Source organism: Grus americana, chromosome 39 (genome assembly GCF_028858705.1).
Source record: "Grus americana isolate bGruAme1 chromosome 39, bGruAme1.mat, whole genome shotgun sequence".
NCBI classification, from domain to species: Eukaryota; Metazoa; Chordata; class Aves; order Gruiformes; family Gruidae; genus Grus; species Grus americana.
In genome coordinates, this window is record NC_072890.1 from 338 (window position 1) to 137,985 (window position 137,648).

Below are 137,648 nucleotides of genomic sequence, written 5' to 3' on the forward strand. Positions count from 1 at the left end.
GCCCAGCTCAGATCAGCAGCAGAGGACCAGCCCAAGGCATTTTAATGACCCCTCTGGTGGGATTGGTCCCTGAACCTCAGACACTGAGAGGAAATTGAAGAACCTCTCCAGAAGTCCAAGTCAGATGCAACTCCAAAGTTTCTTGGAGTGTTAACAGGTCCCACCGAGGACCATTACTGACGAAGCCTCCCCAGGGCTGGTTAGAGCAGAAAGCTGGAGGCAGAGATGACAGGTAGACAAAGGCAATGTAAATGTGGAACAGATTCTGAGTAATCCTGGATGTCTTGTATCAAGTCAAAGGGACAAGCTGGACCCCCCAGCCCCTGGGAAGGGAGATCCTGTCCCTCACACATTGCTCAGGGCTCTTCCTGGGGCAGTCTGATGTGAGGATGGGCAATGTCAAGGGCAGGACCAGGGTCCAACACCTCCCAGTCTCCTGGGTGGGGAAGGGGAGGCCATGAGACTCTAGTGCTGTAAGGATGAGGTGCTCCCTCATAGGCACCAGTGGCAGAGACAACAGCCATTGCCAAGGGGAGAAAGAGGTCATCTCTGTTGGGGGCTTTTCAGACTTTCTTCATCCCTCTATCCTCTTCACTGCAGGCCATTGTCCTTTGGTGTCCCACACCTGTACCTCCTCCTCCTCCTCGAATCATCATAGAATGGTTTGGGTTGGGAGGGAGCTCAAAGATCATCTAGTTACAACCCCCCTGCTGCGGGCAGGGACACCCTCCACTAGACCACGTTGCCCAAAGCCTCATCCAACCTGTTCTTAAACACTTCCAGGGATGGGGCATCCATTCAGGAGGATCTGCTCCATGATCTTGCCAGGCACGGAGGTGCCTGGTGCCTCTTTCTCTGCAGGCTGTAGACATCCACCCTGCTACCACACCTTGCTCTCACCTCAGCATCTCCCTTCCTTTACTGATATCTCTCCACCCTCCCTGGCTGTTCCTTGAAACACAAAGCCTTGGGCTGATCCAGTTTCCCTCTGGGTGACTTCATACACCATGGCCCCGCCCTTTGAGTGACGTTTCTTCATGTCCAGACTAGGCCTCCTCAGCTGCACTTTGTGGCATTACTTCTTTCTCATGCTCTATCTCACTACAAAGGGAAGCTCTATCATCTCTGAAGCAACTCTTCAAGCACTCTCAGGCCACTCCTGTACTGCCTGGAGCCTCCACACTGCTGGGCCAAAGAACGCCCAGTCCCTTGACCACCCTACACAGGTCATGTGCACTAGGTCCCAAGCCTCACCTTGGCAGACCTCCACTTGACACTCTCCACTCCTCCCTACTTCTCCAAAACGGGGAGCCACACCCTGGGACACACCCATGTGTGTAGGCCACACCAATGTGAGTTGAGGGGGATGATAAGGCAGGTTGTTTGAGGGGCCCATGTTCCTCCTAATGCAGCCCCGTGACGCAGCAATGCCCCTAATGCAACACTGTAGTTGGTGAATGTCTGCTGTGGACCTCCTGATGAGGCAGAGGAAGTAGATGAGGCCTTCTTCAGACACCTGGAAGAAGCCCCATGTTTGCAGGCCCTGATCCTCATGGCAGACCTGCACTATCCCAGTATTGACTGAAGGGGCAACACAGCAAGGTGAAAGCCATCCAGGAGGTTTCTGGAGTTCACTGACAACACCTTCCTGAGAACGGTGACTGAGGAGCCAGTGAGGGGGGCGGTCCTTCAGGACGTCATACGTCAAAACAAGGAAGAGCTGGTCAGGGATGGAATATCGGGCGCGAGAAAGTAGAGTTGAGGTTCCTGAGGGAAGGGAACAAGGCAAAGAGCAGGACTTGAGGAGAGACAGCTTTGGCGTGCTGAGGAACCTGCTTGGAAGAATCCCATGGTTTAGGGTCCTGCAGAGAAGAGGGAAGAGCTGTTTGCTAGACAAGGATCTCCTCTTCAAGCTTCATAACAATACACCCAGACATGCAGGAAGTCAAGCAACATTGCAGGAGGCTGGACTGGGTAAGAAAGGAGCCCCTGACAAAAATCAAGCATGAAGAGGAAGCCCAGAGAAGGTGGAAGCTGGCTGCCTTCCAGCCTCAATGGTTCTGTGATTTGGCGATGGAGAGAGCCGTTGTGGTGGGTTGACCCCAGCTGGATGCCGAGTTCCCACCAAAGCCTCTCTATCACTCCCCCTCCTCAACTGCACAGGGGAGAGAAAAGATAACAAAAGGCTTGTGGGTTGAGATAAGGACAGGGAGAGATCGTTCACCATTTACCATCATGGGCAAAACAGACGCAACTTAGAAAAAAATAATCCAATTTATTACCAAGTGAAACAGAGTAATAAGAAATAAAACCAAATCTCAAAACACCTTTCCCCCACACCTCCCTTCTTGCCGGGCTCAACTTCACTCCCGATTTCTCTACCTCCTCCCCCTCAGCGGAACAGGGGGACGGAGAATGGGGGTTCTGGTCAGTTCATCACACATTGTCTCTGCCCCTCCTTCCTCCTCACGGAGGACTCCTCACACTTCCCCCGCTCCAGCGTGGGGTCCCTCTCCTAGGAGACAGTCCTCCGTGAACTTCTCCAGCTTGAGTCCTTCCCACAGGCTACATTTCTTCATGACCTGCTCCAGCGTGGGTCCCTTCCACGAGGTACAATCCTTCAGGAACAGACTGCTCCAGCATGGGTCCCCCAGCGGAGTCACAAGTCCTGACAGAATAACCGCTCCAGCGTTGGCTCCTCTCTTCATGGGTCCACAGGTCCTGCCAGGAGCCTGCTCCACCCCACAGGGTCACAGCCTCCTTCAGGTGTCTCCACCTGCCCCAGTGTGGGGTTCGTCCGTGGGCTGCAGGTGGATATCTGCTCCACCATCAACCTCCATGGGCTGCAAAGGAATCTGCTCTGGCGCCTGGAGCACCTCCTCCCCCTCCTTCTGCACTGACCTTGGTGTCTGCAGAGTTGTTCCTCTCAAATAGTCTCAGTCGCTCTCTTTTTCTTCCTTCTTAAATATGTTATCACAGAGGCACTGCCACAGTTGCTGATAGGCTTGGCCTTGGCCAGCATTGGGTCCGTCTTGGAGCCGGCTGGCATCAGCTCTATTGGACACAGGGGAAGCTTCTAGCAGCTTCTTGCAGATCCACCCCCTGTAGCCCTCCCGCTACCAAATACATGACTCTGTGTGTGTGTGTTTGTCTGTGTGTATGTGTTTCTCCATGGGGTAACTGGAGGGATGAGGGAATCCCAGGGCCAGCTCCTGGATAGATGGAGAGTTTAAGATCAGCTCCTGGAGACATCACTACTGTACGTATGGGCTTTCCCATAGCCCCTGCAGAAACTGTGATACATGTTCATACCCGCATCTTCCAAAAGCCTTCAAAATCGTGTGAATCCTGGTGAATTTTGAATGTGTGCTTGCTTTCATCCTAGGACTGCTGACTCCCCAAAAGCCTCACAATCATTGCACCAGAAATTGCATTAAGTTTTCTGATAGGTGTCCAGAGGGAAAGGCAGCTCGAGGAGAGTGGCATGACTACTGCATGCAGGGAAGGGAATACAATGATTTGGCTAGCAGGCAAGGATTTGGGTCCTCTGTGCTGTAGGCACTACGAGGGACACCATACAAGGCAGTGGTGCGTGCTCAGCGTGAACAAGGTCAACTGCATCTGAGGCCGTGGTAGGAGTAGCTCTGCCACCCCAGACATCTTGAGTTTTCATCCCCCTGCAGTGAGCCGTGGTGTGGTGACATCTGGACCGGTGTGTCCCTCTGTGGGAATTGCTGCTGTAGAGAGGTGGGGAGGAACTGGAGAGTGCCCCGAGGAGGTCTGCACATGTCCTGTACTTTAGGCCTCAACCCCATCTTTGCCGACCTCTTCCATACCCACTCAACCCTGGGAACATGCCGCTCCTGGAGAACCACTGCGCCCTCCAGGCAGCTCCAGATTCCTCTCCTAGACGATGGGTGTCCTTAATGTCACCTGTGTGAGAGCCCTGGGCACACCCCTCAGTTACACTCACCATCTTACCTGTCATCAGACACCGACTGGTGACGCATAAATCCCGTCCGACGTCTCGTCTCTAAAAGGTCACAAACAGACACTGAGCTTTTTGCTCCCAAACACATGGAGGAAGAGGAATTTCAGTGGGGCAGTTCCTCATGCCTCTTTGGAGAAAGAGCCCAGACAGAAAGCACTGCACCGGGGAGATCCCACGGTATTATCAAGATGCTACGAGTCACGCTAACTCTGAGCAGTGTTGAACATACTTTTATAAAGGCAGCCAGGCTCACTTATACATGCAAAGTTGGTACATGACTCAGATACAGTGACGTAAATGCAAATATTTGTGAAGAAAGAAACATAAAAACCGTGAATGAAAAATATCAACAGCATGATAATTATAATGATATTATAATGATATTTAAACCAAATGAAACCAAACCAAAAAAAAACCCCAAAAACCCAACCTCACAACAAACAAACAAACAAAAGCTGGAATCAGATACACTGGGAATCATTTGTGGACAGAGGTGGTAATTCTGTCACTGTAGCAAAATGTCCTTGGAATCATTTTCTCAAGGGCATCCTTGAGCTCCCGGTTCCTCATGCTGTAAATAGTGTGTCACTACTGGAGGTACCACAGAGTACAGAACAGCTACCACCAGATCCAGAGATGGGGAGGAGATTGGGGGGACTTCAGGTGGGCAAACACGGTACTGCTGCTAAACAGGGAGACCACGGCCAGGTGAGGGAGGCATGTGGAAAAGGCTTTGTGCCGTCCCTGCTCAGAGGGGATCCTCAGCACGGCCCTGAAGATCTGCACACAGGACACCACGATGAAAACAAAACACCAAATGCTAAACAGGCACTAACCACAATAAACCCAGCCTCACTGAGGTGGACATCTGAGCAGGGGAGCCTGAGGACCTGGGTGATTTCATGTCGGAACAGGTCCAGGGCATTGCCCTGGCAGAGGAATAGGGAACAATTATTGATACTTGGCAGGAGAGAAATCCCCATATTGCTATGCTGCTGGAGGCATTGACCCACAAATCTCGAATGCTGACATGTGGGAGTTTCAGGCCAGAGGGACCTTCACACCCTCGCGCCTTTGGCCAACAGAAAGGCAAGGTCTGCATCTGGAGCAGAATAAACCGCATGCATGAGGACCATGACGTGCCTGGCTGAGGAGTGTCCTGAGGAGAAGGGCATGGGGTTATGATGGATGCCATATGAGCCAGTGGGTTTCCCATTTTGAAAGGTGGATGGAGAAACTGGAGAATGTCCAGAGGCAGTTTGTCATGATGAGAGTTGGGGCCTAAAGCACGAGCCGTGTGGAGAGGCAGAAGGAACTGGGTCTCTTTAGTCTGCTGAAGGTGAGGAGCAGGGCACTCAAAGGCAGCTGAATCCTGGCAGAGGCAACAGCCACAAGTTTCCTCCTGGGACCTTCACACTGGGCCTTCAGAAAGAGTGAACAGAGGGTGCTGCTGACGGCAGCAGGACACCCAGAACTCTCTGTGATCTCCATCTTTGGAGGTCTTCAGTTTCCAGCCAAGCTGACTGTGGGACTGGCGATACCCCACCCTTTGCTGGGAGGCTGGACCAGAGATCCCAGCGCTCCCTTTCCCAACAACCCTTCCATAAGCCTGTGCCTTGCAGTGTGCCCCAGGAGAAAGGATTCAGCTGGAGGTGGGGGTCTCTGCAGCAGGGGGTCATAGGACGATTCAGGGTGGAATGCTCCTGTACTCAGGAGGTCTCTAGTTCTACCTTTGGTTCCAAGCAGGGCCAGCTCGGAGGTCGGAGCAGGTTGCTCCATAGACATCAGCATCCCAGTACAGAGGCTGCACGTGTGCCAGGCATTGAATCCACCGTTATGGAAATGGACACAAAGCCTTTGAGCGGCTCCTTGAACCCAGGAATCGGTATGCCATGCCTCCCGAGCTTCCCAGGAACACCTAAGCTTTCTGTGCAGAGGAATGCGAGTCCACTTTCCCTGTCCTGGCCAGTCTCCTGGCAAATGTGGTGCTGTAGGTTCTGAAGAGAACCAGAAGAATCTCTTTGAGGAGGTTAGTTTCATTTTACATGCTGAATTGCAGGGCAGATGAAGGGAGCTCAGAGCTTCCAGGTTCCCTGCCGCACAGTTAGGACATCAGAGACTGGAAATGCAGGTAGCGGTGTTGTGTTAGCGTACACCACGTGGAAATGTTGTCTTCCTTTGTGCTTTTGCATAAGCTGGGGTCTGTCCCTTGGCCGCCTGTGGCTAAAAAAGCAACAGCTCCCCTCTTCCACCTCCCTCTCCTCCACACAACAGGGAGGAGAGAGATGAAGCAGGGATAATTTAAGGGCAATACTGTCTAAGAAGTGTAATATTGAAATGGTAACAGTGAGAGAAGCAGCACTGCGTTTTAAGAACTTCATGCCAGAGGCTAACTGCTGAGAACTTATGGCTCTTTTGTAAAGTAGAAATGAATGTTGGGAATGAAATTGAAGTGCTTTGATTAATCCTAATGAAGAAAAAGAAGGAATTCCTTACAGCACTGTGCTGTTCGTGTTATTAGTGACAGGACCACTAATTCCTTAAACATCCTTGAGAGCTTCTTTATTTTCCTCCTTTCCAAAGCTTAGTCTACTCAGATTGCCAGAGGACTACCTCCAATCTCTGCAACCCAAAGCTCTCCAGCCTTCTCTCATCAAAGGTCTTTTACCCCGGGACATATCTCACCATCACTTCAATACGCTGCCCGGGGTCTATTTTTCAGGTGGGTGAGGTCAGGCTATTCCTTTGCAAAGCCTTCCCTACAAAAGTCTTGTCTAGGTGCTGATCCCACTGTAGCACCTCATGCTGGGCACCACTCCAGCCTCCTTCTGCAGAGCTCCAGTGGATGGGCAATTTTCCTGTTTCTGTCCTACCCATTCACCTTCCCAATCTTTTTGTATTGTTTGCTTATCGAATATTGTCTCAGGAAACACATTTGTCCTCCACAGCATCAGCCATTTGCAATTGCAGGCTGAGATATTTCCCCTCGTGGAGCAGACATTGTGCAAAGCTGCTCCGTTTGGGGAAACCCACTTCATGCTGCATAGGCATTTGGGCTACAACCCCCCACTGGCTCATTTTTTAAAGAGACAGTTTCAGACTGGCAAAGCAGATTCAGCACATAAATGCGTGTGCTGGTTTTGGCTGGGACGGAGTTAATTTTCTCCGTAGTAGCTTGCATGGGGCTGCGTTTTGGATGTGTGCTGAAAACAGTGTTGATAACACAGGGATGGTTTAGTTACTGCTGAGCAGTGCTTGCACGATGTCAAGGCCTCTTCTGCTCCTCACCCCGCCCCACCAGTGAGGAGGCTGGGGGTGCACAAGAAGTTTGGAGGGGACACGGCTGGGACAGCTGACCTCACCTGACCAAGGGATATTCCATACCATATGACATCGTGTTGAGCCATAAAAGCTGGTGGAAAAAGAAGGAAGGAGAGGGCATTGGGAGTGACGGTGTGTGTCTTCCCAAGTAACCATTGCGCGTGATGGAGCCCTGCTTTCCTGGAGATGGCTGAACACCTGCCTGCTGATGGGAAGTGATGGAGGAATTCCTTGTTTTGCTTTGCTTGTGTGCACGGCTTTTGCTTTACCTAATAAACTGCCTTTATCTCAGCCCCCCAGTTTTCTCACTTTTACCCTTCCGAGTCTCTCCTGTCCCACCAGGGTGGGGAGTGAGCAAGCTGCTGTGTGGTGCTTAGTTGCCGACTGGTATTAAACCATGGCAAAAAGACACTCCATGGGTCCCTGGGACTCTATCCCAGTGCTGGACTTTCCCCCCGGTGACTTTTTTTTTTATTCTTTCTGTCAAGTTAGTGAAGCATTACACAACTCAGTGCAAGACATCATAGCAGGGGAAGATGACCTTCATGACTTTTAATGTTTTTAGGTTGATTCCATGCGGTGACACTCTAGACAGTCCATGGGGTCTAGCAAGTGATTTCTCAAACCTGAGGGTAGTCATCTCTTCATCGGTTGTGTCACCTTTGGGCCTCCTTGACTGCTGACCACGATTCGGCTATTTCCCTTTAACTTTACATTGGTCAGACAGAGCTTGAAGGAGCTGTTTGCATTAATCATGGTGGGGCATGACATACCAGGAATGGCTCAGGCCACCTTCCCCCTTCTTGAGGAGGATGGAAGCCAGGCTGGACATGTGGGGTTTTTTGGGGCAAATGTGGGATGCCTTTTTTCAGACAACCACGTACCCCAGTGGGGCATTTGGGACTATTTGGGGCTATTTTACATACTCTGTAGTATCACTTTGTCCATAGGAGTCTCTTCAAGGCAATTCTCACTTCCTTGTTCCTCAGGCTTAAACATGGGGGTCACAATTGTGTAGAACAGGGCAAGGTACTTGTCAGGGTCTACAGAATCCCTTGACCGTCGCTTTAAGTAGACGATTGTGGCTGAGCCATAGAAGAGCGTCACCACCGCGAGGTGTGAAGAGCAGGTGGAAAAGGCTTTGTGTCTGCCCAGAACCGAAGGTATTCTCAGAATTGCCCTGATAATTTTCATGTAAGAAATAACTATGAAGGAGAAGGGAAGGATCGCAAAGACCAGGATGATGGTGTACAGCATCACTTGGTTCCAGAAAGTGTCTGCACAGGCCAGTTCCAGCAGAGGGGGGACATCCCAGAAAAAGTGGCGAAGGTCCAGGGATGCACAGAAGGGCAAAGTGAACACCTGGTAGGTCTGTCCTACTTGCACTGGTACGACGACCACCCATGACCCCACCAGCAGTCTGATGCAGACAGACACCCCTGCTCATGATGAGGGTGTAGTGCAGGGGGTCACAGATGGCTATGTAGCGGTCGTAGGCCATGGCAGCCAGGAGAAGGCATTCGATGCTGCCCAACAAAACCAGGAAATAGAGCTGGGCAGCACAGCCAAGCAAGGAGATCCTGCCGTCTTCCATCAGGAAACCCACCAGCATTTTTGGCAGAGTGACTGACGTGGAGCAGATCTCCAGGAAGGACAGGTTCCTCAGGAAGAAATACATGGGGCTGTGGAGGCTTGAGTCCAGCACTGTGATGAGTGCAATCAGGCTGTTCCCTGTGAGAGCCACGAGGTAGATGAGCAGCAATATGGTGAAGCACAGGCCCTGCAGGCTGGAGTGCTCAGAAGGTCCCAGGAGAATGAATCCAGATCCAACGGTGTGGTTCTCCAAGCCTTTTCTTTGGGGCATTTTCCCTATGCAGAGCAAGCCAAACCACAGCCTCTTAGAGGATGCTGATGGCTTGTCCACCATCACGTACACTCCAAGCCTGGAGAAAGATTACAAACATCAGCAGACACGTGATTGCAGGGTTAGGCAAGCTTGACCAAGATATGCATGAACGTTTGGCAATCTAACATGGGTTGCTTGCTGCAGGGAGGTTTGTAAAGGGAGGAGAGAACAGAATCCTTGAGCCTGAATGTCTGGGTTTTGTCACATGGATAACAGAAATTTGACTTTCTTTTTTTAGAGGTGATTTTATTACCTAGAATATCTGGTGAGAGATGAGAGAAAAGGAAGAGAATGGATCAATACTAGCCCCTTTAAGAACAGTCTTGCTTACGTTCCTTGTCCAGACCTTGTAGGAGCTGCACTGAATGTAAGAACATTAAGAAGACATAGGGTGAAAAGGAGGAGAGGGATGAAAAAGGGGAAGAGAAAGCAAGGCTGGGCTGGGCACGGAGAGGCAATCAAAACAAAGCAAGGCAAGGCATGGCTTGATTCTTAGACCTTAGTGAGAGACATTAATCCCAGCATTCCTCATGTGTAAGAGCTCATCTCTTGATACTGTGTCCACACACAAAGATCTGGGAGAATATATTTAGATCCGAATCATTCATTTTTACATGGCAAAGGGTGAATCCCATCAAAATTAAAACAGGCTTCTGTCCGTCAAGGAATCGAGTAATACTGATGCATCCATGGGACTTCTTAACAAGACAGATGAGCAGCAGTCTCTGCATCAACCACAAGATTTCAGGGTGCTAAAAGACACGTTTATGCAAGCAATCAAACGGCTTCATGCAGTTTTCAGTCATACAGAGAAGAAGGTGATTAAAATTGGGTCATGTCCTGACGATACCCACTTTTTCTGAACAGGTCAGACTTTTGTAACTTCTCCATGAGTCCTGAATTATTCAGCTTTCCTAAGTTTCCTGCTCTGTCACTTGGATTTCTGACAGCTTACAAATCCAGCCGAGGGCCCATTCGCTCTGATCCCAGCCCTGCAATGCTTCCCTCTCCCCTGCAAGCCCTCGCAGAAGCAGAGCAATGCTCTTGCTGCCTGGGGAACTGAGCCTTCCCTTTGCATTTCCCACCTTCCCAGAGCATCAAGACTTCTTGCTGGGTTCACTTGCAGGATGTGAGCTCCAAGCAAGCAGCACTGCAGTAGCAGGTGTCTTCCTATGAAGAAGAGACTCAGCTGAAAGATGTTTAAGAAGCTCAGTTTGACATGGGGAAGGAATATGCTCTTCCAGGCAGAGGACTGAGGATGCTGGCGGTGTCTCCCCAGCCATCGCTAACTCCCTTTGCAAAGTCTTCTTAAACTCTGATGCATTACTGAGGAGAACAGCAGGTCATAAAACATGGAATTAAAGCATTCAGATTAGCCAAATGAAAAACACAGAAGGGTTTTCTCACGAGAAAAATCTGGATTCACAAAAACATGTGGTCCTAGTAGTTTGATTCTTTTTCCAAGGCATTCCTGCCTTTTTCCTGTGAGTTTTATGTATCTCACAGAGGTTTGTTCCTTTGTTACCTTTGTTTCCAAGACAACATTGGGGTTGGTGTGAGGGAAAAGTCACCATGATTGTTTTCTAATCTACCTACTGATTCATGTAAGTGTACCGAAAAAAAGAAATACCTTTGTTTTCTGAAAAAACTGTGAGATACCCACATGTATGTTAAATTAAGGCTTTAACTCAAAGCACCCATTTGTATGCAGGTTATCCACATGCCAGCATTTCCTGGTCATTTCAAAATGCCCTCAGACATACAGCCTATTCTTTGTAACTCTCCGATGTCTCAGCGCTTCGCAAGATCACAGGTAGAGCAGAGTTCCGGCCAGCTTTGCTGACGGGAAACTGCCAGAGAACTTCTCATACGGTGACTGTCTCACAGGCGGCATTTCTCAGAGCTGAAGGAAGCCCGTTCCAGTGAGCCCGGCCAAGCTGGACAGATGCCTGCAGCTGCTGCTGGCGGTGTCTGTGCTGCCACACTATCTCCGCATTTCAGGGCAGGCCAAAAGGCACTTACCGTTGTCAGGAGCCAAGAGGCAGGAGCACACTCCTCAGTCCCTGATGCTGCAGGAGGCAGCGGTGACCTCTTTTTCTCTCTGTCATTCCCTGGAAACCACCTGGGATTTCAGGAGGTCTCTGCTCTGGTGTCCTGCTCACAACAGAATCAGGTATGGAGTCAGACAGCGTTGCTCAAGGCTTTATCCAGTTGGGGCTGGAAAACACCCAAGGTGTGAAACCAGTTCCAATGCTTGGATACCCTCGTGGAGAAAAAGATTTTCCTTATCTCTGCGCTGAACCTGCCTTATTCCATCATCTAACTCTTGTCTGTTTTCCCCCTGCCGAGCACCATGGTGACCAGACTGGCTCCATCTTCCCGAAGAAGTCTCCGTAGGGACTGGCAGGCTGCTACGAGGTTCCTGAGGCCGCCTCTTCTGCAGGCTGAACAAGGTTCTTCCCCTCAGTTTCTCCTCCCAGGCATGTGCTCCAGCCCCTGAGCATCTCGGAGGCCTCCCACTGCGCTCGCTCCCAGTTATCAACATCTTCCTCCATGGGGTGGCTTGACTGGCCAACAGCCCAGCAGGCACACAGCTGCTCACTCCCTCCTCCTCCTCCCCCTCCCCAGGGGGGGCCCCAAACTTGACACAGCAGCGTACAGGTGGTCTACAGAGCGATAAGCAGGGGGACACAGTCGCTTCCCTCACTCTCCTGCTGACACTCCAGTTCACACACTCCAGGACACCGCTGGTGACCTTTGCTAGCAGGTCGCACAGTGGGATTGATCGTTGTCGTTTGTCCCCCAGCACCACCAGGGCCTTTGAGGCAGGGCTGATCCCCAGCCAGGCATTCCTCAGCCCCGGCCACTGCTGGTGTCAGTCTGTCCCAGGTGCAGGACCTGGCCTTTGTCTGTCTTCTCTGTCATGAAGTTCCTGACAGGACAGTCCTTCTGCCTGGCACGTTTCCCCTGAACAGCTTCGCTAAGGCACAGGAACGATCCCCCCCCCCATTTAGTGTCATTGACACACGTGGTGAGAGTTGCCTCCTCCAGGTCATGGATGCAGGTGATAAACTGCACAGGGCCCAGGAGCATCCCCTGTGCTGCCCCACGATGCCCCAGGATGTCTCACTGGCCTCCACGTAGGGTATGACCCCTTCACCACTGCGCTCCCAGCCTGATCATCCAGCTGGTGTTTTACCCATCTGTTTGTCTACCCCTCCAGACTGTAATGGCCTAACGTGGGAGCAAGAATAGTGAGGGAGATCATGCCATGTGTCTTGCTGAAGCTGACGTAAACGATGGCCCCTCTTCTCGCCTCATGCATAACTGCAGCTAGTTTGTCATGAAGGCAACCAGGTTGGTGAGGCATGATATACCCTTGGGAAGTCCATGCTGACAGCTTGTGGACACGTTCTTCTCATCTGGGTGCCCAGATATGTCACCTGAGAAGACTCTACCTGATGGCACACTCCTCACCAAAGTGAGCTGGTGCAGCCTGGGGTTCCCTGCGTCGCAATGTTGGCCACTTTCCAAGACGGGTGCAGATTTGCACGTCCTCACTCACAAGAGACCTCTACCAAGCCTGTGAACTTTGAAAAGGGATATTCAAAAGAAATATTGATCTTCCCCTGTACCTTCATCATCACTACTCTGCCCATTATATGGAGTTTTTAATTTCCCTGATCTTTCCTATATTTTCACCTCTCCTGATAACAACAACCATTTCTAAAGTCATCTTTCCAGCAGACTGTCTAGACAAAGGCCTTTTCCATTATGCTCCAGTTTTCGCCTCCCCTTACTCTTTGTTCCTTCACATTCCTGTCACCCACCCCAAGCTGCTGTTTTGACATCAGGGAGTTAAATGCTTGCCCTGTGATTAAGTAGCTGTCCTGGTTTCAGCAGGGATAGAGTTAATTTTCTTCCTAGCAGTTGGGATAGTGCTGTGTTTTGGAGAGTATTGTTGATAACACACTGATGGTTTTAGTTGTTGCCAAGCAGTCAAAAACTTTTCATCTTCTCATATGGCCTGCCAGCGAGAAGTTGGGGGGCACCAAGGAGCTGGGAGGGGAGACAGCCAGGACAGCTGACCCAAACTGACCAAAGGGATATTCCATACCTTATGACATCATTCTCCATATAGAACTGGGGGCTTGCCAGGAGACGGGGCAGGTTGGGATCTTGCTGAGCATCGACTTCAGGTGGTGAGAAACTGTGCTGTTCATCACTTGTTTTGTATAGTCTATTATTATTATTGTTGTTATTACTAACATCATCATCATCCTTTTCTGTCCTATTAAACTGTCTTTATCTCAACCCATAGAGATTTCCTTTTTTCCATTTTCAGTCCTCTCCCCCATCCCAGGAAGGGGAGTTAGAGAACAGCTGTGGGGTTGGTTTAGGTGCCGACCAGATTAAATCACGACACTAGTCCAATTTGCTCTTTAGCCAACTCTTTAGCTGTGTTTATATCTAGCTTTTGGCACCTACCTGTCTAAAACATTCCTCATATGATTATCCCTTGGAGAAATGCAACATCATTAGAGGCAGCTTGTAGTAAGCATATGGTGCAGAGTGTGTTTTATTGTCGATGAAACTTTATCGTGCTTGACTTTTCTTTGCTTGCAAATAGGAAAAAAAAAATATACGTGCAGCCATTTCTCTAAGGAAAGCAAGTGCGGGTTGGTACAAAGGAGCTGTAACATCCAGCTGCAGAATTCAGTGGAGAAGTCTGATGTAAGGAAAAGTCCCCGGTGGCCAATGAGAGAAATGGTGGGGCTGGGGAGCTGAGGTGAAGGTTGTCCATGCTGTGTCAGACCTCAAGGGAGTGCTTTTCCTCCTGTCCAGGCGTCCTTAGGAGAGACCCTGGAGCAATATCTACTGAGGAATGCTGCCATCACCTCTTCTCTAAACTGAAAAGTGGTAAAATACACCCTTGGAAATAAAAGCTCCTCTTTGTTAGAAGTTCTTTGAAATCTTTCTCCATAACTACACTAGGAAACAGCTCCAATTATCTGTACAACTCTTGAAGACTTGAAGAAAATCACAGGGAGAGAGATGGCTCGTTAGGGCTTGCTTGATTTTAATGAGTCCCATGGTGTATTTGGTGCTGAGTAACAAACCCCAGGTACTGAGAGGAGATTGCACAAACCTCTCAAAGACTCAGTGTAAAAGGAAAAAACCCAGAGTACCTTGAAGCATTGAGTCCCACTGAGCACCATGACCAGCAAAGGCTCCCCGAGGACTCGTTAGAAGGGATAATTGGAGGCCATGATTGCAGGCAGGCAAAGGTAATGTACAGGCAGCTGAGATGCAGAGGAAGCCCTGCTTTTGTTTGATGAAGCAGAAGGGCCAAGGCCTGACCCCCAGCCCCTGGGAAGGCAGATCCTGTCCTTCACGCCTTGCTCAGGGCTCTTCCTGGGGCAGTGGGATGTGGGGGGTGTCGTGCTGAGTGAAGGACAACGGGATGGCAGTTCCCAGCCTTACTGGGGGTGTGCAAGGAGGCAACGAGCGCCCCCCAGTGCCTTAGGACAACATGTCTCCTCACAGGCCTTGGTGGCAGAGATGATTGCCAAGGGGACACAGACTTGGGTTCTCTTGGCGACTTCCAGCCTTGCCAGCGCCCTTTGCCATCTCCACCACACGTTGTCCTACGCTGTCCCACAGCTGCTTCTTTTCCCTGCACACCGTAGACACCCATCTCACTTCCTCACCTTGCTCTCACCCTGGCATTTCCATACATTCACGGACATCTGTCCACCCTCACGCTCTGTTCCTTGAAACACAAAGAGATGGACTGATCTCACACTCCTTCGGGATGACTTCTTGTACCACAGCACTACCCTTGGAGTGACAGTTCTTCCTCCTCATGTCCAGTCTCCACCTTCCACGCTGCACTGTGTGGCAGCGTTTCTCTCTCCTGTTGTTTCCTACCTCCAAGGAAAGCTCCACCATCTGAGAAACAACCCTTCAGGCAGGCATCCCAACCCACCAGTCTTCTTGAGGCCTTTCACCTGACCAGGCAGAAGTAACCTCACCATGATCTCCCAAGGCTGCTAGCCTTTCAGCTTCTCAGATGATAGACACGACCAAGCCGTGTGCCTGCTGCTGTCCCATCATGTTCTCAGGCAGAACAGACATGACCACCAAGATATAAGCCCCCTTCCTGGACTAAGCCTAGGTCCTTTGGCAGATGGGATCTCACAGACAATGTGCCAACCAGGTGCCTTCTGCTGGCCTGTCAGAGACGCTGTCAGATGTGAGCTTTAAAGCACATATCCCAGCCATGGGCCAAGGTCTGGCCTATCAGCTATTTCAGAGTGAAGTGACCTCAGAGTCCCTTTCTCAGCCACGTTCCTGCTGCTGGCCTATCACCTCCAGAGGCAGAACTGACCTCACCTCCCCATTTGCTTCCTACTGGATTATGAGGTACTTATACACAATTGACCACATCATACCATGCCCAACCATCACCCTCTTTGTGGCCCAGTACCTGAGCAGGTAAAAGTAAGCTGCTTTCATCAAATTTATCCAGTAGATTTCCTACCAACAATTTGAGTGGAGAAATGTTCCTCAGAGGAACTGCTGTATTTCTACCGCTGCATTTTATATCTCTACTGCTGCCTCTTTGTTTTGTCGATTCTGTCTCCAAAAGCTCTCCAAGGGAGAGACTCATGGAATCATCAAATAACTCAGGTTGGAAGAGAGCCCTGAAGTTCATCTTGTCCGGCTATCCTGCTCAAGGCAGGGTTAACCTGATGAGGTCGCTCAGAGGCTCTGCCCAGTTTGGCATCATCCACAAAGGAGCTGAAAATGCCCTCTGTCACATTATACAGGGAGTTAATAAAGACATTCAACGGGTTGGCCCAATCCGACTGTATAGAGACTATGGAGACCATGTCAAAGCCTTGCTAATGTCCAGGTACGAAACATGCCCTTCTTGCCCCTACCCATATGGGTTTGGCAGTCCCTTCCTTCTCCTTCAAGTGCCTGTAAATCCCTGCAGGTGTATTTGGCCCATCACCTTCTCAGGGACTAAGGTGAGGTTGACCAGCCTGTAATTCTCCCAATCCTCCTCCTTGCCCTTCTTGAAGAAATGTTTGATGTCTGCCTTTTCTGAGGATCCCAGAACCTCTCTGATTGCTCTGACACGTTTGAGGGCACAATCCAGAAAGGGTGACGCGAGCAGACAGGAGTATTTGCAATGAGCCTGTCCAAGGCGGCTGAGAGGAATCTCAAGGGGAAGTTGGGGGTTGTTCCTGCAGTCACAAATAGAAACGTCAAGGCCCTGTGAGATGTCCGCACCTGAGCTGGCCTCATTGACTCCTCATATACACAGGGGTCTTCAGAGCCACGAGTCCTTCCCTTGCAGACACAGAGGCAGTGCATCGCAGCAGTCACAGTGTCTCTCTGGCCTCTTGTTGCCACTCCGGGAGGAGGCTGGGAGGCACCTCAGCCCTGCAGTGTGTCGCCCTGCCCTGCACTCATCTGAGATGCCCCACGGCATGAGGAATGGACACCGGGACTTAGGTCCAAGGAAGCCCATCCCAGTGCTGCATTCAGGTGGTTTCCCAGGGAAAGTTACTCTCACAGTGAAGTGACCTCAAGACACTGTCTGTCCCACAAGCCTTCATGGCACCTCTGAGGAACAGCTGATGGCATTCATGCTCACTCAGGTTCATGTCCCCACATGCACATGATGTGCATGCTTCTATCTCGTCTGTAAAATGTAGACGTGGACTTCTGACCTAGTCATGCAGTGTCCTCCTTCTGAACAGGAGGGACAAACCACCTCTCTGAGCTGGAGTGAGAAGCCAGTGTTGGGAATGGTGGTTGCAAGGGGCTGGCCTGTGATGATTGCCCTGGGGCACTTTCCTTGGGGTGTCCAGTGACCACGGGCACAGGCCAGACCCTGCTCTGCTGGTCCTTCAAGGCTATCCCAGGAGGACTGGCTGTGCGAGGACACTGCTGCGTGCGTTCCCCCACCCTGCACATTCAAACACTTGGTCTGTTCACTGGTGTTTTCCTCACCAGGGCACTTTCTTGAGCTTGTTCTGGACAGCCACTTTGAAGGAAGACCTACGCCTTCAGGCACTGCCTCAGGAGGTCCCCTTGTCTGACGGAAACACTGTTATGGGGGCAAACTCTGTCAAAGTAGTGCCCATTGCCTGTCCCTGCCTATGATCACAGGACTGCCACGCAGCAGGACTCTGACCAAGCTGCCAGTGCTCTCAGGCCTTGCACCAAAACAAGAGCTCAGAAAGAGAGTGTGGAAGTGAAAAGAGAGCAGCTCAGGAAAGACCAAGCGCTGGTGCTGCTTGGCAGTGCTCCTGTGCTGGGACTCTTTTCCCCTCCACCTGTGCACACAGGCACTGACCTGCAGCTCCAGAAAGGTCTCTCAGGAAGGATCTCAAACAAACCAGTCACTGCAGGGTCCTTTGATTTCTTTAAATGTACAGACAGCCTTGCTTCTCATTAACACACTCTCTGGATCACACAGGAAAGGTAGATCCTGATGCAGAAGTGGCATGAATAATGACATTGCTTTGTGGACCACATTATCATCAGTAAAACAAAAGAAAAAACCGAAATCCCCCCCAAAAAAAAAGCAACAAAAACTTCAGAAGACAGGTTGGGGCTGCAATGAGTTATATTATGAGTGATATGGAGATGATGATGAACAGTTTATTGCTTCTGAAAATCATCCCGTCCTCAGTTTCCACACTGCATCCTTGAGCTCCTGGTTCCTCATGCTGTAGATGAGAGGATTCACGGCTGGAGGTACCACCGAGTAAAGAACTGCCATTACCAGATCCAGGGATGGGGAGGACATGGAGGGGGTCTTCAGGTAGGCAAATATGCCAGTGCTGATAAACATTGAGACCACGGCCAGGTGAGGGAGGCATGTGGAAAAGGCTTTGTGCCGTCCCTGCTCAGAGGGGATCCTCAGCACGGCCCTGAAGATCTGCACATAGGACACCACAATGAAAACAAAACACCCAAATCCTAAACAGGCACTAACCACAATTAGCCCAACTTCCCTGAGGTAGGCATCTGAGCAGGAGAGCTTGAGGATCTGGGGGATTTCACAGAAGAACTGGTCCACAGCATTGCCATGGCAGAGGGGTAGGGAAAATGTATTGGCCGTGTGCAGCAGAGCAGTGAGAAACCCACTGCCCCAGGCAGCTGCTGCCATGTGGGCACAAGCTCTGCTGCCCAGGAGGGTCCCGTAGTGCAGGGGTTTGCAGATGGCAACGTAGCGGTCGTAGGCCATGATGGTGAGAAGACAATACTCCCCTACAATAAAGAAGAGAAAGAAAAAGAGCTGGGCAGCACATCCTGCATAGGAAATGGATCTGTTGTCCCAGAGTGAGCTGGCCATGGCTTTGGGGAGAGTGGTGGAGATGAAGCCCAGGTCTAGAAGGGAGAGGTTGAGGAGGAAGAAGTACATGGGGGTGTGGAGGTGGTGGTCACAGGCTATGACAGTGATGATGAGGCCGTTTCCCAGGAGGGCAGCCAGGTAGATGCCCAGGAAGAGCCAGAAGTGCAAGAGCTGCAGCTCCCGTGTGTCTGCAAATGCCAGGAGGAGGAACTGGGTGATGGAGCTGTCATTGGACATTTGCTGTCTCTGGGCATTGGGACCTGTCAAAGGAGGAAGAAGTAGTGACAAGTTAGGGTAGACATCTCAGAGAAGTATTTCTTCCGGTTCTCATGGAAACCCCCCAAACCGCCTCTTTCCTTTCAGAAAGACCTTTTGCTGGTCCATTTAGTGAATTCGGGTGGGAGCTGGCTGAGGATCCCCCAAGTGGCACTTCTGCTTGTCGCTGAGAGAAACCTTGTGGGTCCTGTGTGGCAAAGGGACTGTCCCTTTGTGCCGAGGGACAGTCTGTCCGTCAGACCCGGTCTCAGTTACCCTAGGCTGTCACCTCCTTGAGCTGGAGAGCGATTGCACCCAGACCCCCCTGAGAAGAAAATGGACAATGGGGTGAATGCAGTTCCCAAGTGCCCATCTCCAAACTCCTCACATTGTCTCAGCTCAGCCCTCCCCTCCCAGCCAGGGACGCAGGGGGCTCATCACAGGTGCTTGCATACACCCTGCCAGCAGCATTTCCATGGCCTTAGTACTGAGGGGCTGCTACGTAACACACAGATGGAACGGGAAGGCTGTGCCCTTCTGGAAGACAGCCTGCAGCACAGCAGGATGGCCCAGGGAAATAACCAAATGTCCTCAAGATCACCTGTCCGGAACAGTGAGTTGGCTCACTGAGCCCTGCAAGCAGCATTGCCCGGAGCTCCCACCTTAGGTGGGAAGAAAGGCAGCATGAAGAGGAGGGGGGAACTGGAGAAATTCCCCAGTGCCCCTGTTGATGGAGGCAGTACGGGGACAAACGGATGAGCACTTGGGAGATTCCCCTCATCAGGGGTCCATCGGCCGAGGAGGTAACTCATGCCGTGGAGCACATGGCCTTCAAGGTGAAGGCCCTGCTGTGTGGCAGAAGAGATCAGGGGCTTGCTCCGGGGAAGGCGTCGGCGCTGTAGCAAATGGCACAGAGGTGCCTGAATCCCCCCCCCCCCTGGCATTTCTGGCAGCAGCTTCTTCTCACTCCCTGCCCATATCTCTGCAGCCTGGAGCTGTTCCTGCCGGGATTTGTTTCTCTGTCCCCACATCTCCTCCCTGTCAGTGCTCACAGACCCCATCGCACCCACTGTGTGCTCAGCTCTGCCCTGCAGACCCCTCCTGGAAGCAGGGACATCTCTGTGTGTGCGGGGGCTCAGCAGCAGTTCAGAGAAGTCTGAATTAGAACTGGGGTCTCCGTGCCTTCACCAGAGCAGAGAAATAAATTCCCATCTCCCACTGCCCCCCAGCCAATGAAGAGCGGAAAACTGAAAGCACAGGTTCCTGCACTTTCAGGTACATGTTGCCTTGATGTCCTGCTTCAAAAGGACCCTCTGCAAATGCCCTGGCGGGGGATCTGAACCTGTGAGCACCTCTGACCCATGCAACACCCTCTTGACTCCAGAAGGCCTCTGCCCTGCCAGGCATCACCCCTTCCACCCAGAGCTTATCCCCAGGTGCTGTGGGGAGCTCCCCAGGCAGGCTGAGTGCTGACCCTGGCAGGCAGCAGAGTCCCTGCTCCAGCACACAGCCCCTGGGGTGCAGGGACCCCGCTCTGAAAGACAGCCCTGGGCACCCCTGGCTGCACACCTGGCTGCACACCCTTGCAGCCAGCCCCAGGAGAAGGGAAACTTCGTGTGCTGTCCCTCTGATGGTGCTACGCAGAAGCCCTGCTCTGGAGCATGTCCTTCTCCACAGTAAAGAAACCCTGATCGCCATCCTGCCAGATCTTAGCTGCAGCAAGATGTGTGAGCTCTAGGAAGCCCCTCCAGGACATTTGTGTATCGACCTGGAGCCAGACACTTACCGTGTCAAGGCCTGTGTAGATTTCTCCAACAGCGAACTCTCAGCATTAGCCCACTCCACAGTGCCTGTAATATCTCTGCCGTTTCCCCCTCTGCCCTCGCTGCCTGCAGGCAGTGCCCTCAGCCCTGCTGCGCTTTGCAGAGGAGCTGCTCCTGGGCAGAGCTGTCTCTCTGCAGCGCTGCCCGCTTGCCAGGAGCTCCCTCCATCCCAGGAGCCCAGCCCAGCTCAGGAGCAGAGGACCAGCCCAAGGCAGCACTTTCTCTGCCCCCTCTGGGCTCCCTCCAGGTGTCCCTGGGGCTCTGGGGGAACCTGCTGAGAAACAGGCTGAAGCAATCACTGATGTTCCCTCCCTCCGCTGGGGAAGGACACTTCTTTCCAGTAGAGTCATTTCTCCAAACAGACTGAGTCATGTCCAAGATTCACCTTTTCATGTCCCATCATTAGAGACAGGAAACCAAGACAGTGACCAGGAGGGATCTCCTTTACCTCTGCTGAGGGAAGAGATGCACCCGAGTCATTAGATGCATCTCAGTTGTTTTATAGTCCTGGGGCCGGATGGGGACTCAGCTCCCTGCCACAAACCCTCAGGATGTCGGATTCCTCTTGCCTCAGTTAAGGTGGGCACAAAACAGGCACCTGCATGTGAGCTGCTTGTCCCAGCTCGCATGGTAATTCATGAAGATAAAGGCCATGAGTGAGCTGCTGAGACACAACACCTGGTTATCTTTGAGATGCCAGAGGTGACCAAGATGTGTGCTGGTAACTGCAAGATCTAATGGAGCACTTCCTAGAGACAGGGCAGCATCTGGGGCCACCACCTTGGAGGCTGGTGGGAAATTTCTTTGGCCAGGTGAAATGACAGCAGATGCCCACGTTTATGACAACTGAAACTGTAACTATACCTTAGCTCCAGGGCATCCTATAGAGGTCTTCAACTGACCAAAAGGAGTGCCTTCCTGAGGAACCTGTCCTTCCTGGAGATCTGCTACACGTCAGTCACTCTGCCAAAAATGCTGGTGGGTTTCCTGACGGAAGACGGCAGGATCTCCTTCCTTGGCTGTGCTGCCCAGCTCTATTTCCTGGTTTTGTTGGGCAGCATCGAATGCCTTCTCCCGGCTGCCATGGCCTACGACCGCTACATAGCCATCTGTGACCCCCCCTGCACTACACCCTCATCATGAGCAGGGGTGTCTGCATCAGACTGCTGGTGGGGTCGTGGGTGGTCGTCGTACCAGTGCAAGTAGGACAGACCTACCAGGTGTTCACTTTGCCCTTCTGTGCATCCCGGGACCTTCGCCACTTTTTCTGGGATGTCCCCCCTCTGCCGGAACTGGCCTGTGCAGACACTTTCTGGAACCAAGTGATGCTGTACACCATCATCCTGGTCTTTGCGATCCTTCCCTTCTCCTTCATAGTTATTTCTTACATGAAAATTATCAGGGCAATTCTGAGAATACCTTCGGTTCTGGGCAGACACAAAGCCTTTTCCACCTGCTCTTCACACCTCGGGGTGGTGACGCTCTTCTATGGCTCAGCCACAATCGTCTACTTAAAGCGACGGTCAAGGGATTCTGTAGACCCTGACAAGTACCTTGCCCTGTTCTACACAATTGTGACCCCCATGTTTAACCCTGTCATCTATAGCCTGAGGAACAAGGAAGTGAGAATTGCCTTGAAGAGACTCCTATGGACAAAGTGATACTACAGAGTATGTAAAATAGCCCCAAATAGTCCCAAATGCCCCACTGGGGTACGTGGTTGTCTGAAAAAAGGCATCCCACATTTGCCCCAAAAAACCCCACATGTCCAGCCTGGCTTCCATCCTCCTCAAGAAGGGGGAAGGTGGCCTGAGGCATTCCTGGTATGTCATGCCCCACCATGATTAATGCAAACAGCTCCTTCAAGCTCTGTCTGACCAATGTAAAGTTAAAGGGAAATAGCCGAATCGTGGTCAGCAGTCAAGGAGGCCCAAAGGTGACACAACCGATGAAGAGATGACTACCCTCAGGTTTGACAAATCACTTGCTAGACCCCATGGACTGTCTAGAGTGTCACCGCATGGAATCAACCTAAAAACATTAAAAGTCATGAAGGTCATCTTCCCCTGCTATGATGTCTTGCACTGAGTTGTGTAATGCTTCACTAACTTGACAGAAAGAATAAACAAAAAAAGTCACTGGGGGGAAAGTCCAGCACTGGGATAGAGTCCCAGGGACCCGTGGAGTGTCTTTTTGCCATGGTTTAATACCAGTCGGCAACTAAGCACCACACAGCAGCTTGCTCACTCCCCACCCTGGTGGGACAGGAGAGACTCGGAAGGGTAAAAGTGAGAAAACTGGGGGGCTGAGATAAAGGCAGTTTATTAGGTAAAGCAAAAGCCGTGCACACAAGCAAAGCAAAACAAGGAATTCCCCCATCACTTCCCATCAGCAGGCAGGTGTTCAGCCATCTCCAGGAAAGCAGGGCTCCATCACGCGCAATGGTTACTTGGGAAGACACACACCGTCACTCCCAATGCCCTCTCCTTCCTTCTTTTTCCACCAGCTTTTATGGCTCAACACGATGTCATATGGTATGGAATATCCCTTGGTCAGGTGAGGTCAGCTGTCCCAGCCGTGTCCCCTCCAAACTTCTCGCTGGTGGGATGGTGTGAGGAGCAGAAGAGGCCTTGACATCGTGCAAGCACTTCTCAGCAGTAACTAAACCATCCCTGTGTTATCAACACTGTTGTCAGCACACATCCAAAACACAGCCCCATGCAAGCTACTATGGAGAAAATTAACTCCGTCCCAGCCAAAACCAGCACACGCATTTATGTGCTGAATCTGCTTTGCCAGTCTGAAACTGTCTCTTTAAAAAATGAGCCAGTGGGGGGTTGTAGCCCAAATGCCTATGCAGCATGAAGTGGGTTTCCCCAAACGGAGCAGCTTTGCACAATGTCTGCTCCACGAGGGGAAATATCTCAGCCTGCAATTGCAAATGGCTGATGCTGTGGAGGACAAATGTGTTTCCTGAGACAATATTCGATAAGCAAACAATACAAAAAGATTGGGAAGGTGAATGGGTAGGACAGAAACAGGAAAATTGCCCATCCACTGGAGCTCTGCAGAAGGAGGCTGGAGTGGTGCCCAGCATGAGGTGCTACAGTGGGATCAGCACCTAGACAAGACTTTTGTAGGGAAGGCTTTGCAAAGGAATAGCCTGACCTCACCCACCTGAAAAATAGACCCCGGGCAGCGTATTGAAGTGATGGTGAGATATGTCCCGGGGTAAAAGACCTTTGATGAGAGAAGGCTGGAGAGCTTTGGGTTGCAGAGATTGGAGGTAGTCCTCTGGCAATCTGAGTAGACTAAGCTTTGGAAAGGAGGAAAATAAAGAAGCTCTCAAGGACGTTTAAGGAATTAGTGGTCCTGTCACTAATAACACGAACAGCACAGTGCTGTAAGGGAATTCCTTCTTTTTCTTCATTAGGATTAATCAAAGCACTTCAATTTCATTCCCAACATTCATTTCTACTTTACAAAAGAGCCATAAGTTCTCAGCAGTTAGCCTCTGGCATGAAGTTCTTAAAACGCAGTGCTGCTTCTCTCACTGTTACCATTTCAATATTACACTTCTTAGACAGTATTGCCCTTAAATTATCCCTGCTTCATCTCTCTCCTCCCTGTTGTGTGGAGGAGAGGGAGGTGGAAGAGGGGAGCTGTTGCTTTTTTAGCCACAGGCGGCCAAGGGACAGACCCCAGCTTATGCAAAAGCACAAAGGAAGACAACATTTCCACGTGGTGTACGCTAACACAACACCGCTACCTGCATTTCCAGTCTCTGATGCCCTAACTGTGCGGCAGGGAGCCTGGAAGCTCTGAGCTCCCTTCATCTGCCCTGCAATTCAGCATGTAAAATGAAACTAACCTCCTCAAAGAGATTCTTCTGGTTCTCTTCAGAACCTACAGCACCACATTTGCCAGGAGACTGGCCAGGACAGGGAAAGTGGACTCGCATTCCTCTGCACAGAAAGCTTAGGTGTTCCTGGGAATCTCGGGAGGCATGGCATACCGATTCCTGGGTTCAAGGAGCCGCTCAAAGGCTTTGTGTCCATTTCCATAACGGTGGATTCAATGCCTGGCACACGTGCAGCCTCTGTACTGGGATGCTGATGTCTATGGAGCAACCTGCTCCGACCTCCGAGCTGGCCCTGCTTGGAACCAAAGGTAGAACTAGAGACCTCCTGAGTACAGGAGCATTCCACCCTGAATCGTCCTATGACCCCCTGCTGCAGAGACCCCCACCTCCAGCTGAATCCTTTCTCCTGGGGCACACTGCAAGGCACAGGCTTATGGAAGGGTTGTTGGGAAAGGGAGCGCTGGGATCTCTGGTCCAGCCTCCCAGCAAAGGGTGGGGTATCGCCAGTCCCACAGTCAGCTTGGCTGGAAACTGAAGACCTCCAAAGATGGAGATCACAGAGAGTTCTGGGTGTCCTGCTGCCATCAGCAGCACCCTCTGTTCACTCTTTCTGAAGGCCCAGTGTGAAGGTCCCAGGAGGAAACTTGTGGCTGTTGCCTCTGCCAGGATTCAGCTGCCTTTGAGTGCCCTGCTCCTCACCTTCAGCAGACTAAAGAGACCCAGTTCCTTCTGCCTCTCCACACGGCTCGTGCTTTAGGCCCCAACTCTCATCATGACAAACTGCCTCTGGACATTCTCCAGTTTCTCCATCCACCTTTCAAAATGGGAAACCCACTGGCTCATATGGCATCCATCATAACTCCCATGCCCTTCTCCTCAGGACACTCCTCAGCCAGGCACGTCATGGTCCTCATGCATGCGGTTTATTCTGCTCCAGATGCAGACCTTGCCTTTCTGTTGGCCAAAGGCGCGAGGGTGTGAAGGTCCCTCTGGCCTGAAACTCCCACATGTCAGCATTCGAGATTTGTGGGTCAATGCCTCCAGCAGCATAGCAATATGGGGATTTCTCTCCTGCCAAGTATCAATAATTGTTCCCTATTCCTCTGCCAGGGCAATGCCCTGGACCTGTTCCGACATGAAATCACCCAGGTACTCAGGCTCCCCTGCTCAGATGTCCACCTCAGTGAGGCTGGGTTTATTGTGGTTAGTGTCTGTTTAGGATTTGGGTGTTTTGTTTTCATTGTGGTGTCCTGTGTGCAGATCTTCAGGGCCGTGCTGAGGATCCCCTCTGAGCAGGGACGGCACAAAGCCTTTTCCACGTGCCTCCCTCACCTGGCCGTGGTCTCCCTGTTTAGCAGCAGTACCATGTTTGCCCACCTGAAGTCCCCCCAATCTCCTCCCCATCTCTGGATCTGGTGGTAGCTGTTCTGTACTCTGTGGTACCTCCAGTAGTGACACACTATTTACAGCATGAGGAACCGGGAGCTCAAGGATGTCCTTGAGAAAATGATTCCAAGGACATTTTGCTACAGTGACAGAATTACCACCTCTGTCCACAAATGATTCCCAGTGTATCTGATTCCAGCTTTTGTTTGTTTGTTTGTTGTGAGGTTGGGTTTTTGGGGTTTTTTGGGGTTTGGTTTCATTTGGTTTAAATATCATTATAATATCATTATAATTATCATGCTGTTGATATTTTTCATTCATGGTTTTTATGTTTCTTTCTTCACAAATATTTGCATTTACGTCACTGTATCTGAGTCATGTACCAACTTTGCATGTATAAGTGAGCCTGGTTGCCTTTATAAAAGTATGTTCAACACTGCTCAGAGTTAGCGTGACTCGTAGCATCTCGATAATACAGTGGGATCTCCCCGGTGCAGTGCTTTCTGTCTGGGCTCTTTCTCCAAAGAGGCATGAGGAACTGCCCCACTGAAATTCCTCTTCCTCCATGTGTTTGGGAGCAAAAAGCTCAGCGTCTGTTTGTGACCTTTTAGAGACGAGATGTCGGACGGGATTTATGCGTCACCAGTCGGTGTCTGATGACAGGTAAGATGGTGAGTGTAACTGAGGGGTGTGCCCAGGGCTCTCACACAGGTGACATTAAGGACACCCATTGTCTAGGAGAGGAATCTGGAGCTGCCTGGAGGGCACAGTGGTTCTCCAGGAGCGGCATGTTCCCAGGGTTGAGTGGGTATGGAAGAGGTCGGCAAAGATGGGGTTGAGGCCTAAAGTACAGGACATGTGCAGACCTCCTCGGGGCACTCTCCAGTTCCTCCCCACCTCTCTACAGCAGCAATTCCCACAGAGGGACACACCGGTCCAGATGTCACCACACCACGGCTCACTGCAGGGGGATGAAAACTCAAGATGTCTGGGGTGGCAGAGCTACTTCTACCACGGCCTCAGATGCAGTTGACCTTGTTCACGCTGAGCACGCACCACTGCCTTGTATGGTGTCCCTCATAGTGCCTACAGCACAGAGGACCCAAATCCTTGCCTGCTAGCCAAATCATTGTATTCCCTTCCCTGCATGCAGTAGTCATGCCACTCTCCTCGAGCTGCATTTCCCTCTGGACACCTATCAGACAACTTAATGCAATTTCTGGTGCAATGATTGTGAGGCTTTTGGGGAGTCAGCAGTCCTAGGATGAAAGCAAGCACACCTTCAAAATTCACCAGGATTCACACGATTTTGAAGGCTTTTGGAAGATGCGGGTATGAACATGTATCACAGTTTCTGCAGGGGCTATGGGAAAGCCCATACGTACAGTAGTGATGTCTCCAGGAGCTGATCTTAAACTCTCCATCTATCCAGGAGCTGGCCCTGGGATTCCCTCATCCCTCCAGTTACCCCATGGAGAAACACATACACACAGACAAACACACACACGCACACACACACACAGACAAACACACACACACACACAGAGTCATGTATTTGGTAGCGGGAGGGCTACAGGGGGTGGCTTCTGCAAGAAGCTGCTAGAAGCTTCCCCTGTGTCCGATAGAGCTGATGCCAGCCGGCTCCAAGACGGACCCAATGCTGGCCAAGGCCAAGCCTATCAGCAACTGTGGCAGTGCCCCTGTGATAACATATTTAAGAAGGAAGAAAAAGAGAGCGACTGAGACTATTTGAGAGGAACAACTCTGCAGACACCAAGGTCAGTGCAGAAGGAGGGGGAGGAGGTGCTCCAGGTGCCAGAGCAGATTCCTTTGCAGCCCATGGAGGTTGATGGTGGAGCAGATATCCACCTGCAGCCCACGGACGACCCCACACTGGGGCAGGTGGAGACACCTGAAGGAGGCTGTGACCCTGTGGGAAGCCAGCGCTGGAGCAGGCTCCTGGCAGGACCTGTGGACCCATGAAGAGAGGAGCCAGCGCTGGAGCGGTTATTCTGTCAGGACTTGTGACTCCGCTGGGGGACCCATGCTGGAGCAGTCTGTTCCTGAAGGATTGTACCTCGTGGAAGGGACCCACGCTGGAGCAGGTCATGAAGAAATGTAGCCTGTGGGAAGGACTCAAGCTGGAGAAGTTCACGGAGGATTGTCTCCTAGGAGAGGGACCCCACGCTGGAGCGGGGGAAGCGTGAGGAGTCCTCCGTGAGGAGGAAGGAGGGGCAGAGACAATGTGTGATGAACTGACCACAACCCCCATTCTCCGTCCCCCCATTCTGCTAGAGGGGGAGGAGGTAGAGAAATCGGGTCACTGAGTCTTTGAGAGGTTTGTGCAATCTCCTCTCAGTACCTGAGGTTCGTTACTCAGCACCAAATACACCATGGGACTCATTAAAATCAAGCAAGCCCTAACGAGCCATCTCTCTCCCTGTGATTTTCTTCAAGTCTTCAAGAGTTGTACACATAATTGGAGCTGTTTCCTAGTGTAGTTGTGGAGAAAGATTTCAAAGAACTTCTAACAAAGAGGAGGTTTTATTTCCAAGGGTGTATTTTACTACTTTTCAGTTTAGAGAAGAGGTGATGGCAGCATTCCCCAGTAGATCTTGGTCCAGGGTCTCTCCTAAGGATGCCTGGACAGGAGGAAAAGCAGTCCCTTGAGGTCTGACACAGCATGGACAACCTCCACCTCAGCTCCCCAGCCCCACCATTTCTCTCATTGGCCACCGGGGACTTTCCCTTACATCAGCCTTCTCCACTGAATGCTGCAGCTGGATGTTACAGCTCCTTTGTACCAACTCGCACTTGCTTTCCTTAGAGAAATGGCTGCACACAGGCACAGATTTTTTTTGCCTATTTGCAAGCAAAGAAAAGTCAAGCACGATAAAGTTTCATCGTGCAATAAAACACACTCTGCACCATATGCTTACTACAAGCTGCCTCTAATGACGTTGCATTTCTACAAGGGATAATCTTATGAGAAATGTTTTAGGTAGGTAGGTAGGTCAGTAGATATATAGATAGATAGATATAAACATAACTAAAGAGTTGGCTAAAGAGACAATTAGACTACTTAATGACAGGGCAAGCTTTTAACTCCCTGATGTCAAAGCAGCAGCTTTGGGTGGGTGACAGGAATGTGAATGAACAAAGAGCAGGGAGAGGAGAAAACTGGAGCGCAATGGAAAGGGCCTTTGTCTAGACAGTCTGCTGAAAAGATGACTTTAGAAAGGGTCATTGTATAATAGACAATAGTTAGATGATGAAATAAGGAAGGTTCAGCACAGGGATAAGTAAAATCTTTTTCTCCATGAGGGCATCCAAGCATTGGAACAGGTTTCACACAGACGTTGTGCCGTCTCTGCCCTTGGGTGTTTTCCAGCCCCCAATGGATAAAGCCTCGAGCAATGTGGCCTGACTCCACATCTGATTCTGCTGCGAGCAGAAGGCCAGAACAGACACCTCCTGAAATCCCATTTAAGAAAGTCGAAACCAAAAAGATGCAGCAGTTTCTTGTCCTCAAGGTCTGCATTTGATGACAGCAGGGAAAGTTCTCAGGTTCCCTGTGACCATGGAAGTAAGTCAGGTTCTTAGTTTAGTCAGAGCAGCTGCAGCTCTCATGCCTTGCTCCAGGCACTGCTGCTCAGGTGCAGGCCTGCTTGACAGGTATCCCCAACCTGTCCTGACCATTTCCTTTGCTTCACCATTCATTCCCTTGTCACTCCCTTCCCACCTCTCCAGTCCTACTCCTTATCCCCTCCCATGCAAAAAGACAACCCCTTTTATCCATTTCCTCACAGGCCCTGCACATTCTCCCTTTGAACCCTTATTTGGTGTTTCTGAGGTGGTTATAACGGTGCTTTCTGCCTTGATTAGCAACTACACTACACTAGTACTCTTTTTCTCATCTGTAGTGTCCTGTAGCTACCTGAGTTATCACCTTGTTAGAGGCACCATGGCTCAGGATGAACATCAGCACAGGTACTTTCAATGTTGGAGGTTCATTCCAGAGGGACCTTGACACACCTGGGGATTTGGCCAGCCGAAACTTGAAGATTTAGAAGGAAAAGCTGCAGAACAACTCCGTGCAGCAGCATGGGCGGTGACCACGCAGGCTAAGGAGTGCCTGGAGGAGAAGGGCCTGTGAGTCATGATGGCTGCCGTAGGAGCCAGTGGGCTTTGCATTCCAAAAGGAAAATGGAGAAAATGGAGAGTGTCCGGGGGAGGTCTGCCAAAATGGAGTGAGGAGCCTAAAGCCTGAGCTGTAGGAGAGTCTGAGGGAACTGGGCCTCTCTAGCTGGCTGAAGGGAAGGCATTGGGCAACCTCATAAGAGCCTGCACCTACCTACCTTGAGAGATGAGGGAGCCGAGCTCTCTTCTGCAGTGGCCAATGAACTGACAGAGGAAACAGCCACAAAGTGCCTCCTGGGAGTTTTGGGCTGAGCCTTAGAAAAAATAACATGGACTAGAAGGAGCACTGCTGTGACCTCCACCTTTGGAGCTCTTCAGGTTTCAGCTCCGCAAAGTCACAGCTACGTGGAGGATGGACTAGAGTCCCCCAGCAGTCTCCTCCTGCGAAGCCTTCCAAGAGCTTGTTCCTTGGCACGTGCTGTACAGGAAGAGATTAAGCTGGAGGTGAGGCTCTCTACATCATAGGATAATTCAGGGTGGAAGGGAGCTCTGGAGGTCTCAAGTGCAATGCCCAGCTCAAAGCAGGGCCAGCTCTGAGATCAGACCAGGTTGCTCAGGAAATGTCAGCATCCACAGAGAGAATTTACACACAAACCAGGTCACCATCACAGAACTGGAGACGAGGCATTTGACCAGCTCCCTGAACACCGCTATCGGTAGGCCATGCCTCCTGAGATTCCTGGGAACATGCACCTTCTTTTCCAAGGAGTGGGTTCCTTATGCAAGTTCCCTGGCATATCTCCAGCCCATGGAGTGCTTTAGACTGTAAACAGAATTGAAAGAAAGCCTCTGACTTGGGTACTATCAACCTCATTGCTCAAAGAGAGGGATATGGAGGCATCTCAGAGCTTCCACGTTCCTGCTACAGATTCAATGCCTCATAGGAAGGAGCTGAAGAAAACACTTTTGAACTGGTATAGCCTTTAGATCATTTCACATGTGAAGGCTCTGCTCTCTGCTTTCAATCGTTGGCACCCTGCTTTTCCTCACCTGCTTTTCCTTGCTCTCCTGCCAAAACCTGACCAAGTGATGAGAAGAAAGGCAGCAGAAAGGCCCTAGGCCTCCATGAATCAGCTGTGGTCTGGCAGCTGGAGGGTGATGGTGTCATTTCATTGTACACCCCACAAAGAATCCAGCTAGGAAGTGAATCTGCAAGTCTGAATCGACAAGGTCCATGGACAGCCCAGGCTGTGTCTATGGCTGTGACTGGAGACCCATACACCTGCAGTGCAGATCAAGCTGGGGCTGAAAGTGGGCTTCAATGGGCTCCTGGGCCCATGGACAGGGATGCAGGTGGAGGCTGCAGGTTATGCTGGTCAGGGCCATGAAGGCCGATGGATGCTCTCAGGGCCCTGACACTGCCCCCGTGGCATCCCACCTGCCAGTGCCCGCAGGAGGCCAAAGTCTCATTCCCTCATGTGCAGGGTCTGTGCTCTGCTAATCTCCTTCCCCTCGTCCCTGGGGATGTGGGAGACCACATGGTCACTGCAGACCAGGCTGACACTGGTCTTCACAGCCCTGACCAGTTCTTCCTCTTTTGGGAGTACCCCATCCAGGTGAGCAGAAGACTGGATGGCCCATTTAGAAGCTGACGCACACACACCCCCACGCCTCCATTTAACCTGTTGCGTGTTCCATAGAGAATGTCCATTTATCTGAGCTGCCCTGACATCCCACAGGGCATCCCCCACTTCTCATCTTCCCTGCTGGTCTCTCCTAAATATGTTCTATCTCCACCTACCACAAAAGCCCTGGGAGGTGTCCATCCCCACCTCGGCTCTTCTTCCATTGACATCACATCTCTGTGAAAAAGTGTGACGAAGAAGGAGTGGCAGAGAGGTTCTGTGCTGACTGTAACCCCTCATTCACCATCCCCCCTGCACCTCTCAGGGTTGGGGCAGGTAGAATTGGGAATGAAGGGGGAATGGTCTTTCATATTTTTGTCATATCAAAAGTCTATTTTAATTGACAATAAATTAAATTGATTTTCCCCAAGTCAGCTCTTCTTTGCCAATGACAGTAATTAGTAAGTGGTCTTCCGGTCTTTATCTTGACCTGTGAGCTAATCTATCTTATTGTCTCCCTTTGTCTTTTTGAGTTGGGGCTGTGAATGAGCATCTGAGTGGGTGTCTGGCTGCTGGCCAAGGCTAAGCCACTGCAGAACCACCACATCAGGAGTGCTGTGTCCAGTTTGCAGCTCCCCAGCACAAGAAAGACCCTGACAGATTGGAGCAAGTCCTGCAAAGGCAAGAAGGATGGTTGGGGCCTGGAGACCATCATGGACAAGGAAAAGTGGAAAGAGTTGGGGTTTTTTTTGAGAACTCCCTCGGAGTCAAACACTAGAAGAAAGACCCAGGCCAGTTGGTGGGATCTCAAACAATGGATTTTTTTCAATATCTCTTGAGACAAGACCATGAACCCCTGATCTAGCTGGACCTGCCTGAGAATGGGCTTGGCTGAGAGACCAGCTGTGGCAAGAGCTATGGGACTTGGATTGTAATGAGTGTCAGTAGGAAACTCGTTTTCTTTTTATTAATAATGGCAGTGGAGTTGGGTATCATGAAGGCCCGGAGGAGGACAGAGGTGGCCATGCAGCAAAGGTCCCTCCTCAGGACTGAGGTGTATGGCCAGAGATGGAAATGGCCAGTGTGTGGGGCGGTCAGGGAAAATTGCCCTGCCGGGGCAGCGTCCCTAGGGCGTCCAGGGAAAAAGGCACAGACTGGGCCCCTCTCTTCTGCACCTTTGCTCCTTGCTTCCTTCACCGTGACCCTTGGCTCTGCACCGTGATCTGCACCCTGCCGCGTGCCCCCACCCTGCACACTCACACAGCTTAGCTCTACACTGTGTTTGTTCTCTCCTGGGCACATTTCAACCCAGCCCAACCCCTCCCCAGCAATCCCTAATTCTCCTCGCCTCTTCCCAGTACAGTGGCCAAGTCTGGGCTGGCCCACGGCAGAGCCCACGGCAGGGTGCTGCAGAGCTCTGGGCACTCAGCCCACAGCCCCAGCCCCTCTGAAGGGCACAGCAGGTCCTGGGGGGCAGAGCAGGGGGTTCCGGCTCCCCGTTGGTCCCAGGGCTTGACCTGGCCGCAAGGGCATGAGGAAACAGAGGCCACTCACCCTCTGGCTCTCCTCTGTTCCTACTGTAGGTGACCCTCCATGCTGACTGCATTTGCCCCCTTCTCTGCCCCCACCAGCCCCACTCTCCAGGACAGCATGGCAATCCTGGCGCTGGAGCTCCTCAGCTAACAGCTCTCCAGTCTCCCTTCCCTGTGCCAGCGGGGTTCCCGCTGCCTCTCCTGTGATCGCAGAGTCCTCATTTTCCTGTGAATGCCTGGAATTAACACTTTACTTTAAAAGGTAGAAGGGGACGTTCAGAGTGATGGCATTTGTCTTCCCAAGTAACCGTTACACGTGATGGAGCCCTGCTTTCCTGCAGATGGCTGAACACCTGCCTGCTGATGGGAAATGGTGAAGGAGTTCCTTATTTTACTTTGCTTGCATGCACGACTTTTACCTATTAAACTGTCTTTATCTCAACCCACAAGTCTTTGCACTTTTACCCTTATGATTTTCTCCCCCATGCTGCCGTGGTTGGAGTGAGCGAATGGCTGTGTAGGGCTTGGTTGCTGCTTGGGATTAAACCATGGGACAAAAGTGCTTTGATTTCTCATTCATTCCTGCCCCCCTAAGGGTTGACTTCAGACAAAAAGATGCTGCTGGTTAATTTATTTTGCTTAAATGCAGAGAGAGTCTGGCTCCTCATTTACACAGACACTGTGGGTCACACAAGACAGGTGGATACCTAGGACGGAGGGGATGAATAAAGACATTTCTTTGCAGACAGCATCATCAAAAGTGGAAAAGGAAAAAAAGAGAGAAAATAAAAAAGAATAAACGAAGAGAAGGAAAGACAGGCTTAGACTGTCAAGATATATATTGGGAATGATTTGCAGAGGAAGGTACACAGTCTCTGGGTGTTAAATACCATCTAATCAGTTTCCTCAGGGCATCCTTGAGCTCCAGGTTCCTCATGCTGTACATGAGGGGGTTCACTGTTGGATGTAGAACCATGAACAGAACTGCCATCGCCAGATACAGGAATGGGGAGGAGATGGAATGGGGCTTCAGGTAGGCCATCATCATAGTGCTGACAAACAGGGAGACCACGGCCAGGTGAGGGAGGCACGTGGAAAAGGCTTTGTGCCGTCCCTGCTCAGAGGGGATCCTCAGCACGGTCCTGAAGATCTGCACATAGGACACCACAATGAAAACAAAACATCCCCAAACAAGAAAACCACTAACCACAATTAGCCCAGCTTCCCTGAGGTAGGCATCTGAGCAGGAGAGCTTGAGGATCTGGGGGATTTCACAGAAGAACTGGTCCAGGATATATCCTTGGCAGAGAGGTATTAAAAATATATTGGCCGTGTGCAGCAGAGCAGTGAGAAACCCACTGCCCCAGGCAGCTGCTGCCATGTGGGCACAAGCTCTGCTGCCCAGGAGGGTCCCGTAGTGCAGGGGTTTGCAGATGGCAACGTAGCGGTCATAGACCATGACAGTGAGGAGAAAACACTGCTACAACTAAAAAGAGAAACCAAAATATTTGAGCAGCGCATCCCAAGAAAGAAATTGCACTCTTGTCTCAGAGGTAATTGGCCATGGATCGATGATGCCATGATGGAAGAGCAGTGGAGACAGAGCCCAGGCCGAGGAGGAGGAAGTACATGGGGGGTCTGAAGGCACTGGTCGCAGGCTATGGTGGTGATGGTGAGGCCATGGGAATAGCTGATGGCATTTGTGCTCACTTGGGTTCATCTCCCCACACACACACACTGTGCATGCTCATGTCTCGTCTGAAGCATGCAAACTTGGACTTCTGACCTTGTCATTCAATGTCCCTCTGGGGAGGGAAGAACAGCCTCTCTGAGCTGGGCTGAGAGGCCAGTGCTGGAAATGGTGCTTGTTATTGGCTGCTCTGTGATGGCTGCCCTGGGGCAACTTCCCCGGCATGTCCAGCGAATAAGGGCCCAGAGCAGACTCTGCTCTGCCGGTCCTCCTTCTCTCTCTCAGGAGGCCTGGCTGTGCAAGGACACTGCCGTGTGCCCCCAACCTCCGCACTCACGCACTGTAGCTGATCACTGGTGTTTTCCTCTCCCTGGCACTTCCCATCCCAGCCCCTCCCCAGCTCTCCCCATCTGCCTGCCCTTGCCCCAGCACAGCCCAGCACAGCAGCCCAGGTTGGGACTGGCCCCACACCAGGAAATGGAGGTCGGTGACTGTGTCTCTGGCTGGCATGCCGACAAGATCCCCACCCCAGACAGCCTGCAGCCCCCCGTGCCAGTCCCACTCCCCAGGACAGCACAGAGTCCTGGCCCTGCGGCTCCTCAGGCAGCTCCTGCTGCGGCCCTAAGGATAGGGCAGCCTGCCCGGTCGAAGGATTTCTCTTGCCTTGCACACACGTGGTGCCCTGCTCTTCTCCCAGGACATTCCATTTCCCCACAGAGCCTTTCCCCAGGTGAGCATGTCTGTGTTGGCCTGGCCGGCCATTCCCGCACCCTCTCCTCATGCTCCCCGCAGCCCCTGAGCTGGTGGTGCTGCTCTGCAGAGCGCGTGGGCTGCGGTGCCCGGCGCCACAGGCTGACTCTGCAGGGCCGGTGCCGGTCGGGCTGCGTGGCAGACCTAGCTCAGGGCTGTCACTGCCATTGACTGCCTCCCACACAAGTTCTTCTGAGGCCATGGAGGGTGCGCAGAGGTACCCTGCCTCACTTCCAAGGCCATGAGATGCATTTTGGTGCTGCAATGCATCCAGCCTATGACATTTCACTGAGGGTGATAACGCATCACTCACCAGACTGCTTTCCTTGTGCCTGTTGTGTCCCCCGCGTTGCAGAGCTCGGACTTTCCTGTTCACACCCAGATTTGGCACTTTACCTCTGGTCTCCACCTTGGACAGGCTCACGCTCAGTGGGGCTCCATCCACCGCTGACTCCCCGGCACACGCTGTCCCTGCAGATCCCCTGTGCTCTTCTGGCAGCTCCTGAGTCCCTCCCGAAAAACATTCACTTGCCAGCAGCCCTGTGAACTGCTGTAGAGCCCCAGGCAGGTGAGTTGGGAACCATTCCCCATCCGCATGGGTGTTGGCCACCAACAAGCAACACCGGTACCAGACCTCAGTCCCTAGCAGACCACACTGGGACCTTGATCTCATCCTACGGAGCCCACAGAGAAACAAGCAAAGCAACAAGCCTCTCTGCAGAGTCTATTCTTTGGGCATGTTCTTGAGACCAGCTTCTGAACACCTAAGCCTTCGGGCACTGCCCTGAAAAGACCCCCTTGTATGATGGAAATGCTGCTATGGAGGCCAGCTCTGTATCAGAAGTGCCCGTTGCCTCTCCCTGCCTGCGGTCACAGGACCGCCACACAGCAGGACTGTAACCAAGCTTCATGAGCACCCAGGCCTTCCACCAAAAAAGGGCTCAGGAGAGCATGGAAATGGAAGGAGAAAAGCTTGGGAAAGACCAAGTGCTGGTGCTCCCTGGCAGTGCGGCTGTGCTGACGCTCTTTTCTTCTTCCCCTCTGCACACAGGCTCCCCGCAGCTGCAGAGCAGGTCTTGGAGGAAGGACCTCAGAAAAAAGAGTCAACGCAGGGCACTTTATTTTGTTTAAACACCCAGAGGGTATGACTCCTCATTTGCACAGCCTCCAGGTCACACAAAAGCTGGATAGATTGTGAATTAGAAATGGGTCAAATAAAGACATTTCTTTGTGGAAAGCATTCAGATAAGTAAAACAAAAAACAAATAACCCAAACTTGACACGCCCCCCCACAAACCCCCTTCCCCCAAGACCAAAATGATCATTAAAAAAACTTCCAGAAGACTGGCTGGGCCTGTAATGAGATATATTATGAATATTCTGAAGAAGTAAACAGGCAGTTTATTGTTTCTGGAAAGCATCCAGTCATTAGTTTCCTGAGGGCATCCTTGATCTCATGGTTCCTCATGCTGTAGATGAGGGGGTTCATGGCTGGAGGCACCACTGAGTACAGAAATGATACGACGAGATTCAGGGTTGCAGAGGAATTAGACAGGGGCTTCAGGTAGGCCACCATGGCAGTGCTGATAAACAGGGAGACCACGGCCAGGTGAGGGAGGCACGTGGAAAAGACTTTGTGCCGTCCCTGCTCAGAGGGGATCCTCAGCACGGCCCTGAAGATCTGCACATAGGACACCACAATGAAAACAAAACACCCAAATCCTAAACAGACACTGACCACAAGAAGGCCAACTTCCCTGAGGTAGGCATCTGAGCAGGAGAGCTTGAGGATCTGGGGGATTTCACAGAAGAACTGGTCCACAGCATTGCCGTGGCAGAGGGGTAGGGAAAATGTATTGGCCGTGTGCAGCAGAGCATAGAGAAACCCACTGCCCCAGGCAGCTGCTGCCATGTGGGCACAAGCTCTGCTGCCCAGGAGGGTCCCGTAGTGCAGGGGTTTGCAGATGGCAACGTAGCGGTCGTAGGCCATGACAGTGAGGAGAAAATACTCTGCTGAAATCAAAAAGAGAAAGAAAAAGACCTGCACTTCACATCCAGGGTAGCAGATGTCCCTGGTGTCCCAGAGGGAATTGGCCATGGCTTTGGGGAGAGTGGTGGAGATGGAGCCCAGGTCGAGGAGGGAGAGGTTGAGGAGGAAGAAGTACATGGGGGTGTGGAGGTGGTGGTCACAGGCTATGGCGGTGATGATGAGGCCGTTTCCCAGGAGCGCAGCCAGGTAGATGCCCAGGAAGAGCCCAAAGTGCAAGAGCTGCAGCTCCCGTGTGTCTGCAAATGCCAGCAGGAGGAACTCAGTGATGATGGAGCTGCCGTTGGCCATCTGCAGCTGCTGCTCACAGAGGTCTGTGCATGGAGGAAAAGACAGGGAAGAGTTAGAGTAGAGCTTAACCTACTGCATTTCTCATAGAAATCTCCCAAAGCGCTTTTCCCCTTTCAGGAAGACCTTTGGCAGGTGTCTTTGCTACATTCAGGTTGGTGCTGCTTGTGGGTGCCATAGGAGCAGGGAGCTCTTCTGGGGGCTCTGGAGGACTTTGTCCCGCTTACAGCAAGAGCTAAACAGGAACATAGGGTGATATCAGGTTAAGTCCACTCGTAATTGATTGTTGGTCCCACTACACCAGACTGCAGAGTAGAGCTGTGGGCATTTCCGTTTGCTTACTTTGTTCTGTTTGCCTATCCACACCCGAGGGATTTTTTAAAGGCATAAACCCTTGGCATTTCTTCTGCGCTCCAGGGGAAACCTTGTGGGTTCTGAGAGACAAAGGAACTGCTCCTCAATACAGAGTGAAGAGAGTCGATCTGTCCATCAGCCCTGGTCTTGGCTGGCCTGCGCTGGCACCTCTTTGAGCTGGAGGACGATTGCACCCAGATGTTCCTCTGAGAAGAAACTGGACACTGGAGGATCTCAGCTCTCCCCTCCTAGGCAGGGACACAGAGGGCTCATTGCAGCTGCCTGTCTTCTCCATGGGACTGCTAGGTGACACAGAGATGCCCTGGGAGAGCTAGGCCCTTTTGGAGGGCAGCCTGCAGCCAAGCAGGACCCACTCCCACCCATTCCCCTCTAGAAAATACCTGAATGTCATAAATATGAGGGGTCCTGCAGGAAGAGTAAGCTCACTCCTGGCCCCATACACCGCAGTGCCCAGAGCCCCAAACATTAGGAGAGGACGCGGATGCTTTTCCTCCATGGATCCATCTGCATGAGACAACATGCAGCACTGGTGTCTGAGCTGCACCCTAGTCCTCGCCCCTCACACCAGCGATTAACGGGGAAGAACAAGGGCGGCAGGGACAAGAGGGGAAAATGCCAAAGTACTCCTGCCAAGGGAGTCAGGAGAGGGAGACACAGCTGGACGCTTGAGTGTTTCTCCTCTTCGGTGGTTGGGCCGCTGGGAAGGAAACGCATGATCAAGTCCCTGTGACATTAAGGGTGGGAATATCTGCTGGGTGGGAGAGGAGACCAGGGAGTTGCTCTGGGGAAAGTGTCTGCACTGCAGGGCATGGCAGGGAGATGCCAAATGCCCCCTCCATGGCATTTCTGGGAGCAGCTCCCTCTCACTCCCTGCCCATGTCACCACTGCCTGGAGCTGTCCCTGCTGGGACCCGTTTCTCTGCCCCCAAGTCTCCTCCCTGCCAGTGCTCACAGCTCTCATCCCACCCGCTGTGTGCTCGGCTCTTCCCTACAGACCCCTCCTGGCAGCAGGGCACCGGCCAGAGAAACCTCTGTGTGTGCAGGGGCTAAGGAGCAGCTCAGACAAGTGCTGAAGTGATCCCGGAGTCGCTCTGGGGGACGCATCTGCCCCCGTGGGTTCGAAGGGGGCTGGGGCACCTCACTCCCATGCAGACCCCTGCCTGGCAGGGCTTCAAGGGTCACTGTCTGAAACTCCCCCAACCCCACAGAGCCCACGAGCAGGAGCAGGAGCAGCACAGACAGGCGGGAAGAGGAGGAGCAGCACCACAAACAGAAGGAAAGGCACTTAAGACAGTCGTCACCTTCACCAGCCGTGCAGGCAGCCTCCCAGACAGCGATGCTGCAAGGCAGTCACGCTCAGCCCCTGTGCTGCGCAGAGAAAAATGGGCACAGGGCTGGAGAGAGGCACCGCTGCTCTGCTGGAGCTCTGGCTGCAGAGGGGGCAGCTGATGCCTTGTGCCCCACGGCCACGAGGGCAGAGACTTTGCTGGGTCAGACAGGAGGCAAGGGGGCTTGCTCAGAGGAAGGGGTCTGCACTGGAGGGGGTGACAGGGAACTTTCCCAATTCTCCTTCCCATGACATTGCCTTCTCAGTTTCATCTTCTTCCCTGCCCACCCCTCGGCTTCCTGGTCCTTTTCAACCTGCTGCTTTGCCCCACAATGTTTTCCTCACAGAAAATTCCGAGAGACCCCATCCCACCGTTGGTGCACTCAGTGTTGCCCTACAGAAAACTCTCCCCGGGAGGGCACCGCCTAGAGACATCTCCCTGCTTCCGACGGGTAAAGAGCAGGTCAGATGAACCGTGATGTTGCCAGCCAAGGTGATGCTGGTGATGCCTGCAGGCTGAGGGGTAGGCGAAGGCATTTTCTGAGGTTCCTAGAGGACCTTCTGATCATGCCACGTAATGGTTAAGAATCTCAGTCACTTCTCAAATGTGAGCAGCTCCGTTTCCCTTCACACCCCCAAAGCATGAAATTGAAGCCTGAGGGAAGCACCTTTGTTTCCAGATAGCCCCTGCCTGGACCCTCCAGCCCTGGGAGGATCTGGAGCTGTGAGCGGCCCTGATCCATGCAGCAGCCTCTGAACAGCAGAAGGACCCTGCCCTGTCATGCCCTGCCGGGTGTCGCTCCTTGCACCCAGACCTTCTCCCCACAGCACCGTGGGGAGCTCCCCAGAAAACCTGAGTGCTGCTCCTCGCAGGCAGCACAGTCCCTGTCCTGGCACAGAGCCCCCTTGGGCTGCAAGGACCCTGCCTGGAGCCCAGGGCAGCCCCACACCCAGCCTGGCACCCCTGCAGCCATCGCTGGGAGGAGGGACCCATCATGCCCTGTCCCTCTGAGGATGCAGCAGGGAAGCCCTGCTCTGGAGCAGATCCTTCTCCTCCACACCAGAAAAGCCAGGAGAGCCATGCTGACAGGTCCTATCAGTTGTGGCATGGGCCAGGTCTAGGAGACACTTCCAGGCACTCGTCTGCATTGCCCTGCAGCCAGAGACTTACCGTGTCAAGGGCTGGGAAGATTTCTTTCCCCAGTGAGCTCCCACACCAGAAGTCTTTCACCTTCTCTCACTCCTCTTGTCTGCTCTCAGTGCCTGCAGGCAGTGTCCTCAGCCCTGCTGCGCTTTGCAGAGGAGCTGCTCCTGGGCAGAGCTGTCTCTCTGCAGCGCTGCCCGCTTGCCATGAGCTTCCTCCATCCCAGGAGCCCAGCCCAGCTCAGCAGCAGAGGACCAGCCCAAGGCAGCACTTCCTCTGTCCCCCCACGCCCCCCGTGCTCTCTTAAGGTGTTGCTGGGTCTCCAGAGGAACCTGCTGTGAAACAGGCTGAAGGAATCACTGATGTTCCCTCCCACAGCTGGGGAGAAACACTTTCCGGCAGAGTCATTCCTCCTAATAAAAAAAGCGTTGGGCATAAGAATCTCCTTTCCTTGTGTCGGCATTAGACGGGACACCCAGGTAGGGACAGCGAGGGCTCTCCTTTACCCCTGCTGAGGGAAGGGACTCAGCTGACTCAGTTGAGGCATCTCATCCTTGGTTTGCAGTCCTGGGGCTGGAAGGGGACTCAGCTCTCACCTATGGCTCCCACAAAGCCTCAGGAGGTGGGATTCTTCTTGCCTCAGGTCAGGTGGGCACCAAATAGGCACCTGCTGCCTGGGAGCTGCTTGTCTCAGTTCCCATGGGAATTACTGGAGATGGAGGCCTGGAGTCACCTGTTCAGACTCAAACACCTGGTGACATCTGAGGTGTCAGGCGTGGTCCAAGATATGTGCAGGGAACTGCAAGCTCCAATGGAGCCGTTCATAGAGACAGGGCAGTATCTGGAGGCATGGTCTTGGAGCTTAGAGGGGAATACCTTTGGCCAACAGCAGATGCCCACATTTTGGACAACTGAACTTTTCCCTACTCCTTACGTCCAGGGCAGCCTACTGAGGTAGTCAGGGGGCCAGAAGGAGTCTTTGCCATAGCCATCAGCCATCTTCTGCATCAGCTGTAGATACTAGATCACCTTTGACTGTAATGGCAGATGTCTCATGGACATCCCTACGTTGCCCAAGCCAATTCAGGGCAGCTACTCAACAGCCAAACACAGGCCTGCAGTGCTATGATGTGAGATGCCGGGGCCCTCCAGCACAAGTGCATGTGGCTGGCAGGGACCGCACAGGACCTACAGGAAAGGCATCTGCGTCCAGAGTGGGTGTGAGACAGACACTCCAGATGGCATGTCCGATTGCATCAGTTTCTGTTGGCCAGCTACTGAATCCCACCACTGCAATGAGACGGGGTCTGACCCAGCTCCATCCAGTTGATGCAGAAGTTCATGCACAGGAAGCATATCCCACTGGGATCTCCACTCATTTGCCTATTCCCAAAGTCTGCTGGTTCTTCTTAAAGACGACCTCTTATTCACTCACTTGATGATACAAGCAAGGAACCGCCCAAGGATTTTCCGAGTTTTCCTGGATCACAGGATGTCCACACCCAAAGATAATTCAGCAGCATCTGTCCTTCCTTGAGATCAGCTTCACCTCCACCACAGGCTCTCAGGGGCTGCAGAGACACCACGGAGAGCAAAGCCCTCTCCTGCCAGGACAGCAGAGACCAGCCCTGCTTGCCTCTGGCCTCGGGGAGAGAAGAGTTGCCTCTTTCTATGCCTTCACACTGACATCTGCCATCTCCTCCAGCATGTCTCTGGTCTCATGCAAAGCATGGGTCTTGGGTACTTGGTCCTGGGTTTGCCTGTGACAAGTCTGAGCTTCTCCCTGGTGCCACGGCTGAGGTGCTGCAGCCCAAACGTGCATCAATGGCCTCAGCCTGGGGCACAGACCGCTGGAGAGCCGGAGTCCCAAGTGCCACTATAGACTCTTGGCATTGATGGAGTAAATGGTGAGGGGCGGTGGGACAGCTCACAGTGGTGCTGCCATGGTGCGTACGGGCTTTTCAGGAGAGGCAGGCCGGGAAGATGGGGTGGGGGATGACCTCCGTCTGAAGGAGCTTGTTGTACGTATGGTGCTCCTCTACGGGATGTGCAACAGGTTGTGTGAGCCTTGTGGGTGAGGGTGAGAGGACAGGCCACTTAGTGTGGCATCCTGGTGGGAGATGAAGAACCTGCAACCGGGGTAAGGAAGTGGACTACGCCTTCATTAATTAAGCAACCCAAGGAAGTCTCCAGATGAATGATGCCAGGTCTTACTGGGGACTTGAATGACTCTGGTGCTCACTGGAAGGGGTGCACAGCAGGGTGCATATTGTCCAGCAGGTTTCTGGGTCTCTTGGGACAACTTCTTTATACAGGTGCAAGGTAGGCCAACCAAGGTGATGCTGACCCGAATCCAGTCCCTGCAGAGGGAGGGCTGATCAGGGCTGTGAAAATGAGTGTGAGCCTGGGCTGTAGTGACCATGAAATCTCAGCTCACAAGGGGAATGAGAAAGGACTGCAGCAAAGTAGAGATGCTGGGTCTCTAGAGGAGAAGATTTTAGCCTCCTCAGGGGACTTTTGGGGGCAATCCCACAGTAGCAGCAGCAGCACTCAAGGGCAGCAGAGCTGCACTGAACTTCTGGTCTTTCAGGACACCACATTCCACACAAAACAACTGTCCGCATTAACACACAGGAAAACAACCGGGTATCTCAGGACAGAAACTTGGCTAAAAAGGGACCTCATGAAGAAGCTCCATAGAAAAAAGAAAGCATCCAAGTGGTGGATGCTGGGACTCAAGGAGGGATTTAGAAGTAGGGATGGTTTCCTGGAAGCTAAAGCTTCCCAGTGTAGACCCTTGCAAGGGCTACAGGGACACCAAAAGGAGCTGCTGCTGCTGCTGCTTCAGGAACAGTTAAGAAACAAAGAGAATGAGTGGCCACTGCTGAATTTAGTAAGAGCAGGTGTTGATAGGTCTGAGTTCTCTGTGTCCTTCTTGCCTTCGTCTCCTCCAGAAAGGTCTCTGAGGCTTTTCTACCTGGAGCAGGACTCTGGAGGAGAACAACCGTTGGTGAATTTGGATTAAGTCAGGAGCTACCTGAGGAAGCTCAATCCTTACCAGTCTGTGGGAGTGAAGGGGCAGCATCCCAGGGAGCTGAGAGAGCAGGCCGATGCCACAGGGAGGCCACTCTCCATCATCTTGGAAAGGACATGGAGACTGGGGGAAGTCCCTGCCAACCGGCAGCACCCAAACGCTGCATGTACTTTCTGAAAAAGACCCAAAAGGATGAGCAGGGGAACTAAAGGCTGTCCCCAGAGCACGTGCACTTGGATCCCATTTCTGGGGAGCATTAAGAGAAGGTGACTGGATTTACCCATGGTAGACTGTGCCTGCCCATCTTTTTTGCTTTCTGTGATGGAAGGACAGGATTGGTGGATGCGGGGAGAGCAGCGGTTGCCCCTTACCTCAAAGTCAGCAAGGCTTTCAGCATCATTCCCCACGCTGTTCTGGTGTCCCAGTAAGGTCATTATGGTCTACATAGATGAAGAGGTAGATGGTCAAAAAGACAGTTGGACTTTCAGGCTTGGATGGGTGTGGTCAATGCGTGCTACTGTGCCTGGATGTGTCTATCTAACAGGGTCCTGCAGGTGTCTGTCCTGCAATCTATCCCATTTAATGCCTTTTTAATGATGCAGAGAAGATGAGAGAGTATTTTTTCATATGATTTCTAGATGACAGAGCACTTTGAGGAGAGCAGACACTACACTGGGGGACAGGGCTGCCGTCCCAAGGGACCTAGACAGGCTGGAGGCACAGAGGTAACCTCACGATATGGAGTCAGGACAAATCCAAAGTCCTGCTCGTGAGGTGGACTGAGCCCCTGCAAAACCAGAGGCCTGTGACTGCCGAGGTATAGGAAGCAGCTCTGCAGGAAAGGCTGTGGTGGTCTTTGGGTTACAGTAGGCAAACCATGAGCCGTTCAGCAAAGGCCAACGGCACCCTGGGCTGTATGAGCAGGAGCACAGTCAGTGGCAGTGATTATCATCTTCCTCTACTCCGCACACGTTAGACCGCATCCAGAACACTTTAGCATGTTTTGATGCACTGTAATGCCAGAGAGACATTGGCCAACTGGAGCCAGTTCAGTGGAGGGCCAGAAAGATGGTCATGGCTAGAGCACCTGCCCTGTTAGGAGGGGCTGAGGGAGCTGGACTTGTTCAGACTGGAGAACGGAGGGCTTTTGGGGGAGGATGGAACAGCCTTGCACTGCCTCGGTGCAGTTTCCAAGAAGACATTGCGGTGCAAGGCACAAGGACAAGAGGCAACGGGCAGCAAGAGAGGCTCAGGCTCGATATAGGGAGAAATTTTTGACACATGAGGCAAATCAGACCTGGGAAGACCTTCTGAAGAGAATGTAGACTGCCTCCATCCCTGGAAGTTTCAAAGAGACATCTGGATAAAGCCACGAGCAACCTGGTGTGACCCTGCTTTGAGCACAATGTTGGTCTATAGACATCTTGCAAGGCCACTTCCAGCCTGAATGGAACTTTTGTCCCTTCCCCTTCATGTTGTCAACATTAGGGAAAGCACTCCGTACAGCTATTTATGTTTGACGGTGCTTTTCTAGACAGTCTTTAGCACCTAAAAAGGGAATCACACAATATCAGAACACTTTCAAAAACCACGCTTGGTAGCAAAAATCCAGCTGTGTATGGCCTGAAAAAACAGTGAGTATCCTCTCTCATTTCATCCTTCTCTTCTGACCACTTGTTCAGGCTTTTAGAAGACAGGAAGTTAATAAAGTTGAAATTCCTGGGTGCCCATGAGTGAATTCTCACCCTCAGCTTCAGCTGAATCCTTTCTACTTGGGCAACAGTGAAAGGCACAAGCTGTTTTGGTACGTGGGCAGATGCCCGATCCTCGACCCACCACAGGAGGGTCCAAAATAAGAAAATCACGGCCAATGGGGAAAGGATTAGCAGGTGTGCAGAGCAAAAGGATGTCATCAGGGCTGTGTGGGGTTCCTGTGATGCAGCCCTTTGCTTATTTTGTACTCTCTGTGGAGTTCCTGAGATGGTTGCTGGGGTTCCTTGGGCAGCAAATCCATGAAATAAGTGCCCCCTTTCATCACCTGTAGTGTCATGCAATTGCTCACATTGCTGTTTTGATAGAGGATCGGGCAATCAGAAATGTCCTAACATGGAGACAAGGATATGGTGGGAAATGGTGTTGAAAGCCCTAAGGAACTCCAGGTAAATGAACCCCGCTGCTGCTCCCGTATCAAGAAATGCAGTCCTTTCATCTTAGCAAGGAATGAGGACAGTCAAGTGTGATCTGCCCTGGGTTCATCCAGTCACCCTCTCTTTCAGATACACAGAAACCAAATCCAAAGGCACGCTCTGTGCCACACAGACAACACAGGCTGACCTCACTATGATATCAGCTGGCTCCCTCAACACCCTTGGATACAGCCCTGCCAGTTCTGTGGACTGTTAATACTTGATCAAGTAACCCCTGGCTTGGTCCACATCCACTGCTGGTCTTTCTCCTCCAGAGTCCTGCTTCAAGGCACAAAGTCCTTGGAGACCTTGTTGGTGAAGACAGAGGCAAAGAGGACAAAGAGCACCTCAGACAGATCTGCATCTTCTCTGGCAAAATTCAGCAGTGCCCACACATTAATTTTGTTGATTCTCCTTGAACTGTAACTTCAATACTAACAGCTCATCTTGATGCCCTTGGACATCCAAGCAAGTATCAACTCCACAGGAGCCTTGTCTTTCCTAAAGCCCTCCCTGTTTCTAAATTCCTCCTTTGAAGTGAGGTCCTCTATCCACACCCTCTGTGCTTCCATTTTTCGATGGAGCATCCCGACAAGGTGCCTGTTTAGCCAAGCTGCTGTCCTGAGACGTCCACTTGTTTGCTGGACTATCGGCATGGACGCTTTATGTGCTTAGAGGATGCTGCCCCTGAAAAGCCGTTGCACTGAATGCTGCTCCCCTTGAGTGATACTGCCCACTGAACGTTCCCGGAACGGGCCAAACTCTGCCACTCTGCGACCTGGCATCTGCGCTCTGCTCCTCCCCTTCCTCACTCCCCTTGGGAGCTGAGACTCCAGCATTTCTTAGCTATGAGAGCCAAGGCTGACAAGGATGACACAGCTTTTCAGATCCAGGTGAGCATCACGTTTCTTGGCGCATCTGGCAGCTGTGCTGAAAAGCCGATGCAAAGAACCTCCAGACACCAAAAGCAGCATTTGCACAGTGCTGTCCTGTGAATGTCAGGGGGTGGTGGGTTGACTTTTGGCCACCAGGTGCCCACCCAGCCTCTCTCTCTCATCCCCACCTCATTCTTCACTCTCCTTGGTGCCTCCAGGGTTCTTTCTCTCTTACAGCTGCTGCACACTGGGTTTTACCCTTTCTGCAAGAGGTTATCACAGAGATGCCACTGCAATTGCTTATTGGCTCAGCTTTGGGCAGTGGCTGGTCCATTTTGGGGCATATGAAAGTGGCTCTCTCCGACATGGAGTCAGCTCTTGATCGCTCCTCACCTAAGCCTGCCATAACTGTCAAAGAAGGTCTGGTGGAGAAGAGAGAGAGCCTTAGCTCTCCCAATGGCAATGACTCCGTTTGCTCAGAGGAATACCTCTATAAGCTGTCCTGGCCATACTGAGCAGGGACAGGCTTCATTATTCTAAATGTGGGCATCTACTGTCACTTCAGCTGGCCAAAGGAAAGTCCCACCAGCCTTCAAACAATGAACCAAGATGCTGCCCTGTCCTTCTGAATCGCTCCATCAGGGCTCAGAGTTACCTGCACATGTCTTGCACACCCTCTGGTGCCCCAGATGTCACCTCTGGTTTCCATGGGTACAGGAGGGACAGGAAATGTCTCCCTTTGACTGTCTGGGTATTCTGTCCATAGCGGGACAAGAAGAGGGGATTCTTTGACCTAACTCTGCCTCTTCCCCAGCTCAGGGCAGAAATATCAGTAATGACTTCAGGTTTTTTCACAGCAGGTTCCTCTGGAGCCCCAGGGACATTCTCTGAGGGAGCCCAGAGGGGGCAGAGAAAGTGCTGCCTTGGGCTGGTCCTCTGCTGCTGAGCTGGGCTGGGCTCCTGGGATGGAGGGAGTTCATGGCAAGCGGGCAGCACTGCAGAGAGACAGCTCTGCCCAGGAGCAGGGCTGAGGGCACTGCCTGCAGGCACTGAGAGCAGACAAGAGGAACGAGAGAAGGTGAAAGACTTCTGGTGTGGGAGCTCACCAGGGGAAAGAAATCTTCACAGCCCTTGACACGGTAAGTCTTTGTCTGCAGGGCAATGCAGATGAGTGCCTGGAAGCCTGTACTAGACCTGGCCCGTGCCACCTCTCATAGGACCTGTCCTGATGGCTCTCCTTGCTTTTCTCAGGTGTGGAGGAAAAGGAGGACGTGCTCCAGAGCAGGGCTTCCCTGCTGCACCATCAGAGGCACAAGGCAAGACAGCTCCCTTGTCTTGACGATGGCTGCAGGGCTGTGAAGGTGGGCGTGCAACCAGGGTTGTCCAGGTCTGTCCTTCCGAGCAGGGTCCCTGCACCCCCGGGGACTGTGTGCTGGCGCAGGGACTCTGCTGCCTGCCAGGGAAAGGGAAAGGGAAAGCTGTGGGTGGAAGGAGAAAGCCCCAGCATGGCAGGGCAGGGTACAGTCCTTCTGCTGTCAAGAGAGTGCTGCATGGGTCAGGGCTTCTCAGAGCTTCAGCTCTCCCTCGGGACATTTCTAAGGGGACTTCTCAAGAAGCCCACCAGGTTAGTGGCTCCTGGAAAGAGAAGGGCTTTCCTGAATCTTTGTCTGGTTGTCTGGGGTTGGCACTGGAGATCAAACTTCCTGTTTCTGCTTAGAAGAAGGCTTTGCGACTCCTAGACTCTTAGCCTGAGAGACAAGTAAGTCTGGGAGAAGCACCTCAAAGCGCTGTTCCCAGCTGCCTCCAGCCAACGCAGCAGCAACAACTTGCCCTTCGCAGCCCCATCAGGTTTCTGAGATCTGGTCTTTAGCCCCTGCAGAGGCAGAGAGGCCCCTGGGCAGTGCCCTGCCCCTGGGAGGTGTTTGCAGGCAGAGGTGAGCACACAGCAGGAGGGATGGGGTTTGTGAGCACTGACAGGGAGTTGGGCTGGGGACAGGGAGGTGGCGGCTCCTGGCAGGAGCAGCTCCAAGCAGCAGAGACACGGGCAGGGAGTGAGAGGGAGCTGCTGCCCGAAACGCTGGGGAGGGGGATGTGGGCACCTCCCTGCTGTCCCTGCACTGCAGACACCTTCCCCTGAGCAACTCCTCCCTGGTCTCCTTTCCCAGCCTCAGCAGAGCCTCTGCCCTCAAGCCCATGGGCTCTCGGGCGTGCATTGCCTCTGGAGCAGCCAGAGCCCAGAGAAGGACAAACCCCTGATGTCCAGCAGTCTTGGTGTGTCCCTCCTCCCTTGGCAGCAGCATGGTGGCATTTCACTGCCCACCCCTCCTGCCTGTGCTGCCCTTCCGCTCACCCTTGGATTTGCCTTCTCGGTGCGGAAGGGGGTGGGGGCTGCAGTGGCAGGTTCATCTCCTGTTGGGACACCGACCCTTTGGGTCCTGCTATGCAGATGTGTCTATGGCAGCAAAGTGCCCAAGTCTCCTCCGGGCAACCTCAGGACCTTCAGCTGTTTCCCTGGGGTGTCCTGCTGGGCTGCAGGGTGCCCTCCAGAAGGGCACAGCTCTCCCATAGTATCTCTGTGCTCGCAAGGATCCCCATGGAGAAGACACCTCAGTGCTAAGGCTGTAGAAATGCTTCTGGGCAGCTGTACGTGGGCAGATGGAATGATCTCTTTGTGTTCCTGCTTGGAAGGGGAGAGATGAGATCCTCCTCAGGTACCCTGAGAAGAGGTGAGGACTCTCTCAATTTGCTTGGTGAACCTGGATTTCTTTGCTCTCAGCAGCAGCCTGTTTCTTTTCAGAGGAACACCTGGGGTGATCATCCTCCAGCTCCAAGCTGCCAGCACAGGGCAGCTGAGAACAGGACTGATGGGCAGAGCAGCTCTCCTCTCTCAGCACTGTGGGGGAAAGTCCCTTTGCCTCGCAGGACCCACAAGATTTCACTTGGGGTGCCTTAGAAATGTCAGAGATTTCCTCCATCCCAAACCACTCCACTTGCAACTAGAAGAAGAGAAACAACCCCAAATCCCCTCAGCCCTCTTCTGCACTTGGGCAAATTGCAAACCACAATGCTGAAAAGCTTTTTGATATATCATGAGTGCATTTAATTGGACATCCCCCTGCATTCCTAGTTCCCTCTCGCTGCACGGCAGGAAGGACTCCTCGGGAGCCCATTACGGAGTCCTTGCTCCCAATGGCACCCTCAGCCAGCAAAACCCAGAGCTCAAGTAAGAGAGCTGCAGAGAGGTCTTCCAGAAAAAGAAAGAGTCATAATGTGGGGTTGCAATGAGACGTACAATATGTTTAGTTTGGAGCAGTCTGGCTGAACTCAGCACTGCCTTCTCCTCCTCAACAGATAAGCTTACCCAGAGGAAGCAAATGTCCAACAACAGCTCCATCACCCAGTTCCTCCTCCTGGCATTCGCAGACACACGGGAGCTGCAGCTCTTGCACTTCTGGCTCTTCCTGGGCATCTACCTGGCTGCGCTCCTGGGAAACGGCCTCATCATCACTGCCATAGCCTGTGACCACCACCTCCACACCCCCATGTACTTCTTCCTCCTCAACCTCTCCCTTCTAGACCTGGGCTCCATCTCCACCACTCTCCCCAAAGCCATGGCCAATTCCCTCTGGGACACCAGAAGCATCTCCTACTCGGGCTGTGCTACACAGGTCTTTTTCTTTCTCTTCTTTATTGTAGGGGAGTATTTTCTCCTCACCCTCATGGCCTACGACCGCTACATTGCCATCTGCAAACCCCTGCACTACGGGACCCTCCTGGGCAGCAGAGCTTGTGCCCACATGGCAGCAGCTGCCTGGGGCAGTGGGTTTCTCACTGCTCTGCTGCACACGGCCAATACATTTTCCCTACCCCTCTGCCACGGCAATGCTGTGGACCAGTTCTTCTGTGAAATCCCCCAGATCCTCAAGCTCTCCTGCTCAGATGCCTACCTCAGGGAAGTTGGGCTAATTGTGGTTAGTGTCTGTTTAGCCTTTGGGTGTTTTGTTTTCATTGTGGTGTCCTATGTGCAGATCTTCAGGGCCGTGCTGAGGATCCCCTCTGAGCAGGGATGGCACAAAGCCTTTTCCACGTGCCTCCCTCACCTGGCCATGGTCTCCTTGTTTATCAGCACTGCCATGTTTGCTGACCTGAAGCCCTCCTCTGTCTCCTCTGCAACCCTGGATCTCGTGGTGTCACTTCTGTACTCGGTGGTACCTCCAGCCATGAACCCCCTCATCTACAGTATAAGGAACAAGGAGCTCAAGGATGCAGTGTGGAAACTGATCACTGCATGATATTCGGAAGCACTAAACTGCCCATCTTCTGCTGCATAACAGCTGTTATTTAACTCATTACAGGCCCAGCCTGTCCTCTGTAATTTATATTGTTGATGATGGTGTTTTACTTGTAATGATGTTGTCATCCCCTCTCTAATTCAGTCTCTGCTTTTCTTTTCTGACCGAGTGGCTGTGTAAACGAGGAGCCATGCTCTCTGTGTGTTTAGGTAAAATAAAGGGCCTTGCAGCAAGGTGGTTTTTTTCTGAGATCCTTCCTCCAGGAGCTTTATTGAGGTGCAGGGACAGTTCCTGTGTGCAGAGGTGGCAGGGAAGAGAGTCCTTGCATGGCAGCACTGCCAGGAAGAACTTGGTCTCCCAGAGCTGTTCTCTTTTCACTTCCACACTCTCTTTCTGATCCCTTGGCTTTGGTGGAAGGCCTCATTGCTCTGCAGCTTGGTCACAGTCCTGCTGCGTGGTCGTCCTGGGACCACAGGCAGGGACAGGCAACGGGCACTTCTGTGACAGAGCTGGCCTCCGTAGGAGTGATTCCATCATGAAAGGGCATCTCCTCAGGGCAGTGCATGAAGCCTTAAGCCTTCTTCCAAATTCGCTCTCAAGAACATGCCCAGGAATGTGTCCCACAGAGGAAAACACCAATGAGCAGCTAAAGTGTGTGAGTGTGCAGGTTGGGGGCACACAGCAGTGTCCTCGCACAGCCAGTCCTCCTGGGACAGACGTGAAGGCCCAGCAGAGCAGGGTCTGGCCTGTGCCCGTGGTCACTGGACAGCCTGGGGAAGCTGCCTGTGCTGGTCTTGGCTGGGATAGAGTTCATTTTCTTCAGAGTAGCTAGGATGGGGCTGGGTTTTGGATTTGTGCTGAAGACAGTGTTGATGATACAGAGATGGATTTGTTATTGCTGAGCAGGGCTTACATGGAGTCAAGGCCTTTCCTGATCCTGACACCACCCCACCAGCGAGGAGGCTGGGCGTGAACAACAAGTTGGGAGGGGAAATGGCTGGGATTTTGCTTTACCTGTTAAACTGTCTTTATCTTGATCCATGGGTTTTCTCACTTTTACCTTTCCAATTTCTCCCCAGTCATGAATTGGTGGGAGATTCCGATCTTACCCCAGGATCCATGCACATGCAGCCGTTAATCACAACCGAGCTCTTTCTGGTTCGTTTACCCTGAGTCTGGGAATTAAGGTTCTGATTAAATGTCTCCATCCAGAATCATGGGGGGTTCCTCATGGAGTGGGGAAGAGGTGGAGGGTCAGATCTACACATGCGGCAGGGGCTGCTTTAACGCCCCTGCCTCCCGCTGCACAAATGATGGCAGGCAGAGGTGCTGTGAAACGAACACCAAAGCTTTAATGAATTAAGAAACAGAGAGATGGGAGAGGGCTGGGGCTGCAGTGGGCAGGTGCAGGTCGCATGTTGCAGGGATCCGTGCTCCACACCTTCTCTATAACCTATCAACAGCAGTTGGGGGGTGTGGGGAACTTTGCCCCCCCGACGTCCCTCAGGGTTCTGGCTCGCTTGGTGGGCACATTGTCATCATCAGATGCCCAGTGGGGCCATGTGGGGTGGATGAGGCTGGAGGGAGCCGGGGGGGCTTAGCAGATGACCTCCAGAAGACCCCTGAGGGCACTCCCTGGAAGACCGTCTGGATGACCCTTCAAGGCACTCTCCACAGCAGTCTCCATGGGACTCACTGGCAGCCAGGTGGGGAGGATCGCTGCCACCCTGCCCTGCTTCCCCTTGGCATCCTGCAAGGGGGATGCCACCACCCCCGAGAAGCTGCTGGTCCCCCCAGCAGGTTGTTTTCAGGACACCCACCATTCCCGCCCCAGTGCCTGGGGGCCGAGACCCCTACTCCCTCCAGTAGCTGCACTGAGACCCCCCACCCACTCCACGGGCTTTCTGTGCTGCAGCATGACAAGTAAGAAACACCGGGGTAAGTTTGGCAGAGAAGTGAAGAGAAATTGATGATTTGGTGCTAAAATGAGAATGTCCTGTAGTTCGGAAACTTTGAATCTCTCCGCTTGGATATTAAACACTGTTTTTACTCTGCTGTTGTGTTTACATGAGGGGGAAGGTGTATTGTAGTCACAGATGCTCAGTTCCATGAAGAGGGGTCTTTGCCTTCTGAGTGCATCTTCCTTGGTTTTACATGAAAAGTGCCTCAAGTAGTACAATTTCTGATGGCAGTGACGGAATAAAATCTACATGCTAATCAAGGTGGTATCTCCCACGGGCACCCACCAGCCGGAGGGATGTCCCATCTCCTCATCCTCTCCGTGGCCATCCCCAGCCCAACTCAGGTACCCATGGGGTGGGCAGGGGCTGCATTAACCCCCCGTCCCCCCTTCCCACTGCGCAAATGACTGCAGGCAGAGAGGCGCTGCAAAGTGAACAGCCAATCGTGACCATGAAATGGTGGAGTTCAAGATCCTCAGGGCGGCGAGGAGGGCGCACAGCCAGCTCACTCCCCTGGACTTCAGGAGAGCAGACTTTGGCCTCTTCAGGGACCTGCTTGGTAGAGTGCCATGGGACAAAGCCCTGGAGGGAAGAGGGGCCCAGGAGAGCTGGCTAGTATTCAAGGGTCACCTCCTCCAAGCTCAGGAGCGATGCATCCCAACAAAGAGGAAGTCAGGCAAAAAAGCCCAAGAGGCCTGCATGGAGGAACATGGAGCTCCTGGGCAAAGTGAAACACAAAAAGGAAGCCTACAGAGGGTGGAAGCAAGGGCAGGTAGCCTGGGAGGAATACAGAGAAACTAAGCAGCCAGGGAACAGGTTAGGAAACATAAAGCCCTGGTAGAATTAAATCTGGCCAAGGACATCAAGGACAACAAGAAAAGTTGCTGTAGGTACATTAGCGATAAAAGGAAGATGAGGGAAAATGTGGGCCCCTTCCAGAATGAAACAGGAGGCCTGGTTAGCCAGGATATGGAGAAGGCTGAGGTACTCAACAAATTTTTTGCCTCAGTCTTCACCAGCAAGGGCTCAAGCCATGCTGGCCAGGTCACACAAGGCAAAGGCAGGGACTGGGAGAATGAAGAACCGCCCACTGTAGGAGAACATCAGGTTCGAGAATATCTAAGGAACATGAAGGTGCACAAGTCCATAGGACCAGATGAGATGCATCCATGGGTCCTGAGGGAACTGGCGGATTAAATGGCTAAGCCACTCTCCATCATATTTGAGAAGTCCGGTGCAATTCCCACTGTCTGGAAAAGGGGAAAAGGGGAAACATAACCCCCGTTTTTAAAAAGGCAAAAAAGGAAGACCCAGGGAACTACAGGCCGGTCAGTCTCATCTCTGTGCCTGGCAAGATCATGGAGCAGATCCTCCTGGAGACTGTGCTCAGGCACATGGAAAAGAAGGAGGTGATTGGTGACAGCCAACATGGCTTTACTAAGGGCGAATCGTGCCTGACAAACTTGGTGACCTTCTATGATGGGGTTACAGCATTGGTGGATAAGGGAAGAGAGAGTGACGTCATCTACGTGGATATGTGCAAAGCATTTGACACTGTCCTGCACGACATCCTTGTCTCTAAATTGGAGAGACGTGGATTCGATGGATGGACTACTCAGTGGATAAGGAATTGGCTGGACGATCACACTCAAAGAGTTGTGGTCAATGGCTCAATGTCCAAGTGGAGATCAGTGACGAGTGGCGTTCCTCAGGGGTCGGTACTGGGACCGGTACTGTTTAACATCTTTGTCGGTGACATGGACAGTGGGATCGAGTGCAGCCTCAGCAAGTTTGCCGATGACACCAAGCTGTGTGGTGTGGTCGACACGCTAGAGGGAAGGGATGCCATCTAGATGGACCTTGACAGGCAGGAGAGATGGGCCCATGTGAACCGCATGAAGTTCAACGAGGCCAAGTGCAAGGTCCTGCACGTGGGTCAGTGCAATCCCAACCACAGCTGCAGGCTGGGCAGAGAATGGGTTGAGAGCAGCCCTGAGGAGAAGGACTTGGGGGTGTTGATTGATGAGAAGCTCAACATGAGCTGGCAATGTGCGCTTGCGACAGAGAAAGCAACCGTGTCCTGGGCTGCATCAATATATAGCGTGGCCAGCAGGAGGTGATTCTGCCCCTCTACTCCGCTCTTGTGAGATCCCACCTGGAGTACTGCATCCAGCTCTGGGGTCCTCAGGACAAGAAAGACATTGAGCTGTTGGAGAGAGTCCAGAGGAGGTCCATGAAGCTGATCAGAGGGCTGGAGCACCTCTGCTGTGAGGACAGGCTGAGAGAGCTGGGATTGTTCAGCCTGGAGAAGAGAAGGAACTAGATGACCTTTGAGGTCTTCTCTCAGCCTGTCTTCACAGGAGAGGTGCTTCAGCCCTCTGATCATCTTTGTGGCCCTCCTCTGGACTTGCTCCAACAGCTCCGTGTCTTTCCTGTACTTGGGACCCCAGAGCTGGACACAGTACTCCAGGTGGGGTCTCACCAGAGCTGAGTAACGGGGGACAATCACCTCCCTCAACCTGATCAGAAGGAGAAGATCCCTTCTCTTTGGAAAAGTTCTTGAGGTTTTTGTTGGTCAAATCCCAGAGTTTCTCAAGGTCCATTTGGAGTGAAGCTTCATTGTTTCTGCAGTTACTGTGTGCGTGCAGATGGCTCACCTGACTTGTGGTACCTCTGAGAAGATCACAGCAAGAAGAATTAAAGGACATGACGGATAATGAATAAAGAGGAGAGACTAATTAAATGAAATTGCAGTGGGAAGGCTTGGAGCTCTGCCTTGGGATTGATGATGAGCCTGTTGAGAGTTTGTGGGTGAGGATTAGCCAGGCAGACCAACTGCCCTGGTTTCAGCAGGGATGGAGTTAATTTTCTTCCTAGCAGCTGGGACAGTGCTGTGTTATGGATTTAGGATGAGAACAATGTTGGTAACACACGGATGGTTTTAGTTGCCGCCAAGCAGTCAAGGACTTCTCAGCTTCTTATACTGGCCTGACAACGAGAAGGTGGGGGGGACACAGCCAGGACAGCTGACCCAAACTGACCAAAGGGATATTCCGTACCCTATGACATCATGCTCCGTATCAAACTGGAGGGTTGTCCGGGAGGTGGGGAACTTGCTGAGCATCTGCTTCAGCTGGTGAGAAATTGTGCTGTTCATCACTTGTTTTTTATATTCTTTATTATTATTATTATTACTACTACTATTACTACTACTACTATTACTGTTACTATTATTTTCCTTTTCTGTCCTATTAAACTGTCTTTATCTCAATCCACAAGCTTTACTTTTCTTTCCTTTTCAATTCTGTTCCCCATCCTACTCGGGGAGGGCGACGGAGTGTGTGGTTGTTTTAGCTGCCGTCCGCGTTAAACCACAACACCGACATGGTTGATCTTTTTGTGCATATCTGTTATTGACTGCTTGATCAGGAAGCCGTGGATGAGACCTTCTTCAGGCCACTGGAAGAAGTCTCATGTTCTCACACCCTGGTCCTCCTGGTCTTGGAATTGAACCACCATGGTAGCTGCCTGAGGGGCAATATAGCAGGGCACAAACCATCCAGAAGGCTTCTGGAGGACATCAGTGAGAACTTCCCAAGCATGCAGAGATGGGGTTAGGAAAGCCAAAGCCCAGTTTGAATCTGGCTAGTGACTTGAAGGACAACAAAAATTGTGTCTACATCTGCATAAAGAGCAACAGGAAGACTAAGGAAAATGTACATGGTATATATTCCGGGATATGGAAAAGCCTGAGCTAGCTAATGTCTTCCTCAGCTCAGTCCTTACTGCTAGGACTGGCTTCAGGCACCTCAGGACCCTGAGACCAGAGAGAAGGCGGGAGCATGGAGGACCTACCCTTGATGCAGGAGTCTCAAGTTAGGAAACATTTAAACAAACGGGACATAGCTAAGTCTATGGGAACTGAGGGCTTGCACCCACGAGAGCTGAGGGAGCTGGCTGATGTCACTGCAAGGCCACTCTGGATTGTCTTGTAAAGGTCATGGTTACTGGGAGGGGTTTCTGAGGACTGGAAGGAAGCCAATGTCAGTCCTGTCTCAAAGAAGGGCAAGAAGGAGGATCTGGGGTGCTTTCAGCCTGTCTCCTCTAGCATCCTCCTAAACACGCCGATGAAGTATAGGTTAGATAAGTGGAAAGAGAAGTGGATTGAGAACTGATTGAACAGCCAAGCTCAGGGGGTTGTGACCAGTGGCACAAAGCCCAGCAGGAGGTACCACGAACTGTGGCACTTCGGGAAGCTCAGCCCTCAGTCTGGGAGTTGCCAACAGGCAGTGCCAGTGGCTGCAGCCCTGAAGAGACCCCTGACCCCCTGAGAAGCAGTGAGTGTTGCCCTGACTGTGGAGAGCTGTTCTGGCTGCAGGGGAGCTGCCAGGAGCACTGGGTGCCAACCTTCAGGAGGGACGATGGCACTAGGAGATGGCAAGTGGTGGACAGCAATCCTTCTCCAAAAACTTCCCAGGCTTGGTGGAGCACCAACACAGGAAGACTCATGCCTCTGCACCATGAGCATGCTTTAGAGTACCCTCAGTCTGGGAATTGTCTTGAATTAGCTGAACACTGGCATTTTTCTCTCCAAAGGCAAGTTGCAGCCCTGGTTAGCTCCTGTCTGATTTCTCCCCATCCTCTCTCCTCTGAGACGGCCTGGTGCTCCTGACCCCTTCCATGTGCTCCTCACAGGGCCCCAAGCTGGCAGTGGTGCTCTGCAGAGCAAGTCAGCTCTGGGATCATGGTGTGACTCCATCCTGTCTGTGCTGGTCAGGAGGGAAAGCAGATACGGCTGGATGGGCAGCACTGCCCCGGAGCTCCTTCCCAGGGGTTGAAGGCTGTGGAAGGAGCTCATGGCATTTCTCATGGCTCAAGATGTTTTCCAGTGTGCACGTTGAACCATCCATGGGCTTTTACTGAAGGAGATGTGAATCACCTTCCAGTCTCCTTTTCACGACTTGCTGTGTCCCCACAGCCTCCCCTGGGTTGGCAGAGCCCTTGTTTAATTGTGGATACTTAAATATCTTGTATGAACGTGAAAAGCAAATAAACCATGAGCCTTCCCTGAGAAAAGCTAGGAACAGCCTGTGAGGAAATTTGGTCAGCTTACTGCGTCTGAAGGTGAACCCATTGAATCACTCTCCTCAGGGCATTCTTGAGCTCCTGGTTCCTCATGCTGTAGATGAGGGGGTTCACTGCTGGAGGCACCACTGAGTATAGCATTGCCAACACGAGATCAAGGGATGGGGAGGAGATGGAATGGGGCTTCAGGTATGCAAATGTGGCAGTGCTCAAAAACAGAGAGACCACGGCCAGGTGAGGGAGGCACGTGGAAAAGGCTTTGTGCCGTCCCTGCTCAGAGGGGATCCTCAGCACGGCCCTGAAGATCTGCACATAGGACACCACAATGAAAACAAAACACCCAAATGCTAAACAGGCACTAACCACAATTAGCCCAACTTCCCTGAGGTAGGCATCTGAGCAGGAGAGCTTGAGGATCTGGGGGATTTCACAGAAGAACTGGTCCACAGCATTGCCGTGGCAGAGGGGTAGGGAAAATGTATTGGCCGTGTGCAGCAGAGCAGTGAGAAACCCACTGCCCCAGGCAGCTGCTGCCATGTGGGCACAAGCTCTGCTGCCCAGGAGGGTCCCGTAGTGCAGGGGTTTGCAGATGGCAACGTAGCGGTCGTAGGCCATGACAGTGAGAAGAGAATACTCTGCTCCAAGCAAGAAGATAAACAGAAAGAGCTGTGCAGCACATCCTGTGTAGGAGATGCTTCTGGTGTCCCAGAGGGAATTGGCCATGGCTTTGAGGACAGTGGTAGAGATGGAGCCCAGGTCAACTACAGAGAGGTTGAGGAGGAAGAAGTACATGGGGGTGCGGAGGTGGTGGTCACAGGCTATGGCAGTGATGATGAGGCCGTTTCCCAGGAGGGCAGCCAGGTAGATGCCCAGGAAGAGCCAGAAGTGCAAGAGCTGCAGCTCCCGTGTGTCTCCAAATGCCAGGAGAAGGAATTCAGTGATGGAGCTACGGTTGAACATTTGCTTCCTCTGGGTGTCATTACCTGTAGAGGAGGAGAAGGCAGTACTGAGGTAGGCTGGACTGCTCCAAGCAAAAGATATTACAAGTCTCATTGCAACCCCACATTATGACTCTTTCTTTTTCTGGAAGACCTCTCTGCAGCTCTCTTACTTGAGCTCTGGGTTTTGCTGGCTGAGGGTGCCATTGGGAGCAAGGACTCCGTAATGGGCTCCTGAGGAGTCCTTCTTGCCGTGCAGCGAGAGGGAACTAGGAATGCAGGGTGATGTCCAATTAAATGCACTCATGATATATCAAAAAGCTTTTCAGCATTGTGGTTTGCAATTTGCCCAAGTGCAGAAGAGGGCTGAGGGGATTTGGGGTTGTTTCTCTTGTTCTAGTTGCAAGTGGAGTGGTTTGGGATGGAGGAAATCCCTGACATTTCTAAGGCACTCCAAGTGAAATCTTGTGGGTCCTGCGAGGCAAAGGGACTTTCCCCCACAGTGCTGAGAGAGGAGAGCTGCTCTGCCCATCAGCCCTGTTCTCAGCTGCCCTGTGCTGGCAGCTTGGAGCTGGAGGATGATCACCCCAGGTGTTCCTCTGAAAAGAAACAGGGTGCTGCTGAGAGCAAAGAAATCCAGGTTCACCAAGCAGATTGAGAGAATCCTCACCTGTTCTCAGGGTACCTGAGGAGGATCTCATCTCTCCCCTTCCAAGCAGGAACACAAAGAGATCATTCCATCTGCCCACGTACAGCTGCCCAGAAGCATTTCTACAGCCTTAGCACTGAGGTGTCTTCTCCATGGGGATCCTTGCGAGCACAGAGATACTATGGGAGAGCTGTGCCCTTCTGGAGGGCACCCTGCAGCCCAGCAGGACACCCCAGGGAAACAGCTGAAGGTCCTGAGGTTGCCCGGAGGAGACTTGGGCACTTTGCTGCCATAGACACATCTGCATAGCAGGACCCAAAGGGTCGCTGTCCCAACAGGAGATGAACCTGCCACTGCAGCCCCCACCCCCTTCCGCACCGAGAAGGCAAATCCAAGGGTGAGCGGAAGGGCAGCACAGGCAGGAGGGGTGGGCAGTGAAATGCCACCATGCTGCTGCCAAGGGAGGAGGGACACACCAAGACTGCTGGACATCAGGGGTTTGTCCTTCTCTGGGCTCTGGCTGCTCCAGAGGCAATGCACGCCTGAGAGCCCATGGGCTTGAGGGCAGAGGCTCTGCTGAGGCTGGGAAAGGAGACCAGGGAGGAGTTGCTCAGGGGAAGGTGTCTGCAGTGCAGGGACAGCAGGGAGGTGCCCACATCCCCCTCCCCAGCGTTTCGGGCAGCAGCTCCCTCTCACTCCCTGCCCGTGTCTCTGCTGCTTGGAGCTGCTCCTGCCAGGAGCCGCCACCTCCCTGTCCCCAGCCCAACTCCCTGTCAGTGCTCACAAACCCCATCCCTCCTGCTGTGTGCTCACCTCTGCCTGCAAACACCTCCCAGGGGCAGGGCACTGCCCAGGGGCCTCTCTGCCTCTGCAGGGGCTAAAGACCAGATCTCAGAAACCTGATGGGGCTGCGAAGGGCAAGTTGTTGCTGCTGCGTTGGCTGGAGGCAGCTGGGAACAGCGCTTTGAGGTGCTTCTCCCAGACTTACTTGTCTCTCAGGCTAAGAGTCTAGGAGTCGCAAAGCCTTCTTCTAAGCAGAAACAGGAAGTTTGATCTCCAGTGCCAACCCCAGACAACCAGACAAAGATTCAGGAAAGCCCTTCTCTTTCCAGGAGCCACTAACCTGGTGGGCTTCTTGAGAAGTCCCCTTAGAAATGTCCCGAGGGAGAGCTGAAGCTCTGAGAAGCCCTGACCCATGCAGCACTCTCTTGACAGCAGAAGGACTGTACCCTGCCCTGCCATGCTGGGGCTTTCTCCTTCCACCCACAGCTTTCCCTTTCCCTTTCCCTGGCAGGCAGCAGAGTCCCTGCGCCAGCACACAGTCCCCGGGGGTGCAGGGACCCTGCTCGGAAGGACAGACCTGGACAACCCTGGTTGCACGCCCACCTTCACAGCCCTGCAGCCATCGTCAAGACAAGGGAGCTGTCTTGCCTTGTGCCTCTGATGGTGCAGCAGGGAAGCCCTGCTCTGGAGCACGTCCTCCTTTTCCTCCACACCTGAGAAAAGCAAGGAGAGCCATCAGGACAGGTCCTATGAGAGGTGGCACGGGCCAGGTCTAGTACAGGCTTCCAGGCACTCATCTGCATTGCCCTGCAGACAAAGACTTACCGTGTCAAGGGCTGTGAAGATTTCTTTCCCCTGGTGAGCTCCCACACCAGAAGTCTTTCACCTTCTCTCGTTCCTCTTGTCTGCTCTCAGTGCCTGCAGGCAGTGCCCTCAGCCCTGCTCCTGGGCAGAGCTGTCTCTCTGCAGTGCTGCCCGCTTGCCATGAACTCCCTCCATCCCAGGAGCCCAGCCCAGCTCAGCAGCAGAGGACCAGCCCAAGGCAGCACTTTCTCTGCCCCCTCTGGGCTCCCTCAGAGAATGTCCCTGGGGCTCCAGAGGAACCTGCTGTGAAAAAACCTGAAGTCATTACTGATATTTCTGCCCTGAGCTGGGGAAGAGGCAGAGTTAGGTCAAAGAATCCCCTCTTCTTGTCCCGCTATGGACAGAATACCCAGACAGTCAAAGGGAGACATTTCCTGTCCCTCCTGTACCCATGGAAACCAGAGGTGACATCTGGGGCACCAGAGGGTGTGCAAGACATGTGCAGGTAACTCTGAGCCCTGATGGAGCGATTCAGAAGGACAGGGCAGCATCTTGGTTCATTGTTTGAAGGCTGGTGGGACTTTCCTTTGGCCAGCTGAAGTGACAGTAGATGCCCACATTTAGAATAATGAAGCCTGTCCCTGCTCAGTATGGCCAGGACAGCTTATAGAGGTATTCCTCTGAGCAAACGGAGTCATTGCCATTGGGAGAGCTAAGGCTCTCTCTCTTCTCCACCAGACCTTCTTTGACAGTTATGGCAGGCTTAGGTGAGGAGCGATCAAGAGCTGACTCCATGTCGGAGAGAGCCACTTTCATATGCCCCAAAATGGACCAGCCACTGCCCAAAGCTGAGCCAATAAGCAATTGCAGTGGCATCTCTGTGATAACCTCTTGCAGAAAGGGTAAAACCCAGTGTGCAGCAGCTGTAAGAGAGAAAGAACCCTGGAGGCACCAAGGAGAGTGAAGAATGAGGTGGGGATGAGAGAGAGAGGCTGGGTGGGCACCTGGTGGCCAAAAGTCAACCCACCACCCCCTGACATTCACAGGACAGCACTGTGCAAATGCTGCTTTTGGTGTCTGGAGGTTCTTTGCATCGGCTTTTCAGCACAGCTGCCAGATGCGCCAAGAAACGTGATGCTCACCTGGATCTGAAAAGCTGTGTCATCCTTGTCAGCCTTGGCTCTCATAGCTAAGAAATGCTGGAGTCTCAGCTCCCAAGGGGAGTGAGGAAGGGGAGGAGCAGAGCGCAGATGCCAGGTCGCAGAGTGGCAGAGTTTGGCCCGTTCCGGGAACGTTCAGTGGGCAGTATCACTCAAGGGGAGCAGCATTCAGTGCAACGGCTTTTCAGGGGCAGCATCCTCTAAGCACATAAAGCGTCCATGCCGATAGTCCAGCAAACAAGTGGACGTCTCAGGACAGCAGCTTGGCTAAACAGGCACCTTGTCGGGATGCTCCATCGAAAAATGGAAGCACAGAGGGTGTGGATAGAGGACCTCACTTCAAAGGAGGAATTTAGAAACAGGGAGGGCTTTAGGAAAGACAAGGCTCCTGTGGAGTTGATACTTGCTTGGATGTCCAAGGGCATCAAGATGAGCTGTTAGTATTGAAGTTACAGTTCAAGGAGAATCAACAAAATTAATGTGTGGGCACTGCTGAATTTTGCCAGAGAAGATGCAGATCTGTCTGAGGTGCTCTTTGTCCTCTTTGCCTCTGTCTTCACCAACAAGGTCTCCAAGGACTTTGTGCCTTGAAGCAGGACTCTGGAGGAGAAAGACCAGCAGTGGATGTGGACCAAGCCAGGGGTTACTTGATCAAGTATTAACAGTCCACAGAACTGGCAGGGCTGTATCCAAGGGTGTTGAGGGAGCCAGCTGATATCATAGTGAGGTCAGCCTGTGTTGTCTGTGTGGCACAGAGCGTGCCTTTGGATTTGGTTTCTGTGTATCTGAAAGAGAGGGTGACTGGATGAACCCAGGGCAGATCACGCTTGACTGTCCTCATTCCTTGCTAAGATGAAAGGACTGCATTTCTTGATACGGGAGCAGCAGCGGGGTTCATTTACCTGGAGTTCCTTAGGGCTTTCAACACCATTTCCCACCATATCCTTGTCTCCATGTTAGGACATTTCTGATTGCCCGATCCTCTATCAAAACAGCAATGTGAGCAATTGCATGACACTACAGGTGATGAAAGGGGGCACTTATTTCATGGATTTGCTGCCCAAGGAACCCCAGCAACCATCTCAGGAACTCCACAGAGAGTACAAAATAAGCAAAGGGCTGCATCACAGGAACCCCACACAGCCCTGATGACATCCTTTTGCTCTGCACACCTGCTAATCCTTTCCCCATTGGCCGTGATTTTCTTATTTTGGACCCTCCTGTGGTGGGTGAAGGATCGGGCATCTGCCCACGTACCAAAACAGCTTGTGCCTTTCACTGTTGCCCAAGTAGAAAGGATTCAGCTGAAGCTGAGGGTGAGAATTCACTCATGGGCACCCAGGAATTTCAACTCTATTAACTTCCTGTCTTCTAAAAGCCTGAACAAGTGGTCAGAAGAGAAGGATGAAATGAGAGAGGATACTCACTGTTTTTTCAGGCCATACACAGCTGGATTTTGTCTTCATAGATAAGGTTTAATTCAGGTTATTTTTGCTACCAAGCGTGGTTTTTGAAAGTGTTCTGATATTGTGTGATTCCCTTTTTAGGTGCTAAAGACTGTCTAGAAAAGCACCGTCAAACACATCCAGGCACAGTAGCACACATTGACCACACCCATCCAAGCCTCAAAGTCCAACTGTCTTTTTGACCATCTACCTGTTCATCTATGTAGACCATAATGACCTTACTGGGACACCAGAACAGCGTGGGGAATGATGCTGAAAGCCTTGCTGACTTTGAGGTAAGGGGCAACCGCTGCTCTCCCCGCATCCACCAATCCTGTCCTTCCATCACAGAAAGCAAAAAAGATGGGCAGGCACAGTCTACCATGGGTAAATCCAGTCACCTTCTCTTAATGCTCCCCAGAAATTGGATCCAAGTGCACGTGCTCTGGGGACAGCCTTTAGTTCCCCTGCTCATCCTTTTGGGTCTTTTTCAGAAAGTACATGCAGTGTTTGGGTGCTGCCGGTTGGCAGGGACTTCCCCCAGCCTCCATGTCCTTTCCAAGATGATGGAGAGTGGCCTCCCTGTGGCATCGGCCTGCTCTCTCAGCTCCCTGGGATGCTGCCCCTTCACTCCCACAGACTGGTAAGGATTGAGCTTCCTCAGGTAACTCCTGACTTAATCCAAATTCACCAGCGGTTGTTCTCCTCCAGAGTCCTGCTCCAGGTAGAAAAGCCTCAGAGACCTTTCTGGAGGAGACGAAGGCAAGAAGGACACAGAGAACTCAGATCTATCAACACCTGCTCTTACTAAATTCAGCAGTGGCCACTCATTCTCTTTGTTTCTTAACTGTTCCTGAAGCAGCAGCAGCAGCAGCTCCTTTTGATGTCCCTGTAGCCCTTGCAAGGGTCTACATTGGGAAGCTTTAGCTTCCAGGAAACCATCCCTACTTCTAAATCCCTCCTTGAGTCCCAGCATCCACCTCTTGGATGCTTTCTTTTTTCTATGGAGCTTCTTCATGAGGTCCCTTTTTAGCCAAGTTTCTGTCCTGAGATACCCGGTTGTTTTCCTGTGTGTTGATGCGGACAGTTGTTTTGTGTGGAATGTGGTGTCCTGAAAGACCAGAAGTTCAGTGCAGCTCTGCTGCCCTTGAGTGCTGCTGCTGCTACTGTGGGATTGCCCACAAAAGTCCCCTGAGGAGGCTAAAATCTTCTCCTCTAGAGACCCAGCATCCCTACTTTGCTGCAGTCCTTTCGCATTCCCCTTGTGAGCTGAGATTTCATGGTCACTACAGCCCAGGCTCACACTCATTTTCACAGCCCTGATCAGCCCTCCCTCTGCAGGGACTGGATTCGGGTCAGCATCACCTTGGTTGGCCCACCTTGCACCTGTATAAAGAAGTTGTCCCAGGAGACCCAGAAGCCTGCTGGACAACATGCACCCTGCTGTGCACCCCTTCCAGTGAGCGCCAGAGTCATTAAAGTCCCCAGTAAGACCTGGCGTCATTCATCTGGAGACTTCCTTGGGTTGCTTAATTAATGAAGGCGTAGTCCACTTCCTTACCCCGGTTGCAGGTTCTTCATCTCCCACCAGGATGCCACACTAAGTGGCCTGTCCTCTCACCCTCACCCACAAGGCTCACACAACCTGTTGCACATCCCGTAGAGGAGCACCATACGTACAACAAGCTCCTTCAGACGGAGGTCATCCCCCACCCCATCTTCCCGGCCTGCCTCTCCTGAAAAGCCCGTACGCACCATGGCAGCACCACTGTGAGCTGTCCCACCGCCCCTCACCATTTACTCCATCAATGCCAAGAGTCTATAGTGGCACTTGGGACTCCGGCTCTCCAGCGGTCTGTGCCCCAGGCTGAGGCCATTGATGCACGTTTGGGCTGCAGCACCTCAGCCGTGGCACCAGGGAGAAGCTCAGACTTGTCACAGGCAAACCCAGGACCAAGTACCCAAGACCCATGCTTTGCATGAGACCAGAGACATGCTGGAGGAGATGGCAGATGTCAGTGTGAAGGCATAGAAAGAGGCAACTCTTCTCTCCCCGAGGCCAGAGGCAAGCAGGGCTGGTCTCTGCTGTCCTGGCAGGAGAGGGCTTTGCTCTCCGTGGTGTCTCTGCAGCCCCTGAGAGCCTGTGGTGGAGGTGAAGCTGATCTCAAGGAAGGACAGATGCTGCTGAATTGTCTTTGGGTGTGGACATCCTGTGACCCAGGAAAACTCGGAAAATCCTTGGGCGGTTCCTTGCTTGTATCATCAAGTGAGTGAATAAGAGGTCGTCTTTAAGAAGAACCAGCAGACTTTGGGAGCAGGCAAATGAGTGGAGATCCCAGTGGGATGTGCTTCCTGTGCATGAACTTCTGCATCAACTGGATGGAGCTGGGTCAGACCCCGTCTCATTGCAGTGGTGGGATTCAGTAGCTGGCCAACAGAAACTGATGCCATTGGACATGCCATCTGGAGTGTCTGTCTCACACCCACTCTGGACGCAGATGTCTTTCCTGTAGGTCCCGTGCGGTCCCTGCCAGCCACATGCACTTGTGCTGGAGGGCCCCGGCATCTCACATCATAGCACTGCAGGCCTGTGTTTGGCTGTTGAGTAGCTGCCCTGAATTGGCTTGGGCAACGTAGGGATGTCCATGAGACATCTGCCATTACAGTCAAAGGTGATCTAGTATCTACAGCTGATGCAGAAGATGGCTGATGGCTATGGCAAAGACTCCTTCTGGCCCCCTGACTACCTCAGTAGGCTGCCCTGGACGGAAAGAGTAGGGAAAAGTTCAGTTGTCCAAAATGTGGGCATCTGCTGTTGGCCAAAGGTATTCCCCTCTAAGCTCCAAGACCATGCCTCCAGATACTGCCCTGTCTCTATGAACGGCTCCATTGGAGCTTGCAGCTCCCTGCACATATCTTGGACCACGCCTGACACCTCAGATGTCACCAGGTGTTTGAGTCTGAACAGGTGACTCCAGGCCTCCATCTCCAGTAATTCCCATGGGAACTGAGACAAGCAGCTCCCAGGCAGCAGGTGCCTATTTGGTGCCCACCTGACCTGAGGCAAGAAGAATCCCACCTCCTGAGGCTTTGTGGGAGCCATAGGTGAGAGCTGAGTCCCCTTCCAGCCCCAGGACTGCAAACCAAGGATGAGATGCCTCAATTGAGTCAGCTGAGTCCCTTCCCTCAGCAGGGGTAAAGGAGAGCCCTCGCTGTCCCTACCTGGGTGTCCCGTCTAATGCCGACACAAGGAAAGGAGACTCTTATGCCCAACGCTTTTTTTATTAGGAGGAATGACTCTGCCAGAAAGTGTTTCTCCCCAGCTGTGGGAGGGAACATCAGTGATTCCTTCAGCCTGTTTCACAGCAGGTTCCTCTGGAGACCCAGCGACACCTTAAGAGAGCCCGGGGGGCATGGGGGGACAGAGAAAGTGCTGCCTTGGGCTGGTCCTCTGCTGCTGAGCTGGGCTGGGTTCCTGGGATGGAGGGAGCTCATGGCAAGCGGGCAGCGCTGCAGAGAGACAGCTCTGCCCAGGAGCAGCTCCTCTGCAAAGCGCAGCAGGGCTGAGGACACTGCCTGCAGGCACTGAGAGCAGACAAGAGGAGTGAGAGAAGGTGAAAGACTTCTGGTGTGGGAGCTCACTGGGGAAAGAAATCTTCCCAGCCCTTGACACGGTAAGTCTCTGGCTGCAGGGCAATGCAGACGAGTGCCTGGAAGTGTCTCCTAGACCTGGCCCATGCCACAACTGATAGGACCTGTCAGGATGGCTCTCCTGGCTTTTCTGGTGTGGAGGAGAAGGATCTGCTCCAGAGCAGGGCTTCCCTGCTGCATCCGCAGAGGGACAGGGCATGATGGGTCCCTCCTCCCAGCGATGGCTGCAGGGGTGCCAGGCTGGGTGTGGGGCTGCCCTGGGCTCCAGGCAGGGTCCTTGCAGCCCAAGGGGGCTCTGTGCCAGGACAGGGACTGTGCTGCCTGCGAGGAGCAGCACTCAGGTTTTCTGGGGAGCTCCCCACGGTGCTGTGGGGAGAAGGTCTGGGTGCAAGGAGCGACACCCGGCAGGGCATGACAGGGCAGGGTCCTTCTGCTGTTCAGAGGCTGCTGCATGGATCAGGGCCGCTCACAGCTCCAGATCCTCCCAGGGCTGGAGGGTCCAGGCAGGGGCTATCTGGAAACAAAGGTGCTTCCCTCAGGCTTCAATTTCATGCTTTGGGGGTATGAAGGGAAACGGAGCTGCTCACATTTGAGAAGTGACTGAGATTCTTAACCATTACGTGGCATGATCAGAAGGTCTTCTAGGAACCTCAGAAAATGCCTTCGCCTACCCCTCAGCCTGCAGGCATCACCAGCATCACCTTGGCTGGCAACATCACGGTTCGTCTGACCTGCTCTTTACCCGTCGGAAGCAGGGAGATGTCTCTAGGCGGTGCCCTCCCAGGGAGAGTTTTCTGTAGGGCAACACTGAGTGCACCAACGGTGGGATGGGGTCTCTCGGAATTTCCTGTGAGGAAAACATTGTGGGGCAAAGCAGCAGGTTGAAAAGGACCAGGAAGCCGAGGGGTGGGCAGGGAAGAAGATGAAACTGAGAAGGCAATGTCATGGGAAGGAGAATTGGGAAAGTTCCCTGTCACCCCCTCCAGTGCAGACCCCTTCCTCTGAGCAAGCCCCCTTGCCTCCTGTCTGACCCAGCAAAGTCTCTGCCCTCGTGGCCGTGGGGCACAAGGCATCAGCTGCCCCCTCTGCAGCCAGAGCTCCAGCAGAGCAGCGGTGCCTCTCTCCAGCCCTGTGCCCATTTTTCTCTGCGCAGCACAGGGGCTGAGCGTGACTGCCTTGCAGCATCGCTGTCTGGGAGGCTGCCTGCACGGCTGGTGAAGGTGACGACTGTCTTAAGTGCCTTTCCTTCTGTTTGTGGTGCTGCTCCTCCTCTTCCCGCCTGTCTGTGCTGCTCCTGCTCCTGCTCGTGGGCTCTGTGGGGTTGGGGGAGTTTCAGACAGTGACCCTTGAAGCCCTGCTAGGCAGGGGTCTGCATGGGAGTGAGGTGCCCCAGCCCCCTTCGAACCCACGGGGGCAGATGCGTCCCCCAGAGCGACTCCGGGATCACTTCAGCACTTGTCTGAGCTGCTCCTTAGCCCCTGCACACACAGAGATTTCTCTGGCCGGTGTCCTGCTGCCAGGAGGGGTCTGTAGGGAAGAGCCGAGCACACAGCGGGTGGGATGAGAGCTGTGAGCACTGGCAGGGAGGAGACTTGGGGGCAGAGAAACGGGTCCCAGCAGGGACAGCTCCAGGCAGTGGTGACATGGGCAGGGAGTGAGAGGGAGCTGCTCCCAGAAATGCCACGGAGGGGGCATTTGGCATCTCCCTGCCATGCCCTGCAGTGCAGACACTTTCCCCAGAGCAACTCCCTGGTCTCCTCTCCCACCCAGCAGATATTCCCACCCTTAATGTCACAGGGACTTGATCATGCGTTTCCTTCCCAGCGGCCCAACCACCGAAGAGGAGAAACACTCAAGCGTCCAGCTGTGTCTCCCTCTCCTGACTCCCTTGGCAGGAGTACTTTGGCATTTTCCCCTCTTGTCCCTGCCGCCCTTGTTCTTCCCCGTTAATCGCTGGTGTGAGGGGCGAGGACTAGGGTGCAGCTCAGACACCAGTGCTGCATGTTGTCTCATGCAGATGGATCCATGGAGGAAAAGCATCCGCGTCCTCTCCTAATGTTTGGGGCTCTGGGCACTGCGGTGTATGGGGCCGGGAGTGAGCTTACTCTTCCTGCAGGACCCCTCGTGTTTATGACATTCAGGTATTTTCTTGGGGGGAATGGGTGGGAGTGGGTCCTGCTTGGCTGCAGGCTGCCCTCCAAAAGGGCCTAGCTCTCCCAGGGCATCTCTGTGTCACCTAGCAGTCCCATGGAGAAGACAGGCAGCTGCAATGAGCCCTCTGTGTCCCTGCCTAGGAGGGGAGAGCTGAGATCCTCCAGTGTCCAGTTTCTTCTCAGAGGAACATCTGGGTGCAATCGTCCTCCAGCTCAAAGAGGTGCCAGCGCAGGCCAGCCAAGACCAGGGCTGATGGACAGATCGACTCTCTTCACTCTGTATTGAGGAGCAGTTCCTTTGTCTCTCAGAACCCACAAGGTTTCCCCTGGAGCGCAGAAGAAATGCCAAGGGTTTATGCCTTTAAAAAATCCCTCGGGTGTGGATAGGCAAACAGAACAAAGTAAGCAAACGGAAATGCCCACAGCTCTACTCTGCAGTCGGGTGTACTGGGACCAACAATCAATTATGACTGGACTTAACCTGATATCACCCTATGTTCCTGTTTAGCTCTTGCTGTAAGCGGGACAAAGTCCTCCAGAGCCCCCAGAAGAGCGCCCTGCTCCTATGGCACCCACAAGCAGCACCAACCTGAATGTAGCAAAGACACCTGCCAAAGGTCTTCCTGAAAGGGGTAAAGCGCTTTGGGAGGTTTCTATGAGAAATGCAGTAGGTTAAGCTCTATTCAAACTCTTCCCTGTCTTTTCCTCCATGCACAGACCTCTGTGAGCAGCAGCCGCAGATGGCCAACGGCAGCTCCATCACTGAGTTCCTCCTCCTGGCATTCGCAGACACACGGGAGCTGCAGCTCTTGCACTTCGGGCTCTTCCTGGGCATCTACCTGGCTGCCCTCCTGGGAAACGGCCTCATCATCACTGCCATAGCCTGTGACCACCACCTCCACACCCCCATGTACTTCTTCCTCCTCAACCTCTCCCTCCTCGACCTGGGCTCCATCTCCACCACTCTCCCCAAAGCCATGGCCAATTCCCTCTGGGACACCAGGGCCATCTCCTACACAGGATGTGCTGCACAGCTCTTTCTGTTTCTTTTTTTCATTTCAGCAGAGTATTTTCTCCTCACCGTCATGTCCTATGACCACTACGTTGCCATCTGCAAACCCCTGCACTACGGGACCCTCCTGGGCAGCAGAGCTTGTGCCCACATGGCAGCAGCTGCCTGGGGCAGTGGGTTTCTCACTGCTCTGCTGCACACGGCCAATACATTTTCCCTACCCCTCTGCCACGGCAATGCTGTGGACCAGTTCTTCTGTGAAATCCCCCAGATCCTCAAGCTCTCCTGCTCAGATGCCTACCTCAGGGAAATTGGGCTTCTTGTGGTCAGTGCCTGTTTAGCATTTGGGTGTTTTGTTTTCATTGTGGTGTCCTATGTGCAGATCTTCAGGGCTGTGCTGAGGATCCCCTCTGAGCAGGGATGGCACAAAGCCTTTTCCACGTGCCTCCCTCACCTGGCCGTGGTTTCCCTGTTTAGCAGCACTGCCATGGTGGCCTACCTGAAGCCCCTGTCTAATTCCTCTGCAACCTGAATCTCGTCGTATCATTTCTGTACTCAGTGGTGCCTCCAGCCATGAACCCCCTCATCTACAGCATGAGGAACCATGAGATCAAGGATGCCCTCAGGAAACTAATGACTGGATGCTTTCCAGAAACAATAAACTGCCTGTTTTCTTCTTCAGAATATTCATAATATATCTCATTACAGGCCCAGCCAGTCTTCTGGAAGTTTTTTTAATGATGATTTTGGTCTTGGGGGAAGGGGTTTTGTGGGGGGGTGTGTGAAGTTTGGGTTATTTGTTTTTTGTTTTACTTATCTGAATGCTTTCCACAAAGAAATGTCTTTATTTGACCCATTTCTAATTCACAATCTATCCAGCTTTTGTGTGACCTGGAGGCTGTGCAAATGAGGAGTCATACCCTCTGGGTGTTTAAACAAAATAAAGTGCCCTGCATTGACTCTTTTTTCTGAGGTCCTTCCTCCAAGACCTGCTCTGCAGCTGCAGGGAGCCTGTGTGCAGAGGGGAAGAAGAAAAGAGTGTCAGTGCAGCCGCACTGCCAGGGAGCACCAGCACTTGGTCTTTCCCAAGCTGTTCTCCTTCCATTTCCATGCTCTCCTGAGCCCTTTTTTGGTGGAAGGCCTGGGTGCTCATGAAGCTTGGTTACAGTCGTGCTGTGTGGTGGTCCTGTGACCGCAGGCAGGGACAGGCAACGGGCACTTCTGATACAGAGCTGGCCTCCATAGCAGCATTTCCATCATACAAGGGGGTCTTCTCAGGGCAGTGCCCGAAGGCTTAGGTGTTCAGAAGCTGGTCTCAAGAACATGCCCAAAGAATAGACTCTGCAGAGAGGCTTGTTGCTTTGCTTGTTTCTCTGTGGGCTCAGTAGGATGAGATCAAGTTCCCAGTGTGGTCTGCTAGGGACTGAGGTCTGGTACCGGTGTTGCTTGTTGGTGGCCAACACCCATGCAGATGGGGAATGGTTCCCAACTCACCTGCCTGGGGCTCTACAGCAGTTCACAGGGCTGCTGGCAAGTGAATGTTTTTCGGGAGGGACTCAGGAGCTGCCAGAAGAGCACAGGGGATCTGCAGGGACAGCGTGTGCCGGGGAGTCAGCGGTGGATGGAGCCCCACTGAGCGTGAGCCTGTCCAAGGTGGAGACCAGAGGTAAAGTGCCAAATCTGGGTGTGAACAGGAAAGTCCGAGCTCTGCAACGCGGGGGACACAACAGGCACAAGGAAAGCAGTCTGGTGAGTGATGCGTTATCACCCTCAGTGAAATGTCATAGGCTGGATGCATTGCAGCACCAAAATGCATCTCATGGCCTTGGAAGTGAGGCAGGGTACCTCTGCGCACCCTCCATGGCCTCAGAAGAACTTGTGTGGGAGGCAGTCAATGGCAGTGACAGCCCTGAGCTAGGTCTGCCACGCAGCCCGACCGGCACCGGCCCTGCAGAGTCAGCCTGTGGCGCCGGGCACCGCAGCCCACGCGCTCTGCAGAGCAGCACCACCAGCTCAGGGGCTGCGGGGAGCATGAGGAGAGGGTGCGGGAATGGCCGGCCAGGCCAACACAGACATGCTCACCTGGGGAAAGGCTCTGTGGGGAAATGGAATGTCCTGGGAGAAGAGCAGGGCACCACGTGTGTGCAAGGCAAGAGAAATCCTTCGACCGGGCAGGCTGCCCTATCCTTAGGGCCGCAGGAGCTGCCTGAGGAGCCGCAGGGCCAGGACTCTGTGCTGTCCTGGGGAGTGGGACTGGCACGGGGGGCTGCAGGCTGTCTGGGGTGGGGATCTTGTCAGCATGCCAGCCAGAGACACAGTCACCGACCTCCATTTCCTGCTGTGGGACCAGTCCCAACCTGGGCTGCTGTGCTGGGCTGTGCTGGGGCAAGGGCAGGCAGATGGGGAGAGCTGGGGAGGGGCTGGGATGGGAAGTGCCAGGGAGAGGAAAACACCAGTGATCAGCTACAGTGCGTGAGTGCGGAGGTTGGGGGCACACGGCAGTGTCCTTGCACAGCCAGGCCTCCTGAGAGAGAGAAGGAGGACCGGCAGAGCAGAGTCTGCTCTGGGCCCTTATTCGCTGGACATGCCGGGGAAGTTGCCCCAGGGCAGCCATCACAGAGCAGCCAATAACAAGCACCATTTCCAGCACTGGCCTCTCAGCCCAGCTCAGAGAGGCTGTTCTTCCCTCCCCAGAGGGACATTGAATGACAAGGTCAGAAGTCCAAGTTTGCATGCTTCAGACGAGACATGAGCATGCACAGTGTGTGCGTGTGGGGAGATGAACCCAAGTGAGCACAAATGCCATCAGCTATTCCCATGGCCTCACCATCACCACCATAGCCTGCAACCAGTGCCTTCAGACCCCCATGTACTTCTTCCTCCTCGACCTGGGCTCTGTCTCCACTGCTCTTCCATCATGGCATCATCGATCCATGGCCAATTACCTCTGAGACAAGAGTGCAATTTCTTTCTTGGGATGCGCTGCTCAAATATTTTGGTTTCTCTTTTTAGTTGTAGCAGTGTTTTCTCCTCACTGTCATGGCCTACGACCGCTACGTTGCCATCTGCAAACCCCTGCACTACGGGACCCTCCTGGGCAGCAGAGCTTGTGCCCACATGGCAGCAGCTGCCTGGGGCAGTGGGTTTCTCTATGCCAGTGTGCACACGGCCAATACATTTTTAATACCTCTCTGCCAAGGATATACCCTGGACCAGTTCTTCTGTGAAATCCCCCAGATCCTCAAGCTCTCCTGCTCAGATGCCTACCTCAGGGAAGTTGGCCTTCTTGTGGTTAGTGGTTTTCCTGTTTGGGGATGTTTTGTTTTCATTGTGGTGTCCTATGTGCAGATCTTCAGGGCCGTGCTGAGGATCCCCTCTGAGCAGGGACGGCACAAAGCCTTTTCCACGTGCCTCCCTCACCTGGCCGTGGTCTCCCTGTTTATCAACACTATGATGATGGCCTACCTGAAGTCCCATTCCATCTCCTCCCCATTCCTGTATCTGGCGATGGCAGTTCTGTTCATGGTTCTACACCCAACAGTGAACCCCCTCATCTACAGCATGAGGAACCCGGAGCTCAAGGATGCCCTGAGGAAACTGATTAGATGGTATTTAACAGCCAGAGACTGTGTACCTTCCTCTGCAAATCACTCCCAATATATATCTTGACAGTCTAAGCCTGTCTTTCCTTCTCTTCGTTTATTCTTTTTTATTTTCTCTCTTTTTTTCCTTTTCCACTTTTGATGATGCTGTCTGCAAAGAAATGTCTTTATTCATCCCCTCCGTCCTAGGTATCCACCTGTCTTGTGTGACCCACAGTGTCTGTGTAAATGAGGAGCCAGACTCTCTCTGCATTTAAGCAAAATAAATTAACCGGCAGCATCTTTTTGTCTGAAGTCAACCCTTAGGGGGGCAGGAATGAATGAGAAATCAAAGCACTTTTGTCCCGTGGTTTAATCCCAAGCAGCAACCAAGCCCTACACAGCCGTTCGCTCACTCCAACCACGGCAGCATGGGGGAGAAAATCATAAGGGTAAAAGTGCAAAGACTTGTGGGTTGAGATAAAGACAGTTTAATAGGTAAAAGTCGTGCATGCAAGCAAAGTAAAATAAGGAACTCCTTCACCATTTCCCATCAGCAGGCAGGTGTTCAGCCATCTGCAGGAAAGCAGAGCTCCATCACGTGTAACGGTTACTTGGGAAGACAAATGCCATCACTCTGAACGTCCCCTTCTACCTTTTAAAGTAAAGTGTTAATTCCAGGCATTCACAGGAAAACGAGGACTCTGCGATCACAGGAGAGGCAGCGGGAACCCCGCTGGCACAGGGAAGGGAGACTGGAGAGCTGTTAGCTGAGGAGCTCCAGCACCAGGATTGCCATGCTGTCCTGGAGAGTGGGGCTGGTGGGGGCAGAGAAGGGGGCAAATGCAGTCAGCATGGAGGGTCACCTACAGTAGGAACAGAGGAGAGCCAGAGGGTGAGTGGCCTCTGTTTCCTCATGCCCTTGCGGCCAGGTCAAGCCCTGGGACCGATGGGGAGCTGGAACCCCCTGCTCTGCCCCCCAGGACCTGCTGTGCCCTTCAGAGGGGCTGGGGCTGTGGGCTGAGTGCCCAGAGCTCTGCAGCACCCTGCCGTGGGCACTGCCGTGGGCCAGCCCAGACTTGGCCACTGTACTGGGAAGAGGCGAGGAGAATTAGGGATTGCTGGGGAGGGGTTGGGCTGGGTTGAAATGTGCCCAGGAGAGAACAAACACAGTGTAGAGCTAAGCTGTGTGAGTGTGCAGGGTGGGGGCATGCGGCAGGGTGCAGATCACGGTGCAGAGCCAAGGGTCACGGTGAAGGAAGCAAGGAGCAAAGGTGCAGAAGAGAGGGGCCCAGTCTGTGCCTTTTTCCCTGGACGCCCTAGGGACGCTGCCCCGGCAGGGCAATTTTCCCTGGCTGCCCCACACACTGGCCATTTCCATCTCTGGCCATACACCTCAGTCCTGAGGAGGGACCTTTGCTGCATGGCCGCCTCTGTCCTCCTCCGGGCCTTCATGATACCCAACTCCACTGCCATTATTAATAAAAAGAAAACGAGTTTCCTACTGACACTCATTACAATCCAAGTCCCATAGCTCTTGCCACAGCTGGTCTCTCAGCCAAGCCCATTCTCAGGCAGGTCCAGCTAGATCAGGGGTTCATGGTCTTGTCTCAAGAGATATTGAAAAAATCCATTGTTTGAGATCCCACCAACTGGCCTGGGTCTTTCTTCTAGTGTTTGACTCCGAGGGATTTCTCAAAAAAAACCCCAACTCTTTCCACCTTTCCTTGTCCATAATGGTCTCCAGGCCCCAACCATCCTTCTTGCCTTTGCAGGACTTGCTCCAATCTGTCAGGGTCTTTCTTGTGCTGGGGAGCTGCAAACTGGACACAGCACTCCTGATGTGGTGGTTCTGCAGTGGCTTAGCCTTGGCCAGCAGCCAGACACCCACTCAGATGCTCATTCACAGCCCCAACTCAAAAAGACAAAGGGAGACAATAAGATAGATTAGCTCACAGGTCAAGATAAAGACCAGAAGATCACTTACTAATTACTGTCATTGGCAAAGAAGAGCTGACTTCCGAAAGATCAATTTAATTTATTGTCAATTAAAATAGACTTTTGATATGACAAAAATATGAAAGACCATTGCCCCACCACACTCCTTTTCCCCAGGCTCAGATTACTCCTTCATTCCCAATTCTTCTACCTGCCCCAACCCTGAGAGGTGCAGGGGGGATGGTGAATGAGGGGTCACAGTCAGCACAGAACCTCTCTGCCACTCCTTCTTCGTCACACTTTTTCACAGAGATGTGATGTCAATGGAAGAAGAGCCAAGGTGGGGATGGACAGCTCCCAGGGCTTTTGTGGTAGGTGGAGATAGAACATATTTAGGAGAGACCAGCAGGGAAGATGAGAAGTGGGGGATGCCCTGTGGGATGTCAGGGCAGCTCAGATAAATGGACATTCTCTATGGAACACGCAACAGGTTAAATGGAGGCGTGGGGGTGTGTGTGCGTCAGCTTCTAAATGGGCCATCCAGTCTTCTGCTCACCTGGATGGGGTACTCCCAAAAGAGGAAGAACTGGTCAGGGCTGTGAAGACCAGTGTCAGCCTGGTCTGCAGTGACCATGTGGTCTCCCACATCCCCAGGGACGAGGGGAAGGAGATTAGCAGAGCACAGGCCCTGCACATGAGGGAATGAGACTTTGGCCTCCTGCGGGCACTGGCAGGTGGGATGCCATGGGGGCAGTGTCAGGGCCCTGAGAGCATCCATCGGCCTTCATGGCCCTGACCAGCATAACCTGCAGCCTCCACCTGCATCCCTGTCCATGGGCCCAGGAGCCCATTGAAGCCCACTTTCAGCCCCAGCTTGATCTGCACTGCAGGTGTATGGGTCTCCAGTCACAGCCATAGACACAGCCTGGGCTGTCCATGGACCTTGTCGATTCAGACTTGCAGATTCACTTCCTAGCTGGATTCTTTGTGGGGTGTACAATGAAATGACACCATCGCCCTCCAGCTGCCACACCACAGCTGATTCATGGAGGCCTAGGGCCTTTCTGCTGCCTTTCTTCTCATCACTTGGTCAGGTTTTGGCAGGAGAGCAAGGAAAAGCAGGTGAGGAAAAGCAGGGTGCCAACGATTGAAAGCAGAGAGCAGAGCCTTCACATGTGAAATGATCTAAAGGCTATACCAGTTCAAAAGTGTTTTCTTCAGCTCCTTCCTATGAGGCATTGAATCTGTAGCAGGAACGTGGAAGCTCTGAGATGCCTCCATATCCCTCTCTTTGAGCAATGAGGTTGATAGTACCCAAGTCAGAGGCTTTCTTTCAATTCTGTTTACAGTCTAAAGCACTCCATGGGCTGGAGATATGCCAGGGAACTTGCATAAGGAACCCACTCCTTGGAAAAGAAGGTGCATGTTCCCAGGAATCTCAGGAGGCATGGCCTACCGATAGCGGTGTTCAGGGAGCTGGTCAAATGCCTCGTCTCCAGTTCTGTGATGGTGACCTGGTTTGTGTGTAAATTCTCTCTGTGGATGCTGACATTTCCTGAACAACCTGGTCTGATCTCAGAGCTGGCCCTGCTTTGAGCTGGGCATTGCACTTGAGACCTCCAGAGCTCCCTTCCACCCTGAATTATCCTATGATGTAGAGAGCCTCACCTCCAGCTTAATCTCTTCCTGTACAGCACGTGCCAAGGAACAAGCTCTTGGAAGGCTTGGCAGGAGGAGACTGCTGGGGGACTCTAGTCCATCCTCCACGTAGCTGTGACTTTGCGGAGCTGAAACCTGAAGAGCTCCAAAGGTGGAGGTCACAGCAGTGCTCCTTCTAGTCCATGTTATTTTTTCTAAGGCTCAGCCCAAAACTCCCAAGAGGCACTTTGTGGCTGTTTCCTCTGTCAGTTCATTGGCCACTGCAGAAGAGAGCTCGGCTCCCTCATCTCTCAAGGTAGGTAGGTGCAGGCTCTTATGAGGTTGCCCAATGCCTTCCCTTCAGCCAGCTAGAGAGGCCCAGTTCCCTCAGACTCTCCTACAGCTCAGGCTTTAGGCTCCTCACTCCATTTTGGCAGACCTCCCCCGGACACTCTCCATTTTCTCCATTTTCCTTTTGGAATGCGAAGCCCACTGGCTCCTACGGCAGCCATCATGACTCACAGGCCCTTCTCCTCCAAGCACTCCTTAGCCTGCGTGGTCACTGCCCATGCTGCTGCACGGAGTTGTTCTGCAGCTTTTCCTTCTAAATCTTCAAGTTTCGGCTGGCCAAATCCCCAGGTGTGTCAAGGTCCCTCTGGAATGAACCTCCAACATTGAAAGTACCTGTGCTGATGTTCATCCTGAGCCATGGTGCCTCTAACAAGGTGATAACTCAGGTAGCTACAGGACACTACAGATGAGAAAAAGAGTACTAGTGTAGTGTAGTTGCTAATCAAGGCAGAAAGCACCGTTATAACCACCTCAGAAACACCAAATAAGGGTTCAAAGGGAGAATGTGCAGGGCCTGTGAGGAAATGGATAAAAGGGGTTGTCTTTTTGCATGGGAGGGGATAAGGAGTAGGGCTGGAGAGGTGGGAAAGGAGTGAAAAGGGAATGAATGGTTGTACTGGGTCTGGCTGGGATGGAGTTCATTCCCCCCACAGCAGCCCCCTGTGCTGTGCTGTGTGTCGGTAGCGAGCAAGGTGTTGGTAACACACCAGTGTTTTGGCTGCTACTGAGCAGTGCCAGCACACACCAAGGCTGTCTCTCCAACATTTCTTCTCCCGCTCAGCAGCAGGCTGGGGGTGGGCAAGATCTTGGGGGGGGACACAGCTAGGACAGCTGACCCAAACTGACCCAAGGGATATTCCATACCATGTGACGTCTGCTCAGCAATAAGAAACTGAGAATAGGGGAGGAACAGGGCGGGGGCATTCATTTTTTTTTTTTATGTTTGTCTTCCGGAGTAAGGGGTACGCGTACTGAAGCCCTCCTTCCCAGGAAGTGGCCGGACATCTCCTGCTGATGGGAAGTAGAGAATAATCTTTTGCTTTTTTTGCTTTGCTTCCACACGCAGCTTTTTGCTTTAGCTACATTAAACTGCCTTTATCTCGACCCACGAGTTTGGGGTTGGTTTTTCCATCCTCCTTTCTCCCCTCCCTGCCTTGCTGAAGAGGGGAGTGATAGAGCAGCTCTGGTGGGCACCTGGCCCCCAGCCAGGGTCAACGCACCACGCAGTGTCTCTCTTATTTACATCCATGCTTTTAAATCCTTTTCAGCTACTAGATTAAACCTTAAATGATAGCAAGCTGAGAGCAAGTAATTTCCTACCCAAAGTAGCAACTACTAGTAGGTAAAAAGCTTGCAGTCACTAAACTAAGGTTTAGAGCAGCCCAAGATTGGAGCAAAAGTGAACAGATTAGGGTTTCGGCAACGCACTAAGATTAAGAATCTAAATTATTAAATGTAAAAATCTATAAATAGCTTTGCAGATAAGGAAGTATCAGGTATATTGGGCTTGGTACATGAGCTGGACTTGGTTGACGGAGCAGCGTAGACAGGAAGTGGCAATCAGAATTTTGGAGGATCTTCTCGGCCAAGAAGTTTTGCCACCTCTGTATCTCTCTGCAAGTTCAGAGCGCAGGAGACCAACTAGTCTGTGATGCTCCTGCCCAGGCGCCACAAACCGTTGACTGGCACCGCTGGAACACGATGACTTCGCCAAACACAGGATTGACCCTGCAGCCCAGGAGAGGATCCTGCCCGCCCAACCTGTCCCCTTGATGTTCCTCTCCACCCAATCCAGGCCACCAGTGGCCTCAAGTCTAAGCCGGTATTTGGGACCTGCATCGCTGCCGTCCCAGCACTTCAAGAATGCTCTGATGGTTCAACGCAATGAACAATCGCACTTGTGACTGGTAGTCAGCATAACGAACGTCATTTCACGAGGCAAAGGGCCACGCTCTGTGACTCAGCTGGTTGTGTATTGGACCCCTTTCCCCTCATCATCAGGCCCTCAAGGTCCTGCGCGACAGGCAGACCTCTTCTCCCCCTCTACTTATAAAACCGTGCTACGCTGATGCTGCTTATAGAAATCCTCTGCTGCTCTGATCGTGAAATGCTATGCTGCTTATAAAATTCTGGTGAAAAAATAAATAAAGCTTTAATTGTAACTGTGACGTAGCGCCGTCATCATTCTGCCCAGAATCCCCAGAAGAACCTGTCTGCCTCTGTAACGTCGGGGGGTGGAATAAATCGGCGACGGCTGCAGGATCCTTGGGTCAGAGCGATGACCGATTCCTCCGATAACCAAACGAGAATTAGAAAAAAGCTGTCCGAGCCCCCAGACCGTGGCCTGGCCCTTATGACTCTTCTCCACATCCCAAAGGAGAAGCACCTTTGCTCACAGCAGAGTTGGGAGCTGGTTGGTCTACGCCGCCTGCGACGAGTTATTCCTGTACCTTTCTGCCTGGTTTTTGCCTCAGAAAATTTTCAAATAGGAGATGCCTTTCAACCGGCTCAGAAAGGGGCCAGGAGGTGCTTCAGCTGCAGCCCCTGTAGGACACCGCAAAAATCATCTTCAAGAATCATCACTGCTGCATTTTTCCTCCAACCCTACTGCCCAAGTTTGCCAGGAAAACCAACTTCTTCACTGCAACAAGGAAGAAGAAAGAGTGGAAACTCCTCTTCTTCACAAAACCATGACCCTGTTGATGGCCATCAGTGGCAATGTCTACCATTCCCTGGTCTCCTCCTCTCTCTTGCACCAGAGGTCACACTGGCGAAGAGATAACATGAATAACATGAGCCTGTATCTGAGCAGCAACGGAGATGTTCTGCTCCAGGGCAATTTGTTTCCCCTCACATCTCTACATGCCCATTTCATACGCTCATTTCTCCTGATGACGCTGCAAGCCTTGCTTACGTTTCTTCCTCCTTCTTCACCTTCCTGTATTTTTTTTCATCTTCTGATCACCAGAAACCTTTTGCTTCTGTCTTCAGCTCTTTCTTTTCGGTTGTGCTGTCACCACCCTCTGCACAGGGATGTTCTCTCTTCCTGGAGCTTTGGTTTTCGTTTGCCTGGCAAGAGCCCACAAACTCAGAGTCAACTGGTGCATGTCGGTCAAGGGACTATTTCCCAGGTTGCCCATGACCTGCTGATCCACAGACCAGACGCTCTGTGGTCGCTCCAGCCACTTTCCACTTCAGACAGGGGATGGCGAAGCCTTTGGCTTCTGTGAGAATCCTTCAGAGACCTGTGGCTGTCGGTTGGCCTCAAATTTCTCCAGGTCCTTAGCTCAGTGCCAGAACTCTTTCTCTCCACCATCTCCTGTCACATGGGATCACTAGCAACCAGTGGAGGAGGCTCTGCCAGAAAGGCTCTTCTTCTGCTCTGGCTTTTCTCTCTTCTGCAAGGCAGATCTTCTCCTGAGCTTCGACCATCACCACGGTTTGTTCTTTCCCTGTGGAAGGGTGGTAAAGTCTTCTGCTGCCCTGCGCCAGCTGATGGCCACTGTGCTTCTGTTCTTCCCCGCTGCGAGCGCACCTCTGCTTGGGAGACTGACGGGCTGGCTGGCTTCCGTTCAGCTTCTCCTGCTCCTCAGTGTCAGGGCGTGCTCTCTTCCTGCTGCAGCACTCGCGGGAAGTTCTTGGAGAGTTGGGTCTTCTTCTCTTTTCTCTCCTCTTCTCTTCTCTTCTCTTCTCTTCTCTTCTCTTCTCTTCTCTTCTCTTCTCTTCTCTTCTCTTCTCTTCTCTTCTCTTCTCTCTTCTCTTCTCTTCTCTCTTCTCTTCTCTTCTCTTCTCTTCTCTTCTCTTCTCTCTTCTCTTCTCTTCTCTTCTCTCTTCTCTTCTCTTCTCTTTTCTTCTTTGTCCTCTTCTCCTCTTCTCCTCTTCTCTTCTCTTCTCCTCTTCTTTCTACTCTTCTCTTCTCTTCTCTTCTCTTCTCCTCTTCTTTCTCCTCTTCTCTTCTCTTCTCTTCTCTTCTCTTCTCTCTTCTCTTCTCTTCTCTTCTCTTCTCTTTTCTCTCCTCTCCTCTTCTCCTCTTCTCCTCTTCTCCTCTCTTCTCTTTTCTCTTCTCTTCTCTTCTCTCTCTTCTCTTCTCTTCTCTTCTCTTCTCTTCTCTTCTCTTCTCTTCTCTTCTCTTCTCTTCTCTTCTCTTCTCTTCTCTTCTCTCCTCTTCTCCTCTTCTCCTCTTCTCCTCTTCTCCTCTTCTCCTCTTCTCTCCTTCCTCTTCTCTTCCCTCCTCTTCTCTTCCCTCTTCTTCCCTCTTCTTCCCTTCCCTTCCCTTCCCTTCCCTTCCCTTCCCTTCCCTTCCCTTCCCTTCCCTTTCCCTCTCCTCTCCTCTCCTCTCCTCTCCTCTCCTCTCCTCTCCTCTCCTCTCCTCTCCTCTCCTCTCTCCTGGACATGTTTTCTTCAGGTTCTTGATTTCTTACCCCACCATGCCTCCAGATAATGGGCTGTACTGTGCTTTTTCCAGCTTCGTCATCAAAATTCTCTCTCTGCCTTGGGCTTTAGCGTCTTCTCCATGGGTCAAATCAGGGTGCGTGGAGAAACACCAGTGATCTTAGTCTAGACTTGTTCGGGCAACCTCCTCTTAGCTTCAAGCCCATCCTGTCATTTCCTAGGAGCCATGGACAAATGCCTACGGACAGGTTAAAAAAAGCCGCTTTATAAAAATTGCGCGAGACTTCGATACACGGGTGTTAATCGTTGATGACAAAAGTTCACGTTTAAAGGGGGAACTAAGACGCCGATGAGGAAAAAACTGAGCGTGACAGGGTGTCCCATGGCACTTGTGGAAACGCGTCTGTTTTCTCTAGAATACGGCATGTTTTATGCCACAATCAAAAAAAAAAAAAATAGATGCATTAAGAACGAGGGTGATGCGATAGCCTCGCCTGAGTGAGAGGGTTCGTTAAGCTGCAACATATAAGTCTAAAATAAGTCTAAGTCTGCAGGTTTTTGTTAGATTTTTTTTTTTTAAACTTACGTTTCTGAAGAACAAAAAAAATGCCATCACAAAGCAGTTTGCTTCCGCAAGGCAGCTTTCCAATGTAAAGGCCAAACTTGCATCTTCACAGCCCAGTTCCATCAATTCCCTACGGCCAGTTTGACGTAAACTGGATTAAAACCCATCCGAAATTGGGTAAAATAAATGTTTCACTTGAAAACATATAGTCAAGAAGTCAACTTAGAATCATAGAATGATTTGGGTTGGAAAGGAACCTTTAAAGGTCATCTCGTCCAACCACCCCCCTGCAATCTTAGAGAATCCCAGACTGCTTTAGGTTGGAAGGGACCTCAAAGATCATCTAGTTCCAACCCCCCTGCCATGGGCAGGGACACCCTCCACCAGCCCAGGTTGCCCAAAGCCCCATCCAACCTGGCCTTGAACACTGCCAGGGATGGGGCATCTACAGCTTCTCTGAGCAACCTCTTCCAGTGTCTCACCACCCTCATCGTGAAGAATTTCTTCATCAGATCTCATCTCAATCTCCCTCTTTTAGGTTAAACCCATTACCCCTTGTCCTATCACTACACTCCCTGATGGGGTCCCTCTCCAGCTTTCCTGGAGTCCCTTCAGGGACTGGAAGGGGCTCTACGGTCTCCCCGCAGCCTTCTCTTCTCCAGGCTGAACCAGCCCAACTCTCTCAGCCTGAGGTCTCCATAGCAGAGGTGCTCCAGCCCTCGGATCATCTCCGTGGCCTCCTCTGGACTCGCTCCAACAGCTCCATGTCCTTCTTGTGCTGGGGACCCCCGAGCTGGACGCAGTACTGCAGGGGGGGTCTCCCCAGAGCAGAGGGGCAGAATCCCCTCCCTCGACCTGCTGGTCACGCTGCTGGACACGCAGCCCAGGACACGGGTGGCTTTCTGGGCTGCCAGCACACATTGAAGGCTCATGAGCTTCTCGTCCCCCAACACCCCCAAGTCCTTCTCCTCGGGGCTGCTCTCCATCCTTTCTCCACCCAGCCTGTAGTTGTGCTTGGGATTGACCTGACCCACGTGCAGGACCTTGACCTTGGCCTTGTTGAACTTCACGTGGTTCACACGGTCCCACCTCTCCAGCCTGTCCAGGTCCCTCTGGATGGCATCCCTTCCCTCCAGCGCATCAACCACACCACACACCTCGGCATCATCAGCAAAATTGCTGAAGGTCCACTCGATCTTCAACCAGACCAGGTTGCTCAGAGCCCCGTCCAACCTGACCATGAATGATTCCAGGGTGGTTCTGAGTGGCCACCACGAGCCCAACCATTGCCACCAGCCCGGCCGGCCAGGAGAGAGGACACTCATGAGGAGAAGACATTCTTGGGGTGCTTCAGCCACTCCAGGAACGTTGAGGGGGGTCTCCAGGGATGGTCTCCACTCTCAGGTAGGATTGTGGATGATGCGGTCTGTACTGGGATGGGTCTGGGGGATCCAGTTTATACTGGGATGTAACCCAGTCCATACTGGGATGGGTCTGGGGGATCCAGTTTGTACTGGGATGTAACCCGGTCCGTACTGGGATGGGTCTGGGGGATCCAGTTTGTACTGGGATGTAACCCGGTCCATACTGGGATGGGTCTGGGGGATCCAGTTTGTACTGGGATGTAACCCAGTCCATACTGGGACGGGTCTGGGGGATCCAGTTTATACTGGGATGCAACCCGGTCCATACTGGGATGGGTCTGGGGGATCCAGGTTGTACTGGGATGTAACCCGGTCCATACTGGGATGGGTCTGGGGGATCCAGTTTGTACTGGGATGTAACCCGGTCCGTACTGGGACGGGTCTGGGGGATCCAGTTTATACTGGGATGTAACCCGGTCCGTACTGGGATGGGTCTGGGGGATCCAGGTTGTACTGGGATGTAACCCGGTCCATACTGGGATGGGTCTGGGGGATCCAGTTTGTACTGGGATGTAACCCGGTCCGTACTGGGATGGGTCTGGGGGATCCAGGTTGTACTGGGATGTAACCCGGTCCATACTGGGATGGGTCTGGGGGATCCAGTTTGTACTGGGATGTAACCAAGTCCATACTGGGACGGGTCTGGGGGATCCAGTTTATACTGGGATGTAACCCGTTCCATACTGGGATGGGTCTGGGGGATCCAGGTTGTACTGGGATGTAACCCGGTCTGTACTGGGACGGGTCTGGGGGATCCAGTTTGTACTGGGATGTAACCCGGTCCGTACTGGGAGGGGACAGAGCTTTTACTGGGACAGGGCCCAGTCTGTACTGGGAGGGGTGAAAGGCATCCAGTTTGTACTGGGAAAAAGCTCAATCTGTACTGGGACAGGGTAAAGGGATCCAGTTTGTACTGGTTATGGTGACCAGTCTGTACTGGGAGGGGCTGAAAGGGATCCAGCTCATACTGGGACAAGCTTTAGTCTGTACTGGGAGGCATAAGGTGTTCCAGTTTGTACTGGGAGGGGGGCCAGACTATACTGGGAGAGGATAAGGGGACTGGGTTTGTACTGGGATCATGCCCAGTCAGTACTGGGACGGGTCTGGGGGATCCAGTTTGTACTGGGAGGTAACCCAGTCCGTACTGGGACGGGTCTGGGGGATCCAGTTTGTACTGGGACAGGGGACAAGTCTGTACTGGGAGGAGTTAAAGGAATCCAGTTTATAATGGGAGGATTCCCAATCCATACTGGGAGGTGGCCAGAGGATCCATTTTCTAATGGGACGGGCTCCAGTCTGTACTGGGATGGCTCAGGGCTTCCAGTTTGTACTGGGAGGGGTCCCAATCCATACTGGTTGGTGATGTCACGGCGTCCCCGGCGCTGTCATCCCTCCCCCCCCCCAAGCAGGAGGCCGCGACGTCCCCAAAGTCCTTTAATGTGGGTCCAGCCGCTGCGCCCGGGGGGGTGGGACGGGGACACCGTGGGGACCCCCCCGGCCTGGGGACACCCTCGGGGGGTGACACCCCTGGGGACGGTGACACCCCTGGGGATGGTGACACCCCTGGGGACACCCTGGGGATGGTGACACCCCCTTGGGGACAGTCACACCCCACCCTATGGATGGTGACACCCCTGGGGATGGTGACACCCCTGGGGACGGTGACACCCCTGGGGACACCCTCGGGGGGTGACACCCCTGGGGATGGTGACACCCCTGGGGACACCCTGATGGATGGTGGCATCTCCTGGGGATGGTGACACCCACTGAGGATGGTGACACCCCTGGGGATGGTGACACCCCTGGGGACACCCCAATGGATGGTGACACCCCCTGGGGACGGTGACACCCACTGAGGATGGTGACACCCCTGGGGATGGTGACACCCACTGAGGATGGTGACACCCTTGGGGATGGTGACACCTGCTTGGGACACCCCCATGGATGGGGACACCCCTTGGGATGGTGACACCCCACCCTATGGATGGTGACACCCACTGAGGATGGTGACACCCCTGGGGATGGTGACACCCCCTTGGGGACAGTCACATCTCACCCTATGGATGGTGACACCCGTGGAGACAGTGACACCCACTGAGGATGGTGACAACCATGGGGATGGTGACACCCCTGGGGACAGTGACACCTGCTGGGGACACCCCGATGGATGGTGACATCTCCTGGGGACGGTGACACCCACTGAGGATGGTGACAACCATGGGGATGGTGACACCCACTGAGGATGGTGACACCCCTGGGGATGGTGACACCCCTGGGGACAGTGACACCTGCTGGGGACACCCCGATGGATGGTGACATCTCCTGGGGACGGTGACACCCACTGAGGATGGTGACACCCCACCCTGGGGACGGTGACAGACCCCGGCTCCAGCCGTGGGTGGTCCCAGGGCCGGGGTGGGGGCTGTGACTCCTTGGGGGCACCCATGGGTGCGGGTTGGGGACACCACAGCCAGCGAGAGACACAGGGACCTCGGGGTGCCCCATAGGGACCTCAGGGTGCCCCATAGGGACCCCAGGACCCATCGGGGTGACCCATAGGGACCTCAGGGTGCCCCACAGGGACCTCGGGGTGACCCACAGGGACCCCAGGACCCACCAGGGTGCCCCATAGGGACCTCAGGGTGCCCCATAGGGACCCCAGGACCCACCAGGGTGCCCCATAGGGATCTCGGGGTGCCCCACAGGGACTCCAGAACCCCCCAGGGTGACCCATAGGGACCCCAGGATGCCCCATAGGACCCCAGGACTCCCCAGGGTGCCCCATAGAGACCTCAGGGTCCCCACAGGGACCCCAGGGTGCCCCCTACGGACCTTGGAGTGCCCCACAGGGACCCCAGGGTGCCCCATAGGACCTCAGGATCCACCAGGGTGCCCCATAGAGACCTCGGGGTGACCCATAGGGACCCCAGGACCCACCGGGGTGACCCATAGGGACTTCAGGGTGCCCCATAGGGACTCCAGAACCCCCCAGGGTGACCCATAGGGACCCCAGGACTCTCCAGGGTGCCCCACAGGGACCTCAGGGTCCCCACAGGGACCCCAGGGTGCCCCATAGAGACCTTGGGGTGCCCCACAGGGATGCAGGACACCCCAGGGTGCCCCATAGAGACCTCAGGGTGACCCATAGGGACCCCAGGACCCCCCCCAGGGTGCCCCATAAGGACCTTGGAGTGCCCCATAGGACCCCAGGACCCGCCAGGGTGCCCCATAGAGACTTCAGGGTGACCCATAGGGACCTCAGGGTGCCCCACAGGACCCCCCAGGGTGCCCCACAGGGACCTCAGGGTGCCCCATAGGACCCCAAGACCCCCTAGGGTGCCCCATAGATCCCCCAGCCCCCACCCCCTCCCACCCCTCCAGGGTGCTGGTGGTGGGTGGGGGTGGGGGTGTCGGGGTCCATCCGGGGGCTCAGGGGGGCTGGCGGGGGGGAGGAGGAGGAGGAGGGGAGCGGAAGAGGCGCCAAGCCCCCCGGCAGATGAGGGCGAACCAGTAGAGTTGGGGGGCCAGGAGAGCGGCGGCGGCGGCGTTGTAGACGGGGGGCAGGGCACCCGGCACCTGCAGCAGCGACAAGCCCCGCTGACGCCCGTAGGCCCAGTAGAGGTAGGGGAAGAGGAGGACGCGGCAGAGGAGGAAGGTCACCAGCAAGGCCACCCCGTTGAGCTTGTGGAGAACCGTGTGTTGGCGTTTGTACTGCAAGGGAGGAGGGGAGAAGAGAAGGTGAAGGGGAACCCAGGGATGCGGGAGGTTGGGGGGGGGGATTGGGGGGAGATGGGGTTGAGGGACCCATGGTCAGGTTAGATGTTCTCCTGGGGAGCAGGTGGTTGGGAACCCATGGGCATCTGACGTCTGTATGGGGACCCCCAGGGGTTGAGGGACCCATGGATACCTCAGATGTTCTCCTGGAGATACCAGGGGTTGGGGACCCACAGCCATCCCATATCTACCCAGGGGTTGAGGGACCCAGAGGTTGGAGGACCCATGGCCACCCTACATCTACCCAGGGGTTGAAGGACCCACAGACTGGGGGACCCATGGCCACCCTACATCTACCCAGGGGCTGGGGACCCATGGCCACCCCATATCTACCAGGGGTTGAGGGACCCAGGGGTTGGAGGACCCATGGCCACCCTACATCTACCCTGGGATATAGGGACCCAGGGGTTGAGAAACCCATGGTCAACCAAGATGTGCTCCTGGGGAGCAGGGCGCTGAGGACTGACAGACTCCCCATGTCTGTATGGGGATCCCAGGGCTTGAGAGACCCATGGCCACCCCACATCTACCCAGAGGTTGAGGGACCCATGGCCACCCGACGTCTGTATGGGGACACCAGGGGTTGAGGGACCCATGGCCATCCCACATCTACCCAGGAGTTGAGGAACCCATGGCCATCCCATGTCTGTATGGGGACCCCAGGGATTTGGAGGACCCATGGCCACCCAAGATGTCCTCCCGGAGACGCAGGGGTTGGTGGCCTGGGAGGTTGGGACCCCCTGGTCACCCCCCGCCCTTGGGGGGGACCCATGCATCCAGACTCACCAGGATGAGGACCTTGCCGAGGCAGACAAAGGGGGTGCTTAGCTCGGCCATCAGGAGACACCCCAAGAAGAAGTCACCCTTCCCCTGGCGCCACAGCTGGGGGGACACATGGGGACATTGTGGGGGCACAAGGGGACGGGGTGACATGAGGACACACAGGTCACACAAGGGCACAGGTGGTTGGAGGACAAGGGAACAGGCGTGCCCAACTTGGGCTGTCCCCTTCTCCCTGTCCCCCAGGTGTCCTGAAGGGGATCTTCTCCCCATTCCCACTCCCCATGGCCATGGGGAAGCCATCAAGCACCAAGGTGGTGTGCTAGACTTCCATGAGCACGTCTGTGCCAAGTTGATGTCCCCCCACCCCATGTCCCCAAATGTCTCCATGTCCCCATCCCCAGAGTCATGCAGAAATCAGCAAGGACCATAGTGGCATGGTGGACCTCCATAACCATGTCCATCCCAAGGTGACATCCCTCCATCCTACATCCCTGAGCAAACCCCATGTCCCCAACCCTTTCCCATGTCACTGAGGTGTCCCCAAGGCCCCCGCGTCCCCATCGCCACTCATGGTGACCATGGAGAAGCAGACAAGCACCACGGTGGCCTGGTGGACCTCCATGAGAATGTCCATCCCAAGGTGATGTCCCTCTATCCCATGTCCCCGAGCCAACCCCCTGTCCCCAACCCATCCCAATGGCATCCCCAACCATCCCACGTCCCCATCTCCACTCCCCGTGGCCATGGGGAAACCAGTAAACACCATGAAGGTGTAGTGGACCTCTATGAGCACGTCCATCCCGAAATGATGTCCTTCCATCCCAGATCCCCAAATCACCCCAACCCATTGTCCCCAAGTGTCCCCATGTCTCCATTTCCACCCTCGCAGCCACAGGGAAGTCAACAAGCACCACAGGGTTACAGTGGACCTCCATGAGCACGTCCATCCCAAGGTGACGTCCCTCCATCCCACATCCCCGAGCCAACCCCACGTCCCCAACATATCCCCGCGTCCCTGAGGTGTCCCCAACCCTCCCGCGTCCCCCTCCCCACTCACGGCGGCCACGGGGAAGCAGACGAGCACCATAGCGGCGTGGTGGAGCACCATCAGCATGTCCTTGCGTAGGTAGGCGCCGGCGGCCGCCCTCAAGGATGGAGGAGGTGCCACCTCGTGTCCCTTCACCCGTCCCCGGTGCCAGTGACAGAGGAACATGGCGTAGACGTCGTAGATGAAGTAGGGGACGGCGAATTGGGGGTACGTGCCCGCCAGCCAGTGCCTGGAGGGGGGTGACATCAGGGGATCCAGGTGTCCAGGGGGACCTCGGGGACCCAATTTGGGGGTCCCAGGAGTTTGGGGACCCCTAGGAGACCCCAATGTGGGGGACCCAGGAGCTCAGGGAACCCCATGGCACCTCCTTGGGGCACCCAGATGTCTGGGGAGGACCTTGGGGACCTCAATTTGGGGTGGGGGGCCGGGCCGGGATGGACACGACACCCAGGTGTGGGGGGAGGTCTTTGTCACTCCCCTCCCCCACGCCCAGGGGACCCAGATGTCCCAGCCGCCCCTCCCCCCCCCCAGGCACCCGGGTTAATCCCGGTTGAGCCCCCGCGCAGCTGCTCCCTCTTAATCCCCTCCCCCACCCCCCCACCCCCCCCCCCGAGGGACCCAGGAGGTCACACCGCCCCTCCCCCACCCCCCACCCCCCCCACCCCCACCCAAGGGACCCAGGAGGTCACACCGCCCCTCCCCCACCCCCACCTCTACCCCCACCCAAGGGACCGGGGCATCCGGGCACTGGCCGGTGCTGAACTGGGGGAGGGGAGGGACCGGGGCGGGGGGGGTGGGCACCCATGGGTGCTGGGGGGGAGGCTGAGGGGTCACCTATGGGTGCTGGGGGGCTGCGGGAGCACCCATGGGGGCTGGGGATCAGGGGCACCCATGGGTGCTGTGGGATACGCATGGGTGCTGTGGGGCTGGGGTTATACATGGGTGCTTGAGGGCTGTCATGGGTCAGGGTCATCACCCATGGGTGCTGTAGGGTGCCAGGGAGCTGGGGGGAACCCATGGGTGCTGTGGGGTACATATGGGTGCTTGGGAGGGTTCGAGAGGGACACCCTTGGGGGTGGGGGGCTGAGGGGTCACCCATGGGTGCTATGGGGCTGAGAGGACACCCGTGGGTGCTGTGGGGTACATATAGGTGCTTGGGAGGGTTCTGGGGGGCACCCATGGGTGCTGTTGGCCTGAGAGGACACCCATGGGTGCTTGGGGGCTGTCACGGGTCATTGTCATCACCTACGGGTGCTGCAGAGTGCCAGGGAGCTGGGGGGCACCCATGGGTGCTGTGGGGTGCTGTGGGCCGATGTCACCCACGGGTGCTGGGGGGTGTCACCCATGGGTGCCAGGGGAACTCACTGGTCATCGATGACGTGATGGCAGGAGGAGGAGATGATGTACCCAGCCGTGGAGGCCATCACCGCCTGCACCGAGGACACCAGCCTGGGGACACGGGGGGACACGGGGGGACACGGGGGGATGTGAGGACACAAGGGGGTGTGAGGACACGGGGACATCTGGGGGGGGGACGGGGACACGGGGACGGGGACACGAGGGGCCAGCAGCAGCCCCCGCCGTGCCGTCCCCACGCTGTCCCCACCCCGTGCCACCTCCGCGGCCGTCCCTAAGCCGCCCTTGTCCCCCCCCTAACGCTGCCACCGTCACCGTCCATGTGCCGCGCTAATCCCCGTCCCCAGGGTGTCCTTGTCCTCGCGCCATCCCTGTCCCCTCCCTGTCCCCATCCCTGCGCCGTCCTTGTCCCGTCCCTGTGGTGTCCTCGTCCCCTCCCTGTCCTGTCCCCATCCCTCCCTGTCCCACCCTGTCCCCTCCCTGTCCTGCCACAACCATCGCCGTCCCCTCCCTGTCCCTGCCCTGTCCCTGTCCTTGTGCCACGTCCATCCCTGTCCCCATCCTTGTCCCTCTCTCTCCCTCCATCCCTGTCCCTGTGCCGCATCCATCCCTGGCCTCTCCCTGTTCCCTGTCCCTGTCCCCATCCCTGTCCCCTCCCCGACCCCCTCCATCCCTGTCCCCTCCCTGTCCCCCTTCACTCACTGTCCCCCTCCATCCCTGTCCCTGTCCCTCCTTGTCCCTGTCCCCTCCCTGTCCCTCTGCATCCCTGTCCCTGTGCCACATCCATCCCTGTCCCCTCCCTGTCCCCATCCCTATCCCCTCCCTGTCCCCCTCCATCCCTGTCCCTGTCCCCTCCCTGTCCCCCTCCATCCCTGTCCCTGTCCCCTCCCTGTCCCCATCCCTGTCCCCCTCCATCCCTGTCCCCGTGCCACATCCATCCCTGTCCCCATCCCTCCTTGTCCCTGTCCCCTCCCTGTCCCCATCCCTGTCCCCTCCCTGTCCCCCTCCATCCCTGTCCCTGTCCCCTCCCTGTCCCATCCCTCCCCATCCCTGTCTCCTCCCTGTGCCTGTGCCACATCCATCCCTGTCCCCATCCCTGTCCCTCTCCATCCCTGTCCCCATCCCCGTCCCCCTCCATCCCTGTCCCTCTCCATCCCGGTCCCCTCCCCGTGCCCCCGTACCTGGCGGCCAGGATGGCTGCGTGGGGCTCGGGGCAGCGCAGGCGGCGCAGAGCGGCCCTGCCCAGCAGGAAGAGCCCGGGGAAGAACAGGAGCCCGGCGGCCAGCGCCGACCCGGGGGGGGCCATGGGGACCGCCGGGGACGGGGGGCGGGGCCTCCGGGGGGGCGTGGGCTGCGGGGGGGCGTGGTGCCGGGGGGGCGTGGCATCAGGAGGGCGGGGTTAAAGGGGGGCTGGGGCTGAAGGGGAAGGGGGGTCCAGGGGCGGGGCTTGGGGTGAGGGAGGGGCTATGGGGAGGGGCTTGGAGGGGAGGAGTTCAGGGTGACCCCCCCCCGCCCCCCCCCCAATTCCTGCTGGCCCCGCTCCCTTCAGGCCTCGACCCCCCCCTCAGGTCTCGACCCCCCCCTCAGGCCTCGACCCCGCCCCTAGGCCTCGACCCCCCCTCAGGCCTCGACCCCCCCCTCCAGGCCTCGACCCCCCCCTCAGGTCTCGACCCCCCCCTCAGGCCTCAACATCCCCCCCAGGCCTCGACCCCCCCCTTCAGGACCGACCCCCCCTCTCATTTGCATCTATTGGCATCTCACCGGGAAAAGGGCGGGCCTCTCGCCTTACCCCAGAGCTCATGCATATTCAGCAGGCGCCGGCCTGCCCCGCCCACCGCTCATTTGCATACATTTGCCTACGCGCCACCGCCCGCCACCGCCCGCCGCCCCCCCCCCCCCCCCCCAAGCCGCCGCGTCTCTACGGCAACGGCGAGCGGCGCGAGAAGGAGCACCGCGCATGCGCGTCGCCGAGCTTTCTGAATGGCCGCCGAGGCAGCCAATAGAGAAGCGTGGAGCGGGCGCGTTGCCGGGCGGAGCGGGGCAGGCGCGGACCTCACCGATTGGTCGAGGTGGGCGAGTTCCCGCGGGGCGGGACATCTCCGCTGACGGCCAATAGAAACCCGCGGTGGGGTTTGCCATGGCGACCGCACTGCGAAGGGGCGTTGCCGCGACAACCGCGCGCGCGCGGGGCGGGGCCTCCGGGCGGGTTCTTTTAATATTAATGAGGCGGGCGGAGCTCGGCGCTGCGTCGCTTTTTTATGTTAATTAGCATGTGGCTCATAAATATGCACAACAGCGCTTCATGAATATTAACGTTTAATTTATGAATACCGGTCAGGGTCCATTGACCGCTTCCCTTGGGTAACCCCGCCCCTCGCGCCATCAGGCCCCGCCCCCGTCGCTCACCAAGCCCCGCCCACTGCCGCAACCCCGCCCCTTCCCGCAGCTGGGCGCGGCGTATTGGCCCGTGAACCCCCAGCCCCGCCCCCTGCAGCCTGATTGCCCCATGCCCCGTCCCCAAGCCCCGCCCCTCGCTAAGCCCCGCCCCCTCCACGGCCTTTACCTTGGGGTCCTCCCGGGGGGGGCCGTTGCCATGGAAACCACCAGCTTTCCCCCCCTCCCGGCGTTGCCATGGCAGCCAAACCCGGGGGGGGGGGGGCAAAAAGGGGGGGCTGGGGGGGGTGATGACCCTAAAACCGGCGGGGGGGGGGGCAAAAATGGGGGGACCCCTTAAAGGGAGGGGGTTACAGCGGCAGGGTTGGGGATCCCCTAGATTGGGGGGGGGCAAAATAAGGGGGAGGTGTCCCCAAAATAGCGGGGGGGATCCCCGAAAGTCTGGGGGGGGCTTAAGGGGGGTAAGCAAGGAGGGCCCCCCCCTAAAAAGAGGGGGAGGGGGCCTTTCCCCTCCCCCCCCCAGGGAGGGGGGGTGGGGGAGGGGCGGGGGGGGCTATTTTTGGCGGCCGAAAGGGCAGAGGTCACCCGAGAAGGTCAGGAAAGGGGGGCCCCCCTCCCCGCTCCCCCCCCCCACCCGTTCGGGAGCCCCTATATAAGGGGGAGCCCCCAGCACCCCCGGTGCCGCCCCTGGACACCCCACGGTGAGTTTTTGGGGGCCCCCCTTTTCCTCCCACCCCCCCCCACTGCACCCCCAAAACCTTCCAACCCCGGTGGTGGGACACCCCCACCCCAATACCTTCCCCCCCCCCGCACCCCAAAACTGCCCCCTCAAGGCCTGCAACACCCCCCCCACCCGCACCCCAAAACCCCCCTGGACTACCCCCCCCGCACCCCAAAATCACGCAGGGACCCTCGCAGGTACCCCAATACCCCCCCACAACACCTCAAAAACCACTTCTACCCCCCCCGCACCCCAAAATCTTCCCAGCACCCCCCGGACCCTTCTGCACCCCAATACCCCCGAGCACCCCAAAACCCCCCCGGGCACCCCAATATCCCTCGTCGACCCCAACGCACACCCCCGGGACCCCTCGCGGCACCCCAAAACCCCCATGCAAACCTTACACCCCCCTCGGCACCCCTAAATCCTCCTGGGATCCCTAAAAAACCCCCCCCCGGGGCACCCCAAAACCCATGGTGAGCCCCACCGTGACTCAGCGCGGCATCGCCCCTTTAAGGCCCCGCCCCGCTGTGGGGGGGGAGCTGACGTCGTCACGGCGCGGCCACGCCCCCGCCCCACGCGCCCCGCCGCACCCCGCGACCAGGTGGGGGGGGGGGGTGGCGGTGGGTTTTGGGGTGAAAAGAGGCGCTTTTGGGGTTGGGGGGGGCGGTTTGTGAGGGGAAAGAGGAAGATTTTGAAGTAAAAGAGACAGTTTTTGAGGTAAAAAAAGGCAGATTTGGGGGTGTTGGGGGAGATTTGGGGGTGAAAAAGGGAGATTTTGGGGTGCGGGGGGAATTCTGAGGTGAAAAGTGCAGATTTTGGGGGTTAAAAGGGTATATTTTGGGGTGCAAGAGGCAGATTTGGGGGTGTGGGAGCTGATTTTGGGGTGAAAAAGGCAGATTTTGGGGGGTGGAGGGAAATCCTGAGGTGAAAGGGACAGATTTTGAGGTGAAGAAAGGCAGATTTGGGGGGCTTGGGGAGATTGTGGGGTGAAAAAGGCAGATTTTTGGGGTGTGAGGGGAATTCTGAGGTAAAAGGGGCAGATTTTGGGGTGTGGGGTGGGTTTGGGGGTGAAAGGGGCAGGCTTGGGGGTCTGGGATGAGATTTGGGGCCAAAAGGGCAAATTTAGGGATCTTGGGGCAGAATTGGTGTGAAAAAGGCACATTTTTATGTGAAGGGGCAGGTTTTGGGGTGAAAGGGGCAGATTTGAGGTGAAAATTGCAGGTTCCGGGGTGTGGGGCCAGATTTGGGGCTAAAAGAGACAGATTTGGGAATCTGGGAAGAGACTTGGGGGTGCAAAGGCAGATTTTGAGGGGAAAAAAGGCAGTTTTGGGGTGTGTGGGGGAATTTTGGGGGTAAAAGGGGCTGATTTTGGCATCGGGGCAGATTTGAGGTGAAAAAGGTAGAATTTGGGGGTGGAGGGGGAGGTTTTGAGGTGAGAAAAGGTCGATTCTGGGGTGGGGGGGCATAATTTGGGGTGAAAGAGGCAGATTTGGGGCTCTGGAGGCAGACTGGGGGGCAAAAGGGGCAGATTTTGGGGGTGGGGAGAAGTTTTGGGGTGAAGAGAGACAGATTTAGGGTTAAAAAGGGGCAGATCTTGTTGCCTGGAGGGAGATTTTGGGGTGAAAAGGGCAGATTTGGGGTGAAAAGGGCAGATTTGGGGTTCGGAGGAAGATTTTGGGCCCTGGGGGTAGCAGATTTGGGGCTAAAAAAGCAGATTTTGCTGCCTGGAGGGAGATTTTTTTGGAGTGAAAGGGTGGAGATTTTGGGGGTGAAGGGTGGAGATTTGGGGGGACACGTGGGTCCCACGTTGGGGTGGGGGGGAGGGGACCCTTCCCGGATGTCTGGGTTCCTCTCCCTACCCTTGAAACGCCCTTGGGGTTCCCTTGGGTGGGGGGTGGGGGTGGGGGGGGAAGGACGGGACACGATGACGCCCTGGTCCCTCCCTTGCTCCCTGCCCCCGGCCACACCCTGGGTGCCCTCCCCGCACCTCGGGGTGCCCTCCCCGCATTTCTGGGTCCCCTCCATTTCCAGCTCGCCTCCCGCAGCGCCCGGACGTCTGGGTCCGTCTCTTCCCCTTCCTTCCTCCTCCTCCTCCTCCTCCCCCCCACCTTTCCCTGGGGTCCCCCTATCCCCCCCCCCCCCCCCCCGCCGGGTCTCCCCCTCCGAGTTCGCTCCGGACGGACGTCTGGGTCCTTCCAGGTTTCCCGGACGCCTGGGTGTTCCCTGGGTGGGGGGTCCCATCTTCTCCCCCCCTCCAAACTTCTGGGTGTCCCCCCCCAAACTCCTGGGTGTCCCCTGGGTGGGGGGTGTCCCATCTCCCCCCCCCCCCAAACTCCTGGGTGTCCCCTGGGTGTGTGGGGGGTCCCATTTCCCCCCACCCAAATTCCTGGGTGTCCCCTGGGTGGGGGGGGGGGGTGTCCCATCTCCCCCCCCACCCAAACTCCTGGGTGTCCCCTGGGTGTGGGGGGGGTCCCATCTCCCCCCACCCAAACTCCTGGGTGTCCCCTTAGTGGAGGGGGAGGGTGTCCCATCTCCCCCCCCCCCCCCAATTCCTGGGTGTCCCCTTGGGGGAGGGGGGGGGTCCCCCGTTTCCCCCCACCCAAACTCCTGGGTGTCCCCTGGGTGTGTGGGGGGTCCCATCTCCCCCCACCCAAACTCCTGGGTGTCCCCTGGGTGTGGGGGGGGTCCCATCTCCCCATCCCCCCCCCCAAACTTCCGGGTGTCCCCCCCCCAAACTCCTGGGTGCTCCCCGGGTCACTCCAGGTTTCCCAGACCCCTGGGTGCTCCCCAGACCCCTGGGTGTCCTGTCCTCACCCCCCCTTCCCCCCCCCCCCAAACTCTTGGGTCCCGCCCCCTCTGGCCCCGGGGCAGCCATGGGGGCAGGCAGGGCCGTCACGTCGCAGGATGTCGTTGCTGCTGATGTCATTGATGTTACTGCTGATGTCACCACAGCCGTCGCGATGTCCCCACCGGTGGCAGCGCTGAGCCCGGAGCAGAAGCAGGAGCTGGCGTCCATCGCCCAGCGTATCGTAGCTCCCGGGAAGGGCATCCTGGCCGCCGATGAGTCCACTGGTGGGTGACTGGGGGCACTGGGAGGGACTGGGAGGGGATCGGGGGGCACCGGGAGGGACTAGGAACTGCTAGGAAGGGATTAGGAAGCACTGGGAGGCACTGGGAAGCACTGGGAGGGGATTAAGAAGCACTGGGAGCGCACTGGGAGGGGTTTGGGAGGCACTGGGAACTACTGGGAGGGCCTGTGGACACACTGGGAGGGCACTGGAAGCTACTGGGAGGGCACTGGGAGTTACTGGGAGCTACTGGGAGGGCACGGGGAGACACTGGGAGGGCACTGGGAGTTACTGGGAGGTACTGGGGAAGCACTGGGAGACTACTGAGAGCCACTGGGACAGCATCAGTCAGCTACTGAGAGCTGCTGGGAGGCACTGGTACAGTACTGGGAGTTACTGGGAGCTACTGGGGTTATGCCTGGAGAGCACTGGGAGCTACTGGGATCTACTGGGACCTACTGGGGCAGCACTGAGAGGACCTTGGGAGCTACTGGGAGACACCAGGGCTGGACTGGAAAGTACTGGGAGGCACTGGGGTGGCACCTGGGGTGTACTGGGAGCTACTGGGCCTAACTGGGAAGCACTGGGAGCTTGCAGGGAGCCTGGCCGAGCACCCCAGTGCCCTGAGGTGGTATGGCACAGGGGGGTGGGGCGTGGCACTGGGAGGCACTGGGAGCTACTGGGAGGCACTAGGGCAGCACCAGGAGACCAGTGGGGGTTACTGGGCTATACTGGGCTGAACTAGTTTATACTGGGCTGAACTAGTTTATACTGGGATGTATGGCACAGGGGGGTGGGGTGTGGCACTGGGAGGCACTGGGAGCTACTGGGAGGCACTAGGGCAGCACCAGGAGACCAGTGGGGGTTACTGGGCTATACTGGGCTGAACTGGTTTATACTGGGGTGGCTGCAGAGAGCATGGGGAAGCAGCTGAGCACACCGAGGTGGCACCAGGAGGGTCCTGAGAGCTATTAGGGCTAAACTGGGAGCTACTGGGACGCACTGGGATGCACTGGGGCAGCATCCTGAGGGCAGTGGGCCATACTGGGCTATACTGGGGGTAACTGGCTTGTACTGGGATAGTGGCTGGAAGCATGGGGAAGCATCTGAGAACTTCAAGGTGGCAGCAGGAGATCCCTGGGAGCTAGTGGGGCTGAACTGGGAGCTACTGGGAGGCACTGGGGCAGCACCAGGAGACCAGTTTGGGTTACTGGTCTATACTGGGCTGAACTGGGAGTGACTGGTTTATACTGGGACGGCTGCAGGTAGGATTGCGAAGAGTCTGAGCACCCTGAGGTGGCACCAGGGGGTCCTGGGAGCTCCTGGAGCTGCACTGGGAGCTATGGGGACATTGCCAGGAGGGCAGTGGGGCTTACTGGGCTGAACTGGGAGTGACTGGTTTGTACTGGGATGGTGACTAGGAGCATTGCAAAGCATCTGAGAACTTTAAGGTGGCACCGGGAGGAGGGTCCTGAGAGCTTCTGGGGCTGCACTGGGAGCTACTGGGACATGCTGGGGCAGCACTGGGACACCAGTTGGGGTTATTGGTCTGTACTGGGAGTGACTGGTTTATACTGGGATGGCTGCAGGCAGCATCGTGAAGAGTCTGCGGTGGCACCAGGGGGTCCTGGGAACTCCTGGAACTGCACTGGGAGTTACTGGGACATCTGGGGCAGCACCAGGAGGGCAGTTGGGGCTATTGGTCTATACTGGTCTGAACTGGGAGTGACTGGTTTATACTGGAACGACTACAGGCAGCATCGCCAAGCGCCTGAGCTCGGTGGGAGCGGAGAACACGGAAGAGAACCGGCGCTGGTACCGGCAGCTGCTCTTCACTGCCGACAGCCGGGTGGACCCGTGCATCGGTGGGGTCATCCTCTTCCACGAGACCCTCTACCAGAAGGCGGACGATGGGCGTCCCTTCCCCCAGGTCATCCGCAGCAAGGGCGCCCTCGTCGGCATCAAGGTGGGGACACCTCAGGGACATCGGGGGACACCTTGGGGACATGGGGACGTTGGGAGGGACACGGGGGTGTTGAGGGCTTGGGTGCTCCTTGAGCCACGTCAACCACATCAAAGGTGGCTTCATCAAGCGTCCTTGTTGGTGTTGAGGTGGGGATGCCTTGGGAATGTTGTAGGGACACCTTTGGGACATGGAGATGTTGGGGGGGACACGGGGGCATTGAGGGCTTGGATGCTCCTTGAGCTGGGTCAACCACATCAAAGGAGGCTTCATCAAGCGTCCTTGTTGGTGTTGAGGTGGGGATGCCTTGGGAATGTTGTAGGGACACCTTTGGGACATGGAGATGTTGGGGGGGACACGGGGGCATTGAGGGCTTGGATGCTCCTTGAGCTGGGTCAACCACATCAAAGGAGGCTTCATCAAGCGTCCTTGTTGGTGTTGAGGTGGGGACACCTTTGGGACATGGAGACATTGGGGGCGTTGGGGGGGGACACGGGGGCGTTGAGGGCTTGGGTGCTCCTTGAGCTGGGCCAACCACATCAAAGGTGGCTTCATCAAGCGTCCTTGTTGGCGTTGAGGTGGGGATGCCTTGGGGATATTGTGGGGACACCTTTGGGACATGGAGATGTTGGGGGGGACACAGAGGCATTGAGGGCTTGGGTGCTCCTTGAGCCGGGCCAACCACATCAAAGGTGGCTTCGTTAAGCGTCCTTGTTGGCGTTGAGGTGGGGATGCCTTGGGGACATGGAGACATTGGGAGCGTTGGGGGGGGACACGGGGGCGTTGAGGGCTTGGGTGCTCCTTGAGCTGGGTCAACCACATCAAAGGTGGCTTCATCAAGTTTCCTTGTTGGTGTTGAGGTGGGGACGTTGCGGAGACACCTTTGGGACATGGAGATGTTGGGGGGGACACAGAGGCATTGAGGGCTTGGGTGCTCCTTGAGCTGGGTCAACCACATCAAAGGAGGCTTCGTTAAGTGTCCTTGTTGGTGTTGAGGTGGGGATGCCTTGGGGACATTGTGGGGACACCTTGGGGACATCACGGGGACATTGGGGGCGTTGGGGAGCCATGGGAGGTGTTGGGGGTTTGGGTGCTTCTTGAGCCAGATCAACTAGATGAAAGGTGGCTTCATCAGACATCCTTGTTGGTGTTGAGGTGGGGACAACCTGGGGACATCATGGGGACGTCAGGCACCTTGGGGACGGTGTAGATGTTGAGGTGACAGGGGAGTGTTGGGGGCTTGGGTGCTCCATGAACCACATCAACCACATCAAAGGTGGCTTCATCAGAAGTCCCTGTTGGTGTTGAGGTGGACATGCCTTGGGGACATCGTGGGGACACTGGGGGTGTTGGGGGGGGACACGGGGGCATGGGTGGTCCTGGAACCAGGTCAACCACATCAACCTGTCCCTGTCCCCCAGGTGGACAAGGGGGTGGTGCCCCTGGCTGGCACCAACGGCGAGACCACGACCCAGGGTGAGTGACAGCCGTGTCCCCATCCCTGATGCCACCATGGTGTCCCCACCCCTGATGCCATCTCCAAGCCCCACTGGTGTCCCCATCTCTGATGCCACCATGGGGTCCCCATCCCTGATGTCATCACAGCGTCCCTCATGTTGCCCCCACACCCTTCTCATGTCCCCATCCTTGATGCCACCACAGTGGCCTCATCCCTGATGCTGCCCCCACGCCCCATCAGTGTCCCCACCCCTGATGCCACCAGGGTGTCCCCACCTCTGACCCCATCCCCAAGCCCCACTGCTGTCCTCACCCCTGATGCCACCACGGTGTCCTCATCCCTCACGCTGTCCCTATGCCCCGTTGCTGTCCCCACCTCTGATGCCACCACAGGGTTTCCATCCCTGGTGCCACCATGCTGTCCCCATGCCTCATGGTGTCCCCATCCTTCCTGTTGCCCCCACACCCTACTCGTGTCCCCATCCTTGATGCCACCACAGTGGCCTCATCCCTGATGCCGTCCCCACACCCCCTCGGTGTCCCCGCCGCTGATGTCCCCTCGGTGTCCCCAGGGCTGGACGGGCTGATGGAACGCTGCGCCCAGTACAAGAAGGACGGGGCCGACTTCGCCAAGTGGCGCTGTGTCCTCAAGATCTCCGAGCACACGCCCACGCGCCTGGCCGTGATGGAGAACGCCAACGTCCTCGCCCGCTACGCCAGCATCTGCCAGCAGGTCCCCGTCCCCTCCCTGCGGTCCTCCTTGTCCCCAGCCCCGTCCCCGTGTCATCTCCGGGCACCTTGTGGTGGTTGGTGGCCTCCAAGCTGCGGGGTGACGTTAAGAGGTGGCACCTAGACGCGGTGTGGTGGTAGCTAGACGTAGCGTGGTGGCACCTCCGTGTCCTTGGGTCAGTGTGTTCTTACCGATCCCCGTGTCACCTCGCTGTCCCCAGCCCCACGTCTGTGTCCCCCCTGGGTGTCCCATGGTGCTTGGTGGCCTCCCAGCTTCAGCGGGCGTCACCAGACGTGGCACGGTGACGCAAGGTGGCGCCGAGACGTGACGCCAACGTCACCTCCACGTCCCCTCCTGCCATCCCAGGGCACCTGGGCCACCTCCCACCATGCTGTGCCCTGGCCACCACCATGTCCCTGTCCCCGCGTCCCCTCCTGGTCACCATGGGGTGGCCCTGTCCCCAACGTCCCTCGTGTCCCCACAGAACGGCATCGTCCCCATCGTGGAGCCTGAGATCCTCCCGGATGGTGACCACGACCTGAAGCACTGCCAGTACGTGACCGAGAAGGTGGGTGACGTCCCCAACGTGTCCCCAACATGTCCCCACCACATCCCTGCCGTGTCCCCACCAACGTCCCCATGTCCCCAGGTGCTGGCGGCCGTCTACAAGGCGCTGAGCGACCACCACGTCTACCTGGAGGGGACGCTGCTGAAGCCCAACATGGTGACACCGGGCCACGCCTGCACCAAGAAGTACACCCCCGAGGAGATCGCCATGGCCACCGTCACCGCCCTGCGCCGCACTGTGCCCCCCGCCGTCCCCGGTCAGTGCCACCTGGACCCTGTCCCCATGGCCGTGTCCTCATGGTGTCTCAGTCCCATGCCCATGTCCCCATGGTGTCCCCATCCCCATAGCTATGTCCTCGTGGTGTCTTCAGTCCCATGGCGGTGTCCTCATGGTGTCCCCATCCCCATAGCTACCTTCTCATGGTGCCCCATCCCCGCGGCCATGTCCCCATCCCCACAGCCATGTCCCCGTGGTGTCTCCATCCCCATGGCCATGTTCTCGTGGTGTCCCCATCCCCGCGGCCATGTCCCCATCCCCACAGCCATGTCCCCGTGGTGTCTCCATCCCCATGGCCATGTTCTCGTGGTGTCCCCATCCCCACAACCATGGCCCCATCCCCACGCCCACGTCCCCGTGGTGTCCCCATCCCCATAGCTATGTCCTCGTGGTGTCTTCAGTCCCATGGCGGTGTCCTCATGGTGTCCCCATCCCCATAGCTACCTTCTCATGGTGCCCCATCCCCGCGGCCATGTCCCCATCCCCACAGCCATGTCCCCGTGGTGTCTCCATCCCCATGGCCATGTTCTCGTGGTGTCCCCATCCCCGCGGCCATGTCCCCATCCCCACAGCCATGTCCCCGTGGTGTCTCCATCCCCATGGCCATGTTCTCGTGGTGTCCCCATCCCCACAACCATGGCCCCATCCCCACGCCCACGTCCCCGTGGTGTCCCCATCCCCATAGCTATGTCCTCATGGTGTCTTCAGTCCCATGGCGGTGTCCTCATGGTGTCCCCATCCCCATAGCTACGTTCTCATGGTGCCCCATCCCCGCGGCCATGTCCCCATCCCCGCAGCCATGTCCCCGTGGTGTCTCCATCCCCATGGCCATGTTCTCGTGGTGTCCCTATCCCCGCAGCCATGTCCCCATCCCCACGGCCATGTCCCCGTGGTGTCTCCATCCCCATGGCCATGTTCTCGTGGTGTCCCCATCCCCACACCCACGTCCCCATGGTGTCCCCATCCCCATAGCTATGTCCTCGTAGTATCTCATCCCCATGGCCGTGTCCCCACCTCCATGGCTGTGTCCTCATGATGGCCATGTCCCCGTGCTGTCCTCATCCCGACAGCCATGTCCCCACCTCCATGGCTGTGTCCCAGTGGTGTCCCCATAACCATGTCCCCATGGTGTCCCCGTCCCCATGGCCACCTCCCCCTGGTGTCCCCATCCCCACGGCCACGTCCCCGTCCCCGTGGGTGACCTCCCGTCCGCTGTCCCCACGTCCCCAGGCATCACGTTCCTGTCGGGAGGTCAGAGCGAGGAGGAGGCGTCCCTCAACCTCAACGCCATCAACCGTTGTCCCCTGGCGCGACCATGGGCCCTGACCTTCTCCTACGGGCGGGCGCTGCAGGCCTCGGCGCTGCGGGCCTGGGCCGGCAAGAAGGACAACACCAAGGCGGCCCAGGAGGAGTACGTCAAGAGGGCTCTGGTAGGTCACCGTCACCCCCTGGGGACACGGTGGGGTGGGGGATGTGGGGACAGCCGGGGGATGGAGGACATCTTGGGTGGGGAGGGGACGTGGGGCCAAGGCGACTTGAGAGGAGAACGTCAAAGCAGGTTCTGGTAGGTCATCCGTGGGGATGTCGGAGGGTTGGAGGACATCTTGGGCGTGGAGGGGACATGGGGCCAAGGTGGCCCGAGAGGAGAACGTCAAGCAGGTTCAGGTCTGTCACCCATGAGGACATTGGGGACATGGGGACAGAGTGAGGGACAAGGTCAAGGTGGCCCAGGTGGAGGACATCACGCAGGTTCAGGTGGGTCACCTGCACGGGGACACTGGGGACATGGAGCCAAGGTGGCCCAGGAGGAGGACATCAAGCAAGTTCTGGTGGGTCACCCGTGGGGACAGGGTGAGCGACAAGGCCAAGGTGGCCCAGGAGGAGGACATCAAGCAGGTTCAGATCTGTCACCCATGGGGACACTGGGGACATGGGGCCAAGGCCAAGGTGGCCCAAGAGGAGAACGTCAAAGCAGGTTCTGGTAGGTCATCTGTGGGGATGTCAGAGGGTTGGAGAACATCTTGGGCATGGAGGGGACATGGGGATGGGGCGAGGACATCAGGCAGGTTCTGGTGGGTCACCCATAGGGACAGGGTGAGGGACAAGACCAAGGTGGCCCAAGAGGAGAACATCAAGCAGGTTCAGGTGGGCCACCCATGGGGACGCAGGGGACATGGGGCCAAGGTGGCCCAAGAGGAGAACGTCAAGCAGGTTCAGGTGGGCCACCCATGGGGACGCAGGGGACATGGGGCCAAGGCCAAGGAGACCCAAGAGGAGAACGTCAAAGCAGGTTCTGGTAGGTCACCTGTGGGGATGTCAGAGGGTTGGAGAACATCTTGGGCATGGAGGGGACATGGGGACAGGGGGAGGGACAGGGCCAAGGTGGCCCAGGTGGAGGACATCACGCAGGGGATGGAGGACCCATGGGTGAGGACATCAAGCAGGTTCAGGTCCATCAGCCATGGGGACATCAGGGACATGGGGACAGGGAGGGACACCACGAGGCTGGTCCAGGTGGAGGACATCAACCAGGTTCTGGTGGGTCACCTGCACGGGGACGCTGGGGACATGGGACACATGGGTGGAGGACATGTCGGGTATGGAGGGGACACGGGGACAAGGCCAAGGTGGCCCAGGTGGAGGACATCACCCGTGGGGACATGGGGACAGCAAGAGGGACCAAGGCCACCCAGGAGGAGGACATCAAGCAGGCCTTGGTCCGTCACCGTCACCCCCGTGGGGACAGCGGGGGGGGGGGGTGGAGGCCACGTGGGGACACGGGGACAAACGTGGGGGCCCGGCTCTGCAGGTGACACCACAGCCACCATGCCTGGGGTGGTGGCACCGTCGTCACACACCTGTCCCGGTGGTGGCACCTGGCGTGTGTGTGTCTTGATGGTGTCACGTGTGCCTGGATGGTGTCACCAGTGTCACCACGTGTGTCTGGATGGTGTCACCGTCATCACACATGTCCAGGTGGTGTCACCATCATCGTACGTGTGTCTGGATGGTGTCACTGTCATCACACACGTGTCCAGGTGGTGTCACCAGCGTCATCGTACGTGTGTCTGGATGGTGTCGCGTGTGTCTGGATGGTGTCACCATCATCATACGTGTGTCTGGATGGTGTCACCAGTGTCACGTGTGTCTAGCTGCTGTCGCTGCTGTCACACGTGTGTCCGAACAATGTCACCATCATCATACGTGTGTCTGGATGGTGTCACCGCTGTCATACGTGTGTCTGAACGATGTCACCATCACCACCCGTCTATCTGGACGGTGCCACCATCATCGTGCGTGTGTCCGTATGGCGTCACCAGTGTCACACGTGTGTTCGTATGGTGTCACCACTGTCACACGTGTGTCAGGACGGTGCCACCACCATCACGCCCAGATGATGTCACCCCCCACCCCACCCCCAGCTGGGCGGTTACCACCCTCATTCCCTGGCCGGTGTCACCTGCAGCGCTGGGCGGGGATCGTGTTCCCCGGGTCCCCCCCCCCCCCCCGTGTCCCCCCAATGTCCCCGGGTCCCCCCCCCCGTGTCCCCCCCGATGTCCCCAACGCCCCGTGTCCCCTCCCCCCAGGCCAACTCCCTGGCCTGCCAGGGCAAATACACCCCGAGCGGCCCGGCGGGGGCGGCCGCCAGCGAGTCCCTCTTCATCTCCAACCACGCCTACTGACGTCGCCTCGCTCCGCTCTACGTCACCGCATCGCTCTACGTCACCGCGTCGCTCTACGTCACCGCGCCGGGACACGCCCTCCCTTCCCCCCCCCCCCCCCTTTTACCCGTCCAGGCGGGACAATAAAATGGCGACGGCCTGAGCAAGAAGGGACCCGGGTGTTCCGGGGGGTGGGGGGGCGCCCATGGGTGCTGGGGAGGGGGGGGAGCACCCAGGGGTGCCGGGGGGGGGGTCCCAAGCGTTCGGGGGGGGCACCCAGAGGTGCTGAGGAGCCCCAGGGGTGCGTGGGGAGCACCCAGGGGTGCTGGGGGGGGGAGTGGTGGAAGGGGGAGCACCCATGGGTGCTTGGAGGGGGGCACCCAGGAACTCGGTGGAAGCGCGCGGTCTGCCCTCACCCCCTGCGTTTTTCCTTTGGCGTCACTTCCGGGCCGGTCGGCGGTACTTCCGCTTCCGGTAAAGGGGCCGGTCCGGAAGTGACGCGCAGCGGTGGCGACGGCGGCGGAGGGTCGCGGCCGGTGGGTCCGGGGGGGGGGGGGGGGGGGTTTTGGGGGGGCCGGGAGGGGGGGGGGGCGGTTATGGGGCAGCCGGGGGGGGGTTGGGGCGGAGGGGGGCAGTTGGGGGGGGGGGAGGGCTGGGGGCGGTTCGGGGGCTGCGCGAAGCGATCGGGGGGGGGGCACCGGGGGCGGGGAGGGGGGGAGCAGTTGTGGGGCTGGGGGGGAGCGGTTGTGGGGTGGGGGGGGGGGGCTGTGGGGGGCACTCGGGGGGTTGGGCGGAGCTCTAGGGGCGGTTATGGGGCTCACACACCCCCCCACCCCTCCGCGGGGCAGTTTTGGGGGCCCGGGGGCAGTTGGGGACCCCCCACGGGGCACTTGTGGGGCAGCCGGGGGGGGGGGGCACCCCCTTAATACGCCACCACCCCCCCCCCTTCTCCCAACCGCCCCAGCCCCATGGCGACCCGCTGGGGGGGGGGGCAGGGAGGACCCTACCGAGTTCCTGCCTCCCTGGGGGGGGTTGTATATCTTAATTAACCCCTGAGGGGAGTTAATTACTCCTTGGGGGGGGGGGGGAAGCGCTAATTGGGGGGGGGGTTTGCCCCAGCCATGGGGGAGCTGAGCGACCTGGACCGGCAGATCGAGCAGTTGCGACGCTGCGAGCTCATCAAGGAGAGCGAGGTCAAGGCCCTTTGCGCCAAAGCCCGGTAATTAACGCCCCACCCTGGGTTAATTAATGTTTCCCGGGGGGAGGGGTAATTAGACACGGGTGCACACCCCCCCCGGGGGTAATTAACTCCTTCCTGGGGGTAAATAATTGCCCCCTGCCGTTCTCAGGGAGATTTTGGTGGAGGAGAGTAACGTCCAGCGGGTCGATTCCCCCGTCACCGTGAGTTGGGGGGTTCGGGGGGAGGCGGGGGGGTGTTTGGGGGGCTGGGGGGCAGATGGGGGGGGGCCAGGGGTTGTCTAAGGGTAGGGCTGGGGGTTTGGGGGGGATCTGGGGGGGAGCAGATGGGGGGGTGGGGGGGGGCTGCGGGGTGGATGTGGGGGGCTGGGGGTTTGGGCGGGGGCTGGAGGGGGGGTTTGGGGGGGGCAGGGGGATCCCAGGGGGTACTTGGGGGGCTCTGACCCCCGATTTTCCCCCTGCCCCCCCCCCCCAAGGTGTGCGGTGACATCCACGGACAGTTCTATGACCTCAAGGAGCTCTTCAGGGTGAGCTGCCCCCCTAACTGCCCCCCCCGATCCCCAAGTGCCCCCTCAGCCCTCCAGCTGCCCCCCAAGTGCTTCCTGACACCCCCCCGACCCCCCCTGTGCTCCCTAACTGCGCCCCACACCCCTTAAACACCCCCAAATGTCCTCCCACCCCCTAAGTGCCCCCAACTGTTTTTTCTTCCCCTCCTTATTGCCCCCCAACTGCTCGTGTTCCCCCTTATTGCACCCCCTGACACCCCCCTGCCCTCTAAGCACTCCCTGTGCCCCCCTCCCTCAGGTTGGGGGGGACGTCCCCGAAACCAATTACCTGTTCATGGGGGACTTCGTGGATCGGGGCTTCTACAGCGTCGAGACCTTCCTGCTGCTGCTGGCCCTCAAGGTGGTACCCGGGGGGGCACCCAAGGGTGCAGGGGGGATCCGGGGGTACGGGGGAGGCACCTAGGTGTGCAGGAGGGGAGCCCGGGGGGCACCCAAGGGTGTAGGGGGCACCCAGGGGTGTGGAGGGAGCACCCAGGCATGTGGGGGGGGATCCATGGGGAGGACCCAGGTATCTCGGGGGGAGTTGGGGGGGCACCCAAGCGGTCAGGGGAGCACCCATGTGCCTAGGCTGACCCATGGGGGGGCACCCAGGCTTTTGGGGGGACACGCATGTGGTTAGGCTGACCCATGGGGGGCACCCAGACGTCCAGGGGAGGGCACCCATGTGTTTGGGGTGCCCCATGGTGGGGGGGGCACCCAGGCTTCTGGGGGGGACTCAGGCCTCTAGGCTGACCCATGGGGGGCACCCAGGTGTTGGGGGGGCACCCAGGTGTTGGGGGAGCACCCCAGTGGCTGAGGGCGGCACCCAGATTTCCTGGTTGACCCCATGGGTGAAACTGGGTGTCTCGAACATCTGGGGGGGGGCCCCATGGGGGCAGCCTTTTGGGGGGCGGGGGGGACACCCCTGGGTGACCCAGCCCCACCCCCCCCCCTCGGGCGCGGCAGGTCCGTTATCCCGATCGCATCACGCTGATCCGGGGGAACCACGAGAGCCGACAGATCACCCAGGTCTACGGCTTCTACGACGAGTGTCTGCGCAAATACGGCTCCGTCACCGTCTGGCGCTACTGCACCGAGATTTTCGACTACCTCAGCCTCTCCGCCATCATCGACGGCAAGGTCGGCGCACGCGTGCGTTACCGCGCACACGCTAAGGGCACGCAAAGGGCGCGAGGAGGCAGCGGGGGTTGCATGCGGTGGGACCGCCGTGGCGGCTTTGTTTTCTGTAAGCTCGTCGTTGCGGAACGCTCTGCGAGTATGTTAGGGTTCGTTTTAGGACACGTTAAATACACGTTAATGACGTGTTAGATCACGCTAAGGAGCGTAGAGAGGCATCACGGGGCGCACGTAGGGTGTTGTGCCGGCAGCTTCGCTCGCTGAAGCTGCGTTGCTGTGATGGAATGCTGCGTGATCACGCTAGGACGTGCTAAGGACACACTAGGACATGCTAAGGACACGCTAGGACACGCCAAGGACGTGTTGGGTGCCCGTGGGGATGCGTCGGAGGCTGCACGTGATGGGGCTGCGCGGGCAACTTCCCTCCCTGCAGTCCCGTTGCCATTGTGGGGGGCGCGGTGAGGATGGTGGGATGCTTTAGGGCGTGCTAAGTACGTGTTAAGATCACGCTAAGGACACAGTAAGAACACGTGAGGGTCTAGGGAGGCCTCTGGGGTTGTGTTTAGGGGTTGTGTTGGGGCCTCGTCCCCCCCGCCGGGCTCCTACCAGCCTCGCGAAGGGAACACGCTGTTGCACACGCCCCCCCCACCCCCCGCATGCTAAGCACACGCGTGTTCCCACAGATTTTCTGCGTGCACGGGGGCCTCTCGCCCTCCATCCAGACACTGGACCAGATCCGCACCATCGACCGCAAGCAGGAGGTGCCCCACGACGGCCCCATGTGTGATCTCCTCTGGTCCGACCCCGAGGGTAGGTCCCGCACACGCGTGTCGGCCCATGTGGGTGCGTGTCCCGCCTTGCAGCCCCACAGGGCAGGGTGAGGCCAGTTGTCCTGTGTCACATCCCGTGTCGCGCCCTGTGGCCTCCCAACCACCATCAGGGTGGCTTTGTCAGTCACCTGGGGTGACACGTGTGACACGGATGCGTGTCGTGTGTTGTCACGTGGTGGTGCCAGACTGGGGGGTATAGCTCCAGGTGACACACGTGTGACTTCCTCAGTCACACTGGGCTGGTCTGTGTGACACTCGTGTGACCCCACAGCCACATTGGGTTGTCCTACATGATACATGTGGGCAGGTGTGACATACGTGTGGGTGACGTGTGTTCAGACGTGCTCCAGCCTGGCTGATGTGGCTCCAGGTGACGCATGCGTGACCCCGCAGCCACGCCAGGCTGGTGTATGTGACTACACACGTGACTCCACAGCCACACTGGAACCGTTCCACATGATACGTGCAGACACGTGTAACATGCGTGTGGGTCACGCTTTCCCACATGCAACCCCTAGCTCAATGTGATGCGCCCGTGCCCCCGCACACCGGGAACCCCACGGGAACCCACACCGTGCTGCCCCGGTCCGTGTCCCACCTTCCCCCGTGACACGCGTGTGACATGTCGGCAGACACGACAGGCTGGGGCGTGTCCCCGCGAGGAGCCGGGTACCTGTTCGGCAGCGACGTGGTGGCCCAGTTCAACGCCTCCAATGACATCGACATGATCTGCCGGGCCCACCAGCTCGTCATGGAAGGCTACAAGTGGCATTTCAACGAGACCGTCCTCACCGTGTGGTCCGCCCCCAACTACTGCTACAGGTCAGCCGCGCGCTAAGGACACGCTAAGCACACGCTAAGGCCTTGCGGGGTGAAGGGGTGAGGCACGGGGACACGGCGAAAGGCTGCCGGTGGCACCGGAACGGGAATGTTTGTCCTCGTCTGGTTGGTCTGGGATGGATGGTGGGGGTCTTAACACGCTAAGCACATGCTAAGAACATACTAAGGTGGTGGAGAAGGCGGGGGGAGCACGCAACGCTAGGCAGTGAGTGATACTTGAATGAGGCTGTCCCCATCGTGGGGTTGGCCATCAGGTGCTGATATACGTGGGCCGACATGCTAAGGACATGCTAAGGACAGGCTAGGACACACAACAAGGAGACACAGGGTGGGGGGACATTGGGGAGTGCTGACTCTTGAAGGGGACCTTCCTTGTCATGGCGTTGGTCACCAACGCTCTGGGCGTGTCACCTTGCCAAATCACACACCAAGCACACGCTAAGCACATGCTTCGTCCTGCAGGTGTGGGAACGTGGCGGCCATCTTGGAGCTGGACGAGCACCTGCAGAAAGAATTCATCATCTTCGAGGCGGCGCCGCAGGAGACGCGGGGGATCCCCTCCAAGAAGCCGGTGGCCGACTACTTCCTGTGACACCCCCCTGGCCCCGCCCATGTCCCCAGTGGGTCACCCGCATCCCCCGGGGCCACTTAGAGCCACCCTGGGGTCACCGTGTCCCCAAGGAGACATGGGGTGTCCCCTCTATGGTGGTCACCACTGGTGGCATCTAGGGAGGGTTGGGGGTGTCGCCGTGTCCCTTCCTGGGTCACCATGGTGTCACCCACGTTTCCTGGGGTCACCTAGAGCCACCCTGGGGCTACCATGTCGCCAGATGTTGGGTGTTCCCTCCACGATGGCCGCTGATGGTGGCATCTAGGGAGGCTTCAGGACAACGTCCTGTTCCTCGTCTTCTGGGCCACCACGGTGTTCCCTGGGGTCACCTGGAGCCACCCCAGGGCCACTGCATCCCCAGATGTGGGGCGTCCCCGCTGACATGGCCACTGGTGGTGGCATCTAGGGAGGCTTCAGGACAACGTCCCGTTCCTTGTCCTCTCCTGGGTCACCACCGTGTCCCCTGGGGTCACCTAGAGCCACCCCCATCCCCCAAAGTGGCCTTGTCCTCTCCTCTCCCCCCTGCCCCGGGTCACCCCCTCCTTGGGGACACCCTGCTCCCCTCCATGTCCCTCGGGGTCACTGCGTGACCCTGGAGGTCACCCTTGACCTTTAGGGATAACGTGACCTTTGGGGGACACCTGTGACCCTTGGGACGCCCCTCCCCCGCGCGCGTTTTGGGGTGAAAACGGGGATTTTTTTTTCGACGCCGTTTCTGCTCCTTTTAGATAAAAAAAATGTCAAAAGCGCCCCGAAGTGTCGTTAAAAATGGGCGGAGCCTGGGGGGTTGGGGGCTATAGGTGACATGGGGAGGTGGGGGATGGGAAGCTATGGGGGGGGGACACAAGGAGTATAGAGGACACGTGGGTCGTGGGGGACCTATAGGGGACATATGGGGGACCTATAGGGGACATATGGGGACCTATAGGAGACACGTGGGGGTTGAGGGGCTCTGGGCGACCCTATAGGAGAGGAACCCTAAAAGAGATGTGGGATATGAGAGGCTATAGAGGTCCCAGGGGGCTATAGGGGACACGTATAGGGCCGTGAGGGGCACGAGACATCTCCGTCCCCAGGAGTGACGGAGCAGGGCCTGCTTGAAGGGCCCTGTCCCCTCAGGCCACAGGCCCCGCCTCTCACCACCTGCCCCGCCTCCCCGGAGGAGCCCCATGAGCCTCTGGGGCTGGATCCAACATGGCCACCATCCCATCATCCCCCGGGGCTGACCCAACATGGCTGCCATCACGTGAGCCTCTGGGGCTGACCCAACATGTCCACCATCCCATCATCCCCCGGGGCTGACCCAACATGGCCGCCCTCCCATCATCCCCCGGGGCTGATCCAACATGGCTGCCATCACGTGAGCCTCTGGGCCTGGATCCAACATGGCCACCATCCCATCAACCCCCGGGGCTGATCCAACATGGCTGCCATCACGTGAGCCTCTGGGCCTGGATCCAACATGGCCGCCCTCCCATCATCCCCCGGGGCTGCCCCAACATGGCCACCATCATCCCGGGGGCCGTCTCGCCGCCACGTGCCCGAGCCCTGACGTCACTCGGGGGGGTGGGGGGGAGGGAGTGGTGAGGGAGCGCGACGTCATCCGCCGGATCCGCGGGGGGGCGGGGCCACCACCCTCCTCTTCCCGCCGTGCCCCGCCCCTTCACCCAGACCCCGCCCCCTCCAGGGGAGGAAGGGAGGCGTGTCCGCCCGCCACGCGCCGCCCGCCGCCATCTTCCCCCTCCTCCCGCCTCTCGCCCGCCCGCCGCGTTCTCGCGAGATTTCGGGACGCGCCTCAACGAAGGGGCGGGGGGAGTGGGGGGGGGAGCCGAGGAGATAGCACTAGTGTGCGTGAAATCTCGCGAGAGTTCCGTTGCCGGCGAGGCGAACGCTCGCGAGATTTCTCTCCCCGGCCCCGCCCCCTCAGCCGGCAGCGCGCGCGGCGGCGGCCGCCGCCATTTTGCCGCTGGCTCCGGCGCGGCGGACTCCATTTCCCGTGAGCCCCGCGGGTCGGCGGCGGGAGGGGGGGGGAGAGCGGGAGGGGAGGGGGGGGCGGCGGAGGGAGGGAGGGAGGAAGGCGGGAGAGACGGCGGCGGGGCCGGGGGAGGAGGGGGGGGGAGGGATCGGGGTGGGAGGGGGGGGGGCGGCGGCCATTTTGCGGCGGCGGATGGCGGCGGCTCCGCGGCGGGGCTGAGGCCGGTGGAGGCGGAGCGGGAGGCGCCTCCCCGGGTCCCTCCGCCCGCCTCCCTCCTCCCTCTTCCCCCCCCCCCCCCCCCCCCCCCCAACCCGCACGGTGAGGTGCCGGGGCTGCGGCGGGAACGGCCGGGAGCGATCGGTAACGGGAGCGCGGCGCTACCAACCCTCCCCCCCCCCCGCTTCATTTCCCCCCCCTTGAGAAAAAAGGGCGGGAAGGGGGAGAGGGGGAGGGGGCCGGGGTGGGGGGAGGGGGCCTTGGGGTGGGGTGGGGGTGGGGGACACCCCAGTGTGGGGCACCCTGAGGGTCCTGCTGTGGGGTTTGGGGACCCCAGTGTGGGGCAGGGGACCCCCCTCCCCGTCCCCGGGGGTGGGGGAAAGGGTGAGGGCTTCCCCCCTCACCGGGCACCCATGGGTGCTGCTGTGGGTTGTGGGGACCCCCAAGTGAGTCGCACCCCCACCACCACCCCGGCATAGGTCAAAGTTCAAAGGGCGCCCGGGGTCAGGGGCCGTTTGGGGAAGGGCAGCACCCACGGGTCGGGGGGCAGCACCCACGGGTGGGGATCACCCACCTCCCTCTCCCCCCCCCTCCCAGGAGCGCCCCCCCCCCCGCGCCACCGACACCGTGGAAGTGGAGTGTGAGGAGGAGGAGGAGGGCCCCGCGCACACAGGTGGGGCGACAGCACCCATGGGTGCTGATGGAGGGGGAGGGCTGGGCAGCACCCATGGGTGCCCCCCACCCTGATCCATATCCTCCTCTTTCCCCCCCCCCCCACCCCAAGGCGGCTCGGCGGAGCGCAGGCTGGGCCGCCCGGGCGCCCAGGAGCTGGACGAGGGCTCGGCCCGGCGGCCGCCGGCGCAGGATGAGGCCCCCCCTTCCCAGCATGCCCTGGGGCAGGCGGGGGGCCCCGGGGCCCCCCCCCGCCCCCTGCCCCGCCCCCACCCGCCGTTGCACCCCCAGGTGAGGGGGATGGGGAGGGGAAGGGGAGGGGGGGACCCCAAAACCCCCCCCCATGGGCCTGGGCATTGGCTGGGGGGGGGGCAGCTTTGCACCCCCGAAGTGACCCCCCCCAACCTCCATGACCCCCCCAGAGCGACCCCTCCAGTATCTGCACCCTCACAGTGACACCCCCCCCCAACCTCCCTGGCCCCCCTAAGTGACCCCCATCTTTCATGGTCCCCTCAGAGTGACCCCCTGGTCTCTGCACCCCCAAAGTGACCCCTCTAACCCCCCCCAACTCAGCCAGGACCATCACAACCCCCCCAAACTGAGGCAGGATCTTCGTGATCCCCCCCCCCAAACTCAGTGTCCGCTGTCCTCCCCCCTTCCCCCCAAATCCAGCCCCTGCTTCCAGGCCCCCCCCAAAATCACCATAGTGCCCCCCTAAATTCAGTTTCCATTAGCAGCAGCAGCCCCCCCAAGTTTCACCCCCACCCCTTAGAGCCCCCTCAACTTCACCCCCAGTCCCAGAGACCCCTCCTCAATTCACCCCCCCCAAAGTGTCCTACAACTCCCACAGACGCCCCAAAACTCATCTGCGTCCCCCCAAACTTACTTTCATCCCTCATAGATGCTCCCAAGGTGCACCTACCCCCCCGGCCCCTCCAAACTAACCCCCACCCCCAGTAGACCCCCCCAATCCCCCCAAAACTCCACCTCACTCAGCCCCCCAAGACTCACTTGTATCTCCCCAAACTCATCCTCGCCACCCATAGCCCCCCCAAACTCCCCACAGACCCCCCAAGACTTGTCTCTGTTTTCTATAAGGCCCCCAAAACTCTCCCCCCAGCCCCCCAAGCATACTGAGACCCCTGTAGCCCCCCCAAAACACACCTGTGCCCCCCCAAACCCACCCTCACCCCCTTATACCTTCCCCAAGTGTCCCATAGACCCCCCCAAACCCCCCGTAGCTCCCCCAAACCTCATCCACGCCCCCTCTTACCCCCCTAAAGTTGGCCCCTGTGCCCTCCCCCGAGCCCCCCCAAAACCTGATTTCCCCCCCGTGTCCCCCCCACCTTCCCCAGCTCCCCCCGGCCAGAATGACGGGCAGCAACCCGGTGTCCCCCGCCTCCTCGGGCTCCCCCGGCAGCGTCTCGCCCCCCGCTTCTTCACCCGCCGGCCCCCCACGTCCCGATGGCCCCCCCGGACCCCCGGAACCCCCCAGCCTCTGGGACAAGACCCACGCCGAGATCGCCGAGCAGGCCAAGCACGTAAGGACACCCCCCCCACCCCCCATTTTGGGTCTGAACCCCTCCCCGGGGTGGGTTTGGGGGGGGCTGAGCCCCACAGCAGCCGCTGGAGAATCTTTTCTTTTTTAGAACAAGATTTTGGGGGTATTTAGGGGGGTTTTGGGGGGGTTCCAGGAGTTGATTCAGTCCTATAGCAACCAGCAGAGAATCTCTGTGCTCATATAGGACACATTTTGGGGGAATTTAGGGGATTTTGGGGGTGATTTGGGCTGGCCAAACCCTTTATCAGCTGCTGGAGAATTTAGTGGGGTATAGAACAGGATTTTGGGGAGACTTAGGGTTTTTGGGGGTAGTAGGAGTTGACTCAACCTTATAGTAACTCCCAGAGAATCTCTGTTTTCATACAGGACTCATTTTGGGGGGGTTTAGGGAAGTTTTGGGGGCGACTGGGTCTCGCCCAACCCTATATCAGCCAGCAGAGAATCTCTGTCCCTTTACAGAATGAGTTTGTTGGGGGGTTTAGGGTCCTTTTGGGGGTGATTTGGCCTGACCCAACCCTATATCAGCCCCTGGAGAATTTCTGGTCCCACGTAGGGATTTTTGGGGGGGCCGGGAGGTTTTGGGGTGCCATTAACCCCCATGGTGCCATGCAGGAGGCGGAGGTGGAGCACCGGGTGGCGGAGATGAAGCGTGAAGGGTTTTGGTCGCTGCGGCGCCTGCCCAAGGTCCCGGAACCAGCCCGGCCCAAGGTCCACTGGGATTATCTCTGCGAGGAGATGCAGTGGTTGGCCGCTGACTTCGCCCAGGAACGGCGCTGGAAGAGGGGTGTCGCCCGCAAGGTGGGGTCCCCGCCCACGGGAAGGGGGGTGGGCTTGGCTAATGGGGGAGGCTCAACCCCGTAGGAGCCACTGGAGAGTCTCCCGTGGCATCTCATGGGGTTTGGAGGAGCTTTGGGGGAGCTCCAGCCCTATAGTAGTCACTGGAGGAGCTCTGGTGGCATCTCAGGGAGGTTTGGAGGAGCTTTGGGGGAGCTTCAACCCCCTGGAGAACATCTGGCAGCATCTCAGAGGGGTTTGGAGGAGCTTTGGGGACATTCAACCTCCTGGAGAATCTTCGGTGGCATCTCAGAGGGGTCTGGAAGAGCTTTGGGGGACGTTCAACCTGGAGAATCTTCGGTGGCATCTCAGAGGGGTCTGGAAGAGCTTTGGGGGACGTTCAACCTCCTGGAGAATCTTTGGTGGCACGTCAGAGAAGTTTGGAAGAACTTTGGGGGAGACCCAACCCCATAGTAGCCACTGGAGAATCTCTGGTGGCATCTCAAGGGGTTTGGGGGAGCATCAATTCTATACCAACTGCCGAAGAATACCTGGTGGTATCTGAGCAGGATTTGGAGGAGCTTTGGAGGTGGCTCAACCCCGTAGTAGCCACTAGAGAACCTCTGGTGGCATCTCAGAGGGGGATGGTGGGATGCTGAGAGGGATGGGACCACCCATGGGTGCCCCTCACCCATGGGTGCCCCCCTAGGTGGTGGTGAGGGTGGTGGTGGTGGCACCATGAGGAGCAGGACCAGAAGAAGGAGGAGAGGTTTGGTGTGGTTAGGGGTTCCCAGTGGGGTTCAGAGGGGTTGGGGAGCCCAGAGGGGTTTGGCGGTGCCCTCCCAGTGGGTGCCCCCACCCATGGGTGCCCCCCCACCCATGGGTGCTCTCTGAGTGGGTGGGGATGGGGGTGGAGGCACCCTGAGAACCGGCAGTAGAAGAAAGACCATGGGTTTGGGGGGTGTCATGGGTTACTGAGAAGTTTGGCGGTGTGCAGAGGGTTTTGGGAGCCCCTGGAGGGGGTTGGGTGCCCACCCCACCCACGGGTGCCCCCTCCCCAGGTGGTGCGGATGGTGATGCGGCACCACGAGGAGCAGCGGCAGAAGGAAGAGCGGGCCAAGCGGGAGGAACAGGCCAAGCTGCGCCGGGTGGCCGCCGCCATCGCCAAGGAGGTCAAGCAGTTCTGGAGCAACGTGGAGAAGGTGACAACCACCCCCGCCACCCATGGGTGCCCCCCACCCCAAGTGGCTTCCAGGGATCTTCTCGTTTGGGTGGGGAGAAACTGGGGGGGCCACCACCCCCAGGGCACCCATGGGTGCTGGGCAGCACGTGTCTGACACTTCTCTCAGGCTACTAACTCCCATCGGGTGGCCAGCACGCCCTGGGCACCCATGGGTGCTGGGTGGTGTGTATCTACCTACTCTTGGGCCACCCACGTTTCTGAGTAGCCAACAGTTCTTGGTGGCCACCAGTCGCTGGGGCACACAATGTTGGTTAGTGTCCTGATACTTCTCAGCCCCGCCGCCATCTCTGGGCTACCAACAGCTGCTGGGTGGCCACCAGCTGCAGGGCACCCATGGGTGTTGGGTTGCATGTGTCTGGGGACCTGTTTGACCAGCAGTGTTTGAGTGGCCACCAATTCTTCTGGGTGGCCGCCAAGCTGCAGGGCACCCAAGGGTTCTTAGCACCAGCCACCCCTGGGCTACCAACTTCCCCAGATGGCCACCAGCTGCAGGGCACCCATGGGTGCCCAGCACTACATCCCTCACCACCCATTAGCTACCAAATCATTCCGCGTGACCACCACGCTCTAGAACACCCGAAGGGATTCAGCACCCCGTCTTCTAGTAGGGTCACCACTGGGCTACCAAATTATCTCAGGTGGTTGCCATTTACCTGTGGCACCCACGCGTGCATGGCATCAGATTCGTCACCACTGTTGGCTACCAATTTCTTGTAGGTGACCGCCACACAAGGATACCTAGTGCCCTTAGGCTACTAAAATTTTTGGATGGCCACCAGCCGTTGGGTGTCCCCATACCCCATCCCTGCTACCGCTGGGCCACCAAACCCCCTGGGTGGCCACCTCCATTGGGAGCACCCAAGCGCGCCCAGCCTCCTGTTGGTGCTGAGCCTGGTCACTTCTGGGTTACCAAATTGCCCTGGCTGGCCACCACCCATTGGGTGTCCCCACACCCAGTGTCCTTCCAGTCTGGTTATTCATTGGGCTACCAGCCCTCACCGGGTGGCCACTAATTCCTGGGGCACCCAAGGGTGTCTGACACCACATCTCCAAAGCTCACTGGGCTACCAAGCTCCTTTGAGTGGCCACCATCACCCTTAGCAGCCATTTTGTCTTGCTGTGCCTTTGGTGGTCAGTGGGTGGCCAGTGGGTGCCCACAGTGGTCAGTTGGTGGCCTCGGTGGCCATTGGCTGGCTGTTGGTCCCTTGTGGTGGCGTGTGGGTGCTTCTGGTGGCTGGTGGTCACCCGCGGTGGCTGGCAGTGGCCCATTGGTTGCCCACGATGGTTGTTGGGTGGCCGTGGTGTCTCTTGGGTGGCCAGTGATCACCCGTGGTGGCCAGTGAACGGCCAATGGTTGCCTGTGGTGGCCATTAGGTGCTTGTTGGGTGCCCTGCAGTCATCTGTTGGGTGCTTGCAGTGGCCATTGCGTGCCCATTCGTTGCCTGTGGTTGTTGTTGGGTGGCTGTTGGATGCTCGTGGTGGCTTTTGGTTGCTCGTGGTGGCTATTGGTTGCCTATGGTGGCTATTGGGTGGCTGTCGGGTGCCTACAGGTGATGACTGGGTGGCCGGTGGTTGCCTGCAGTGGCTCTTGGTCACTGTGGTGGCCGTTGAGTGGCTTTGGTGCTACTTGGTCAGTCATGGTGGCCTTTGGTTCACTGCAGTGGCTGTTCCATGGCCGTTGGTCACCTGTGGTGGCTGTTGGGCGGCTGTTGGTTGCCCATGGTGACTGTTGGGTGGCATTGGATGGCCTTTGTCACCCTTGATGGCTGTGGGGTGGCAGTTGGTCATCCATGTTGGCCTTTGGTTGGCTGTTGGTCGCCCATGGTAGCCGTTGGGTGGTAGTTGGTTGACTGTGGTGGCTGTTTGTTTGCTCATGGTGGCAGTTGGTTGCCCGTGGTAGCCATTGCGTTGCCGTTGGTTGCCCTTGGTAACCATTGGGTGGCATTGGTGACCTGCCGTGGCTGTTGGTCATCCGCGTTGGCCATCGGTTGGTTGTTGGTCTTCTGCGTTGCCTGTTGCTTGCCCATGGTAGCCGTTGGGTGGTAGTTGGTTGCTCATGGTGACTGATGGTTGCTCGTGGTGGCTGTTGGGTCACCGTTGGGTGGTATTGGGTGGCCGTGGTCACTCATGATGGCAGTTGGGTGACTGTTGCTCATGGTGGCCATTGGGTGGTGGTTGGTTGCCCATGGTGACCATTGGGTGGCCATTGGTCACCCATGGTGGCTGTTGGGTGGCATTGGGTGGTATTGGGTGGCCGTGGTCACTCATGGTGGCTGTTGGGTGGCCATTGGTGACCCATGGTGGCTGTTAGGTGGCTGTTGGTTGTCCATGATGGCCATTGGGTGGCTGTTGGTCATCTGTCTTGGCTGTTGGTTGACTCTTAGTCATCCGTGTTGACCGTTGGTTGGCTTTTGGTTGCCTACGGTAGTCATTGGGTGGCCACTGGTCACCCGTGTTGGGCATTGGGTGGCCATTGGTCATCCATATTGGCCGTTGATGGGCCATTGGTCGTCCATGTTGGCTGTTGGTTGGCTTTTAGTTGCCTGTGGTAGCCATTGGGTGGCTGTTGGTCACCCGTGGCAGCCATTGGGTGGCTATTGGTCACCCATGGTGGATGTTGGGTGGTCATTGGTCACCTGTGGTGGGCGTTGGGTGGCCATTGGTCACCCGTGGTGGATGTTGGGTGGCCATTGGTCACCCGTGGTGGATGTTGGGTGGTCATTGGTCACCTGTGGTGGGCGTTGGGTGACCATTGGTCACCCAGGGTGGATGTTGGGTGGTCATTAGTCACTTGTGGTGGGTGTTGGGTGGCCATTGGTCACCCGTGGTGGATGTTGGGTGGCTGTTGGACATCTACGTTGGCCATTGGTCATCTGTGTTGACTGTTGGCTGGCTTTTGATTGCCTATGGTAGTTGTTGGGCGGCCATTGGTCATCCATGTTGGCCGTTGGGTGGCCGTTGGTCATCCGTGTTGGCTGTTGGTTGGCTTTTAGTTGCCTATGGTAGCCGTTGGGTGGCCGTTGGTCACCCGTGGCGGCCATTGGGTGACGTTGGGTGCCCATTGGGTGCTGAGGCGCGGTGGTTGCGCAGGTGGTGCAGTTCAAGCAGCAGTCGCGGTTGGAGGAGAAGCGGAAGAAGGCCCTGGACCTGCAGCTGGACTTCATCGTGGGCCAGACCGAGAAGTACTCGGACCTGCTGAGCCGCAGCCTCAACGCCCCCCGCGCCCCCCCTGGGGCCCCTCGACGGGGACCCCCCGTCCCCCACTCCCACCTTGGCCACCAAGGTGGGTGCCACCGCTGTGGGGACAGGGCCGTGGGGGCACCCATGGGTGCTGGGGACAGGAGCGCTCAGGGGGATGTGGGGACGCTGGGGAGGGGGGGCATGGGGGGATGGGGCACCCATGGGTGCTGGAGAAGGGACAAGGGGGACAGGGGCACCCATGGGTGCTGGGAAGGGACAGGGCCACCCATGGGTGCTGGGGAGAGGACAGGGGCAACCAGAAGGGGTGGGGACAAGGGGACAGGGGCACCCAGGGGTGCTTGAGGAGGGATAGTGACACCCAGAGGAGATGGGGACAAGGAGGACAGGGCCACCCATGGGTGCTGGGAGGGGACAAGGGGGAGAGGGGCACCCATGGGTGCTGGGGAGGGGATGGTGATACCCAGAGGGGATGGGGACAAAGGAGACAGTGACCCCCAGAGTCACCCACGGGTGCCAGGGAGGTGACAAGGACCCCGCCGCTCCCCCAAGGCTAGAGACGTTGGGGTGAGGTCCAGGGCGGGCGTCCGGGTGCCACCCATGGGTGCTGACCCCCCCTCCCTCTCCCCCAATCCCCCCCCCAACCCCCAGACGGGGACGCGGAGCCGCCGGATGACGACATCACCGAGGGGCCCCCCCCCGAGACGCGGCGGCGCGAGCTGGAGCTGCTGAAGCGGGAGGGGGAGCTGCCCCTGGAGGAGCTGCTGGGCTCCCTGCCCCCACAGGTACCCCCCACCTTGGGGACCCCCCCGGGGACTCCCACGCGTGTCCCCCCCGTCACCGCCGCGGCTCATGCGTGTGTCGTCCCCCCCCGCCCCCAGGCGCTGCTGCGAAGGAACAAGCGGCCCTGGGAGCCCCGCGAGGAGGACGAGGAGTTCGCGGCCGAGGAGGAGGAGGGTGAGGACTGGGGGGGGGGGGGACACACACGACACACGCGGAGGGGTGGCACCCGTCCCTGGGGGTCTGGCACCCGTCCCTGGGGGTCTGTCACCCGGCCACAGGGGTCTGTCACCCATCCCCGGGGGTCTGTCACCCATCTCTGGGGTCTGGCACCCATCCCTGGAGTCTGTCACCCATCCCTGGGGTCTGTCACCCGGCCACAGGGGTCTGTCACCCACCTCTGGGTGTCTGTCACCCATCCCTGGGGGTCTGACACCCATCCCTGGGGGTCTGTCACCCACCCCTGGGGGTCTGGCACCCACCCCTGGGGGTCTGTCACCCACCCCTGGGGGTCTGTCACCCATCCCTGGGGGTCTGTCACCCATCCCTGGGAGTCTGTCACCCATCCCTGGGGGTCTGTCACCCATCCCCGGGGGTCTGTCACCCATCCCTGGAGTCTGTCACCCATCCCTGGGGTCTGTCACCCGGCCACAGGGGTCTGTCACCCACCCCTGGGTGTCTGACACCCACCCCTGGGGGTCTGACACCCACCCCTGGGGGTCTGACACCCATCCCTGGGGGTCTGGCACCCACCCCTGGGGGTCTGTCACCCATCCCTGGGGGTCTGGCACCCACCCCTGGGGGTCTGTCACCCATCCCTGGGAGTCTGTCACCCATCCCTGGGGGTCTGGCACCCACCCCTGGGGGTCTGACACCCACCCCTGGGGGTCTGGCACCCATCCCTGGGGGTCTGTCACCCAGCCACAGGGGTCTGTCACCCATCCCCGGGGGTCTGTCACCCATCTCTGGGTTCTGTCACCCATCCCTGGAGTCTGTCACCCATCCCTGGGGTCTGTCACCCGGCCACAGGGGTCTGTCACCCACCCCTGGGTGTCTGACACCCACCCCTGGGGGTCTGACACCCATCCCTGGGTGTCTGGCACCCACCCCTGGGGGTCTGGCACCCACCCCTGGGTGTCTGTCACCCATCCCTGGGGGTCTGACACCCATCCTTGGGGGTCTGACACCCATCCTTGGGTGTCTGTCATCCATCCCTGGGGGTCTGTCACCCATCTGGGGGGCTCTTATCACCCATCCTTGATATCTATCACCTGTCCCCAGGGCTCTGTCACCCGTTTCTGAGGGTCTGTCACCAGTTTCTGAGTCTCTGTCACCCATCTCCAGGGGTCTGTCACCCATCCCTGGGGCTCTGTCACCCATCCCTGGGGTCTGTCACCCACAACAGGGCTCTTGTCACCCATCCCTGCGACTCTTGTCACCCCTCCCGGGGCTCTGTCACCCGTTGGGGGCTGTGTCACCCCCCTCAGCATCTCCCGCGTCCCCTGGGGACGGCGCGTGTCCCCGCTCTGGGCACAGCGTCACCCTTCCCGGGGATGATGTCACCCCCCTGGGGATGATGTCACCCGCCTGGGGACGACGTCACCCCCGTCGGGAACCGTTGTCACCCGCTGGGTCCCCGTAGGCGAGGACGAGGAGGAGACGATCGCGGCGCAGGAGCGGCTGGAGGGCGACGTCGACCACAAGCAGGAGCTGGACGACCTGGCCCGCGAGGGTAGGCACAGCACCCATGGGTGCCACACACACACACAGCACCCATGGGTGCCCCACGCACACACACACAGAGCACCCACCGGGCCCCCGGGCTTGGGGACGCGGGGTGCAGGCACACGCGTGTGCGGGGACGCACCTTGGGAGGGGACACAAGGACACACGTGTTCGGGGACACGTGTGTGGACGTGGAAACACGCGTGACGGGACACGGGACACGCGTGTGCAGGGACGTGGTGATGTGTGCATGCGGGGACACGTGTGGGGACAGGGTGACGTGTGTGCGGGGACACGTGGGGACACGTATGTGCAGGGACACGTGGACACAGGAACACGCGTGTGCAGGGACGTGGGGACACACGTGCAAGGATGTGGGGATATGCATGTGCAAAGACATGGGGACACGTCTGCGAGGAAGTGGGAACGTGTGAGGACACGAGGACATGCGTGTGCGGGGATATGAGAACACGTATGAGGACATGGGGACACGTACAAGGATATAGGATCGCGTGTGTGAATACGGGGACACGCGTGTGCAGGGACACGGCAACACGTATGTGCAGGGACTAAAGAACACACGCGTGCAGTAACATGGAGACATGTGCAGGAACACAGCGACACACACGTGCAGCAGCACGGGGATACACGTGCAGGGACCTGAACACGCGTGTGCCAGGACACGGGGACACGCGCGTGAGGACCTGGGGAACGCGTGTGTGCGCGCGAGGACCTGAGGAACACACGCGTGTGCGGGGAGACGGGGCCACCCGCAGGTGTGGGCAGGGCGGCTCCCCCCCACCCCGCGTGTGCCAGGCGTGTGCCAGGCGTGTGCGTGTTCCGCAGGGGCGCTGCCGATGGAGGAGCTGCTGCAGCAATACGCCGGCGCCTTCGCCGACTCCGACTGCGACTCCCCCCCCGGCGCCAGCAGCACCCGCTCAGGTAGGGGCACCCATGGGTGCTAGGGGCGGGGGGGGGGGGGGGTGGACACACGACGAGGGCACCCCTGGGTGCTGGGGGGGGGCGGGACCATCCCTGTGGGTGCTGGGGGGGAGACGGGCACCCCTGGGTGCCATAGGGTGTGGGTGCTGTAGCCCACCCCCCTTGGTGCCATAGGGCCACCCATGGGTGTTCTAGGACCACCTATGGGTGCCATAGGGCTGGGTGCTATAGAGCCGTCCTCGGTTGTTTCGGGGCCACCCATGGGTGCCATAGGGTCTCCCCCTGGGTGCTGTGCGCCGTCCCCAGGGCTACAGGGCCATCCGCGGGTGCTATAGAGCATCTCTGGGTGCTCTGGGGCCACCCTTGGGTGCTATGGGGTCACCTATAGGTGCTATAGGGCCACCCCTGGGTCCTAGAGACCACCCCCTGGGTACCATCGGGTCACCCATGGGTGCTGCCACCGGCCCCGCCCCCAGCATCTGCGTGATCCACCCCTCCAGACTCGCCGGCGGCCGAGAGCGACGATGAAGAGGAGGATGAGGAAGAAGAAGAGGAAGAGGAGGAGGAAGACGAGGAGGAGGAAGAAGAAGAGGAAGAGGAGGAGGAAGAAGAGGAGGAAGAGGAGCAGGAGGAGACCGAGGCGGGTGCCCCCGCCCCCGAGGACCCTTCCCCACCCCCCGGCACCCAAGAGCACCCAGGGGGACCCCTGCCCTCCGCCGCACCGCCCCCCACCGCCGCCCCCACCCCCAAGAAGGAGATCACCGACATCGCCGCCGCCGCCGAGAGCCTCCAACCCAAGGGTTACACCTTGGCCACCACCCAGGTAACCCTTCCCCCGCCTCCCCGGCACCCACGGGTGCTGCAGGGAAGGGGGTCAACCACCTCTACACCTTCTCCCTCCAGGTGAAGACACCCATCCCTCACCTGCTGCGGGGCACCCTGCGGGAGTACCAGCACATCGGGTTGGACTGGTTGGTCACCATGTACGAGAAGAAGCTCAACGGGATCTTGGCCGACGAGATGGGGTTGGGCAAGACCATCCAGACCATCTCCCTCCTGGCCCACCTCGCCTGCGAGAAGGGTGAGGGGTGCCCCCCCCCCACCCACCCCAGTCTTTGCCGGGACTTTGGGAGGTGCTCGATGTCTTGGGCACCCTTGGGTGCTGTGGTGTCTTTGTAGGGTTTTTGTAGGGTCTTTAGGGCTCGTCCGGGTTGTTTTTGGTTACTCTTGGGTGCTGCGGTGTCTTTGTACGGACTTTAGGGCCCATCTAGGTGCTCCCCAAGCACCCGTGGGTGCTGAAGATTCCTTATAGGATCTGTAGATCCTCACGGATTCCTTGAGCACCCCCACATCCTGTAGATTCCTTGTTAGGGTCTGTAAGTTCTCGTGAACTTCTTTAAGCGCGTATGGGTGCTATGGATTCCTTGTAGGGGCTGTAGGTTCTCATGGGGTCCTCAAGCACCCATGGGTGCTGTAGGGTCTGTAGGTTCTCACGAAGTTGCCTAAGCATGTATGAGCGCTGTAGGTTCCTTACAGGATCTGTAGGTTCTCATGGGCTCCTTGAGCACCCGTGGGTGCTGTAGGGTCTGTGAATTCTACTGAAGTTGCTTAAGCACATATGGGTGCTATAGGTTTCTTATGGGGGCTGTAGGTTCTTATGGGCTTCTCGAGCACCCACGGGTGCTGTAGGATTTGTAGATTCTCGTGAAGGGGCTGTAGGTTCTCATGGGCTCCTCAAGCACCCATGGGTGCTGTAGGATTTGTAGATTCTACTGAAGTTGCTTAAGCACGTATGGGTGCTGTAGGTTTCTTGTAGGATCTGTATGTTTTGATGGGCTTCTCAAGCACCCGTGGGTGCTGTAGGGTCTGTAGGTTCTCATGAAGTTACCTAAACATGTATGAGTGCTGTAGGTTCCTTATAAGATCTGTAGGTTCTCATGGGCTCCTTGAGCACCCATGGGTGCTGTAGGGTCCTTATGGGGGCTGTAGATCCTCGTGGATTCCCTGAGCACACCCACGTCCTGTAGGCTCCTTGCAGGCTTTGTAGGTCTCCATGGGCTCCCCAAGCACCCATGGTTCCCGTAGGCTCCTGATAGGTTCTGTAGGTCCCCATGGGTTCCCCGGGTACCCACGGGTGCCCCCTCTTCCCCTCCTGACGCCGCCCCCCCTCCCCGCAGGCAGCTGGGGCCCCCACCTCATCATCGTGCCCACCAGCGTGATGCTCAACTGGGAGATGGAGCTGAAACGCTGGTGCCCCAGCTTCAAGATCCTCACCTACTACGGGGCGCAGAAGGAACGTAGGCTGAAGCGCCAGGTGAACCCCAACCCTGTTTGGGGGGAGCGAGAGGGGGGGGATTTTTGGAGGGGGTCCCCCTGACCCTCCCTGGTTGTCCCACCCCACCCAGGGTTGGACCAAACCCAACGCCTTCCACGTCTGCATCACCTCCTACAAGCTGGTCCTGCAGGACCACCAAGCTTTTCGGCGGAAGAACTGGAAGTACCTCATCTTGGATGAAGCCCAGAACATCAAGAACTTCAAGTCTCAGCGTTGGCAGTCGCTGCTCAACTTCAACAGGTCCGGGGGGGGTGGGGGGGGCACCCATGGGTGCTAACCCTGGGAGGGGATTGGGTGCAGCCTGTCCTGTGGGGTGCAGCTGGTGGAGGGTGACCCCCGGTTTAGGGTGCTGCTGCTTGGGGGTGCCCTGACACACGGCTGTAGGTGCCCGTGGGTGCTCTGTAACTGCCTGGGGTGCTCGGGGCACCAATGGGTGTTCTGTACCTGCCTGGGGGCACCCATGGGTGCTCTGTAACTGCTTAGTGGTGCCCTGTAGCTGCCTGGGGCCACCCATGGGTGCTCTGTAGCTGCCTGGGGGCACCCATGGGTGCTCTGTACCTGCCTGAGGGTGCTCTGTAGCTGCCTGGGGGCACCCATGGGCGCTCGGTACCTGCCTGGGGGTGCTCCGTACCTGCCTGGGGCCACCCATGGGTGCTCTGTACCTGCCTGGGGGTGCCCTGTAGCTGCCTGAGGCCACCCATGGGTGCACCATCGCCCCCCCGGGGCGCCTGAGGGTACCCCATGCATCCTCTCTGCCCGCGGGTAGCTCCCGTGGAGGAACCCCTGGGCGCTCTGTACCTACCCTGAGGCACCCATGGGTGCTAGCGGGTGCTAGCGAGCTGACGGGCGTTCCCCCCCCTCACAGTCAACGCCGGCTGTTGCTGACGGGGACGCCGCTGCAGAACAGTCTGATGGAGCTGTGGTCCCTGATGCATTTCCTGATGCCCCGCGTCTTCCAATCCCACCGGGAATTCAAGGAATGGTTCTCCAACCCCCTGACCGGGATGATCGAGGGTAGCCAGGAGTACAACGAGAGCCTCGTCAAGCGCCTCCACAAGGTGGGGGGGGTACGGGCTGCACCCCCGGTTGTGGGGAGCGATGGGGTGGGGAAACCACGCGGTCGGAGTTGACGGGGAAGGGAAAGGTTTGAGCCCAGTTTTGGGGTGTAGCTGGGTTGGGGGTGTCTTGGGGTTGGGTTGTAGGTGAGCGCTGGTGGTGTTGGGGGGGGTGTCCCTGTTTTGGGGTGTAGCTGGGTTGGGGGTGTCTTGGGGTTGGGTTGTAGGTGAGCAGTGGTAGTGTTGTTGTGGGGGGGTGTCCCTGTTTTGGGGTGTAGCTGGGTTGGGGGTGTCTTGGGGTTGGGTTGTAGGTGAGCGGTGGTAGTGTTGTTGTGGGGTGTCCCTGTTTTGGGGTGTAGCTGGGTTGGGGGTGTCTTCAGGTTGGGTTGTAGGTGAGTGGTGGTAGTGTTGTGGGGAGTGTCCTTGTTTTGGGGTGTAGCTGGGTTGGAGAGGTGTTGGGGTTGGGTTGTAGGTGAGCGATGGTAGTGTTGTGGGGAGTGTCCCTGTTTTGGGGTGTAGCTAGGTTGGGGGTGTCTTGGGGTTGGGTTGTAGGTGAGCGGTGGTAGTGTTGTTGTGGGGGGGTGTCCCTGTTTTGGGGTGTAGCTGGGTTGGGGGTGTCTTTGGGTTGGGTTGTAGGTGAGCGGTGGTAGTGTTGTGGGGAGTGTCCCTGTTTTGGGGTGTAGCTGGGTTGGAGAGGTGTTGGGGTTGGGTTGTAGGTGAGCGATGGTAGTGTTGTGGGGAGTGTCCCTGTTTTGGGGTGTAGCTAGGTTGGGAGTGTCTTGGGGTTGGGTTGTAGGTGAGTGATGGTAGTGTTGTTGTGGGAGGGTGTCCCTGTTTTGGGGTGTAGCTGGGTTGGGGGTGTCTTTGGGTTGGGTTGTAGGTGAGTGGTGGTAGGGTTTTTGGGGGGGGGTCCCTGTTTTGGGATGTAGCTAGGTTGGGGGTGTCTTGGGGTTGGGTTGTAGGTGAGTGATGGCAGTGTTATTGTAGGGGAGGCGGGTGGGGGTGTCTCTTTTTTAGGGTGTAGCTGGTTGGGGGTAACCCCATTTTTTTGTGGAGCTGTATGAGGGTAACCCCCATTTTGGGGTGTAGTTGGGTGAGGTTGACACCATTTTGGGGTGTAGCTGCATGGGAGTGACTCCTGTTTTGGGGTGTAGCTGCTTGGGGGTGACGCCTGTTTTTGAGTGTAGTGGTGTGGGGGTGACCCTAGTTTTTTGTGGAGCTGCGTGGGGGTAACCCCTATTTTGGGATGATGCCTATTTTGGGTTGCAGTTGGGTTGACACCGTTTTGGGGTGTAGGTGGTTGGGGATGACCCCCATTTTGGGGTGTAGCTGTTTGGGGGTGACCCCTGTTTGGGAGTGTAGGCAGGTGAGAGTGACTCCTGTTTTGGGGTGTAGCTGGGTGGGGTTGACACCGTTTTGGGGTGTAGCTATTTGGGGGTGACCCCTGTTTTGGGGCATAGTTGGGTGGGGGTGACCCCTGTTTTGGGGTGTAACTGTTTGGGGGTGACCCCCATTTTGGGGTGTGTCTGGGTGAGGTTGACACCGTTTTGGGGTGTAGCTGGTTGGGGGTGACCCCCATTTTGGGGTGTAGCTGGGTGAGGTTGACACCGTTTTGGGGTGTAGCTGGTTGGGGGTGACCCCTGTTTTGGGGCGTAGTTGGGTGGGGGTGACCCCTGTTTTGGGGTGTAGCTAGGTGAGGTTGACACCGTTTTGGGGTGTAGCCGTTTGGGGGTGACCCCTGTTTTGGGGGTCACCCCATTTCCCAGCACCCCCCAACTCCACGGTGGGGTCATCCCCCACCCTGCGGTTCCACCCCCAACTCCAGCTTATTGTCGGGGGTAGGGGGGGCACCCCCATATCGTGGGATGGAACCCCCAAACATTCCGGCAGCTGATTGGCTGCTCCCCCAGGTGCTCCGCCCCTTCCTGCTGCGCCGGCTGAAGGTGGACGTGGAGAAGCAGATGCCCAAGAAGTACGAGCACGTCCTCAAGTGCCGCCTCTCCAAGCGCCAGCGCTACCTCTACGATGACTTCATGGGCCAGGCCAGGTGGGTGGCACGTCCTCACGCGTCCCCACGCGTCACCCAGAGCTTCCCCTCACCCTCCCCGTGTCCCCTCCCGGCAGCACCAAGGCCACCCTGGCCAGCGGACACTTCATGAGCGTCATCAACGTGCTGATGCAGCTCCGCAAGGTGTGCAACCACCCCGATCTCTTCGAACCCCGACCCGTCCACTCGCCCTTCATCACCGAGGGCATCTGCTTCGTCACCGCTTCCCTCGTCCTCCGCGCCCTCGACCCCGATCCCTTCAAGGTGACAATAACGGACGGGCTTGGGCCATGGAAGGGTTTTGGGGGGCACCAGGAGATGGTTCCAGGTGGCGTTGGGGGATTTGGTGGTGTCACCGGAACCCAGGGTCACTAGGGTGGCCCGGTGGTGGCACTTGTGGGGAAGGTGGAGGACATGGGACCCGTCAGGTGAAGCGTTCAAGGTCTTCTTGGCCAAGGTTATGGAGATGCAAGTGAGATGTAGGGGTGGCACTGGCCACCACGTCGTTGTCAGCAGGACCGGGGCCACCACCATGAGTTTTGGTGGCACTTGTGGGGAGGTAGAGGCACAACGGTGGCCCTGTGGTGGCACTTGTGGGGAAGGTGGAGCACATGAGACCCATCAGGTGAAGGGTTCGAGGTCTTCTTGGTCAGGGTTATGGGGACAAGATGAGATGTAGAGGTGCCCTGATGTGACCCAGACCACCGTGTCATCGTCACCAGCACCTGGGGTCACTAGCATGGCTTTGCACCTTTGTGGTGGCACCTTTGGGGACGTAGAGGACCTCAGGCACCAGGTGCAGCGTTCCAGGTCTTCTCGAGCAGGGTTATGGGGACAAAGATGAGATGTAGAGGTGGTCCAAGGTGACACAGGGTGCCCTGGTGATGTCACCGGCACCCAGGGCCACCAGCGTGACCTGTGGTGGCACTTCTGGGGACATGGAGGACATGGGGACAGACCAGCCCCGTGGCGCAAGATCCCCGTGACCAGGTTTATGGGGACGCGGGTGACGTAGAGCTGGCCCCAGGTGACACGTGCCACCCCGTCGTTGTCACCACCGCCATGTCCCTGAGGTGGCAGCTCTTGGGGGTGCGGTGGGGATGGGTGACAGCGGGTGACGTCCCCACGGTGTCCCCGCAGCACGTGGACATGGGGCTGTTTGATCTGGTGGCCCTGGAGGGCCGGGTGTCCCGCTACGCCGCCGACACCTTCTTGCCCCGCTGGCGGGTGACACGTCGCCTGGTCGAGGACGTCGCCGCCGCCCCCGACCCCCCACCGCGCCCCAAACCTGTCCGCATGAAAGTCAACCGGTGAGGGGGACAACAGGGACACCTGGGTGGCCTTGGGGACACCAGGGGCGGCTTGGGGTCACTGAGGTGGTGGTGGAGACTTTGGGGACACCAAGGGGCCTTGAAGACACCAGGGAGTTTTGGGTGGCCTTGGGGACACCATGGGCGTTTTGGGGTCACTGGGGTGGTGGTGGGGCCCTTGGGGACACCTGGGTGGCCTTGGGGACACCATGGGCATTTTGGGGTCACTGGGGTATTGGTGGGACCCTTGGGGATACCTGGGTGATGGCTGGACCTTGGGGACACCATGGGTGACCTTGGGGACACCAGGATGGCCTTGGGGAGACTTGGGTGATGGATGGACCTTGGGGACACCATGGGTGCCGTGGGGTCGCTGGGGTGGTGGTGGGACCCTTGGGGACACCTGGGTGATGGTTGGACCTTGGGGCCACCATGGGTGGCCTTGGGGACACCAGGGACCCCCTTGGGGACACTTGGGTGATGGCTGGACCTTGGGGCCACCATGGGTGACCTTGGGGACACTAGGGTGGCCTTGGGGACACCATGGGCATTTTGGGGTCACTGGGGTGTTGGTGGGACCCTTGGGGACACCTGGGTGATGGCTGGACCTTGGGGACACCATGGGTGACCTTGGGGACACCAGGGTGGCCTTGGGGAGACTTGGGTGATGGTTGGACCTTGGGGACACCATGGGTGCCGTGGGGTCGCTGGGGTGGTGGTGGGACCCTTGGGGACACCTGGGTGATGGTTGGACCTTGGGGCCACCATGGGCATTTTGGGGTCACTGGGGTGTTGGTGGGACCCTTGGGGACACCTGGGTGATGGTTGGACCTTGGGGCCACCAGGGACCCCCTTGGCGTCACTGTGTTGGTGGTGGGACCCTTGAGGACACCACGGGTGACCTTGGGGTTCCTGGGGGGGGAGAGGTGAGACCCTTGGGTAGGTGCCAGGACCCTGGTGGATTTTGGGGTGCCCTGGGGGGGGTGTTCCTGGGTGAGGGTCAGGGTGCCCATGGGTTGGGGGTCCTTGACCCCCCCCCCATATCACACGTGTGTGTGTGTCCCCCCCCCCAGGATGCTGCAGCCGGTGCCGAAGGCGGAGAACCGGGCGGTGCTGCTGCTCAACAGCCCCCGCCCCGGGGGGGGGCACCCAGTGCCCCTGGGGGTGCTGCCGCTCGGCCCCGCCCCCCCGCCTGCTGGCCACGCCCCTCCACCACCTGGCCACGCCCCTCCACCGCCTGGCCACGCCCCTCCACCGCCTGGCCACGCCCCCCAGCCTGCTGGCCACGCCCCCTTGCTGGTTGCCCCCGCCCCCAGTGGAGTGACGCTGGGCCCCGCCCTCTTAGCCCCCGCCCCTCCTGCCCCGGCTCCTCCCACTGTAGGCCCCGCCCCTACCAGTGGGGCTCCGCCCCCTCCTCCTGCTGCTGCTGCTGCTGCCCCTTTGCTGCCCCCCGGGGGGGCGGGGCTGGGGCTGGGGCTGGGATTGGCCCTGGCGGCCCCAGCCCGGCCCCCTCCCACCCTGTTGCCTGCGTTGGCTCCGCCCACCACTGGCTCCACCCACGGTGAGAGGGCGGGGCTTGGGGGGACAATGGGTGGGGATTTATGTGTGGGAGGAGCTTAGGAGGGGCGGGGCTTTATGGGGAAGTGGGCGGAGCTTGGGGGCATTATGTTGATGGGGAATGGGGGCGTGGTTTAGCAGCTTTGTGGGTGGGGCTTAACACAGGGTGGGTGGGGCTTTAGAAACGGGGCGGGGCCAGCACCTTATCCTGGCTACTGAACCCAAAGGGGGGGGGAACTTTGTGGGCGGGGTTTGTGCCCTGTGGGCGGGGTTTGTGCCCTGTGGGCGGGGCCTCCCCATTAACCCCGCCCCTCCCTCTCTCCCCCCCCCCAGCCCTGCCTCCTGCTCCTCTGGTCTCTCCCCCCGCAGCGGGAGCCCCCCGACCCCCCCAACCCCCCCCTACCCCAACCCTGGGGGGCAAGGGGGGGCCCCCCCTGGCTGCCTACGCCCTGCCCGGCCCCGGCCCCCAGCGCCTCCTGCTCGCCCCCGACATGCAGGCCCGTCTGCCCTGTGAGTACCCCCCGCCCCCTTTTCCCCCCGCCCCCCCCATTTTTTTAGGGGGGGACCCCCCCTTAAATCCTAAGGCGGGGGTCCCCTCAAATTTACGTCCATTTTCCGTCATCGTGTGTGTGTCCCCCCCGCTCTCTCCGCAGCCGGCGAGGTGGTGAGCATCGGGCAGCTGGCAGCGCTGGCCCAGCGACCTGGGGGGACCCCGGGGGGGGCGACGCCGGGGGGGGCCAAACCCCTCACCCTGCAGCTCCAGGGGAGCAAACTCACCCTGGCCGCCCCCCCGCTGCGGCACCTGGCCCTCGCCCCCCCTCGCGGCCTCCCACGTAAGTCGGGGGGACCCCCCCCCCCTTGCTGTTGTCCCCGCTCCCCCCCCCCATCTCTTTAAATGGGAGGGGGGGGGAATTTCAGTTTGGGGGGGGCTTGACACCCCTAAAGGGGGATGAGGATCTCCAAAATGGGGGGGACCCCCCTAAAGGTGGGGGGGGGACCCCTAAAGTTGGGGGGGGGACACCCAGATCTGGATGGGGGGGCCCTGACAAAGAGCCCCCCCCCAGTTTTTGGGGGAGCAGGGGGGTTTTGGAGGGTAGGGGAGTTTTGGGGTGCTCCCTGACACCCCCCTGTTTCCCCCCCCCCCCCCCAGGGAACGTGGTGCATTTGGTGGCAGCTGGGGGGCAGCACCCGCTCCTGGGCCCCCCCGCCCAGGTCACCCTGCTGGCACCCGTCGCCCCCCCGGCCCCCACGGGGGGGCCACCCGCTGGGACCCCCCCCCAGCCCCCCACCATCAGCCTCCCCATCGCCACCGCCCAAGGTAAGGGGGGGGGGGGGGGGGGTTTCTGGGTGCCCCCCCCCAAACCACCGGGACCTCCCTGGGTGCCCCTGACCCCCCTCCCCCCACCTCTGGGTGCCCCTGAGCCCCTCAGATCTCTTTGGGTGCCCCCAGGACCCCCTTGGGTGCCCTTGAGCACATCCCCCCCCCCCCAGCCCCCAGGACTCTTGGGTGCCCCTAGGAGCCCCAGGACACCCATGGGTGCCCCTAACCCCCCCCCCAGGACCCCTTTGGGTGCCTTTAACCCCCCCCCCCGAGATCTATGGGTGCCCCTAGGACCCCCCCCCAGGACCCCCTTGGGTGCCCCTGAGCCCCCCACACACCCCCAGGACCCCATTGGGTGCCTCTAACCCCCCCAGGACCCCTTTGGGTGCCCCTAGGACCCCCAGGACCCCCATTGGGTGCCCCTAACCCCCCCAGGACCCTTTTGGGTGCCCCTAGCACCTCCCCACACCCCCCAGACCCCTTTGGGTGCCCCTAGAACCTCCCTGGGTGCCCCCAGGACCCCCATGGGTGCCCCTAAATCCCCCCAGGATCCCTTTGGGTGCCCCTAGAACCCCCCAGGACACCCATGGGTGCTCCTGACCCCCTTCAGGACCCCTTTGGGTACCTTTTACCCCCCTGGTTCCCCCCTGGGTGCTCCTGGGACCCTCCCAGAACCCCCTCGGGTGCCCCCCCTCGGGTTTCGGGGGGGGGGGGTCTAACGGGCGTTTCCCCCCCCCCACCCAGTGCCGACGCCACTGGTGAACAGCGGGGGGGTGGTGAAGATCGTGGTGCGTCAGGCACCCCGCGACGGGCTGGCGGCACCCCCGGCGCCCCCCCCGGCACCCCCACCCGCACCCCGACCCCCCGCGCCACCCCCGGGGCGGCCCCTGCTGCGGGTGCTGCCCGCGCCCCCCCCCCGCCGGGCCCCCGACCGCCGGCGCCGCGACCGCCGCCGGACCCGAACTGATGGGTGAGTGTCTGCCCCTCCCCCAGCACCCATGGGTGCCCCCCCTACCTATGGGGGGGGTGTCCTGTACCGCCTACGTGGGCCTGGGTGCCCCCCTGCACCCATGGGTGCCCCCTGGACACCCCCCCGCCCCCCCAAGCTGGGGCTCCCTCCCCACAGCCCTGGGTGCCCCACATGCCATTGGGTGCCGCCCTGCACCCATGGGTGCCCCCCTCCACCTTGGGGGGGGGTCTTCCTGTGGCCCCCCTGCACCCATGGGTGCCCCCTGGGCCCCCTCTGCCATGCTGGGGCTGCCTCAGCACGATTCTGGGTGCCTCACGTACTTTTGGGTGCCTCCCCTGCACCCACGGGTGCTCCCCTACATCCCTGGGTGCCCCCCTGCACCTTTGGGTGCCCCCTGGGCCCCCCCCTTCCCATGATGGGGCTCTGTCCCCGGGACCCTGGGTGCCCCCCTGCACCCATGGGTGACCCCACCCATCCCTGGGTGCCCCCCTGCACCCATGGGTGCCCTCCATGGCCCAGGGTGCCCCCTTTAAACCCATGGGTGCCCCCCACCCACCCCTGGGTGTTTCCCCCCCCCGCTATGGGGTGCCCTCCTGGCTGCCCCCCACGGGTGTCCCAGCCCCCCCCTCCCCCCCCCACTGACCCCCTTCTTCCTCCCCTCCCCCGCAGCACCCACAGCACCCACCGCCCCCCCTCCCGCCGCTGCCGCCGCCGCCCCCCTGGGGGCCCCCCCGGCCCCCCCCGCCGCTGCCCCCCCTCGAGAGGAACCCGAGGGGCCGGGGGGGCCCAGCCCCCCCCCAGCACCCACCCCACCCCGGCCGCCCCCCCGCCGCCAGCCCCCACCCCCTCCGCGCTCCCCCTTCTACCTGGTAAGCACCCATGGGTGGGGGGGGGGGGGCGCTGAGAGGTCTCTGTGCAGGGGGGGGGAAGGGGTATGGGGGGGGCACCAAGGGGTCTCAAAGGGGGGGTAAGGGGGGATTTGGGGGGCACCCATGGGTGGGGGGGGCACCAAGGGGTCTCGAAGCGGGGGGTAAGGGGGGATTTGGGGGGCACCCATGGGTGGGGGGGGCACCAAGGGGTCTCGAGGGGGGGTAAGGGGGGATTTGGGGGGCACCCATGGGTGGGGGGGGCACCAAGGGGTCTCGAAGGGGGGGTAAGGGGGGATTTGGGGGGCACCCATGGGTGGGGGGGGTCCCCAATGATGGGGGGGGTGATGGGGGGAGGGGGGGGTCCTGGGTGACACCCGAGGAGAGGGTCACGCCCCTCCCCCACTTAGGGTGCTGGAGGGGATGGTCGGGGGGGGGGGGAGGGGAAATTGGGGTGCTGGGGGGGGCCCTTCTCCCCCCCCGAGATGCAGCGGGGGAGGAGCCACCCTGGGATGGGGGTACGGGGGGAGGGGGTCTGGGGGTACCGGGGGGGGGGGGTGTCGACCCCCACCCACCCCCCCCACCCACCCCCACCCCAGGAGTCCCTGGAGGCGAAGCGGGGGAGGGGCCGCGCGGAGCGGCTGGAGCGGCTGCTGCGGCTGAACGAGCTGCGCTGCGGGCTGGCCCCCGTCTACGGCAGCGAAGTTTTGGGGCTCTGCACCCTGCCCCCCCCCACGCCCCCCCCGGGGGGAGCCCTGGCTCGAGCCGTCCTCGCCCCCCCGCAACGCCTGCGCCAGCTCCAGCCCCTCCTGGACAGGTAACGGGGTGGGGGGGGGGTCCCCAAGAGTTTTTTTGGGGGGGGGTCTAGGTGGGTGGGTGGGGAGCGGTTCAGGGGGTTTGGGGGGGTCCAAGGGGTTTTGGGGGGGAATCCAAGAAGAGGTTTGGGGGGGGGTAAAGGGGTTTGGGGGGACCCAGGTGTTGGGGGGATCCAGGGGGTTTGGGGGGTCCAAGGGGTTTTGGGGGGGTCCAAGGAGGGAGCCAGGGGTTTTGGGGGCGGAAAGGGTTTGGGGGGGGGGGGCAGGGGTTTTGGGGGGACCCAGGGGGCTGGGGGGTTTGGGGGGGTCCAAGGAGGGGCCATGGGGTTTGGGGGACCCAGGTGTTGGGGGGATCCAGGGGGTTTGGGGGGGCCCAAGGGGTTTTGAGGGCGGAAAGGGTTGGGGGGGGCAGGGGGTTTGGGGGGACCCAGGGGGCTGGGGGGTTTGGGGGGGTCCAAGGAGGGGTCATGGGGTTTGGGGGACCCAAGTGTTTGGGGGGATCCAGGGGGTTTGGGGGGGCCCAAGGGGTTTTGGGGGGGTCCAAGGGGGTTTTTTTTGGGGGGGA

The 137,648-nt window shown here is 57.2% G+C and overlaps 7 protein-coding genes and 2 pseudogenes across 12 annotated transcripts in view; 5 read left to right on the forward strand and 4 right to left on the reverse strand.

Annotated features, from left to right (window-relative positions):
* Positions 1-4,468: 4,468 nt before the first annotated feature.
* On the reverse strand, positions 4,469-9,239 carry LOC129199041 (olfactory receptor 10AG1-like; annotated as a pseudogene).
* An 8,677-nt stretch (positions 9,240-17,916) lies between these two features.
* On the reverse strand, positions 17,917-41,304 carry LOC129199039 (olfactory receptor 14A16-like). Its single transcript, XM_054808753.1, has 3 exons — positions 41,174-41,304; positions 20,828-20,946; positions 17,917-18,857 (listed from the first exon to the last, which is right to left on the reverse strand). The coding sequence occupies exons 1-3, from the start codon at positions 41,302-41,304 to the stop codon at positions 17,917-17,919; spliced, it is 1,191 nt and encodes a 396-aa protein (XP_054664728.1).
* A 9,006-nt stretch (positions 41,305-50,310) lies between these two features.
* LOC129199038 (olfactory receptor 14A16-like) lies at positions 50,311-51,228 on the forward strand. Its single transcript, XM_054808752.1, has one exon. It carries the CDS (start codon positions 50,311-50,313, stop codon positions 51,226-51,228), a length of 918 nt encoding a protein of 305 aa, XP_054664727.1.
* Positions 51,229-58,298: 7,070 nt separating this feature from the next.
* On the reverse strand, positions 58,299-59,234 carry LOC129199037 (olfactory receptor 14A16-like). Its single transcript, XM_054808751.1, has one exon. It carries the CDS (start codon positions 59,232-59,234, stop codon positions 58,299-58,301), a length of 936 nt encoding a protein of 311 aa, XP_054664726.1.
* Positions 59,235-70,597: 11,363 nt separating this feature from the next.
* LOC129198979 (olfactory receptor 14A16-like) lies at positions 70,598-71,562 on the forward strand (annotated as a pseudogene).
* Positions 71,563-87,563: 16,001 nt separating this feature from the next.
* Positions 87,564-93,316, reverse strand: TLCD3B (TLC domain containing 3B). The gene is made up of 5 exons (XM_054808728.1): positions 92,901-93,316; positions 91,729-91,812; positions 90,373-90,592; positions 89,319-89,414; positions 87,564-88,469 (listed from the first exon to the last, which is right to left on the reverse strand). The coding sequence occupies exons 1-5, from the start codon at positions 93,023-93,025 to the stop codon at positions 88,188-88,190; spliced, it is 807 nt and encodes a 268-aa protein (XP_054664703.1). The 5' UTR covers positions 93,026-93,316; the 3' UTR covers positions 87,564-88,187.
* Positions 93,317-94,664: 1,348 nt separating this feature from the next.
* ALDOA (aldolase, fructose-bisphosphate A) lies at positions 94,665-106,729 on the forward strand. 5 transcript variants are annotated; one of them, XM_054808717.1, is made up of 10 exons: positions 95,293-95,438; positions 96,869-96,897; positions 97,790-97,909; positions 99,660-99,871; positions 101,290-101,344; positions 101,899-102,059; positions 102,541-102,624; positions 102,706-102,880; positions 104,131-104,330; positions 106,488-106,729. In XM_054808717.1, the coding sequence occupies exons 1-10, from the start codon at positions 95,308-95,310 to the stop codon at positions 106,581-106,583; spliced, it is 1,263 nt and encodes a 420-aa protein (XP_054664692.1). In that variant the 5' UTR covers positions 95,293-95,307; the 3' UTR covers positions 106,584-106,729. The 5 variants fall into 5 exon arrangements, with proteins under 5 accessions (XP_054664693.1, XP_054664692.1, XP_054664694.1 ...); XM_054808718.1 differs by lacking the exons at positions 95,293-95,438; positions 96,869-96,897 and adding an exon at positions 94,665-94,814; XM_054808719.1 differs by lacking the exon at positions 96,869-96,897 and having other exon boundaries at positions 95,353-95,438.
* A 227-nt stretch (positions 106,730-106,956) lies between these two features.
* Positions 106,957-112,470, forward strand: PPP4C (protein phosphatase 4 catalytic subunit). 2 transcript variants are annotated; one of them, XM_054808731.1, is made up of 9 exons: positions 106,957-107,098; positions 107,682-107,781; positions 107,912-107,963; positions 108,236-108,286; positions 108,564-108,665; positions 109,271-109,444; positions 110,125-110,251; positions 110,904-111,093; positions 111,574-112,470. In XM_054808731.1, the coding sequence occupies exons 2-9, from the start codon at positions 107,684-107,686 to the stop codon at positions 111,701-111,703; spliced, it is 924 nt and encodes a 307-aa protein (XP_054664706.1). In that variant the 5' UTR covers positions 106,957-107,098; positions 107,682-107,683; the 3' UTR covers positions 111,704-112,470. The 2 variants fall into 2 exon arrangements, with proteins under 2 accessions (XP_054664706.1, XP_054664707.1); XM_054808732.1 differs by having other exon boundaries at positions 107,053-107,098; positions 107,654-107,781.
* Positions 112,471-113,810: 1,340 nt separating this feature from the next.
* The window catches only part of SRCAP (Snf2 related CREBBP activator protein), a 32,976-nt gene continuing 9,138 nt past the window's right edge, over positions 113,811-137,648 (forward strand). The window contains 27 exon segments of the mRNA XM_054808747.1: positions 113,811-114,056; positions 114,510-114,585; positions 114,697-114,875; positions 115,940-116,125; positions 116,758-116,943; positions 117,981-118,121; positions 121,253-121,445; positions 122,012-122,145; positions 122,242-122,317; positions 123,783-123,872; positions 124,712-124,807; positions 125,308-125,630; positions 125,711-125,888; positions 126,985-127,121; positions 127,213-127,382; positions 128,008-128,200; positions 130,108-130,244; positions 130,322-130,508; positions 131,385-131,554; positions 132,628-133,115; positions 133,445-133,621; positions 133,765-133,944; positions 134,262-134,429; positions 135,177-135,402; positions 136,072-136,228; positions 136,230-136,271; positions 136,868-137,085. Of these exon segments, the coding sequence (XP_054664722.1) occupies positions 115,955-116,125; positions 116,758-116,943; positions 117,981-118,121; positions 121,253-121,445; positions 122,012-122,145; positions 122,242-122,317; positions 123,783-123,872; positions 124,712-124,807; positions 125,308-125,630; positions 125,711-125,888; positions 126,985-127,121; positions 127,213-127,382; positions 128,008-128,200; positions 130,108-130,244; positions 130,322-130,508; positions 131,385-131,554; positions 132,628-133,115; positions 133,445-133,621; positions 133,765-133,944; positions 134,262-134,429; positions 135,177-135,402; positions 136,072-136,228; positions 136,230-136,271; positions 136,868-137,085 (4,238 nt within the window). The 5' untranslated portion in view covers positions 113,811-114,056; positions 114,510-114,585; positions 114,697-114,875; positions 115,940-115,954.

Excerpts from the sequence above, each read along its gene's own strand:
- LOC129199039 (XM_054808753.1), bottom strand. The coding sequence starts at position 41,304 with ATGCCGACACAAGGAAAGGAGATTCTTATGCCCAACGCTTTTTTTATT. Across the intron at positions 20,947-41,173 it reads TTCAGCCTGTTTCACAGCAG|GTTCCCCCAGAGCCCCAGGG; the intron begins GTTCCTCTGGAG and ends GTTTCTCAGCAG. Across the intron at positions 18,858-20,827 it reads TGGGATGGAGGGAGCTCCTG|GTCCCAATGCCCAGAGACAG; the intron begins GCAAGCGGGCAG and ends CTCCTTTGACAG.
- LOC129199038 (XM_054808752.1), top strand. The coding sequence starts at position 50,311 with ATGTCCAACAACAGCTCCATCACCCAGTTCCTCCTCCTGGCATTCGCA.
- LOC129199037 (XM_054808751.1), bottom strand. The coding sequence starts at position 59,234 with ATGTTCAACCGTAGCTCCATCACTGAATTCCTTCTCCTGGCATTTGGA.
- TLCD3B (XM_054808728.1), bottom strand. The coding sequence starts at position 93,025 with ATGGCCCCCCCCGGGTCGGCGCTGGCCGCCGGGCTCCTGTTCTTCCCC. Across the intron at positions 90,593-91,728 it reads CATCACGTCATCGATGACCA|GCACTGGCTGGCGGGCACGT; the intron begins GTGAGTTCCCCT and ends ACCCCCCTCCAG. Across the intron at positions 88,470-89,318 it reads TCGGCAAGGTCCTCATCCTG|TACAAACGCCAACACACGGT; the intron begins GTGAGTCTGGAT and ends CCTCCCTTGCAG.
- ALDOA (XM_054808717.1), top strand. The coding sequence starts at position 95,308 with ATGGTGAGCCCCACCGTGACTCAGCGCGGCATCGCCCCTTTAAGGCCC. Across the intron at positions 102,625-102,705 it reads GCCAGTACGTGACCGAGAAG|GTGCTGGCGGCCGTCTACAA; the intron begins GTGGGTGACGTC and ends CCATGTCCCCAG. Across the intron at positions 102,881-104,130 it reads TGTGCCCCCCGCCGTCCCCG|GCATCACGTTCCTGTCGGGA; the intron begins GTCAGTGCCACC and ends CCACGTCCCCAG.
- PPP4C (XM_054808731.1), top strand. The coding sequence starts at position 107,684 with ATGGGGGAGCTGAGCGACCTGGACCGGCAGATCGAGCAGTTGCGACGC. Across the intron at positions 110,252-110,903 it reads CCTCTGGTCCGACCCCGAGG|ACACGACAGGCTGGGGCGTG; the intron begins GTAGGTCCCGCA and ends ACATGTCGGCAG. Across the intron at positions 111,094-111,573 it reads GCCCCCAACTACTGCTACAG|GTGTGGGAACGTGGCGGCCA; the intron begins GTCAGCCGCGCG and ends TTCGTCCTGCAG.